This window comes from Xenopus laevis, chromosome 7L (assembly GCF_017654675.1).
Source record: "Xenopus laevis strain J_2021 chromosome 7L, Xenopus_laevis_v10.1, whole genome shotgun sequence".
In the NCBI taxonomy this organism is placed as follows: Eukaryota; Metazoa; Chordata; class Amphibia; order Anura; family Pipidae; genus Xenopus; species Xenopus laevis.
The window spans coordinates 75665890-75810068 of NC_054383.1; the positions used below are offsets into that span (position 1 = coordinate 75665890).

Genomic DNA, 144179 nt, shown 5'->3' on the forward strand with positions numbered 1-144179 from the left:
ATTGCAAAGCTGCTTAGAATCACATATTCTTTCATTAAGCAAAACATTTTGGGGTGTTGTTTCCTTTTAACTCTTTCTTTTTTTCTTACATTCAGCAAGATTGAATGAAATTGTCAGAAATACTATAGCTCCAACTTCTTAATTGGTGACAAGTTGTTTGTGAATTTGATTTCCTGGTGTTAAGCAACATTTTAGTCTACTTTTAACATTGATTTGTGGCTAACAAATGAATAACTAACCACAGAGCATGGCAGAGTTGTAACTAGAAGTTACTGGGCCCTGAGCATCATTTAATGGCCTAACTGGGGAATATAATAAAAGTCGCTAACGGAAAAACTATTCGCAATGTGAAAAGTTACGCCTTTGCGCTAATAAATTTTGCTTTGCGCAAATTTAAAATAACTTTTACAAATCTGGAAACTGTTTAGCAACCACTTCTGACAGTGGAAGACTGTTTGCGAATTTTATAGTTTGCGCCAATGCGCAGTAAATGTAATAAAACTTCTAAATGAAAAAGTCGTTATGTGTGCTCCAAAGGATTACGACACCTTCAAGCACTTCTTAAGAGTGCGCAATTAAAATTTGCAATGCTCAATTAAAATCGAAATGCAATAACAGTTTAAGGAACAATATTACATTGCGAGAGAGTGGATTTTTAGTCTTATTGGTGCTAATTGTTTGCTCTTTGCGACTTTAATTACATTCCTCTGTTAATGTTGTAACATACCCCCATATGTAATATAAGGCACTAAGTTTGCCCAGGAGCACTAATCCATAGCAACCGTGTAAGCATTTGAACAGGTGACCAGTAAATACTACCTGCTGGTTGCTATGTGTTACTGCCCCTGGGCAAACTTAGTGCCTTATATTACATAATGCCATGGAACTTTTTAATAAACCAACATTGAACCTGCAATCAGTCATTGTCCCACAGGGTCCCATATATCTCGTGGGCTCTCCAAGCATTTGATAGTCCGCTTCCCCTATAGTTATGCCCTTCTGTATAGTCAAAAAGAAAAGAAGCATTTATGTGAATAAGAAAAGTCATAATAACTTATCATATATTGTGATGTATTTGCATCAGGCTATTGTTAAAAATGAAAACACATGCAATATTTTAAACCAAAAGCAAACTTTCACTAGACATGCCAGGCTTGTATAGATATTCTGGCTTCAGTCACACATAATTACTGTATGCTGTAATTAAAAACAAATACATCTCAAATAAACAGTGACTATAAACTGAATATGCAGATTTTATTGAGTTTCATATAATAGGAGTATTCTTAATGAAATTCTGATAAAACCCTCCAGCAGCTGCATGTAACAATGGCTTTAGTTTTTTGAAACAAGGAAGAAACCAGTTAGACAATTGCTAGGTGTGCAAACTGAACAACCCTGTTTATTATATCATCCGCTGTGCTAACATGAGCAAAGGTTAGACGCACCTTGCACTACCAGTCAGTCAGTGTGCACCTGCATGGGAACAGTGTGCTCCTCCCTACTCAGAGGCAGAACTCCATTCAGCAGACGCCTGTACCTGCAGAACCCATTGCTCAGGCTGCCTGTAGCTCCCAGGTGAGAGATACCACACTAGGATTTAAACAAAGAATAACGGAGGATAGAAGAGAGTATATGATCTTGGTTCTTATTTTGATATATAATGTTTTATTTGTTTAATCTGGACATGCATACATTCCTATAACTATATACTTTGTACTGCATATGTATAAAATGCGCAACTTCTAGGATAAACATATATGAATATTGGCCTTTAATAGAATTACCATTTGAGAGGAAGTCCTACAAAATCTGGATAACTACCTTGCAATTTATCTTCCATACTAAGCACCCACAAGTCCAGTTATGCAAGTGTTCTCCTCTTTTAAATCTAACTGCTGTTATGGGCTCTGGTAAACCTTTAGTGAATGGCACTTGTATTTGTCATAACCATGATTATTGATTCCTTCTTTGTTGCAATGTTACCATTTAGTCTCACTTGATATATTTAAATATTAATTCTTAGGGAAAATGGGATTTTACAAATTGCTACTTATCTGTCTACTCGCTCCTTGATTTCTAAAACTGGATAAAAACCATAGACCTAAACAAAAATAGATTTAAAGCGATGATTTATTCTAAGAAACAAAATTGAACCCCATCTAGCACTTTTTTGTTTTTCTACTAAAAAGGCCTGTGATTGGGATTAGTATATCAGGAACAGGGCATTGTACACATTCTTACATACTCTATTTTTTGTTATTAATGACCACTCTGTTTTCTGTATAAAGGGCTGTCTCCATATAAACACAGGAAGGCATTTTTTCCTTTCAAAATCAAACAGGCAGCTGCTTGATGTTTATTGACTTTTTGGTAAATCAGCATAGTAAAATTCTGTGAAGGGGTTGTACTTGTTCTGTGTTCCAACCCCACCCAACACTGATTTTGCAAGTATTTGGTTGTTTAGGGTCATTGTAAGGAGTATAATGTACGCACTTCTTGCTTACCAGCCATCAAACAAAAAGCAGTGGGATACACCCATTTCTTGGTAATCTGCAGCTAATTCAGTACGCCAAAAAGTCATAATTAAAGCAAATACTTGCCAAGACCTTGTATCTAAAATTTTTAGTGGAAATCTTCAAAGTTGTACAGGTCTGGAGGAGTCATTTTCCCTTTTAGTTGTTGTTGATTTTACTCCAGATAATCCGAGTGTCTAAGTAATTAGTGTAATGCTCTTATTTGTTTTGTAGCTGCTCCTGGGGCTGCTTTCCTGATTATCATGCTGCCATGAGCAACTTGTTAAGGAAATGATTTAATGGATCTCATTTCACTAGAGTAAAAACTGTTCATCTGCATGTTTTTTTGACTTTAATGAAATGAACATCATAGTTTCATTGTATCATAGTTTCATTCTGCTCTCTTCATAATTAAGGGTTATTATCATTCATTTGAGACCTGTTTTTGTCCCATGAATACAGCACTGCCTGTGTTTAGCAGGACTGTATATTCTTAAAGGGCAGACAGGGAGACAAGGCACACAGTATGCAATGTTTGTGCTTTTGCGCCCCTGCGTGATCTTCCACTTGATTCTGGGGTGTCTGTATACCACAAGGCACATTCAGATTTAACAAGCAATAGTTTCAATCAACAGATGGAATTTCACTTTCTGCTAACCATGTAAAGATTTGTGGCTATCCTCTACCGCAGCCCAGTGAGCAAGTGCAGCTCAGTTGACACCAGGAAGATGGCATAATGAGATCAGGCAGGGCCAAACTTTCCATGCTTCTATTCCTTTTGAATTATGGAATGTTAAAATGTCATTGTCTCCACCCCTGTAAGCTGCCTTCTGGGTGTTCTGACTTCAAACTCATTGTTGGAATCAAATGCATCGATTCATGTTGTCTATATTAAGGAGTGGCTGCCCATGAACATGTAATAAGGTTGCACTTTCCAGGCAAGTGTCCTTCTAAGCTAACTCAAACTGGTGGCTGCTAATCACCAGCTTCAGCAGTTGTTTTAATTAAGATCAGATTCCACGGTCAGAAACTCAAGTAGGTTCCCCTAAGGCATTATTGTGTTTGAAACATTAAAAATGCATTTTATGGTTTTGTTCTCTTTCACCTGCAACTCCAATGCTCTAACAACTACTCTGGGAACCAGTAATTAAATAGTTTTCCCAGTCTTGTTAAATCTCATGAGATTAATTTGTGAATCTTACAATTCAGCTCTTTGCGTGTTGGGCCTTGGTGCACCTGAGAAAAACAATTTGTCTCTTGCTGTATAAAGCTGAGCATCTTATGCTGCAGAGTAAATATAATCTGACAGTGGTTTAAATTGCAAGATGTTTAATCCTATACACAACGCTGCTTTATACTCTTCACAGTAGCAAAGGTAGATCATTGATCTTAAAAAAATAAATAAATAAATAAAATGTTGCCATTCCCTGGCCCAGAACCACTCATCTAACACATCTTGGTATATTCAGTGCACTGGACCAGCATATAATGAGAGAGAGCAGAATAACAAATGCAGGGAAACGGGCGAGCCAAAGAAAGCAAACATTGGGCAACCAGAAAGTAAACCCTAAGGAACTTTGAATTAATATCCTTAGGGTCATAGGAATACCATACAACATCTTTGTAATTAGCCTGTGTTTTAATTGCATTTTTACTAGCGAATGTACCAAACAAGAACTATTTCCCATAAATGCAGGTTTTGCCATTCTTCCAACTGGTAAAATTTTCTAATTCCTTAAGGAATTCCAATTGTCCTGCTGGGGTAAGGGGCACAGTTAACCGCATTGCTAATCATTTACAAACACAACTTCAAATCCATGTTAATCCAATAGTCTACTATAGCAACTAGAAGTTTGTTTTTGTTACTCTAACATAACTAACCGCCTGAATGCAAGTAATTGTTTGGGTGATATTGGTTACTGCGTTAGTGAATATGTGCAAATATACTAATTGACATGAGGATGCATGTGTTGTCCTACTGAGTTGTTTATTTGTTTGCCAAAATATGTATTATAGCTACTTATTCAGTGTTCAACAGCACTAACCACTACAAAAGCAACAGTATATTTTTATTCCAGGTAAATAACCGATAAATTGGTTTCTTTATATAAACTCTTTACCTGCTGCTGAACCTGTAGTAGTATCTACAGTGCAAAGGGGAGGGCCTCTCTTCTATTCATTGAGGCTCCTTTTATAAACACCGGGCACATTTCTACCTGGGCAGTAACTCATAGCAACCAATCAGTGTTTGGCTTTTTCCTGCCAGTTGCAGGTTGAACACTGAAAGCAATTGTCTGGTTGTCATGGGTTACTGCCCAGGTGCAAATTTGCCCATTGTTTATAAATGACCCCATTGTATATTCATTTACATTCAATTTCTCGCTGTTCTACTATGAAAAAGGTTTGTGCGTATAAAAACAAATATAGAAATTGCTTTTTATAAAGCAAAGCTTTATAAAGTTGTTTTTTAAAACAAAAAGGAAAACCTGCTACAGTGAATCCTCAATTTTACATGCCCTGATTTTAAGTTTTCCCACATTTTATACCGTTTTTTGAGGTCCCACCAAATTTTAATGCATTTTAATGGGTCCTATTCCCTGATTTTACATAATGTTTTCCTGTACTTTACACCAAAATTGTGTCGTGATAAAAATGGCTTTGTCCTTTGTGAAAATACTTATAATACTAACCAGATGCCTATTTTGCCATGGTTCTATCTATAAATAGTCAGTTCTAAGTCTGAGTCAGCACAAATCACGTATTGCTTTAGGTTGTGCATTTGACTATCAGAGAGGCCTTGCATATACCCCCCCCCATAGTGTAACATTAATGCTGCAATGCTCAACCTTTGTCATTAGCACAGTAAATATTGTGTTTTAATGTAATGACTCCTGTGCTTATATACTTTGAGCACCTGAAGAATAAATTGCCTTGACACATTTCCCTGATGTTAAGTTTTCCCAGATTTTATACAAATTTTGTCTTGGTCCCCTTAAAAATGTAAAATGGGGATTTTACTGTACTGTATATATATATGTATGTATATATATATATATATATATATATATATATATATATATATATATATATATATATATATATATATATATATATATATGTATATTGGATCTCAATGGCTATACTGTAAATACACTTCTACATTGTGGGCTGTGCAACTTTATCTGCCCAGTTACCTACCTTTATGATGCCATTAAAAAGACAAAAAATCTGAAGATGTGGCTGAAGCAAAAATGTCAAATTGATTGTATTATGAAGATCCCAGAGGAAAAGCAGTGGAAGATTAGATGTCCCTGTTGGAGCCAGTTTCACAGCTGTGTAAAATTGTTTTACCTTGAAACATAAGCTCCAGACTGAGGGAGCTGCTCCACCTGTTGTGTGTGGATGTCAGGCTGAGCACCTGCAACTGCCAAGTGAAGCACTTTTCACTAATAATCACTAATAGCAATGTTGCTATGTTATCACCCGTCTGTGTAAATTCACTTAAATTCCCATGTGAAAACCTACTTTACATGAGGTTGAGGTAAAAAAAAATGGGCACATTTTTGGTGTCACTGATACGAACTGCAAGTATGATAAATCTACATAGAAAATTCTACAGCAGTTCTATGAGACAAGTATGAGGGAATCTGTCCAGTTTTGTTCACCTGTTTATAGCCTCTCTAGCATTAATGCTAATCACAACAAACAGAAATGCTATTTATGGGGTACCCCTTGCAAACTGCTTTAGAACCTTTTGTTATAGAGAATTTAGAATATAACAAGGTATAAGAAGTATGCTGTAACACAAGTTACAGAATGAAAGATTAGAAAAACAGGTCCCTGCTTACATGAGCATAAGTTTGTTGAAATTAATTAGTGACTATTCAGGATGTATCAAATTGGCTTCTTTATACAGGTGGGTCTACAGAAATTGTATAAAGTAAAGAGCAAAGTCTGATTGTTGTGTCATGTTGTGTCAAGGAATTTCGGTGACAAAATCTCAAATGTGTCAGTCAGAAATCGGATATGGAGAAGAGAGGTGAATGTTAGAAGCAGACTGTAGGGAGCATAAAGGATTGTATTTTTAGATTAGAGCTGAGACATTCAGTAGAGTTTCATTATCAAGGGTTTGGTTTAATTTTAAAGGAAATACAACATGTATTTTACTTCTTACATTGTTTTTAGGATGAAGCCAGCGGTCTTGTTTTTTTTGTTTTAATTTGTCTTCACCGAAATGAGATTTGATAATTCATAAATATCTTAGTCCAGTGAATTCATCCCTGAGAACAAACCAGTCTCAAACTACTATAACGCACAGAAGTCGGTTACTACAAGTTTTTTCTCTTTAGAATCTTGCAGCAGTCTGACTTAGTGGCTTGGGCAAGACATTTAGGTTCTTGTTGCCTCACACATATGATGCTTTGGGATCCACAAGATATTAGGTTGTGTGGATCACACAGCAGAAATTTGAAAACTGAGACATCATCCTTTTAACATATGACTGCTGTAAAATGCATAAATATGATATCCCTACTAGAGTGTGTCCTGTTTCAAATAGCCCTAGTAAATCATTGGAACAAGGTACCTACCAACCAATAAGAGTGTGTAATGGAATGCTTTAGGGAAGCCCCACTATGTATGTCCGATGTTGTTCCCCCTCGAAAGTATATTAAGCTGGGAATAGGTATAGATCAGGGGTGTCCAAAAGGTAGATTGGGATCTACCAGTAGACCATTAGCTGGTGATCAGTAGATCTCAACACTGTCAACAAACAGCTTGTCTACACCTTTTTCATTCTATATTTATCATGTTATGGTTACATAAGAAATAGTTTTGTTAAATATAGCAATATAAATTCTCATAAATCAATATAATATTTAAGTAATTTTTTCCATGAAACAGAATGCTAACAATGCTTTTATGGATGTAGATCATAATGGGATAATATCACTAAAAGTAGACCTCACTTTAGTAAAGTGTAGGCACTCCTGGTATAGATATTCTTTGGATCCCCCTCAAGAAGGAAAGAAATGTAAGTGTCCAAAACCTGAATTTAGAAGGTTCAGCAGAAGATGAGAATTGAGAAAGGTCCCTTTTCATGAAAAATATCCAACTTTAGGGCTAGATTCCTAAACCAAAATGTTTAGCAGCATAAGATAGGTAGGACTAAGCAAGTATTATGCCTTAAGCCCCATTAAGAGTCCTTCTGAAGAGGGGTAGAGGGTATTAGCCTGAAGAAATCTAAAGGTGTCAGAACCTTTAAAGAGAGACACTATTAACTGTGTGACTACCAAATATTGCATTGCTCCTAATCTGTACTAATACATGATGATGATATTGCTTTGGTTACTGTTTAACATAACACAAATCAATATATTGACACACTATATACCTACCTATGTATGAATTCTTGTGTAATTATTTACTGATAATGAAAAGAAATACTTTTTCCTCCAGGGTGAACAATGACTGAACAGAATCCTAGTTAGGAAATCCGTTTATCAAGCATGCTGGTTCTTCTTTTCATTCTTCTTTATCTTTGCCATTGATTATATTGACTGTATGTCAGTAACAATGGAGTTAACAGTCCTGTTGCCCTACCCTTTGAATCCACTGCAACTTTGTGCCCAGTGAAGTCCCCCTGAACTGGTTTGTTTGTTACAGAGGACGCACACTGGCCTGGGCCAAAAAAAGGTCTTAATAAATTGGATCCCCCACTGCTTATATTTCCTTGTACTTTAATTACAACTCATTTGCTATTGTTTAATAGGTAGAGGGAATTGTAGGTGCCACAGTTATAATGTTAAATAATAGCACATAATCAGAATTCTGTATCTGGATGAACCTCGTCCGGTCTGTGGCCTGTCAGAATCCTGATGACCAATCCATGAACATTTTAAAAAGGCTCACATTGTATAAGAGACGAGCGTCAGACATAAGTGTAGGTACAGGTGTTATTTAAAATATAAAATGAAGTTCAGTTTTGAACATATTAACAGATAATTGTCTTATGACAGGAGTATTACAATAGAGGGACCAGATCCTGTGGCTGCTAGAGGGTTAACAGTGTAGGGGTGCAGGTAAAGCACTTAAAGGTATATCATTTCAATATTTGTTTGCGATTGAGGATATGTTCCTTGGGTAACATGGTAAAAAGATATTTTGTTGGGCCCAGTATCTTCTAGTTACAAACTGAACTAGTTACTGTCTTTTAACATATAATTTGTCTCACACCATGGCCATTAACATCTATTTTGGCAAACAATAAGTGCTATGCTAAGTCTAACAGACCACATTTTCAGGTAACTGTTAAACCAGGAATGAGTATATAGTGATGTTTAAAGCTGACTTGATTAATGAACTGATAACCAGCATAGCAACAGAAAGCGCGCTTGATGTTTGCTTTTCATGACTGCAATGTTATGAGAAAAACTAGAACCAACTGGTATATAGCAGAAATGTTTACAAAAGGCATTGGAACTACATTCCATTTTTGACTTTTTTTCTTATAGGCATCCAGAAAAATGGCAAATTTCAAAGGTCATGCCCTTCCGGGTAGCTTTTTCATTGTCTTTGGCTTATGGTGGTCTGTGAAGTATCCACTTAGATACCTGAACAGCAAGGTAAAAGGAAACTGTAGGTCCAACAAGTGCTATGAACGTTTGGAGCTCATTGAAGGAATACTTAAAGCACTATTTGCATTAATAGGTAAGTCACTTAAATGTGATTTTCTTTTTCTTTGTTACATTTTTATGATCCCGGATAAAATACAACAATGCGTTTAAAAAACTGGATTATCAGCTATAACTGTGATTTATCTCTTACACGATAATTAACAATTTACCAAAATATTATGCAAAGAATGTGTTAAAAGTGATATTAAATGAAGCTAAATTATAATTTCCCTAACAGAAAAATTGAAGCTACTCCATGTTTGGTCCTTGCCAGATAATTACCAGAATACAACCCACTCCCTTCTTTGTGAATGTTTTGTTTAGGAGGATTCCATGTATGCCACAGGGGGTTATCAGTGCACTGGTCATCTACTTATTTATCTACTTTTTCATTAAATTCAGTAATTATCTTAATGATCAGATGTTATTTTAATATAGCATATATTCCATTGTTAAGCATCCACAATAAATGTGTAACTGTAGAACAATCCTAATTTAGTACAAAGAAACATCCCTATTCAATACCAATTGACTTAAATGGCAAACATGGGATGTAATGCATATCCAGTAATATTATAGCCTGGCTGCTCTTTTCTATATTAGCTCCAGAAATATTCTGTTTCAAAACACAGGCAGTCTTCCTGCTCGTATACCACACCTTAGGCTTCTGGCAGGGGCAGTGGCAGGGATAGCTATTTAGTTCTGGACACATTTTATTCTAAGAGAAATTTCTTGTCAACTACTTTATGAAATGTTTGCCTATGTTACCACTGTTATGTGTTGTATGTATGTGTTAAATGTTACCACTTCTACATTGGTTAGAAAATGACTATTGTTTTATGTGAAGTGATTAATGGAATTAAAGTTCAGTCAAGTGAACTATGAACTCAGAAAGCCAGCGTGGCCTATTGATCAGAGCCAAGTTATGACTGAAAGAAAGCTAATTATGACCAGGAATGATAAGGCCACAATGGGGAAGAAAATTTCCCTGCAGGTGAATACTCCTGGAACTGAAATTCTGTTTCATGAACAATCTTTTCTAGTGCAAGTACAGTATGTTTGTCCATGAGCAGGCCAGACTGACAATCTGTGGATTTTGGCAAATGCCAGATGGGTTGCCGTAAGATGCCAAAGACAGTCAATATTTAGTGGGCTGGTGGAAGACTGTTTGGGCCTTTGTGTAGTTGAAATACCAGGGCCTATTTTGAATATTATTCTGGGCCTGCCATGGAGAGTGAACTAAGTAAAACAAATGACGGTGGTAGAAATTGCTGAACCCCATGAGTGAATGAAGATGTTATAAGCCCGATTTAGAGAAGCTATCCTTCTTCTTTTATCTGTATATATTTCTGCAAAAGTATTTTGTTTTCCTATTGATCAAAGAGGCATTTGTCCTAATGGGTATCCAAGCAGTAATAAGCAAGCCTCTGTGAGGCAGCAAAACAGTAAAGTTGGAATAGCCTATGATTGAATATTTGTGGAACACGTAAGGCTACCTCCTTGAGTACCAAATAAACTTTTTGAAATATTTACCTGTCTGGTGGGAAGACTGCTATTTGAGTTCCTGCTGGTTGGAATACAGTTGGAACAGCTCTGCTGAATATATGACAGCTTTATTCAGAAGCCTTTATTTTTTTAGTGGGGGCTTTTCCCAAACCCAATACCAACAGGATTTTCTAAAAAAAAAAAAAAACAGTCAGGAATATTCAGAAGGACAGTAAATGCTGAGAACTGTATTTTACAGGAAACAGAGATACTGTAGCAATGGTAACAACACAAATATAATCATGATTTAAGTCTATGTTCTGCATGATAAAGGAAAGACGTTTACAGGTGGCAGTTATGACATACAGTTGAGAGCAATATTAAAGAGCAAAGGGGGGATATTAAATATATTATGTTTAAAATTGCAAGATTGTAATAGCTTTGGTATGCAGAAAATGACCAGACATGGAAATGGCTTATGTTGTTTTAGGGATGCTGGCAGAGCAATTTGTTCCCGATGGGCCTCATATGCACCTTGTAAATGGAGAGGATCACAGCTGGGTAAAGCTAATGAACTGGCAGCATACAACTATGTACCTCTTTTATGGAATCTCAGGTGTGGTGGATATCCTGACTTATTTTCCCCTAAACGTACCACAGGGATTGGATCGTCTCAGTTTGGGCATGGCTGTCATTGTTGAAGGTAAGAGTGTGTGTATAACTGCATTCAAATGTTGCAGTCTTACAGCTTTTTTTTCTGCACCTCAAGTTTTAATACACCAATACTATACTGATTGAGTTATCGTTTGCCCTTTATTACTCCGTGACCACTGTGACCATGGAACTATAAAATACAAGAAAATGTTCAAAGGTAAACTAATCTTCTTTGCAAATAATCAACTATTCCAAAAGTTTAAATGGGATCCACAAATGCATATTCCATCCTCTGTTATATTTCATCTGCTGATTCTTTGGTCCAGCAAGCTAATTTACTAACCTAGTCCATTCTTTTACTTTTGAATGACATTACATATACTAAGATTCAGACAGTGCTACCTACTGTGGAAGTTATGGGTAGGACAAAAATGTGTGATGAGATCCATTTTTATTAAAGAATATTCAGCAGGAATGCACGGTGCACATACCCTTCAGGGAAAGGTTCTCAAAACCATAGCCCTCAAGATGTTTTTCATTCATATACTTGAATAAAATAAAAAAGGGTAGAACGGTTGCAGATTTGTAGTTTGCACCAGCTTTAAACCCTTAATCTATGGGTTAATATGGAGGAACCAGCATTCCAGCACCATGCATACTATTGTGCCACAGCCAGCACCCAAGGGATTAACTAGCTGCACTTCAAAGAATTGCGTTTAGCCATTGGAAGCTGGAAACTAGTTAAACCAGTCTGATTTAGAAATGAGTCAGAGATTCCGAGTTTAGTTGACATGACTTCAGTTAATCATTACATTCTTGTAGCATGTTTGTGTTATGTTAACTCAACAACAAATTTGAAAGCACTTCCGGTGATATCACTGGCTGTCATTGAGCAATCCTTTCCAGCTTGTTCTATAGATTTTATAGCACTGATATGGCTATAGTAAGCCTTTAAAGTACTGTTACTTGAAATGTTTTTTAAAGTAACTGTTGGCTATAAAACAAAAAAAACGCTGTTATACTTTTCCAAAATAATAGTTTACCTTTAAGGAAGGCATGCAGCATCTCGTGCTGCTATAAGGACTTCCCGCCCCTCACCAATCGCTTAGTGCATTTGCCAATTGCCTAGGAAACTGTAGTATTCTTTTTTACTATATAGGGCCACACCCTAAAGCTACCACCGTAGACATGTGCCACGAAAATACCGACCTGCTGGCATGTTAATAGCATAGGTCTGCATCCAACACAGAGAAAAGTCAGCAGCAGGGGAGGTGGGGATTTATTTGAAGCAGTGATCCCCAACCAGTAGCTCGTGTGCAACATGTTGCTCTCCAGCCCCCTGGATGTTGCTCCCAGGGGTCTCAAAGCATGTGCTTACTTTTGAATTCCAGGCTTGGAGGCAAGTTTTGGTTGCATAAAAACCAAGTGCACTGCCAAACAGAGCCTCAGTGTAGGTTGACAATCCACATACGGGCTACCAAATGGCCAATCACACTTATATGGCACCCCAAGAACATTTTTCATGCTTGTGTTGTTCCCCAACTCCTATATACTTAAATTGATTACGCAAGGTGTCTCTCCAATTTGAAATGGCCTAATTGGAGGTGTCCACATATACTTTTCAAAATCTCAACAAAACCAGATGGGACTTATCCTCCAATAGTATGGGCCCAATTATTACAAAATACACACATAATCGTATTGAAGAGTAAAGATAAAAGGCAATATTTATTTAACTACCATGCCACAGATACTTAAAACCATTTAAAAAATAAAAAAACAGCGCTGCGCTGGGTTCAGGGATCCCTTTAACCCCAAATAACCACTTATAAAGAGGACTCCTCTATGTAGGATTTGGTGGAGATTTGATTATGTCTAGGTGGCTCAACAGCCAGTATTCCAATCAAGCGTTAGTAGGTACACATGTAAATCCAATTGTTCATGTGAGGGAACGAAAGTGCATCCTTATAATTCACATCCGCAAAATATTGCAGAAAAGAAAATCCTGGTTATATAACACTGAATAGCGTGCTGCAGCTTAGTGAAGATTACTATCTCCCGCGGATACAATAGTACCCGTGATGGTTTGCGGTGCAAAGCCAGTATATCAGGTTTAATGTCTTTGCGGGTAACTGGATTTGCCAATGTCTACTGTCCCATCCATATATTTACAGCCGCCTATTGCTCTCAGTGGCCAGCTGAGAAGTTGCGGCTTCGTGATACTGCGATCACTGACAATCACCGTATTGTGCCAGCCCAGGTGTAATAGTTGTCCCGGCTATCACCAGACCCGAAAATAAATGTATACAGACCACGTGTCTTTGAGAGTTTTCACCCGATAATTTCCGCGTTCCATCAACTGGCAGGAGATCTTCAGTCTGCGCACTTAAGTTCCCAAAATAGGGGAGCAGGGTATCCCAAACGACTCAGTGTCAGCGCTGTGCCTCGACAGCTGTTTCGCCACTCAACGTGGCTTTAAGCCACGTTGAGTGGCGAAACAGCTGTCGAGGCACAGCGCTGACACTGAGTCGTTTGGGATACCCTGCTCCCCTATTTTGGGAACTTAAGTGCGCAGACTGAAGATCTCCTGCCAGTTGATGGAACGCGGAAATTATCGGGTGAAAACTCTCAAAGACACGTGGTCTGTATACATTTATTTTCGGGTCTGGTGATAGCCGGGACAACTATTACACCTGGGCTGGCACAATACGGTGATTGTCAGTGATCGCAGTATCACGAAGCCGCAACTTCTCAGCTGGCCACTGAGAGCAATAGGCGGCTGTAAATATATGGATGGGACAGTAGACATTGGCAAATCCAGTTACCCGCAAAGACATTAAACCTGATATACTGGCTTTGCACCGCAAACCATCACGGGTACTATTGTATCCGCGGGAGATAGTAATCTTCACTAAGCTGCAGCACGCTATTCAGTGTTATATAACCAGGATTTTCTTTTCTGCAATATTTTGCGGATGTGAATTATAAGGATGCACTTTCGTTCCCTCACATGAACAATTGGATTTACATGTGTACCTACTAACGCTTGATTGGAATACTGGCTGTTGAGCCACCTAGACATAATCAAATCTCCACCAAATCCTACATAGAGGAGTCCTCTTTATAAGTGGTTATTTGGGGTTAAAGGGATCCCTGAACCCAGCGCAGCGCTGTTTTTTTATTTTTTAAATGGTTTTAAGTATCTGTGGCATGGTAGTTAAATAAATATTGCCTTTTATCTTTACTCTTCAATACGATTATGTGTGTATTTTGTAATAATTGGGCCCATACTATTGGAGGATAAGTCCCATCTGGTTTTGTTGAGAGTTCCCCAACTCCTTTTACTTCTGAATGTTGCTAACGGGTTCAAAAGGTTGGGGATCCCTGATTTAAAGCTATAGATGAAACAGTACCCACGGTCCAGGCCCCCTTCCCCCCCCTGCAATTTTGGGGTCTGCTTCCTCAATTTATGTCACCGTATGTATGTATATGGGTGTATATAAGTTGATCTTAAGTCTCCTTAAATTCTCACTAAAGTTCTATTCCTGCTTTTTTTTCTGCAGGTCTCCTCTTCTATTATCATGTCCATAATCGGCCAGCACTTGACCAGCACATTCATTCTTTGCTTCTCATTGCTATTTTTGGAGGTGCTATATGTATTATGATAGAAGTGTTTCTGAGAAATGATATTATTCTGGAGTTATTCCGTTCCAGTCTCACTATTCTTCAGGGAACATGGTTCTGGCAGGTAAGTTCTAGGTTCTCTCCCACTTCATGGATGACTATTCTGCCTCTAAATCTAAATGGACTAAAATATAATTTACTGAAGGCTGATTTAGCATACTGGCACTTTTCTTTCTCTTTGCTCAGGTATACTGTAAAATATACACATGGGTTCTATGTAAACTCTATAGTTAGGGATTAGATTTTTGCCTGATCTTGAATCTATAAATTGTTTAGTATTAAAGGGGTTGTTCACCTTCCAAACACTTTTTTGAGTTCAATTGTTTTCAAATTGCTTATCAGAAATAGACTTTTTTCAATTACTTTCTATTATTTAATTTTTACCGTTTTCCAAAATCTAAATTTAAAGTTTAGAACAGTTTACAGGGTCGGCGACCCTCCTCCCAGAGCAGCTTTAGAAGGTGAAAAAATGAAACTTCACACTTTCACAATATTTGAAAAAGTGTCACATATAGAAAATATGAAGTCATTGATTCTAGTACAAACAAAATCTAACAAAATAACTGCCTTTTGCACAAATCCTGCATGTAGAGAGACATGATGTCTGGTGATTTTAATAGTGAGTGAGCTCTAATACACCTTTTAGGCAAAAGGAGACCCCCTATAAGATATATTGGATCTACCTGTCAATGAATATTTGATGCTCAACTCCTGCATGAAGAGAGAATGTAAAGAAACAGATACTGATAGAGGAATATTGAAGATAAACGTGATTATTTTAGAAACGCTACCGAATTTTTAATTGAATGTATTTAGAAAGTTTCTTATTTCAGTATGATGAAGCTTATATTACATTTTCGTAATAGTTTCCCTTTAATTAAAGGCAAAGTAGCATATCAGAGTAGGTGGCTGTTGAAGTCAGGACCAGATTGGCTTCAACTGTACATGCTTCAGGCTACAAAGGTGGACATGATGGCAAGTGGCCTGACGCGGTGGGTGTAAACCCCACTTTGCTACTTTACCTTTTATTAATAGGAAAGGGGAAATGGGGCACAAATGGGGAGTGTTTGTGTGAGTGCCGGTAGAGGGAACCTATGATATATAAATTACTTTCTTTGCCCTATAAAGTTATGTGATAACTTTTTTAAATGCTGTTTTAACATATCACAGAATATATACACAGCAGAAAACATCTTACTGGTAAAAAAAAACTGCTTGGCATTCAGGTCAACAGATACAGGAGTGACGGGCATTTTTCTGCCAAAAAAAGTCCATAACCTACTTAGAAGTAGAGGCAATCTGCTCCAAACTATTGTTGCGTATCAAGGAGTCAGATCTTGAAAGCCTTTGCAGCAATACCATTTTCCAAAGATGCTAACAAGAGTTTTCTCTGCAGATTTCAGCTGCCTTTGACAAATATTAATAATAATGGTTGCAATAAAAGTATTTAAACAAACAAATGTAACTAATTAGCACTATGAAAAATAATCCGTGAACAGGAACATGTTATAGACTCCCTTATCCCTTACTCCACTAGCACTAGCATATACAGCTATGGGACTTATTATCCAGAATGCTCGGGACCCAGGATCATAATTTGGATCTCAATACATTATCTACTTAAAATTAATTTTAACATAAATCAAACTCAATAGGATTGTTTTGCCTTTAATAAGGATTAATTATATCTTAGTTTGGATCAAGGACAAGGTACTGTTTTATTATTAAAAAAAGAAATCCAGTTTCAGTAAAAATCTGAATTATTTGATTAAAATGGAGTCTATGGGAGAGAGACATAATTCTGAGCTTTCTGGATAGTGGGTTTCCAGATATTAGATCCCATACTTGTATATACTGTATATATTACACTTATAAATGCAGTAGGATGTAAATAGTAGTAGAAGCATTGATTTAATTTGATTAAAACCAAATGAAAATGCATCCTACAAAAGTGTTGCTACTACTAGGGACCAATATTAAAATTAGTGTGAAAGATCCAAAGCTTCTGACACCTAATGCTAAAATCCCAAAACATATCCGGCATGTAACTAAGGTGTACTGTGTAATTGGATGCACAATGATAAAGTGTGTAATTGTTATAGATTGGGTTTGTGCTATACCCACTTGGAGGGGCACCAGAGTGGGACCAGACTGACCACGGGAACGTCATGTTTATCACCATGTGCTTCTGCTGGCATTATGCTGTGGCCTTGCTTATCATGGCTATCAACTATTCTCTGGTCTATTGGTAAGTATTACTAATTATTTATAATATTTTGGTAGTATAGTAAAAATATATCACTGTAACCTATTCAATAGATAGCTAAATATTCAACTAAATTGTTCAACTAACTTGAAGAGGAACTGTGTAGTTTTCTTATTAACATTAGCCTATTCACCTTTCTATTATTAACTTTGACGCATATTTGATATATGGATGGAGACAGTGGATACAGATGGAATAAGGACAAAGTTAAGATCACAGCAAGAGCCAGCCATTTGAAAAAACAAACAACATTTTAACAACATATATTGAATTCCCTTTATCCATTATTCACAGTAACCAGTATTCAGTATCAATAATAATGCTATTTTCTTGCCAACATCAAGCAAACCCCACCCGTGTAAGCATCTGCACAATCCAGTTTTTGTGTCTCTTCAGTACTAGAAAATAAGGACAGGACAAAAGAGAGAGAGCTTAACTCATTTACTAATGCAAGTGCGAGCCTGCAATCATTCAAATGTTCCACAAAAGCACTTGTGTTTATACACACTCCTCTATAATTATGTAACCCTTCTTTGGCCTATATTATGTTTCTGGCTGCTCTCGGGCAGAAAACTGTTACATTTGCCACCCTCTCTATCAGCTGGGTCTGTGCAGTGGTAATTGGAGGAAGGGATGGTGTGGTTGAACCAGAACTTAAATGCTGCGATTGAAGAAATAAGGGTGCCAGTGGTTCTGAACCATGCAATTGATGTTTAACATAAACGAGGTACTTGCTTAGCAAATTAATCTACAAGCGGTAATTTAAAAATATAATGACATAGGCAGGTAAAAAGTAAAAAAGTAAAAAACTTCAGGCACACATAACAGAAAGGAAAATGCACTTTAAAAAAGTTTAAGTTCACTAGTAGTGAGATACCAGATTTGTGGGTCCCCTCCAGTGGAAGCATTTCAAACATTAAAGCTAACCTGAATTCCCTTCCAACTGGGTGTCCAGGAATAGCTGACCTTCATTCTATCAATCCTTTGGTGGAGTCAAGTGCTGCTCTTGCTAATCTGTTCTGACTTTCTTACATCTCTAAGGTATACTATGAAATGAGCTTTGCTGTCACTATTCTAATATAGGTATGGCACCTGTTATCCAGAATGCTCATGGCCTTGGGTTGGATAAGGGCTTTTCTTTCATTTGGATCTCTACGCCATAAATCCACTAAAAATCATTTAATTATTAAACCGAATAGGATTGTTTTGCTTTCAAATAATGTTTAATTATATCTCAGTTTGGATCAAGCACAAGGTACTGTTGCAGCACAGCTTGTTTTTAAGTTTGTTTTAATTTGAGTACTCCTGGCATGGTGGTTAATAAATATTGCCTTTTATTTTATCTTTTGAGTGATCATTTACAGTATATTTTTGGACAGATGGTGAGGGGGTTGAGTCCCAATTTTTGTGTGTATATAATTTAACTAGGGAGTTTGAGGACACCCCAATCTACTTGGTCCATTATCACTTATTGGCATATATACTCCTTTGAGTCTTTTTGCTTATACTTACTGTTTTATTATCACAGAGAAAAAGAAAACAATTTTTAAAAATTACATTTGATTAAAATGTCTGTTGGAGACTATAATTAAGAGCTTTCTGGATAATAGGTTTCCTGTTCCCATACCTGTGCCATGTGGTCCCTGCTCCCACTGTGCAGGTAGTTTCCCTTAGGGTACAGTGTCTTTACTGGGGCCTTGTGTAATTGAAGCATCCCAGAGATTAAAGCTAACCTCAATCCCCTTTCAACTGGGTGTCACAATAAAAAAATCATTATTAAGACAATCATTCATCTGAAACCCTCAGACAGAAACACATACACACTTACAAAAGCCCGTTTTATCCTTTAGCACAATGAATTCTACACTATAAACTCTCCATCCTGACAGTAATGAATATTCAAATCTATATATGCGGTAAGACACACAACACCCTTTTATTTATATTTTCTTTTTATTGCAGTTGTGTAAAGAGGCACAAGAAGTTGTCTGGCATTGTGGATAACGGCATTCGGAAAATAAATTCTAAGAAGGCTGAAGCGGAAGCCTCTCTTCTAGCTGGCTCAGATGAAGAATGAAACTTAACATCAACAAATTGACTAAAATTCTTAAGCAAACAATTCAGAGATGTGCTAAAAAATGTGGGTTCTAAAAGTTATTGAGCAGCTGAAAACCCTGTGGGAATCATTTATGGATCTTGTATATATTCAAGCCCGGATCTTCCTCTTCAGCTCCCCTAAGCCACCAGGTCCTAGTGCCTGCCTACCTTCACATGCACTGGAGTGCTGGGGAGCTGCGGCTCCCCAGTGCTCCTATAATGTGGAAGGGTGTCATGCCGCCCCTGAATTTTTGCCCCCCTTCAGCCCAGGCCTTTGTGGCCTCGCCTCAAATCCGAGCCTGTAAATATTTAATATTCCTAAATCAGTAAAGCTTCCATACACACATTTTTGGACTAAGAGCTCTTAAACATATGCTTTTGATATAATGCAGGATAATAGTACACCTTGTTTACTTATAGTGAGATGTGTAACTTACAGATACTTTGGTATTAAATGTACTTTATAAATGCTAATTTAACTACTGTACTAATGTTATGGATTGCAGAGGGAAGACAGAGAAAATTAAAACAGCCTAATGAAGTAGATTATATTTTGACCTGATTGCCCTTATAGGAGTATGCCAGTTGCTGGACATTTTGTTACTCTACCATCCAGTGTCGGACTGGCCCATCAGGATACCAGGAAAACTCCCGGTGGGCCCAGGTGTCAGTGGGCCCTCTTGCTTCTAACCATTTAGCATATTTTATGATCATTCCCTATTTATTTATGGGAAACAAATGCTTAAAAATTGAAGAATATATTAAGTAGATATAAAAGACTAGGATAATAAAGAGGTTGAGTGAGGAGAGTAGAAATAATAGTTTGGAAAGTGAGTCCATTGTCTAAGATGGGCCCACAGTCTAAGGTTTTCTGGTGGGCCCCTGGCATCCCAGTCCGACACTGCTAGCATCAGACCTGTTTTCCGTAAGGCAATGGCATGCATGGCAGTTTAACGTTTATATTGTCTTACAGTGATTAATATAGCTCTACGAGTTGGGACAAAATCCCCCAGGCACTCGTATGGCATACACCTACAAGTGTGGGTACACCCAGCTATTCTAAAAGTTCTTTAAACAATTAATTTCCCAGATGACAAAATGCTCCGAATCACCCCCTTTGATCCCCCTACCCTAGTGAGGAAGCATGAATAGTAAATATTGTAAAAACCAATTATATAAATACTGATTTGATAAAAGAACAGCAACTTCTCTTTACCGTAAATAAATGTGGTATTATAAGTTAACTTGCAGTGGGTCTTAATTTTATCATGAATTTCTTGTTTAAAATTCCAAATATGATGCCACTGATTCTAGAAACCATGAATGTAAAACAGAAATGTCTCGAACAGAAAGGTGGAATATACGGTAAGTAGAAGCAGAGCCAACCAGCACTCGAACTGATCCACGGGATGAGAGAGGATTGGTTAAAAAAATATTTTCATTTATACAAAGTTAAGTATAATCTCCATCTGTTTCGCACCCACTTAGGGTACTTAGTCATGGGTTCATGAGAGCAACAGTGAATATATCTATAATAATAAGTCAAATCAACTGGACTTGCTGAAATTTTTTTTTATTACTTAAAGACATTTTGCTAGTCATCCAACTAGTTTTCTCAATTCTTCACACGCACCATGTATTTAAGATTACATTGAAAATAATATGCACATAGATCAGAATGTTTGGGGGCTGCCTTGTATCTTACCTTTGTTGAGGTATTCTTCATAGACCATAATAATAGAGGTGACATCTATTTATTGCACCTGGAGATCCTGTGCAGTCATACCTGTGAATGACTCATGATTGTTTCATTTCTTGGATGAATGTTAAGACTTTCTTCCCATTTTATGCAGTTCAGTTGATATGTTGTTCATGATGATGGTCATCTCTTTATTTCCCTTGTAGTTTATTACTGCAATTTTAATACGTTTTATAATCCTGGCAAATTAATAGCACAAACACTTTCTCTCCTGCTTTGTCATTTAAAAAAATCTAAATTCTTTTAAAATTTTAGGACAATCGTAACAAAACTTGATTGTGTTGCATTATATACAGGTATGGAATATATATATATATATATATATATATATATATAATTTTTTTTTTTTTTTACATAAAATATGAAAAAGTTGAAGGTCAGTAAATTATTAGTCGTGCTTATCCATACTATACTTTTATTTACTGAAGGGTTGCAATGGTTTGCCATGCAATGTAAATCATGTTTTTATGTTCCACTGAGGTTTACGGGGATAAATCAAAAATTGCTAATTTGCACTAAAGCATTTATATGCTAGCAGAACAGAACAAGCTGTGGGTATACAAACATTCAGTATTTGTTATTCATTAAAATAAGAAAATTGATTAAGGGTCTGTATTTATTTACAATCCACCACATTTACTTAGACTGGATTTTTTGCCTCTGCCCATTATGAGTACTGAAGTATTAGCTTACCATGTCTCCAAAATTGGTAGAACTGCTAACCTTTTCCAGTATTGAAACCAAAGGCGTTGTTAGTTAAATGCATCCAGGGCACAAGTCCTGAGTCCCACAGCCAGTGTCTCTCATAAATTTCTGAAATCGTTATGAGTCAGTGAGTCAATGCTCTGCTTCGTATTATGTATTGTGGTTGGTAAATGGGCAATACCTTTTTTATTTTAGAGATACACCCAGTTAGTTACTTCAGCAACCATTTTCTCCTGCCCCCAATTCCTGTCAGAAGAACCCTGGGACCAGATCTGGAGCACACAGTAATCTTGCCGAGATGTATGTGAATCGGATCCAAACCACATACAGTGATTGGATTGGCACTTATCAAAAATTAGTCCATCAATACTGAAACACTAATTGGATTTCAATATAAAGTTCTCTTATTCAGCAAGGTGAATTAAAGCAATGGTGGCAACAGCAGGCACCCAAGGGTTTCTCTAAGGCAGGGGTCCACTACCTTTTTTTCCCCCATGAGCAACATTCATAGGTAAACAGAGTTGGGGAGCAGTAAAAGCATGAAACATGTTCCTGGGGGTGCCAAATAAGGCTGTGATTGGCCCTATGTGATCTAGTAGCCTATAGAAGGCTCTTAAAAGTAGTACACTTAATTTGTATGCAATTAAAACTATCCTCCAAGCCAGGAATTCAAAAATAAGCACCTGCTTTGAAGCTACTGGAACCCGAGCCACTGGTTGGGGATCACTGCTCTAAGGAATGCATTCAAGAATTAGGATGAAGTTACACATTGGACAAAAATGTGTACTCTACAAGCTGTATGTTAGGACAGGTTACTTGTCCTAGTAACATTTCTTAGGTGTCCAGGCCATACATGCTGTGTATAGCACACCATTGGGTACCCTTTCTAATATTGGCAGATATATTTATTTATACAGTTGACTGTCTCTATATGAATTGCACAAGAAGGTTAAAAATTAGTGCTTACTCTATATAGACATGGGGGATGTCTAAAGTAGGGGAAAGGAGTCAAGTAATTAAGAGGCAATCCTAGATAGAGCTTACTAAATAGTCCAATCTCTTTCTCTCAAATGTTTTCCTTTGAATGATCAGAGCTATACGGGTCATATCTTATCTGGATCTGCCAGGATAAAATGGTGCATCTTCTGTAGAATGTCGTGAAACATCCGTAATCTGTTGTCAAATTGTCATGAAAAGAACCAATTACCTGATTTTATTATTCCAGAGTTTTCACGGACATAATAGTTCCTATGTTTTGCTTGCCATAGAAATGCCGTAGGGGCAAATTTTAATTTCAGGATAACATAAGCTGTATGAGCTTGACATTTTACTTTCGTAATACAGCTATAAGATCCCTTATCCGAAAACCCATTATCCTGATAACTCCAAATCACGGAAAGGTTGTCTTCCAGACTCCATTTTAGCCAAATAATTCAAATTTTTAAGTGATTTCCTTTTTCTCTATAATAATAAAACTGTACCTTGTACTTGATGCAGACTAATAGATTTGACCATCATTGGAAGCAAAACCATCCTATTGGGTTTATTTAATGTTTACATGATTTTCTAGTTGACTTGGGACATGAAGATCCAAATTACATTAGATCTGTTATCCAGAAAACCCCAGGTCCCAAGCATTCGGGATAACAGGTCCCATACCTGTAATATATCCAGCTCTAATACACAAAAAAAGTAATAATGTTTCATAATGTAGAGCCTTTTTAGTTTATATGCATGAAAACACAACTGATTTTGAAAGGCCCAAGCCCCCAGAGCAAGCCAATATCAAATAGGTTTAGTTTTATTGAGAGCCCTACCAATTTACAAAAGAGGTAGTGTAAATGCTGCAGCCAAACCCTTGTTATACCACTGATACATTACATCAGTGATCCACAACCAGTGGTTTGTGAGCAACCTCGTGAACTCACCAACCCCTTGACTGTTGCTCCAAGTGGTCTCAAAATAGGTGCTTATTTTTTAACTAATTTTGAATTGGCCCAGCACTGGATGAAGTGCAATTATTTTGTGAGACATATTACTGCAGACCAGTAATTTTTTTGTAAAATAAGCTTGTGCATTGGCATCTGCAGGTGTGGCACTGCAAACATACCAAAATGATAATTCATTAGGGCAAAGGTGTAAAAGCGCAGCTGCCAACTATAAGGTTGATTTATCAAATACGGAGTTATGGAAATTAAGGATTTCTAACATTGTTAGCTAGAAATGGTTTTAATAAATTGACACACATCAAACCAGCGTCAATTTCTCAGAATGCGTTAAACTGCTTTGTACGCTATTCTCAATGGAGTGTTAGTGCTCGTTGCTGCTCAAAAGCATGAACACTATTGCTTACTCCCCCAATCTGTATCACATACATGGAGAAAAAATTTGGACAATTATTTTCTGAATTGGAATAGTTATTAATAAATAATGCCCTAAATGTAAGTACTTTATAATTTACAAGTCCTGAATACGCCAGTGTTAAAATGAACAACAGAAAACATCTGTTTTAAATATATTTAACAATTGGGAGAAGGAAGCATATACATTAAATATATTTTTTTCTCATCTTTTGCTTCGACAGCATAAAATAAAACAAAATTCATTTGACATACACAAAAACGTATTTTCTTTCATTTGACAGTGGAGTTTGTACTCCTGTTAGACTTTTCACAAGGCTATTAAACAAATTTTAGAAGACATTTAGGGTGCAGAATAATCTTACAAACACCAGAAGACTCCATTGAACTTGGCAGAGGAGGTTTGATTCCTATAAGCAGAACATTCTTTAGAAATGAACCAGTCCATAAGGCAATGGCATCTTCTGATCAGTTAAAACTGTGTGAACTGGTACATGGTTGGTGGAAGGAAATAACTATATGAAAGCAGGCAGCTTGCGGACATGGCAGATATATGATAATCCAGCTCACAACTGATCTTTCTGTGGCCACAAGACTGGTCTAATTGGGAACGTATCAGGGATTATGGATCTCACAAGCTCAGCAATGATATATGAGCTTTTTATTACTGTGGCTCCTGGGTTGGTTTGGTTGTGGGAGTGGTTGTAACGACGACAGTTGACACAGCTTTAGAAGAAGTGCCTTGCTGAAGGTGTGTCGCTGGAACAGTTTGAATACGTACCTGTCATATGGAAAAGAAAAAAAAATGAGAACCCTTTGGCAGAACCCTTTTATAACAAACTTTGGCAGGCTGTTTTCATGATCTCTTTATATACATGCAGTGTGAAGATTTTAACAGCATTTTAACTATGTTACTTAAAGGACAAGAAAAGTCTAAAATAGAATAAGGCAAGAAATTAAGTATTTTGTATACTAAACATAAGCATGAACTTACTGAATCACAAAGCCTAATCAAACAAATGATTTATGCTTTCAAAGTTGGCCACAGGGGCTGTCATCTTGTAACTTTGTTAAACATCTTTGCCTGACCCGGACCCTGCACATGCTCAGTGTGGTCTGGGCTGCTTGTCATAAACAAAGCTACTCCCCATGCTGTTCATAAGTATGATTGTTTCCCTGCCCAGCAGTTAGGGACCGTCTGACAATTCCTAGCCACAGCAGTAAATGAAGGGAGAATTTCACTGCATACAGTCAGGTTTCCTTATAAAAACGGTACACATTTTTTAATTAAAGTATATTGGAGATAGGTTTCTTTTTCATTTTCATTAAAGAAAGTAAACATGGGATTTTATTTTTTTGCCTTTCCTTGTCCTTTAAGTGACACAATCAACCCATGAACAGAGAGACACTCATTCGGAGAGGTCACCAGTAGTGATGTGCAGCTCCAGATTTTTTTGGACCTACACTGACCCTAACTCGTCCTCACCCAAAACGGCTCCTCTATTTAAAGACCGATGCCCACCCTGCACAGGTGATTCTATAAAACTGGAAGTGTTAGGTCGTGGGTGGGGAGAGAGGAAGGAACCATTGAACCAGAACCCGCCCATGACGTGAAGACTTGCAGCCGGCCCAAATTTGCCAACCCATGGTTAAACCCGCGGGTTTTGGTCCGGCCCGCACATCACTAGTCATGAACTAAGCAGATTTTTACATTTTGATTTTACATTTTTTTTTTTTTTTAACAATTCTTTTTTATTAATGCACAACTGATAAGCATTACAGTCAGATATGTAGCAGTTACATTTTTGTTGTACATATTTTAATAAAATTAACATAACTTAACAATCGTTAACCCGTTAACCTGAGTGATGTCGTCATTTACTTATACAATGCCATTGGGGAAAAAAGCATATTAAGTTTACCATTTGTTTATTAGGAAAAGATTCTGAAGGATAACCATTAGGAGTGCAAACCCAATTGTACCTTAACTGATCAGGTCCCTGGAGGGGAGCAGTGCCCCACCTAGAGCTCCAGATCTCAGGGAGCAGCTAAGTCTGGCAACATCTGTCCACAGTGCCCACACCTTGTTAAATTTCTCCAGGCAGCCCCTTCTCATAGAAGTTGTTTTATACATTGCTAGTGATTTTTCAATTACCTGCTCCCAATCTTGCATTGACGGCCCACTTCTTGATTTCCACTTCACTACAATCACCTTTCTTGCATACACAGAATAGTTATTAGATTTCTCTGTGCTCTTTTCGGTGATATTTCAGCCACCTGGTTTAATAATAATGCCTTGGTATCCATTGGTAAGGGGATCTCAGTTTTCATTCTGATCAGCTGTGTTACCTCCCTCCAGAAAGTTTGAATGATCGGACAGCCCCAAACCATATGCATAAACTCTGCTGGGGAATCTGAGCATCTGGGACATTCATCTTTTATATTTGGGTTCATTTTGTGAAGCCTATGTGGGGTAAAGTATACCCTGTGAAGGTAGTTCAGCTGTGTCATTTTATCTTTACTGCAGATGAAACCTTCAAAGGCAGCTTCCAGTATATCCTCCCAGTCCTCTGCAGTAATCTTGGGAATATCCCTTTGCCATTTATTTAACAGTTTGTTAAGAGAGACACTCCCTACCTGAGACAACTGGGCATAGAAGGATGAAAGAGGTTTACGGAGGGTCTCGTTTCTAATACTTAACTCAATACTTCTGGGAGTGGTATCTACTGATACATTTTGAAATTGGGTGTCTACCACATGTCTCGGTTGTAAGTATCTAAAAAATAAGCTGTTGGAAAGGGTATAGTTTTGTTTCAGGACCTGGAATGTCATTATCTTCCCCTCGGCCATAATGTCAGCCAAGTATTTTATATTATGTTGCGCCCATATCTGTGGGTCGGGGATAGTGCTGAGATGTTGTAATTTTGGGTTGCACCAAAGTGGAGGAAATTCCGAGCAGTGTTGTTGTGGTTTGGGGTAAAAATTGAGGACCACCTGCCATGCTTTCACCGTAGCTTTCATTAGAGGGGAGACATTTTTGGTATTTGAGTTTCCTCTATACAGTAGGTTTTTTAAACCCTCTAGCAAACCCACCAGCTGTGCCTCAATGAGTGTTGCCGCATTTGTTTGCGACGAGATAATCCAATATTTCGCCACTACCAACTGCGCTGCGAGGAAATACCAATAGAGGTTGGGAGCAGCTAGGCCCCCCTGGCAGTTGTAGGGTACTCAAGGCCACTCTTGGATGGGCCACGTTCCAAAACAATGTAGTCATAAGGTTTCTTAGCTTTGTAAAGATTGAGCTTGGAATCATTATTAGGGCTTGCCTGAACACGTATGTGAGTTTAGGTAAAATTATCATTTTAAATAAATTGATTCTGCCTAATAAAAAAAGAAAGAGGGATAAGCATCCAAGCTTCTTTTTTTCCCCTATGTACCTTAATATAGGTTGAACATTCAAATCCATGAACTGGGTAAGGTCAGCATGGATCCAGATCCCTAGGTATTTAAAGGACTCTACCCTTTGCAGGCTGTGAGTGCTTGTGGGCTTGTCAGGTGGGGGAGGGTCTATAGTGAAAATCACCAATTTAGACCAGTTAATTTTAAGTCCAGAATAGGTTGTATATGTGTTAATGATAGCTAGTGCCCCAGCCAATGCCCTGTGAGAATTGGGTAAATAAAGGAGAGTATCATCAGCATACATGGAGATAATTTCCCCCTTTTTGCCTACTCTTAGTCCCTCTACTTCCTGCAAGATCTTTATTATGCAGGCCATGGGTTCCATCGCAATTGCAAAGAGCAGGGAGGATAATGGGCAGCCTTGCCTAGTTCCCCTTCCTATTGGTATGGCTTGGTCCTGACCTTGGGCACTGGCAAGTGGTATAACACTTGCACCCATGCAATAAATTCTGGGGGTATTCCCACCCGCCTCATTGTGGCCCATACATAGTCCCACTCCACAGAATCAAAAGCCTTCTCGTTATTTAGAGAGGCTATTACACTTTCCCCCTTGTTATGTTCTACAGAGCTGTTCGTGAAGAGTCGTCTAATATTATTATCTGTCATCCGGCCAGGCATAAAACCTGTTTGGTCTGGCAAAATCACAGAGGCCATGTGGGGTGCTAATCGCATCGCTAAAACTTTGGCCAAAATTTTTGCTTCCACATTAATGAGTGATATCGGCCTGTATGAGGCGCACTCCAGAGGGTCCTAACCCGTTTTAGGAATCAGAATAATGAGTGTTTTGATTTTACAAGAAGAAATCTGGTGTTATTCCTGGGCATCATGGAGTGAACTAAACCCAAAACATTGGGTTGAGAGCACCATATCCCAACATTGCACTAGCTGGCAGAATCATGCAGTTCCTTCTCAGACCTATGCCAGTAGGTTGCAGTGACTTAAGAAACCAGTGTTGGCCAAGTTATGCTTAATACTCTTTGCTAAAAAGGCAATGAATGCTTGACAAATTTCCTGTATTATTTTCCCTAGTTTTTAGGAAGGATTTACTGTAGACTTTGGCTTGCATGAGTTTAGCTACACGCCCCTCCTTGTCTCCTCTCATAGTCTTTCTGTGGTGTTATAGTCTCCTTCCATTAAAACATCAAGATTTTTGGCCTAGCAGTAGTTTAAAATCACTGGAGGCTCACCCAGCAGAAATTAGCTAGTGATGAAAAGCTACAGGTAGAACTTAACCAAAAACCGCCCCCTATGTTTGCTCATAGCCTGTACACGGAAACACCATAAAATAAAAATGTTCTTAATGACAAACAATGAAGATATAGTAGTTATAGCTAAGCCTGTGTTGCTTACCTGTGTGGCCTGACCCTGCTGCTGCAGCTGTTGGAGTTGTTGTGCAGTCAAGAAGCTCACAGGCTTGTTACCCGCTATCAGTTTTGTACCAGCTGGCATAGTTGTTAATATTATGTTGCGGCCCAATCCACTTATACTAAAAAAAAAAAAAAAAAAAATATATATAATTAACAAAGCATTTAAATGCAACCGTCACATTTTCTCTACTTTGGATGACAGAACACATCCTAGCGGTTGTCTAAAAATATGTGGAACTGTTCCTTCCTGTTATCAATACCACTTACCAGAGGTCAGAGTGCAAAAGTTTGCAGTATTGGGATCAGACTGCTCATTAATTTTACTCCCTTGTCCCTTACCTTACTTTTTTCACTATAGGTTCCATAGTGGTTCTCCTTTGGTCAAATGGGAAGCTTGAAACTGAAGTGTAGTTCGCATAATCAAGATCTAACAATGGAATACTGTTCACTGTCATCAATGTTGCCCGAGTGAACTGATGTTTCTAGACCTCTTTGGTATACCACAGGCAGAATGACTGGTAGGCTAACTATGTTGGTATGGTGCTGCTTTGATGTCTGGCAAGAGTTGTTCATGCACATTTTATTGGAATCCTTCTCTCTTTTTTGCTCTAAGGATGTCCATACAAGAAGCCAAGATTGTAAAAGGTAATAAAGTCACTGAACATCTTGTTACTTACCTATAGGTCTACACCTGTGCTTAGTTTGGGAAGTGTTTACTAACTGCAGACAAGAAAAAATACTTTGCAATGATGGATCTGTTTTCCAAATCATGCTATGAATAATAGTCCAGAGTATGCTATGAATGATAGTCCTGAGCAAGCTATGAATGATATTTGAATACTATACAGAATTTATATACAGAAACGTGTTTTAATAACCAGTTTATAGACATGGCTAGTTCCCCATTTAATATTTGCTAAAATGCAACTTTATGATAATTTTACTAGTAACTTGGATAATGTCAATGCGTCTAAACACAAAAAGGGTTATAATAGTAACCGAACCTTAAAGGGATACTATCATGGAAAAAAAAGTTTTTTCAAAATGAATCCGTTAATAGTGCTCCAGCAGAATTCTGCACTGAAATCCTTTCAAAAGAGCAAAACAGATTTTTTTATATTCAATTTTGAAATCTGACATGGGGCTAGACATATTGTCAATATCCCAGCTGCCCCAATCATGTGACTTGTGCTCTGATAAACTTCAATCACTCTTTACTGCTGTACTGCAAGTTGGAGTGACATCACCCCCTCCCCCCCCAGCAGCCAAACAAAAGAACAATGGGAAGGTAACCAGATAACAGTTCCCTAACACAAGATAACAACTGCCTGGTAGATCTAAGAACAGCACTCAATAGTAAAAACCCATGTCCCACTGAGACACATTGAGAAGGAAAAACAGCAGCCTGCCAGAAAGCATTTCTCTCCTAAAGTGCAGGCACAAGTCACATGACATGGGGCAGCTGGGAAATTGACAAAATGTCTAGACCCATGTCAGATTTCAAAATTGAATATAAAAAAAAATCAGCTTGCTCTTTTGAGAAATGGATTTCAGTGCAGAAGTCTGCTGGAGTAAAAACATGTTTTCTGATGACAGAATCCCTTTAAGTATCTTAGCTGCATTAGATAATACTTACTTTGCTCCCAAGTTTCCTTTGATGATAGGTGTAGTTACAACACTCTTTCCTTTCATGGGCTGACTGAGCACAGACAAGGGTACAGTGATACGTGCTGGTAGTTTACCCTGCAGGCGGAAAATATACACATATAAACTGTATATTAGAACATAAAGTTATTTATGATTTTAAAAGACAGTTCACCTGTTCATATTCATATTCGCAAATCGGAAAGAGTCTCCTCAGGACCCCCTTCTCACAAATACAACTGGATTGAATAAGCGGATGACTCATATGAACTAATTTGTTCTATTTTTTTAGCTTAATGTGAATCAGTGATTTTAGAAGGTCCACTAAGAGTGAAATTGATGGACAGTTTTTTTTTTTCCAACCCAGATTAGCTAGTAACTAAATGGGCTACGTACTGATGCAGCGTAAGATAGTAAGGAACAACGTTAGAAAGGTCAACATCCATTAAATAAAGCACCATTTGAACAACCTTGCATGAAGTCTATAGGTTGTACAGGGCATAGTGCCAGCTTATGGTAAGACATGCAATTTCCACACTGGGCTGAACTTCAGATTTTTTCGTTTAGGCAGTTAACTATGGTATGTGTTGAATAGGTTTTATGCTTTAAGTTAAAATATATCTAGTTCAATATTTTACACTAAGCAAAGCAGACCAGTGAAAACGGAAACTACCTTTCAGATTTGATCTCACATCTTTGGTTACATTTGTTTCAATTCACTAGTTAAACTGCCTGTGTAATGAACTTCGCCTTATCTGTTAGCCTGAGAAAAAAGCAGCAATTCGAGTAAAAAAAAGGTGTTCTCTCCCTGGGTAAGAGCAGTTAAAGCAATGGCACATGGGCCATTTCATAATCTGCCACAGATCTGTGTTGTCGCAAGCAACACATGTCCCTAGTTTCCTTGCACTGGGAGTAATGTGTGGCAATACATACAAACCTCCTGATTTGTTGCATCTGATTTAAAGGTAGTCCATAGTTGCCTTACAAGGAAACTTTGAGCTACTTTGTGGTGCATATGTTTTCCCACCAGCAATTCACATTACTGCTGGTGGGAATGAAGTGGGGGGGAACTTCTGTCCTTGGTCGTTGGCGCAGATTTGCCATGGGACACAATAACATCCTAAGTGTTCCCTTTGAGCACTGTAAGATGAGAAATTATGAAACATAGCTAATTGTTCTGTATTATATACAATGTAATGTAAGAACACAGCTTTAAAAGTGAAATACAAACAGTACAGCAAAAATAAGAGTTTTCTCATTGTGGAGCCTGTAACCAAACTCAATTATTTACTATGTACACACCTGCTGAGTTGTAGTAACAGGAATCTGTCTCACTGTAGCAGCTCCAGTTCCCACAACAATGCCGGAAGGTGCAGCTTTTACCGCTGTGTTGCTCACTGTTGGAAGGCTGATATTTGAGACTGAATGAACAGGGTTCACAACAGTTGAAGAAGGAAGGGTAACTGGTTTTGCGGAGACTGTAATACTCTGTGTTGCAGATGCCTTAGGAGGCACAACCCCAAGTCCTTGCACTATCCGTATTGTTGTTGCTGGTTTACTTTCACCAGTCGTCACTACTTTGCCTTTTTGCTCAGCAACAGATATTCCAAGAGCTGGCATCAGTCTGAAACTAGAAGTGCTTGTTTCTGCAGGTTTAATCTCAGGTGTAATCTTGATAGGAGGTGGAGCAGGTGGAGAAGGTGACGACGGGTTGGATGTCACATGTAAGAGACCCTTTCCTGAGGTGCTTACAACAGGTGCAGCAGAAAAAAGTTCTTGTGACAATTTGACAGCAGTGACTTGAGATTTAGCAAGTGTTGCCATCATATCAGGTGTGATACGCAAAATTGTCTGGCCCTTGGCATCTGTGGTGATAGAAGAAGGTGGAAGACGTAGGACATCCTTACCCTGAATGCGAAAATTGGTAGAAGAGAGTGGGAGGCTTGAGGAAGGCTGTGCTTTCACTCCAAGCTGCCCAGATAGTGCCACCTAATGATGAAAAAGGACAATTAAAAAAAGAATCACAAAATGTTCCTAAAGAATTGGTGGACATCCTTTTGATGACATCAGAGCACTGAGTGCATTTGTACCCAGTTTGCTTTGAAGTACAATATATATCACTCAATGACAGCAGAGAGGAAAGGATAATAAAGAGAAAATGGAAAGTTAAATGGTTTTTGGCACATTTAAAGTTAGCTGGCTTTTGACACTGTCACACAAACTACAAGAACATTATACATATGTTTTATTCTTGAGCCTTCTGAACAGTTAGATACCAAATATGTTTAGCTTTGCAGGTATAGGATCTGTTATCTGGATTGTTTGGAACCTGGGGTTTTTAAAGGATATTTCCAAAATTTGGATCACCATACCATAAAGTTTGCTAAAGATCATGTATACATTAAACTCAACAGAATTGTTTGGCCACCAAAATGGATTCTTGCAGCTTAGTTCATGCAGTTTAAGATCATGTAAAAAATACTTGAAATAGCACAAGAGTACATATTACATATTTTGGGCAAACTTAATTTTTTAACAATTATTTTTAAAAAAAAAATTGCTAGCACTCTGTAGTGTTGACCAGCTTCTATAAGCACCCTTGTGCCAGTGCTCGATCTAACCTACGTTCTGGAGTTGATCAGATGATGGAAACAATAAAAAACATAATTTTTATGTTTTGTGTACAAATTGTAGGCAAATATTGCTTCTAGTTGTCGTTCAGCCTTTAGAACAAGAAACTACAGGTGTAGGTTCACTGGCTGGGCTTAAAAGCTCCCTGCTTTCTAACTAGAGTTCCTTAGTTAAGGGCAACTGCAACATGGTCTTACTACTTACAACATGGTCTTATTACTGTGTCACACTGTTTGTTGGAGGGCTAATGATTTCAAATACACTACAGATACCAGTGTAGAACTCGCGTAAAATGAGAGGCATTGACGTGGTACGCAAGCTTACAGTTAGGTCCATAAATATTTGGATAAAAACAACTTTTTTTCTAATTTTGGCTCTGTACATTACCACAATGAATGTTAAATAAAACAACTCAGGCGCAGTTGAACTGCAGTGGTACGCAAGCTTACAGTTAGGTCCATAAATATTTGGATAAAAACAACTTTTTTTCTAATTTTGGCTCTGTACATTACCACAATGAATGTTAAATAAAACAACTCAGGCGCAGTTGAACTGCAGACTTTCAGCTTTAATTCAGCGGGTTGAACAAAAAGATTGCTTAAAAACATGAGGAACTAAAGCCTTTTTTTAACACAATCACTTAATTTCAGGGACCATTGACTCAAAGGTTATTTCATGGGCAGGTGTGGGCAATTCCTTTGTTATGTCATTATCAATTAAGCAGATAAAAGCCCTGGAGTTGATTTGAGGGGGGGGGGTGCTTGTATGTGGAAGATTTTGCTGTGAACAGACAACATGCGGTCAAAGGAGCTCTCCATGCAGGTGAAACAAGCCATCCTTAAGCTGCAAAAACAGAAAAAACCCAATCCGAGAAATTGCTACAGAAATCTACAGTTTGGTACATCCGGAGAAAGGAAGAAAGCACTGGTGAACTCAGCAACGCAAAAAGACCTGGACGTCAACGGAAGACAACAGTGGTGGATGATCGCATAATCATTTCCATGGTGAAATGATTATGCGATCATCCCTTCACAACAGCCAAACAAGTGAACAACACTCTTCAGGAGGTAGGCGTATCGATATCCAAGTCTACCATAAAGAGAAGACTGCATGAAAGTAAATAGAGAGGGTGCACTGCAAGGTGCAAGCCACTAATAAGCATCAAGAACAGAAAGGCTAGATTGAACTTTGCTAAAAGAAAAAAACATCTAAAAAAGCCAGCACTGTTCTGGAAAAACATTTTTCGGACAGATGAAACCAAGATCAACCTCTACCAGAATGATGACAAGAAAAAAGTATGGAGATGGCGTGGAACAGCTCATGATCCAAAACAAACCACATCATCTATAAAACTTGGCAGAGGCAGTGTGATGGCTTGGGCGTGCATGGCTGCCAGTGGCACTGGGACACTAGTGTTTATCCATGATGTGACACAGGACAGAAGCAGCTGAATGAATTCTGAGGTGTTCAGAGACATACTGTCTGCTCAAATCCAGCTAAATGCAGTCAAATTGATTGGAAGGTGTTTCATAATACAGATGGACAATGACCCAAAACATACAGCCAAAGTAACCCAGGAGTTTATTAAAGCAAAGAAGTGGAATATTCTTAAATGGCCAAGTCAGTCACCTGATCTGAACCCAATTGAGCTGCATTTCACTTGTTGATACTAAACTTAAACAGAAAGGCCAACAAACAAACAGCAACTGAAAGCCGCTGCAGTAAAGGCCTGGCAGAGCATTAAAAAGGAGAAAACCCAGAATCTGGTGATGTCAATGAGTTCAAGACTTCAGGCTGTCATTGGCAGCAAAGGGTTTTCAACCAAGTATTAGAAATAAACATTTTATTTTCAGTTTTTTAATTTGTCCAGTTACTTTTGAGCCCCTGAAATGAAGTGATTGTGTTAAAAAAAGGCTTTAGTTCCTTACATTTTTATGCAATCTTTTTGTTCAACCCACTGAATTAAAGATGAAAGACTGCATCAACTGCATCTGAGTTGTTTCATTTAAAATTCATTGTGGTAATGTACAAAACCGAAAAGTTGTCTGTCAAAATATATATGGACCTACTGCACATATTTTGGTCAAACTTTGGTACAAAAACCTCGTTTTTTTAACAATTATTTTAAAAAAAAAGCCAACCGTGCACCGACAATCAAGCTCCTTTGTTTTGTGTACCAATAATGGCTTTTTAGCGATACTGGCAGCTGGTCAACTCAAAAATATGGGTTAGATAATCACCGGCAGAAGGTTACATCTAGTGTGAGTTCTAGCGATTTCATTTTGTGTTTCAAGTATAAGGTACTGTTTCATTATTACAGAGAAATTAGATTTAGAAAAAATTAGAAAAAATGGAACTGGCCTTGCCGTAATTTGGATTTTTATGGGGAACAGGTTTCCAGATAACAGATCCCAATCAAATAACAGTAATTATGCAACAGCCATGCTAATCACAATGGGGACACACTTCTTAGTGCAACAAACCTCAATTTGCAATTGACAAATTTACACAAACTGAATTTTTCCCTTTTCTTAAATTTAATTTAAGTTCTGTGTGTGTTTTTTTACTCCCTGGTGAGCGAAAAAGCGGATGAAAACTCAAGTAATATCCAGGGAGAGTCCTCTGCACCAATCCATAAAAACTATTTGTTGTTCTTTGAGTCAGGAAGAAAATGTAAAGTCACAACACAAGACAGTTTAGTAATTAATTCAGATTCTCATTACACAGTAGCTCAGAACTTGGCATTCATAATCAGCTCATGAGAATCAGCTTCTGATATGTGAACCTTTATCAACAGCTGCCTACATCACACTGAGCATGGGCAGTGTCAATGACACTCCTAACAAAATCCAAGACGGTGAGCCCTCTGATCATTACTGTTATACAGATTCTGATATTTAGTGCAGATTCTGTTATTTAGTGCAGTTTGGTTTAGCATTTTACCCATATTTGCAGATTTATGCACATTACAGTAAACCATATGTAGCAATTAAAAAGAGAAGTTTATTTTACATAACAAGAATGTTTGTCTTACTTGTAAAATCCTTTCCTCCCTTCATTAAAAGTGGGACACAGGCACTGAAGAGTTAACGCCACCTTCCGGAAGGAAAATACACTAAAGGTAGAAGAACTTGACAACACTCCCTGGGGGCAGGCTGCCTCTCCCAATGGCTGGAACAATCCAGAACATACTAAATAAATTTTAAGTATAACAAGAACTGGAGGAACTATGACCAAGGGGCCAAAAATGAAGAAAACTATGGCTTGGATGCCGTTGTACACCCAGCCTTAATAGGCGAAAACCCCCCCAAGGGGAGCAGCAAGGAGGATGGAGACTCCAACCGGGTAGGCCCAAGGAAGGTTAGTACAGGAGTCATGCCATGTTGGCTGTGTTGAAAAGACGAGGAGGGAGCACGTGGTCTGACCACCAGGAGATGCAAGACTGCCATATACGATAGTAGATCTGGCTTAGAAAATCTGGTTTCTCTGGCAGTGGCTGGGCCCCTGGACTGAGACAGAAAGTGTGGAAGCTTGGAGTTGGTTCTGGAGGCCATGAGGTTAACTTCCGTGGTCCCCCAGAGGGAGACCAGCATCTGGAAGACTTCGGGTGGAGAGCTCACTCCCCTTGATCCAGGGTGTGTCTGCTGAGAAAGTCCACCGTCTAATTGTCCATGCCAGGGATATGGATTTCCAAGATTGCGGGCACATTCTCCTTTGCCCAGGCCAGTATGCTGCGGGTGCCCTTTTGATGATTGATGTATGCCAGCACAGGGGCATTGTCTGTCTGGATCCTGATGGGCTTGCCCTTGAGAATGTCTGCCCGGTGAAGGAGAGCCATGGCTCATAGCTCTAACACGTTTATGGGAAGTGATGACTCCTGAAGTAGACACCTGCTTGAGCCGTCTGGTCCTGGCAGATCGCGCCCCAACCACGAAGAGGTAAGGGTGATCCAGCTGTGCGAGGTGAAGGGCTTGACCTGTGAGAGACGGGCTTGGTTGCATGAAGTTGATTATTCAGCAGTGAGATTGCAAGGTCTGGATCACCAGATTGAGGTCCAAATGATTCTGGGAGACAGAAGGAGCCCTGACAAGCAGGTCATCCAGATAGGGAGTGATATAGGGAGCTAGCACCTTGGAGCTCAGAGTGACTGGCGCAAAAACAGGTGCATGCAAGAAAACAGACCTATGGGTGGTAGCTGGATTCTTGGAAGATGCTTGTGCTGAGAGTAACCTGGGGCCCTCCCTGGAAGGGTCTGCCAAGGTGGAATCCCCTTTTTTTGGGGGGGGGAGCAAGGGCCAAAGGGCTTAGAAGGGCTGAACGTGGTGCCAAAAAGGTAGGTAGTGGGGTGGGGAAGGAGTTGTGCTACGCTAGTCAGGAGCCAGTTCGATGGAGAGTGCACACCTGTAGAGGGGGTAAGGCAATGTGCACATCCACTGTCCTGATCTGGACAGCAACTGCAGAATGCCTATCCCCCTATCAGCACCAAAGAAGTGGAGGCCCCGCGATCCGACACTGAATTTTGCTGGGGCAGGAAGACTGGCTAACTGCAAATAACAGCCCGCAGCAGCTTCAGGGGCCCAGACCGTGAGGACCCCTGGTACCCTGCTCCGTTGACCCCGAAGGGTCGGGGTCGAAAGGGACTGAGCCTAAACTCCTGCCCTTCTGTATTGCTCCCCGATTGTCTGGGGGATGAATCTAAATTCCTGCCCCAGAAAAAAACTGTAGAGGAAAAGAAATAAGCAAAATAAAAATAAAATGTAAAATTGAAATAAAAATCCCTTAAGGGGAGTTGTGTTCTCCTCCCATAACAACACTAAAAGAACTTGGTAGTTCCAGCCTCCCCAGTGGTGTGTAGGCCATCAAGAGAGGCAGCTGTCAAGTTCTTCTACTTTTAGAGTCCTTTCCTCCTGGAAGGTGGTGTTAACCCTTCACTCCTGTATCCCCCCAAAATGAAAGAAAAACTACATAATGCTTCTGCGATGATCTACTATTTGATCTACTGACTTTACAACAGCAACAGACATTCTATAGCCTGTTACATGAACAGTAGGAACAAAAATTATCTTCTCTGGAATGTATCCACATTAAACAAGATGTCAAGATTTCCTGGCACAGCCTAGCTAAATGTGCAGTGAAATATTTATCGCCACTATGTCATAAAATATATCAAAGAAAATACTTTAAAATAAATAATTATTCCTGCTTATCAGTATCAATAGAATTACTGTGCCAACTATAAATACCTGTTTGATGATACTTTGTCCAGTAATGCTCTGAAGTATTGCTGAACCTGAGCCACCTGAAGAACTAACCACTGGCTTTGATGCTAATCCAGCAGAAGAATTTAATGCTGTAACTGTGACACCTCCGTGAGTAGTTGCTGATAACCCAGGACGAGAAGCACCAATAGTGACCTGGTTTTTCACTGGCACTGTTACCACCTGAGTCTAAGCAAATGATAAAGAGAATTTTAAAAAAATCAACAACACAGTATAAATAAACATAGACATTGAATTGCTTGCCATTTTACCTGAGCCAGTGCCTTGGTGGCTGTTGTTGTGACTGGCAATTTGATGTGTGAAACCACTGGTGAAAGGGGCTGAGTTACTACTGCAGTTGGCTGTGTGGTAGGGACACCAGTAGAAGCTGTCACTATTCTCACTTGAGGAACGCCTGAAGATGAGGATATAGTGGCTGTCCTCCCTGATGTCTGAGTGACAGAAGTTGATTGGCTGGTCACAGCTGAAGACAGCAAGGTGCTAAGCTGTGGCATTGTTGGAGAGGATACCAGGAGAACACTAAAAAAACATGAAGACAGTTAAGAATTTTAGATATTTATTTGAATAGAAAACAAATCAGACCGCACTCACATTTCTGCCCAAATTTTTGATATTGGGTGCGCGTCCAGTAGCCCATTCACATTGGCTGCTCCAGAGTATACAAATTCCATCCAATGGACAGCACTCCTTTTTCCATAAAACCGTCTTTATTTTTCTTAGCACAGCAACATGCAACGTTTCGAGTGGCACTCCACTCTTTATCAAGCATAAATCACAATGTTAACACCTGGACTTAAATACCCTGGGGCACAGTGCCCCCTGGTGTCATCACACATTATAGCAAACATATGTCGACATCATAATTGTTACAAAAAATATATATCTCTTCAATCATAGTTACAAAGTATCAATAAACATGTATATATAATTTCCTGTTCTATTGCAGATTCATTTATCTTAGTTGAAAATAGACCAACTTATCTGTAGCATGTCCAATACAGATTGCAACCCAACCAGGGTAAGGAAATTTAAAATGTCCACATAACGACCTATAAAAATAAAATCAACTTCAGGTTAAAATCATTTCAATAAAAATGGATGTAGGTCATATTCATGGTTCAGACCGTTAGGGGCTAGTGTACCCAACCTTCTGATCCACTGAGCCTCCCTTTGTAATAATTCTTTATCACGGTCTCCCCACGTCTCTTTCTTGAGACTGTATCTAATATTTGAAATCGCAGTTGACTTATAGTGTGACCACTTTCATTAAAGTGCTTAGCTAATGGCTGGTTCAATCCATTTCTAATTGCAGATTTGTGTTCAGTTAGCCTATCACGTATACAACGAATGGTTTTACCCACGTAAATTTTCCCACAGGGGCACTTAATACCGTACACCACATACGTGGATGCACAGGTAAAGAAACCCCTAATGGGAATACGTGTACCTCTCAGTGGATGGTAAATCCATTCTCCCTTTAGGACATTATTACAATGGCTGCAACCACAACATGGGAACGTCCCATTTTTTCTTGGTGCCAGTAAAGTCTGTGTATGTTTTATAGAAGGGCCCAAATCTGCTTTAACCAATTGTGTCCCTATTGTTTCAGCCCTTGTATAAGACATCACTGGTGGGGATTTAAAGGTATCTTTATTAGGGAAATTCCTAGTTAGTAAACTCCAATCCTTACGTATGATCTTCGAAATTTCTCCACTCAACATATTGTACTGATTAACAAATGGAATCCTTTTAAAGTTCTGCCTACTCTTAATGCTTTTTTCTCTTTTTCCTCTTACACTTATTGGAAGTCGCTCACCAGGATTATTTAGTAATTCTTGACCTTCCTGATCACCACATCCTTTTTCTATAACTTTGGAGGGATATCCTCTAGCTTTAAACCTTTCCTTCATCTCCACTACCCTCTCTAATTGCTGTTCTTCATTTTTAACTATTCTTTTTACACGTAGTATCTGAGATTTAGGAAGGGATTTTTTCACATGCGGGGGATGAAAGGAATCATATCTTAATAGCGTGTTCTTGTCTGTTTGTTTTACATATAAGTCTGTGTCCAGACCTCCCTGTGGAGTAGTTTTAACCAATACATCTAAAAAGGGGATACTGACTAAATCACTGTGTGTAGTAAATTTAATTGTAGGAGTGCATCCATTAAGTTCCTCAACAAAATCTATAAGGTCCGAATGTCGTCCCGTCCATATAGTGAAAATATCGTCTATGTAGCGATACCAGCATTTACAATGCTGCTGAAATTTTTGGTTGGTATAAACAAAATAGTTTTCAAAAACATCCATAAATAAATTCGCATAGGACGGGGCGACATTCGAACCCATAGCCGTACCCCTAATCTGCAGGAAGAAATCATCCTGGAACATAAAATAATTCCTACCAAGTACTATCTGTAACAATGTAAGCAGGAACTTTTTTTGGGCCCCATCAAGTGTATCATCTCTATCCAGATGATGTCTGATCGCCTCCACACCCCCATCATGTGGGATGGAGGTGTAGAGGCTCTCGACATCCAAAGCGACCAAGATGGCGTCAACAGGAAGATCAATGATCAGGTCAATTTTATTTAGAAAGTCCCCGGTGTCTCTAATATATGACCTTGTGTTGAATACATACTCCCTAAGTACTCTATCCAAAAATTTAGCAAGAGGACAAAACACAGAATTAACCCCAGCCACAATTGGCCTACCTGGGGGTTTGTCCAAGCTTTTATGAATTTTAGGGAGTATGTACAACACAGGTGTGATTGGATTTGTTTGTATCAAATATATTGCCAATTTATTATCAATGATCTCCAGTTGTCTGGCCTGTTCCACACATTCTTTAATCGCCTTCTGGATACTAAAGAGGGGGTTGGTGGTTAACCTTTGGTATGTGCTAGTATCATTCAGCATCTCTAGTATTGTATTGACATAAAATTTTTTATCCATGACAACCACCGCTCCCCCCTTGTCTGCTGGTTTAATTACAATATCTTTACGATTTCGTAAAGATGAGAGTGCCAATCTTTCATCTTTAGAAATATTTTCTTTCGGTAAACCAATTTCACTTTTTTTAAATTTTTCTTCAAGTACAATCATTTCATCTTTTACCCCCTGTATATAAGTTTCTACTACATGATTAGTTTTAGCAGGCATATATGTACTTGTATTATATAATCGCCAGTCCTGTAAATAAAAGGTATTACTATAATCATTTATTTTTATATCCCTAGTATCGTCAATATCATTCAATTCAGCAGATAATCGTATCCTTCTAAAGAAAGCTTCCAAATTTATGTCAATCTGAAAAAAATCTGGATAAGTGGTTATAGCAAAGCCCAGTCCCTTAGATAGTACCTTAATCTCAGTGTCCATAAGCTGTACTGAGGAAATATTCACCACCGCATTTTCCTCCTGCGGTATGGATGTCGTTTTTTGTCGGTGCTTTTTGCCTCCCCTCCTTCGTTTGCTCGGTCTGAGCCAATGCTTTCTTGCGAGCCATATAAAAAAGAAGAAGACGCCGAGGAGGAATTGGATAGTTCCAGGTCAGCGCGCTGTTCGTGGCGTGTCCCCGCTGTCTGGGGTCCCGGTCTCCAGTTAGGATCGTGTTGGTTCCTCCTCCGCTCACCAGTTTGTGGGATCCACCTGTACACGCGATTCTCCGTGTAGTCTGCCTCATCGCGGAGGAATTTCCCCCGTTTCCGTGACTCCAGCTTGAGTCGGAAGAGGCGCAGACTTTCGTCGAGTTTGGACTGTGCAGTCTGAAACTGCTCCGCCGCAATCGTAGCTTTCACTTTGCGTTCCGCTTCCTCTGCTCTCAATGCTCGAACAGCGCGCTGACCTGGAACTATCCAATTCCTCCTCGGCGTCTTCTTCTTTTTTATATGGCTCGCAAGAAAGCATTGGCTCAGACTGAGCAAACGAAGGAGGGGAGGCAAAAAGCACCGACAAAAAACGACATCCATACCGCAGGAGGAAAATGCGGTGGTGAATATTTCCTCAGTACAGCTTATGGACACTGAGATTAAGGTACTATCTAAGGGACTGGGCTTTGCTATAACCACTTATCCAGATTTTTTTCAGATTGACATAAATTTGGAAGCTTTCTTTAGAAGGATACGATTATCTGCTGAATTGAATGATACTGACGATACTAGGGATATAAAAATAAATGATTATAGTAATACCTTTTATTTACAGGACTGGCGATTATATAATACAAGTACATATATGCCTGCTAAAACTAATCATGTAGTAGAAACTTATATACAGGGGGTAAAAGATGAAATGATTGTACTTGAAGAAAAATTTAAAAAAAGTGAAATTGGTTTACCGAAAGAAAATATTTCTAAAGATGAAAGATTGGCACTCTCATCTTTACGAAATCGTAAAGATATTGTAATTAAACCAGCAGACAAGGGGGGAGCGGTGGTTGTCATGGATAAAAAATTTTATGTCAATACAATACTAGAGATGCTGAATGATACTAGCACATACCAAAGGTTAACCACCAACCCCCTCTTTAGTATCCAGAAGGCGATTAAAGAATGTGTGGAACAGGCCAGACAACTGGAGATCATTGATAATAAATTGGCAATATATTTGATACAAACAAATCCAATCACACCTGTGTTGTACATACTCCCTAAAATTCATAAAAGCTTGGACAAACCCCCAGGTAGGCCAATTGTGGCTGGGGTTAATTCTGTGTTTTGTCCTCTTGCTAAATTTTTGGATAGAGTACTTAGGGAGTATGTATTCAACACAAGGTCATATATTAGAGACACCGGGGACTTTCTAAATAAAATTGACCTGATCATTGATCTTCCTGTTGACGCCATCTTGGTCGCTTTGGATGTCGAGAGCCTCTACACCTCCATCCCACATGATGGGGGTGTGGAGGCGATCAGACATCATCTGGATAGAGATGATACACTTGATGGGGCCCAAAAAAAGTTCCTGCTTACATTGTTACAGATAGTACTTGGTAGGAATTATTTTATGTTCCAGGATGATTTCTTCCTGCAGATTAGGGGTACGGCTATGGGTTCGAATGTCGCCCCGTCCTATGCGAATTTATTTATGGATGTTTTTGAAAACTATTTTGTTTATACCAACCAAAAATTTCAGCAGCATTGTAAATGCTGGTATCGCTACATAGACGATATTTTCACTATATGGACGGGACGACATTCGGACCTTATAGATTTTGTTGAGGAACTTAATGGATGCACTCCTACAATTAAATTTACTACACACAGTGATTTAGTCAGTATCCCCTTTTTAGATGTATTGGTTAAAACTACTCCACAGGGAGGTCTGGACACAGACTTATATGTAAAACAAACAGACAAGAACACGCTATTAAGATATGATTCCTTTCATCCCCCGCATGTGAAAAAATCCCTTCCTAAATCTCAGATACTACGTGTAAAAAGAATAGTTAAAAATGAAGAACAGCAATTAGAGAGGGTAGTGGAGATGAAGGAAAGGTTTAAAGCTAGAGGATATCCCTCCAAAGTTATAGAAAAAGGATGTGGTGATCAGGAAGGTCAAGAATTACTAAATAATCCTGGTGAGCGACTTCCAATAAGTGTAAGAGGAAAAAGAGAAAAAAGCATTAAGAGTAGGCAGAACTTTAAAAGGATTCCATTTGTTAATCAGTACAATATGTTGAGTGGAGAAATTTCGAAGATCATACGTAAGGATTGGAGTTTACTAACTAGGAATTTCCCTAATAAAGATACCTTTAAATCCCCACCAGTGATGTCTTATACAAGGGCTGAAACAATAGGGACACAATTGGTTAAAGCAGATTTGGGCCCTTCTATAAAACATACACAGACTTTACTGGCACCAAGAAAAAATGGGACGTTCCCATGTTGTGGTTGCAGCCATTGTAATAATGTCCTAAAGGGAGAATGGATTTACCATCCACTGAGAGGTACACGTATTCCCATTAGGGGTTTCTTTACCTGTGCATCCACGTATGTGGTGTACGGTATTAAGTGCCCCTGTGGGAAAATTTACGTGGGTAAAACCATTCGTTGTATACGTGATAGGCTAACTGAACACAAATCTGCAATTAGAAATGGATTGAACCAGCCATTAGCTAAGCACTTTAATGAAAGTGGTCACACTATAAGTCAACTGCGATTTCAAATATTAGATACAGTCTCAAGAAAGAGACGTGGGGAGACCGTGATAAAGAATTATTACAAAGGGAGGCTCAGTGGATCAGAAGGTTGGGTACACTAGCCCCTAACGGTCTGAACCATGAATATGACCTACATCCATTTTTATTGAAATGATTTTAACCTGAAGTTGATTTTATTTTTATAGGTCGTTATGTGGACATTTTAAATTTCCTTACCCTGGTTGGGTTGCAATCTGTATTGGACATGCTACAGATAAGTTGGTCTATTTTCAACTAAGATAAATGAATCTGCAATAGAACAGGAAATTATATATACATGTTTATTGATACTTTGTAACTATGATTGAAGAGATATATATTTTTTGTAACAATTATGATGTCGACATATGTTTGCTATAATGTGTGATGACACCAGGGGGCACTGTGCCCCAGGGTATTTAAGTCCAGGTGTTAACATTGTGATTTATGCTTGATAAAGAGTGGAGTGCCACTCGAAACGTTGCATGTTGCTGTGCTAAGAAAAATAAAGACGGTTTTATGGAAAAAGGAGTGCTGTCCATTGGATGGCATTAGATATTTATTTGAAACAGGCATTGCATACTTTTCACAAAGAACCAAGCAAGCTTTCTGTTTGGCATAAAACAGGCTATGGACAAGTTGTGTATGTGCCATTGATTGCTTTAATAAGTTATTTGTGTAATATAGGGATGCACCAAATCCACTATTTGGGATTCCGCCAAATCCCCAAATCCTTCATGAAAGATTTGGCCAAATACTGAACCAAATCCTTATTTGCATATGCAAATTAGGGTCGGGAAAGGAAAAAGTGCAAAGCATTGTTTACTTCCTTGTTTTGTGACAAAAAGTTATGTGATCTCCCTTCCCGCCCCTAAATTTGCATATGCAATTTTGGATTTGGTTTGGTCAGGCATGAGGATTCGGCCGAATCCTGGCCAAATCCTGGATTCAGTGCATCCCTGGTATTTAACGTCTGCAGCCTAGAATCAGGATACTATTTCACATCATCACAACTAACAAGTGCAAAAAAAGCTGCTACTTGGATTTGCTCTTCATATACATCTCTTCATAAATCAAAACAGAACACATTCTTAAGGAAACTTGCTCATTAAACTGGACATTATTAAAATATTTACTGAATTTACCTTTGACTAGATTTTGGCGTCTCTGTAATCGTACTTGCCACTATCTTGTTAACAGCGGTGGATATAGATGGAGACATGGGGGTTGAGGGGAATGCTGGTGTTGTTGGGGTACCAGGAGTACCTGGTGTAGGAGGCATGCTAGACTCAGTGAGGTTTAGCTGCACTGGTTCTGGTGTCCCACATAACTTTAACGAGCATTCTTTACTACCAGATTTCTGAAAAACAAAAAAAACATATATTTAGAGCTTTTCTGTAGTCTGGATTTCAAACTCGTTTAGGTCATGCCTAAAAAAAAACTGTGTGTGAGACTGTGTTATTACAATTAAATCGATTTCTCCTAAATTGACTGGAGGACACGGGTTATATTTTTCGACCTGTAGGACTGTATTCTTAGATTGGCAGAATCATTAATCTATTTAAAAAATTGGATGCTCCCAAACACAAATCTCAAAAACCCACACACTACCCTAATTCGATGAGGAGAAATATTGTTTCTTTGCCTCCTTCGTTATGCAAAACTGATGCTGTGCCTAACTGTGCTGGTGATGGACGAGTGTTCTTTTTTCCCTAGTGTACTGCCTCTTACAGAACGACACTACTGTATACACCAATGTTCCTGTGGCCTCCAAGCTAATTGCTAAGTAATTACCAAATTCACGTATCAAGCCACAACATATTAATGAAAAGAAAATTACCATCTTGGTCGGGGGCTTTGGCTTCTGCTGGAGAGCTTTTTTGGCCTTTGCTGCAGCTGCTTGAGCTTGGTGAATACGTTCTAAAAAAAAAGTTACAAAAAAAAAAATAAACAAAGAAAAATGCAAAAAACTCATTTATAATACAAGACACAGTCTGCAAAAAATAATAAAAATCCAAAAAACATTGCCTATTTTTGCACTGTTACCTGTGGCTCCCCTCACTTAAGGTGGCCATACACGGGCCGATAAAAGCTGCCGACAGACCGTGTCGGCAGCTTATTGGCCTGTGTATGGGGCCCCCAGACGGGCTTCACCGATCGAGATCTGGCCGAATGTCGGCCAGATCTCGATCGGATGGGACAAAAAAATCGCCGCATCTATTCGTTGATGCGGTCCCGCGATCCAACCACCCATTGGTATTCATTAGGATCCGATTGTTGGGCCCTAGGGCCCACGATCGGATCAGCCCGATCGGGGAGAGATCCGCCCGTTTGACAACATCGCCAAAAGAGCGGATCTCTCAGTGTCTGGGCACCTTAATACAACACAGACTGTGTTAGCTGAATCAGTGACTAGTGAGAGGCACATAGGCGCCCCACCTTTCTCTCCCTACCTTGTGTGTCATTCACAGAGGAAATCAGAAACTGATCAAGAGCTCAGTGCACACACCACAACCCTAGGGCACATGGAGCTCCTGTGCTCCCAAATGTAAATTATGTCACTGGAGACAGTTCATGTTTTTCTCACCAAACTCTTCTTCACTGCGATCTCGATGAAGATATATCCACAGCTTGCGTCCTATGTCATATTTCACACAGGGATCTTTCTCATAGTGCAGCCTGTCCAGAGCACCACTCACAACTGTGTTAACCTATCACACATAATTGAAGATGAAGTGTCAAAATGATCGCTTATTAGAAATTACAAAAAAATAAAAATTAGAATTACATCTCCAAGTTTACCTAAAATCTGGAGATGCCCCACAAGTCAGTGGTAAATGTACTTTAAGCTCTCAAGCAAAAAAGGGAATTTTAAACCAGTCCCGATTTCTTAGCTTGCTTAATTATTTTCAGTGACTCAATGTAATTCTGATTAACCTATTTGAGATTTTTCATAAACATACTCACAATCTCAGAGAAAAAATGTGTCTAAAGCTGGCCATAGATGCAAAGATCCGATCGTACGAATCATCGTACGATCGGACTTTCCCATCTCCCGACCCGCCACTAACCATTCAGATCAAAGTCTTACCAGTCAGATTAGTTAAAGAACAGATCAGCAATGTTCTGCCCCTGACAGCAATCGTACGATATCTATGTCCAACCAAAGCTAGTGACAGTCTCCCACTGAAAATCGTACAATCGGCAATACACGCAGAGATATTATCGTCAGCCGAATTTTCTAACCTGTCCGATCGACCAAACGACCGATCTCCGCCGGACGAAAAATGTCGGGACTCTCCACACACGGTTCGAAAATCGTACGAATCCTCGATTCGTACGACCAGATCTTTGAGTCTATGGCCAGCTTTACTTTAGCTGCGATTGCACGTCTTGCTCCCCCCACAAGCATAAAAATGTTGTTAAAGAGATCCTGTCATCGGAAAACATGTTTTTTTCAAAACACATCAGTTAATAGTGCTACTCCAGCAGAATTCTGCACTGAAATCCATTTCTCAAAAGAGCAAACAGATTTTTTTATATTCAATTTTGAAATCTGACATGGGGCTAGACATTTTGTCAATTTCCCAGCTGCTCCTGGTCATGTGACTTGTGCCTGCACTTTAGGAGAGAAATGCTTTCTGGCAGGCTGCTGTTTTTCCTTCTCAATGTAACTGAATGTGTCTCAGTGGGACATGGGTTTTTACTATTGAGTGTTGTTCTTAGATCTACCAGGCAGCTGTTATCTTGTGTTAGGGAGCTGTTATCTGGTTACCTTCCCATTGTTCTTTTGTTTGGCTGCTGTGGGGAAAAAGGGAGGGGGTGATATCACTCTAACCTGCAGTAAAGAGTGATTGACGTTTATCAGAGCACAAGTCACATGACTTGGGGCAGCTGGGAAATTGACAATATGTCTAGCCCCATGTCAGATTTCAAAATTGAATATAAAAAAATCTGTTTGCTCTTTTGAGAAATGGATTTCAGTGCAGAATTCTGCTGGAGCACTATTAACTGATTCATTTTGAAATTTTTTTTTTTCCCATGACAGTATCCCTTTAAACATACCCCTTAGCCTGTAAATTTAGCAACAGGTCTACAAACTGTGGTATATTTATGTATAATTAGCTTTTTGTCATTACTGTGTAAATTTGCAACTTGCAGTAACCCACTGCAACCACTAAAATGCTGAGGAAAACCGTATGTATGTATACATTCATTAGTCTGAGTGTGGTTTTGTATTGCCAACAGATAAAACATAGCAGAACACAACAGAGCAGAAAACATAAAAGGCAGGACGACTTCTTAAAAAAAAAAAAAAAAAAAGATTTGCACATATAAGGGATTTACTTCCAAAAGTCTACTTCAGTTCAAGTGTAACTGTCGTATACAAGTTGCATTTTATTAAGCTTGCACAGAAAGAGAAAAAATCAGTTTAGTCTCTGCTACCCACTCATCGGCTTCAAGTGATTCATACAATGACCAGCGTTGTTATTTAACCAATGGGAGCACAGAGGTATATAATCAAACTGTTCCTTTGTGGATCTCAGAAGATGGAGGGAGCTGCTGCTGGCAATAATTGGGCATTAAAAGAACATAAAAATAGCAGAACTAATGACCTTTATATCTAGGAAATGTTTTACATGGATGAACATGCTGAAGAAAAACTATTGTGCTACATTCTTCTGAGAGTTAAATGTGTGTCCATTCTTACCTGAGCACTGGTAACATCAGGTGCAAGGAACTGGGAATCTTTCAGCAGCTCACAGATTTCTGCACGTGTCCCTTCACCATTTGGCAGACGAGCTGCAGCATCCCGAACTGTTGCATTAAAGTTTAACAAATGACATAACAGTTTTAGATTTACTTTTAGTTTGGGGAACAACATCTAAAGATTAGACATGTGTTACTCATTTCAACTAACTTGCTATTTCATATGAAGGGAGAGCACCACAGGTTCATTTGCACAAATCACCATCAGAAGCAATGAACATAATTTGGAAGAACTTATTCTATGCTCAATCACGTAGCACCTGGATGTAGATATTTTTCACAACATCAATATTAATTTCAAAATACATTCTTAAATGTTATAAATTGACCTAATCAAGGCAACTTTCCAATACTAGACGGTATTGGAATCACTGATCCTGGCAACTTTCTTTTTGTTTATTATATTTCTGTTCAGGCCCGCTTAATCCCATGCTGATTAACTATGGGTAGCATGATAACATGGTGTTCCAGGGCATTATCTGAAAGGAGTTTACATATTCTTCTCATGTCTGTAGGTTTCCTACAGGTTCTTTGGTTTCCTTCTATATTCTGAAAATACAGGTTAATTGGCTCCTGACAAAAAAAAAACAGACCACTTTTAAAATTCCAAACCCAAAAGCTCCAAACAAAAATGCAAATGATTCAAAAACAAATAACAAAAAAAAAAAGTATCCTAGAATACCACTGTCATACTAAAAGTAAGTTTAAGGTAAGCTAAAACCTTTGACATTCTCTCCAGCATCTGTTTCATTTTGTGAGCAATTATTAAAGGAGAACTAACGCCTAACTAAAGAAGTCGGCTAGAAATGTTGTACATTATGTTTTTGACTTCTGTACCAGCCCAAAACAACCAGAACCATTTAGCAGTGAACATCTGTGCCTCGCCCCATTTTCTTTTCTACTAAGTCGCTGAACATGCTCTGTGCTGCTGTCACTTACTGAGCTTAGGGACACACTCAATATACAGAGTAGAAAAGTCACAATAAAAGGCTAAGTACTACTGATAATTTGTACATGTCAGAAACGATTGCAATTAGCATCAGAATTAAATAATCAGTCTTGTAGCATCAGCTTATATTACAGACAAACCTGATTTTCTGCTTGTAAATTTGCAACGACCCCTAAGCTTAGCTTCTTAACTGCTCAGAACCCACTGAGCATTTGAGTGTCACAGACACTTCCCTGTGACAAGTTTAAAGTCCTGGATCATTTATGCTATTGAGAATCTGAAACTTTAGGCTGGTACAATAAGTTTAGTATGTAAAATATGGCATTTTTAACCATATTAATTTTTAGGGTTTAGTTCTCATTTAATCATAGATGCATACGTGACAGGTGTTTGTGGTTGTGCTTACAATACAGGGATGTGCAGAACTGTGTATGTACTTGGAGGTACCTAAAGAGTTCCAAAGCAAGGCAGGCATTATATGTTGGCTCTGACTGCTGCCCTCACAAAGCTGCAATCAGTTATATATAACGGATTGTCAGGACTAGCATGTATTTGATCTCTGGACTATTTAATAACATGGTGCCACATTACCTTTTTGAGCCACTGAAAGCTTTAATATCTTGTGCTGGCCAGTTTTCCTAAAAGGCAACCTGTATATCTTTTTGCCCCCCCCCTTATCGGATGCTACCTCATTTATAGCAGCATGTGGCTTCAATTTGACAATTAAAGAACATTATAAGTCTCCCTTCTTCAACAGATAGTACTTGATCATTAAAGCCTGATCCAGCCTGTTACTCCGCTAAACTTATGTTGATTTTCCAGTTTGGTTTGAGCGCTGTTTCTGTTGCAGAGTCATTCCTTTGTCCCTGTTCCTTGCCTGAATCTTATGTGATCTCCTGGTATCAAACTTGGCCTGTTTACTGGACTTTGTCTCTGTCTGCAGCCTGCCCTGATCTTAGCCTGCCTATCAGCACTCCTCACTTGCTGCCCGCTCAGACGTTTGCCAGCACCTCAGACTTGTTCAGCCTGCTGCCACCACTGTCTGTTATTCATACTTATCTCACGTTAGCATTTGCTCTTTGTCACTTTCATAAAATCATTTGTTTAATTGATTTTTCCATCTATCAATTTCTTCAATCTTCATCCAAAAACCACAGCTACAATGCAATCATTAAAAATAAATGGATCCTTACCAAGGGAGAGAATAGTAACATAAGCTGGACGATCTGATCGCAGTAGCGAGTGTTCTCGAGCTTTATTTAGAGATGTCTCTTTGTCAAACACCCCTTTAACGGGTCCCACAACAGATTCAAATCCATGCATACGAAATGTGAACGCCTTATGAGGCTGAATGTAGCGGTGTCGCTCCTGAGGAAATGCAGAGCAACCATTATAAACAAATGAAACAAACGGTAAAGAAACAAACGTAACCCTCAATGTTCAGGTACATGTAGAGTTTTGATTACTTCTAATCATCAGTTACTAGTAACTATTTTTTTTATTAATACAGGTATAGGACCTGTTATCCAGAATGCTCGGGACCTGGGGTTTTCCAGATAATGGATCTTTCTGTAATTTGGATCATCATACCTTAAGTCTACTAGAAAATCATGTAAATCATGTAAATAAACCCAATAGGCTGGTTTTGCTTCCAATAAGGATCAATTACATCTTAGTTTGGATCAAGTACAAGGTACTGTTTTATTATTACAGAGAAAAAGGAAATCATTTTTAAAGATGAGGAGACGGCCTTTCCGTATTTAGGAACTTTCTGGATAATGGGTTTTCAGATACCGGATCCCATACCTGTAGTAAGTGTGCATGCTTCGGGACAACAAAGCCTGTAAAGAGGTACTTGAGACCTTTCTACCTCTTAGTAAAGCTTGGCATTGTGATACCCACTACTCTGAATAATTGCTAGGGCTATAGCAGCTCATAATTAGATTACTTTTTTACGCCAGTTCAAGTGGGCTGAAAACACTAACTGTAATTTATTTTGCACTATGTTTAAGTATGTTATGGAAATCGCAACTTGCTCTAAAAGTTTTTATACATACATTTGTAAAGGTTCCTCATTAAATGTAATTTTACCCTGTCGGACTCTGATCTGCTCACCTGCTCCTGAAATACATGTTTCTCCTCCCCAGAGCTTGGTCGTACAATGTAATCAGTCCTCCTGAAAGGGTCAATAATAATATATAGCTAAAGGTTTACAAAAGTCAGAGACCGTACAGGAAAAGAAAAAGAAACTCACTGGTAAATTAATTCCATTATGCTTCTGAAGTTATTGTCTGTAATTGCAGGTGTGGTATATACTTTTTACTAGGGATGCACCAAATCCACTATTTTGGATTCGGCCGAACCCCCGAATCCTTCCCGAAAGATTCGGCCGAATACCTTTCCGAATCCTAATTTGCATATGCAAACTAGGGGTGGGAAGGGAAAACATTTTTTACTTCCTTGTTTTGTGACAAAAAGTCAAGTGATTTCCCACCCCGTCCCTAATTTGCATATGTAAATTAGGATTCGGAATCAGTTCGGCCGGGCAGAAGGATTCTGCTGAATCCGAATCCTGCTGAATCCGAATCCTGCTGAATCCGAATCCTGCTGAATCCGAATCCTGCTGAAAAAGGCCGAATCCCGAAACGAATCCTGGATTCGGTGCTTCACTACTTTTTACCAAATTACCACAATAAATATAACAAAAATGTATTCTGTCTACAAAGGCAAATGATCCATGTTCTTCAGATGGGCTGTCATTCATTAGTATTAGGAGAAAAGAGAATTGAACATGGGCATATTGTCCACTGTCATTTTATACCTTATCGTAGCAGAGGGCAAAATACCCTGTCTTCCATTGTGTATGCTACTTTGAGGACCCCACTGTCACAATCAGGGTAGTTTTTTTTAAATACAGGTAATCAGAAAACCCAATGTTTTTCCAACCGCCACTCTTGGGAGATTTGTAACCCGTAGTTAAATCTTTGCTACCAAGGGCAACAAATCTCCCAAAAATTACATTACATAGGATAACATTAAGATCTCTGCAAGTAAAACCTATTATGTGTGGTGATCTGGCTTAATCACAGGAAATTGTGAAATGAGGCATTTTTTCACAATTAAGTATACTCAGAATACTGAATTGAACTATGGTCATGTGTATTTGGTTGATCATTAATAAAAGATAAATAACTGGTGTGCAACTAACTTTCAAATTAAATGACCTAGCTATTGAACTCTTTACAACTATGGATTATATTTGTTTTCAAAAAATGCAGGTATAGAGATTTCTACTTACACCCTTGGAATAGGAGTGCTTGCATCAATACTATCTTCATTTTCCTAAAATGGAAAAAAAATTTACACAAAAATTTAGAAATAATTATGACTAGGGCAAATTTACGGTTGAAATTCCTCAAATTTTTAGCCAATGGAAAAAACATGATTCACTGCATTCTTCAGTGCATTCTTTCCCCTTAAAATAGCTATCATGATAGGTAAGGCTTACTTCCCCTTGGCTTTTTTTCACATGTTCAGCTTGAATTTGACATGCAAAGAGCCCCATAGGAGATAGGCGAAAAGGCGATGGAAGCTTGAATTCCTCTGAGCACTGAACCGGAAGTCAGCCTCCCTCCAATAACCTAAAGCACTTTTTCAGTGCTGCAGCTTAAATTTATGTTTCTATTCCTTCGGACAGCTTTGAGGTTAATTATTTGAGCAAATATTTAAGTTGCAGACAGTGAAAAAAAGCTTAGGTGCTTTAGGTCATCTGTGGGAAGCGGACTTCCATTTCAGCACACAGAGACAGAAATATTATGCAAGTTGCACTGCACTACAGAAATACAGAACAAATAACTCAAACCTTGCTATATATCTGATCCTTTGTTTCCAGCCAGAGGTGAAAATGAGCCACTAGTTCTTTCTCAGAGTCACTGGAAGAAACTGCAAAAAAAACATAACCCCATTTAGCAAAAGTATGATCACTATGGGGAACCAAATAATACTGTGTTGCAGCATTCTTTTTGATTTCCTCATCATTCAGATTCATTCTTCTTCTTTGACTCTTGACTTTTCTCAGGGGTCTTTCATATATGTATACTGGTCGTGTCTGTGCCGTTCCTCCCTGTTTGTACATACCCATGCTCTGCTCTCTGCTGATATTCTCACAGACCCCAATTTCATTAATTAACCACCATTAATGTTCTTTACCTTCTTCTCATCCCTATGTACTTTGCCATGACCCTACACCCACTTAGTGTCTCTTTCCCCATCTTAAATCGTAGTTTCTTGGTCATCCCCTAACCCATTCTTTCAATGCTCCAAAGTGCAATATTTTTCTATGTTTTCCTAAATAGAATATGTTTAGATGTTTCAAGCCAACTCACTTAGCACATATAAAAATAAGAGTATTTTTATCATTGGACAGGCAAAATGTAAGTTCAATGGAAATAAACTGTAGCACTTACCAACACACTTCCATTGCTGAGTTTTCTCTCTAAACTCTACAAATGGAGTAAAACTGCAAGATGCCCCTAAAAGCAAAACACAATTTTTATACATGAAAAGCAGACTTAATTGGCTGAGAAACTTATAGCTAAATTTAACTAAATATTTTGGTCACAGGGTTTCAGAATTTCAAGATGCAGTTCAGATCCCCTTTCGCTATTAATAAATCTATAAATATATAAAATTATTGAGGTAACAATCACATTTGCATTTCTGCAGCAATTACCCTCAAACTTTGTTCTTATCACCCTTCTTTCTGGGCCCTATGGCCCAAAGATCGTCTCACAACAACAAGAAAACGGGTGGTCGGATCGAATGCCGCATCAATGAACTGATGCGGCCATTGATCAGACTGGAATTCTAAACCCGTCTAATCGACATCTGCCAAACTTTCGGCCAGAGGTCCCCATACACTGTCCAATAAACTGCCTACTCAATCTGTTATCAATCTTGTTTACAGGGAGCTTAAATCTCGGGGGATGTCAACTGTTACTCGCTTATCTCTTACTCAGGTAGGCACTACCCTTCTTTTAAAAATGCACTTAGTTACACAAAACTCTGAAAATACACAGGGGATTCCTGGGTATCTGGGAGAAACTGGTGGTTGCCCACCCTACAGAAAATAACCCACGGCCCAGTGCATTTTTTCTTCTTACAAATGAAGAGAACTGGGACAGGGTAAAAATGAAGCAATTAGTCAGAAGTTAACATCTTGTTAATTCATGGACTCCAGCATCCCATGTTCTTTAAGCTGTGTATGCTTTTTTGAGCAGTAAAACAAGCAAGCTTTAGATTATATTTGTAAAAGCACTCTTTCAAACTACTGTTAATTCTTCCAGCAAACTTACCTTTGCACTCTCCACTCAGATAAACAAGAGCAGGGTGCACCAAATCACACCAGTTTGGGGCTGTAGAGAACCAGCTGTTTAATGTACTAGCTGGTGAGGACTGCCAATCAGATACTTTGTCTTCAAGCTACAAAACGAAAAACATAATACAATTTACAACATTTTTTTTTTTTTATTGCCAGTGGGGAAGATTTTGGAAGAGATTAGTCACTAACCAATCTTCTTGTGTGCCACTGCCCTAACGTATCAGGTTTTGAATAAACTAGTAAAACAACATCTAAAACACACTGAACACACTTTTATATGTAACAAACTGCTCTTACCAGCGGGAGGCTACAGGGCCCTTCCATTGTGAGAATATCCAAGAGAAGACAGAAAAAACATGCTGAGATTTCATTAAAGGGAAGGGGAGGTTTCACATCTTCCAATGGTCTGCAGAAAGATTAAAATGATTTTAAAAATGATTTTGTTATTTAAACAAAACAAACACTATGTTAAATAAAACTAGTAAACCAATGGACAAAATAGATATGGTTTCTAGAACCCGGCATAAGAAGGAAAATATGATTGTCTATGGATCTGTGCTGAGAAGCATTAGGCAAACTCATCATAATGCCATTTTTGCCAGTGTTATAAGCAAAGATTGAAAAAACGTAAAATACATTTCGAGTCACTTATTTAATAATTGCCATCCACAGAATAGTAATATGTCTGATCTGTCTCTTTGACTAACAACCTGCTTTCCAATATACAGTTAGGCCAATGAATCTTTGGAGAGAGACAACTTTTTTCTCATTTTGGCTCTGTACATTAGCACAATGCATTTTAAATGAAACAACTCAGATATAGTTGAACTGCAGACTTTCATCTTTATTTCAGTGAGTTGAACAAAAAGATTGCACAAGCATGTGAGGAACACAATCTCCTGCATGGAGAGCTCCTTTGACTGCATGTTGTCTGTTCACAGCAAAATCTTACACATACAAGCACCCCCCTCAAATCAACTCCAGGGCTTTTATCTGTTTCATTGAAAATTACATAACGAAGGAATTGCCCACACCTGCCCATTAAATAGCCTTTGAGTCAATGGTCCAATTACTTTTTCACAAAGACCCACAAACAAAAAGCTACGGAATGCCGCTGCAGTAAAGGCCTAACATAGCATTACAAAGGCGGAAACCCAGAATCTGGTGATGTCCAAGAGTTCAAGACTTCAGACTGTCATTTGCAAAACAATTTATATCAAATGATATATGTCCCAAAGCTTTTCATTAGTAAAAATATATTATTTATTCAAACGCATGTTAAAAATTGGATACATACTGACCCCACATGGTCCACTTTACACGTTTCGTACCCTCCGGCACTTAGTCATAGGTGTCTCTATTAGCAGCATGTTCAACCCAGAATTTAAACCCTGGTAATCCCTCCCATTTTTATTGAAACCAATTAAGAGTCAAAAGGGATTAACCCTATTTTCTTTTTACAGTCCCAAAGTTACCCTTGTGGGGCATTTGTATCCTATCTTTTTGTAACATATATTTTTGTAACATATATTATAGATTCAAATTCCATTTTGGTTTAAACAGTACTAGTTAAGTAATTGTACAGCATAGTTGTCAAAAACATAGTTATCAAAAGCATTGAACCAATTTGCGACCATTCCTTTTGCAAGTATTGTTAACTACAAGATGCAGTCACTATTTTACTCTATTAAAAAGATTTGTTTCTCCAGTAAAAGATCTTTCTAAAAACTTAGAGCTGATCTTTTTCTGTCATGTTCAAAATAATATATAATGTTACATCAAACTCGTAATTAAGCCCTAAACGTGTCCCCAAATGGAAGATCCTGTACACCTCTCTCTTTTCTAGAAGGCTTAAATGGTCTCCCCCTCTCATTCCTAATTTTACTCTTTCTATCCCTTGAATAGAGAAGAAGTCTATATCTCCCCCATTACATGTTGTAAAGTGTTTAGTGATATTACTTTTTTCTGCTGTTCTGTGTTTTTTTTTTATCTGACTCATAGGCAATAGCATGTCTCTCAGGGTATGAGCCCGTTTAGGGATAATATTAATCCCCGGGCTCAATAACCTGAAAAAGTGCTCATAGGCAAAAGTTTTTTTTATTATTTTAGAAATTTCAGAAAATTGCTTACTATCTGGTGGTGAGTGCCACCTTTTCTGACCAACCCTCTTTTTTATTTTTATTGTCACTGACTTTAAACAGATCTTCCCCGTCACTACGTTTTTTGATTGTAGGCCCTCTCCAAAAATCTCTTCTGCATATCCCGTGCCTGGCATCCGAAATCTCTATTGGTAGAGCAATTTCTACGAAGCCTCAGGAACCGTCCCACAGGTATTTCCTCAATCAACTTCTTAATTAGTTTCAATAAAAATGGGAGGGATTACCAGGGTTTAAATTCTGGGTTGAACATGCTGCTAATAGAGACACCTATGACTAAGTGCCGGAGGGTAAGAAACGCGTAAGGTGGGCCATGTGGGGTCAGTATTTTTAACATGAATTTGAATAAATAATATATTTTTACTAATGAAAAGCTTTGGGACATATATCTTTTGATATAAATTGTTTTGCATGTGGACTGCCTGTGAACTGGGGCAAGTCCCTTTGGCTTGATAAATTGTCATTGCCAGCAAAGGGTTTTCAACCAAGTATTAGAAATTAACATTTTATTTTCAGTTTTTTAATTTGTGCAATTACTTTTGAGCCCCTGAAAAGTGTTAAAAAAGGCTTTAGTTCCTCGCATTTTTATGCAATCTTTTTGTTCAACCCACTGAATTAAAGCTGAAAAAGTCTGCAGTTCAACTGCATCTGAGTTGTTTCATTTAAAATTCATTGTCGTAATGTACAGAACCAAGATTAGAAAAAAGTTGTCTCTGTCCAAAGATTTATGGGTCTAACTGTATGAAAGCAAACTGGAAGCAGCAATGAATGTTTATCACTGGGCAGCTGAAAACTCAAATTCTGCAATTCTGAGAGAATTAAAGGACATGGTTTGAAAAAGTGGAGGGCATGGTTAAACTGTGTAGTTGGCCTGTAAGTTGACTACCTCCTAAAATTAAGATCTCTTTTAGTATTAACTTAATATGATATGGTATCTACTATCCAAAATCCCATTAAACATACAACGAAAACATATAGGGATTTTAGGTCTTGATTGAATGCTTTTCTTTTTCTCTGTAAAATTAAGCCAGCACCTTGCACTCAACCAGGCTATCATATATCCATAGTGATGTGAAAGCAATTATATTGGATATTTGTAAAGTTAAAAATAATTTTAAGCAATCCAAGGTCCCATTCAGGCCTAAAGTAGAGAGTGTCTAAAAGAGATTATTAAAAGCACTTATCTATTTGTTGATAATGACATCACGGCTAGTAATGCTTGAATATCATCTATATGCATCTGGAGCAGTAGCACTCAAATTATGCCAACTTACTCTTCCTTCACAGCAGTCAAAGTTACTTGAGGTGTCTCAGGAGGCAGAAGTGCAGGCATATTGTCAGGCACATCTGGCATGTCAGGGTAATCTTCCACTTCTGTTTTAATAGTTTTAAGCTTCTTTTTCTTCTTGTCATCTTTCTCTTTCCCTCGCTTTTTCATTGTGGCCAGGTCAAAAAGTGCTGGAAGAGAATTATCTGCATGAGGATACACTAAGAACAATGGCACACTTTCATTGCTCAAAGAGAAATCAATGACAAAACACCTTCTCTCTCTCTCTCTCTCTCTCTCTCTCTCTCTCTCTCTCTCTCTCTCTCTATATATACTCAATGTGGATGATATGTTTATATATCTCTCTGGGTACTAAAGGAATACTTAACAAAAGGAAGTTCTTACCTGCAAGTGACCCTTTTCGGCCAGCGTTTACTCTTGTCATTATATCATTCATTGTTAAATCATCTGTCATGAGATCAGGATGATCCTGTACAGCATATATTCTCAGAATTAACAAAAAGCACAGTAAACTATGATTGCACAAAATTTACATCAAACATAAGTCTACAAATCATGTTCCAAGTATATGTAGAGAGTGGCCCTACCCATACAATGATATTTACAGTAAAATGGCCAGAAACAGGACAATAATGTCATTCTTACATTAACTGATAATAGAACTACTGTGTGACCACCAGCTATAACAATAGATCTCTGGGACTAAATAAGGAAACTACAAATTGTTGTTTAAAATACTGTAAGGTACATATGGTACAATCTCAATTCTTGGAAAAGATCTCTTGGAATTCACTACTGGTGGCAAATTCAGGCATTAACCTTGAGAGTTCACCACCAACAAAATGGTAGAATGAGATTCTGTTTATCGGGGTACAAAGTCTTCTGCTAGAGTACTGGTTTTTTGCCACTACAGGCAAGAGAAACAAACTTGTAATAAGTAAATGTACAAAATAATTTAAAATATCAATAAAGTAAAAAGTTGTACTTTTGCATTTTAATGCCTAATTCCTAAGCCCAATCTGCTTGTTATTTGCTATGTGATCCCTACCTCTTGATGTTTCCTCTTCTCCCGATGCCTTCTTAAAAGCAGCTTCAAGTCATGGTTAGTAAATTCCTGTTTATCTATGACAAATTAAAGGATTTTTATAAACAACCATCCACGCTTAGGAGGGGAAAAAAAGAAAGAAACACAAGGAAAAAATGGTTAGAGCAATATAAAAAAAAAAAATAACTCACCAGCAGTTTTCATGTCTTGTGTAGAAAGGGTTGGTATAACTCTGAGAGGGACAGCTCCGCTTGGACAGTGTGTGGGAGACTCTGGTAGCCAGGAACTCAAATCTTAATAATAGTAAGGGAAAAAATTACTAAAAATTACTATTTCAGTTTGAAGGCTATGAGGCTACTGAATGTCTGTCAATTAAACCAATAGAAATTAAAATTTAGGAGGCTAGGAGAGCACTTCTAGTTGGCAGCCATTAGCCAGTAAGTTGTACTGAATATTAAAAAAAAAAGTAGCCAACAAATCATTGTTAAAACTTGAATTTGTAAATCAGTAAATTTGTATCTACTACAATAAATAGCACTGAAGCTTTATTCTTCTGAATTCATTGCTCAAAGGGTTTGTACTAGCAGTTTGGTGAGCTAGCAGTTTGGTGTGATAGCCAACAATTACTATTATTGATCTGTAATTTGTAAATGTAAACCCCAATGTAAACCCCATTCTCACCTTCTTCTTCAGAAGACAAAGTACCATCTCCACACTCATCTTTCACCTCTCTCAGAATTTTAAGGTAACGTCGCTGTGCTCTTCTTTCTCTCTCCTCGGGGCTGTTCCTTAGAGAGGATGGCTTTCTTTTCATTAATAGGTCTGGGCCATTTTTACTAGCAAGGTCCAGTAGCTCCTGCAAGCAATATAAAACAGAGTTGCATAAATTAGATCTAGTGAGAAACTTAAAAACTTTTATTGTAATGACCTACATTGCGGCATTATTTTATTCAGCCCTAGTTAAAAGAAAGGAAATTCTAGTCTAGTGCCATTGGTAATAAAAACAAACTGAATTTATGTACCATTAATGTCTAAGAATTATGAATCCAAAAAACTGTCCAGTGCAAAATTATTTTGGCTAGACCAACGACAGTGGGATGATAAGTTTATTTGTACAAAGTCAACCATCTTCATTAAAATATTTAAAAAAAAACATTAAAGGGCACCTTACTTTGCTAAAGCATTTGATAAAGTGCCACACAAAAGGTTACTGGTTAAATTAAGGAATGTTGGGCTGGAACATAGTATTTGTACCTGTATAGAGAACTGGCTAAAATATAGACTACAAAGAGTGGTGGTAAATGGCACTAATTGGACCAGTGTTGTTAATGGAGTACCGCAGGGCTCTGTACTAGGCCCCTTGCTTTTCAACTTGTTTATTAATGACCTGGAGGTGGGCATTGAAAGTACTGTTTCTATTTTTGCAGATGATACTAAATTGTGCAGAACTATAGGTTCCATGCAGGATGCTGCCACTTTGCAGTGTGATTGGTCCAAGTTGGGAAACTGGGCAGCAAACTGGAAAATGAAGTTCAATGTTGATAAATGCAAGGTTATAATATAAATGCAAGTTATACACTAAATGGCAGTGTGTTGTGAGTTTCCTTAAATGAGAAGGATCTAGGGGTTTTTGTAGATAACAAGTTGTCTAATTCTGGGCAGTGTCATTCTGTGGCTACTAAAGCAAATAAAGTTCTGTCTTGCATAAAAAAACTGCATTAACTCAAGGGATGAAAACATAATTATGCCTCTTTATAGGTCCCTGTGAGGCCTCATTTGGAGTATGCAGTGCAGTTTTGGACTCCAGTCCTTAAGAGGGATATAAATAAGCTGGAGAGAGTGCAGAGACGTGCAACTAAATTGGTTAGAGGGATGGAAGACTTAAATTATGAGGGTAGACTGTCACGGTTGTGGTTGTTTTCTCTGGAAAAAATGCGCTTTTGAGGGGACATGATTACACTTTACAAGAGGACATTATAAACAAATAGCAGGGGACCTTTTTACCCATAAAGAGGATCACCGTACCAGAGGCCACCCCTTTAAAATAGAAGAAAAGAAATTTCATTTGAAGCAACGTAGGGGGTTCTTCAATCAGGACAGTGAGGTTGTGGAATGCACTGCTGGGTGATGTTGTGATGGCTGATTCAGTTAATGCCTTTAAGAATGGCTTGGATGATTTTTTGGACAGAGGCTATTGTGATACTAAACTCTATAGTTAGTATAGATATGGGTATTTAACATTTATGTGAAAGTAAGGAGGGGTGTGGAGGATGTAAGCAATTGTGAAATCCCAGGGAGCACTAGTGCGTCTACTGGGTGAGCCTGTTGGTCAAGGCTTCTTGCCACGAATCTCGGAAACCTGGTGGTTGTATCGTGATGCCATCAACTCCACCTCTGGGAGTCCCCACCTTTCTGCTATCAGCTTAAAGACCTCCTGGTGTAGGCTACATTTGCCCTGATCCAGAGTTTCGCTGCTTAGGTAGTCTGCCATCCAAATGTCTACTCCTGAAATGTATACAGCCGAGATTGCTGTTGTGTTGTTCTTTGCCCACCTTTATATTCGTCTTGTTTTGCTTAGCGCCGCCTAGCTGGTTTAAGTAGGTGAACGCTGCCACATTGTCTGACTGTATTCTCACTGGGTTCCCATGGTGGAGTGGTGTCCAGTGTTCTAGTGAGTATAGGATCGCTCTTAGTTCTAAGAGGTTTATTGGAAGTAGCCTCTCGTCCTGTTTTCTGTCCCAATACTCTGCCCCATCCCTTCAGGCTGGCATCTGTTGTAACCACTGTCCATTGGTGATTGGGGAAGGGCTTCCCTGCCATCATCCGATGTGGGTGAAGCCACCATGTTCTAGTATTGCTACCTGGCGATCTAGGTCTTTTCAATCCTTTTTCTGATGCCTTAGTATAAGGTGCTGTAGGGGTCTGGTGTGTAGTTGGGCATAGGGGATAGCCGGGAATGAGACCACCATTGTCCCGATTTAAAGTGGAACTGTGTTGGCTCCCTTAAGAGTCAAGATCCGCTTCTTGACTCTTTGTCTTGTGGGAGGAATGTCATTCCTCTCCTCGAGTCTAGTGTCAGGCCTAGGTAGTCTATTGTCTGTGTAGGTCTGAGATTGGGCTTGTTGTGGTTGATCAGCCATCCCAACTTTGATGTACTTGCGAAGTGTGATCATTAATTTTTAAGCTTATTGTTTCCAGATACAGATTTCCTGTACATGTGTTTGGAGCACACTAACTGCATAGGCCATACTTGCTTCTTCAAAAACCAATCAATCCAAATTGCAAATATTAATTTCAATATTAGTAGAGAAGAGCTGCTCTGCTGGATCATGTTATAAATGGTGTAATTTACTCACGTAGCTGCTAAATTAAACGTATGCAATAAACCAATGAGCAATTAGCTTTTACCAGTTAGAAAATGTAGAGAGGAGGCAACTAAGCTGGTAAAAGATATGGAAAATCTTAGCTATGAGGAAAGACTGGCCAAATTGGGGATGTTCATGCTGGAGAAGAGGTGTTTAAGAGGTGATATGATAACTAAGTACAGATATATAAAAGGGGATCATATAATAATATCTCTAACGCTTTATTTACCAGTAGGTTTTTCCAGCTGACACCAGATCAACCATTCTGATTAGGCAAATTGGAGAGGCTTTGGATGTTTTTTTTTACTTGCTCTTGATAAACTAGCATTTAGGCAGGTTAAAAAAGTTAGAAGGTTGAACTTGATGGACGTATGTCTTTTTCAATCTAACTTACATTGCTACTATGTTTATAGAATGGATAATTCTAAGCAACTTTTCAGTTGGCCTTAATTTTTTCTTTTTTGAATTATTTAGCTTTTTCGTTACTCTTCCCAGCTTTCAAAAGGGGGTCACTGACCCCATCTAAAAAACAAATGCTCTGTAAGACTACAAATGTATTGTTATTGCTCTGTAAGACTACAAATGTATTGTGATTACTAATCTTTCTATTCCGTCCCTCTCCTATTAAGATTACCGTCTTATTCAAATCAATGCATGGTTGCTAGGATAATTTGGACCCTAGCAACCAGATAACTGAAATTGGAGAGCTGCTGAATATAAAGCAAAAAATATCAAAAACCACACATTATAAAAAATGAAAACCAACTGCAAATTTTCTCAGAATGACGCTCTGCAACATAGTAAAACTTTTTCAAATGGTGAACCACCCCTTTAATACAAAAAACAAGAAAAAAAAATGACTAAAAATGCAATTGATTATCCACTACAAATGAACATGTAGTCTTACCTTTCGAGATGCTAATATCTGCTTAAGTAACTTGTGGAAATACTGTTGCTGAGATGTCAGATAGCGCTTGTACTGGGACTTGAGGCAAAGCTGACGATACTTTACAACTTCTGGGTTAAAGTGCCCATCTGGAAACAGATAAAATGTATATGCAATCTCTGAGATACAGCAAAGCTCACTTATGTGAAGTTCACGAGTGTGAAAACTTAGAAGATTGGCTGGTGGTTACACAGGTAAGTAAGCTGAAGAATCTACCCAGTTTGTCCTCCCATTCCTTACTCCCCAATTCATGTTCTACTTTCTATCCATAAACAATGACATCCACAAATTCAGTGCATACAGATTTTTTCTCTTGCTGCATATACACTGCACTAAATCAAACCTTATAATATAACCAAAAATTACTTACCACGAAAAAGTTTCTGAGCAATGTACAATGGATTACCAAAGCGGAAATTATCCCCTCTGAATAAAGACTGGATAATTTTTTCTTGCTGATTAGCATTATCATCAGGAAAGACAGGCAAAAACTGCTTGAGGTGTTCACGTTGGGAATCGGAGAGAACATTTTTCCAGGTATCCCTACTGACCACTTCAAAAAATAGTTCTGGCTGTAAGAAAGGGATATGATAAAATATTAAAATGGTGGGGGGGGGTAGAATCATACCAAAATAATAATTATAAATTAGTATCAATATAAAGTATGATTTCAAATGAAGAAAGTTCAGTATAACAAAAATATTTCCACGAAAAAAAAAAAAGACTGTTCAGGAGACAGTATGATGGAAGTGATAGAATAATGCCTTACGTCCTCTAAGAGGTCTTCCGGAAGACTGACTCTTGTCCCTCCCAGCATGCATTCTTCCATGATACCCGTTCCATTGCTTTCCACACAAGGCCCCAGATCCAGAGGGTCGGTGAGCATAGAGTCAAGAGAATCCATGTCAGCTTATCTAAAATAATAAGTTAAATAAGAATGTTCCTCATTCAAACAAGGTTTTAAGCAATCATTTTCTCTCCACTAGGCACTGAAGCATAAACCTGATTCAGCTTCTTTAACCATTGTTTTCATCACTGGTGCTAAAAGTAATAGAGCTATGAAACAAAGTATCATTTTTACCACTACCAATGCAAAAGGGGAATTCTGCAGTTAAGACTCCTAATGATGGCAAGGGGAAGCACAAAAAAAGCATACCTATTAGACAATTTTAATCAAGGACTGCTAAAGCTACAGCAATACAGCCTGAAAAGTTTCCTGTATGACTTACATATTGATATTAATGATAGTATTAAAGACATTACTGAGGTCCAGCTAGTTTTGAAAGCATGGATCTCCAGGTGCATAACTTTGAGCGCCAACAGATGAAGGAGACTAATGTTTTACCAGTGCATGCTGCAGATTTTTCAAACCTGTTGTTACAAATTTTATTTTGTCTATACATGTTGACACAAACCTGGACAGGCTATACATCACTAGCCTGATGCTAAACGTTGGTCAGGTTTTATACATTTGCCTGTTCCCTTGCGCATTCCTTAATCATATTGGACTGACTGGGGTCTTACTAATGGACTTCTTCAAAGGAAGGCTAAATGAAAGACGTATTTGTATTGGGAAAACAAAAATATCACTATTGAAAAGTTGGCCTTATATTGAGCAATATTTACATACTAATGCAATGTTTAACATGGTCACTGTAACTTTAATTTTTTTAACCACAATGAGCTTAGATGGAATCTTAAAGGCAAAATGTATCTTTAAATGTTAGTCAAATATTGCTTCTTGTACACTTGAAAACGGAGCTTTGACCCAAAACCTGCAGTGTACCACATCCCTGTATAAACATTACCTTGCAGCTATTTCCCGATGCAATGTTATGCCTTCATCCATTTATGTTTTTGGCAATGATATTAATGGTGCAGCACAGAGCACTTCAGAGGAGGAAAGTGTATGCATATTTAGCACAGACTACCTACTTTTGTCTTTTATGATAATGTTAAAAAAAATTTCACAGTAGGCGGAATTTTCAAGACAAAGAAATGGTATCCTGCAATAGTGCCACAGGCTTGCCATTGAAACACTACATTTTTTGTATCACATTAAAACATGCAAGTTTATCTCCATATGTGCTGGTAGATATTCTTCTACAGGATATTGGAGGGTACTCTTCAAGTACTCTGTACCAGCCTTCATTGCTTGAGGTGCTAGGGAATGCACCTGAGATTGATTTCTGTGTAACTTTGGTTTAGATACAAAGCTCAAGCTAATTTAAAATGGACCTGTCACCGAGACACAAAAATCTATGTAATAAAAATCCTTTTCAAATTAAACATGAAATCCAATTTCTATTTTTTATTAAAGCATTCATAGCTGTTGTAAGCTCATTTAAAAATCTCAGCTGTCAATCAAATATTGTCTGACACTCCTCTATGCCATGGGCATAGAGGCGGGGCAGACAATTACTTTCACTTTCCATTCTGCACTTCTTAGATGTCACTGCTCTCCACACATTCTCCTGTTCTCTTTATCATTTAATTTTGTAGCCAGGGCATGGGGATGGACATCAGGTCCCCCATTCTGATGCACAAGATTCTGAGATGATGCAAGGCTTGTCTTAATAAGTGTCCACAAAATGGCATCTGCCTGCTTGAATTATGCATTCCCAGACTGATGGAAACAAGATAAAAATAATTTATATAGTGTAATTAAAGTTCATTTTGCTTGACAAATGTAATAAAATAGGATTTTGAATATTTTTTTTGGGTGACGTGTAGGGATGCACCGAATCCACTATTTGGGAATTGCCCGAAAACTTGGTGAAAGATTCGGCCGAATACCGAACCGAATCAGAATCCTAATTTGCATATGCAAATTAGGGTCAGGAAAGGAAAAAGTGGAAAAAAAAATCTTTTGTGACGAAAAGTCACGTGATTTCTCTACCTTCCCCTAATTTACATATGCAAATTAGGATTTGGTTCTGCCAGGCAGAAGGATTCGGCCGATTCCGAATCCTGCTGAAAAAGGCCTAATCCCAAATCGAATCCTGGATTCGGTGCATCCCTAGTGACGGGTCCCCTTTAAGAATCAGCATGGCTAGCAATGCCCTTTGTGGTGGAGAAAATAAGTTCACATCAGCCTTTTATTCCAGCCTATCGTTTCCCAAGACAGAGCTACTAGTGCATTTACAATGTAATTGCATTAACAAATTACTTTAAAAACACTTTGTTTATGTATATTGGAAAGTTGCTTAGAACAAAATGTTCTTTTATTTAGAAAAACTGTTTTTAGGTTGAAGGGCTCCTTTAAAGGTATGGACAGGGGTACTTGGCGGCACTTATAAGCTGTCGTGTATAGAGACTGTATTTACACTGAGCACACAGAGTGGGATTTATTAAATGTATACTCCTAATAAGACGCCAGAATGTTGCCTAAAGGGGAACACGTGTGTTAGAAACACTTGAATCTATTTTAAAGACTAAGTTGCAACAAAAGTAATACAACAGTAACGAGGGACAACAATAAAAGTGTACATTCAAACAAAAGCAGGTAAAAAAAAGCAGATAAAGTGATGTTGGGGTCAAGCAAGTCACCTATCAGCCAACGTGTTATTGAGTAAACTAGAACAATCAGCTATGCATTACATTATGGTCTTTAAGACTGAAATCGGTTCGTAGATAGCACGGAGCATCCATTCAGGGTATTTTTGTGCGTTTAATGATTTCGCCTCATGTGTAGACATATAACATACCGCCCAACAATCCCGTATCTAGCGGGAAAACTCCCGATTTTCTTAACGCAGTCCGCAGTCCTTGTTTGCTGTTTAAAAGCCCACAGAGCCCATTCTCCCCTACCGGAAAGCTAATCCGAACGGCGCGATGCTATGACGTCACACCGAACGTCTATCTGCGTAATAACGCTGTACGTGTCCTCGTTGAGCGTGACGCGCATGGACTGAGCCTCTGATACTGTGCGCTAGTCATTGTTGTACAGGTCAAGACGCGGTTTACTGTCTCAGCTTTGCAGCTTTTATTTTTTTTTAAATCAAGACTAAGGGCCATATTTATCATAAACATGCCCATTAGTAATCCTGCCAATAGTTCGTTAGCAATAACAATTTATTTTCATGGTGGCTTATCAGATATTCCCTCCCCGCAAGAGCCTGTGTTCGCAATGTACCTCCCAACTTTTTTTCGGAGGGACAGTCCCTCTTTTGACAGCTCAACCCGCAGTCCCTCATTTGTACTGGAAAGTCCCTCTTTTCTATGCACTGAACAGCCAGAAAAAGAAACAAAGTTTCTCACTTAATTGGCTTTTAGCAGAGAGCCCAGAACAGCTAACAGGTGCAAATAAGATACTTTATAACAATTTTGAGACACAAAAACACAGTTTAGATAAGGAGAAATATTTTCAAACTTTCATAACCTGCCAAATTTTGTAAAACAAACATGGTAATTAGGGGGTGTGGCCACAGAAAGTGGTGTGGTCAAAAAATTGCTGCACTACGTGCGGGAAAAAATTTTTTGTCCCTCTTTTTACTTCCAAAATGTTGGGAGGTATGTGTAACCAATGAGTACATTTTTCAACTTGTGTCAGGAAAAGAAAAGAAAATGTTTTTTTCCTGATTGCAACCATCAATCAGGAAAAAAAAACGTATGCAACTATCAGAGTATCTTCACTCAATTTGACCAAAAAGGAATGGTTTCATGCAGGGCCGCCATTAGAAATCACGGGGCCCGTACAGCAACATTTTCGGGCCCTCTAGGCTTCATGGTGGCGGCGCCCAAGCCTCGCCCACTCCACATCACAGTTAAAAGACCACACAGACATAAGCGCTAAAAAAGTAACCCCCCCACACACAAGTTATAAAAAGCTATTGATGTTCAGGTCCCCCTAAAAAAAAACATTGGTGCCAGGGCCCCCCTTACAAGTTTAAAAATCGGGGCCACAAAAATTTATTTTTTAAAAAAACATTGGTGCCATGGCCCCCCTTACAAGTTAAAAAAAAATTAGGGCCCCAAAAAATATTTTTTTAAAAAGAAAAACATTGGCGCCAGGGCCCCCCTTACAAGTTAAAAAAACATTGGGGTCCCAGAAAATATTTTTTAAAAAAACATTGGTGGCAGGGGCCTATAAAATATTAACATAATACATTGGTGGCCAGGGGATTAAAAAAAAAACCACAAACTGGTGTTCAGTAGAATTGAACTTGTGGCTTCAGGACTTCAACTTCGCCTCCTTTCGTGAATTTCGGCTGTTTTTGTGACTTCGGGTCTTTTTGCCGCTTCGGGACTTTGGCTTCGGCTATTTTCGTGACTTCGGGTCTTTTCGGCACTTCGGGAGTTCAGTTGTTCGGCACTTCCGCATTTTCAGCTGTTCGGCTGGCCGCAGATCTTCTGCGCTGGCAAGGGGCCCCTGTCATGCCTGGGCCCGGGAAACTTGTCCCCCCCTGATGGCAGCCCTGGTTTCATGCAAACTAGGGTTAGGTAATATTTTTTGTACTCTGAAGGGCAGATTTATCAAAGGTCGAGGTGAGGTGAAAAACTTCGAATTTCGAGCTATTTTTTGTGTACTTCGACTAGGGAATAGTCAAACTTCGATTCGAATTTGAAAAGACTTCGAACTTCGAATTTTTTTTGAAGTACTGTCTCTTTAAAACTTCTACCATTCGCCACCTAAGGGCTAGTCCACACGGGGAGATAGCGACGCGTTTGCGGTCGCGGCGACAAAGCGCCGCGACAGTCGCCGCAGGCGACAGTTTTGTATGAGCGCCTATGTAAAAACGCCTGTGCTAACCACACGAGGCGATGCGCTTTTCAACAGTCGCCTGAAAATGCCTCGCCAGGCTTTTTCAGGCGACTGTTGAAAAGCGCATCGCCTCGTGTGGTTAGCACAGGCGTTTTTACATAGGCGCCCATACAAAACTGTCGCCTGCGCCGGTCGCGGCGACTGTCGCGGCGCTTTGTCGCCGCGACCGCAAACGCGTTGCTATCTCCCCGTGTGGACTAGCCCTAAAAGCTGCCAAAATGCTTTTTTAGCCTATGGGGGACCTCTTACAACCTGTATGGAGACTAACTATCGGAGTAACAGAAAGTGAAACAAAGTAACAATGCACCCGCAAGTTAAATTGAAACAATTGTAACTATCATATATATCTATTGAGGAAAAGCATGGTGGAACAGACAATGACTGCCGTGTCCCTCCTGTATTCCTCCAGTTAACTAGTTCAGGTGCTGAAGTAATTAATTAATTAAAACTCAACTTTTATTAATCTCATTTAAAAGAACACGCTACACAAACACATCATTGGGGATCACCCACAATGAAGCTGGACAATGTCCATAAAAATACACATAACTTAAAACCACATAGGATGGACAAGTGGGATATTAGTGCACTGATATCCAATCAGCCACTGTCTCTACAAATATATTCAGTGATGAGGCATATATAAGTTTATCTTTGCTATTATCTATGTATACCAAATATTCTGGTTGTTAAAAATTAATCCCAAAAAGACCACCAGAAAACGGCTTATCCTTTTAGCTAGATGGCTATTTCCTTTTAGCCAGAGTGAAAATATGCCTTTTAGTGACCAAGCGTTAGTAACTGGTCATTGCCAAAGCCAGTCCTCCCAAACCACCCTTCCATCAATTCACAGAGTGATTCTGCCTACCTACGTAGGGAGCAGAAGGGAGCTGGTCTCCCACTGTCCACCTATGCCACCCAACGCGTTTCACCGGACACCCGGCTTCTTCAGGGGCATAAGTGAGTTGCGCGTGTCTTCTAAGCGTTTAAATAGGGTATGCGCTATGAAAGCGCCATCACTTCCGCATACGTCACTTACGTCACGTGACGTGCGGCTCCTTCTCTAACACGTCGGTCAGTGCCGTTATCATTTGCTATGCGCATAGCTTACCAAGCGCTTCCGCATCTGTGAAGCGCATCATGTGACTTTCAGCACCATTTTTCGCCTTCAATCACATACTATGGGCGTATAATTATGCGCATGCGTATTCTATTAGATGCTGTGACTCATAGGTAAGAACTGCAGCGCATCACGATTCTGCCTAAGTAAATGAATAAGAATATAGGGGCATAGAAACCATGACCAATTACGATCAATAGGCATCATATTTTATACGCCCTCATTGCAAATGTTTATAATGAATCAATCAAACAAAATAGGTCATTTGTTAGAGAGAGATAGAAAAATAAAACAAGATATGGTATAAATGAAGAGTTATAGAAAAGGGCTAAATGTAAAACCTTCATTGAGGCCACTGGGTGCCTTACTATTTAACCAATAAATCCATTCAGCCTCACGTTTAAGCAGCTTGTTGTCTATGTCTCCAAGTGCTCGTTAGAACTAATTAACCTAATTAAAACAACGGAAGAAGCTCAATTAGAGCTGACTAATAAGGAGGTGGAACTCGATCTGAAATCTGTCCAGTCCTTTAAAGATGAAATCCTTTTCAAAAAATTAGAAACTGATTTGCAAAGTAACATAGATAAACTGGCATCTGAACTTAAAACCAGAAAATGGAGAAAATTCAATAGGGACTTGACAGATTTCCAAAAAGGGGAGATTTACCGTAAAGAAAGAGGGTTAGATACAAGTAGGAGTCATGATTACTCCACGAGCAATTCTTATACGTCTGACAGCGACCTAAGTGATGGCTCCTCATTAAACAGAGAGCACAATCGCTACAGTAACAAGAAAAAATATGTACGAAAAAGTAAGGGTAACAACATGCCTCCCTTAAGTGCATCAACTTCCGCATCTCCTTTTTTGGTTAGAGAAGGAGCCACACGTCACGTGACGTAAGTGACGTATGCGGAAGTGATGGCGCTTTCATAGCGCATACCCTATTTAAACGCTTAGAAGACACGCGCAACTCACTTATGCCCCTGAAGAAGCCGGGTGTCCGGTGAAACGCGTTGGGTGGCATAGGTGGACAGTGGGAGACCAGCTCCCTTCTGCTCCCTACGTAGGTAGGCAGAATCACTCTGTGAATTGATGGAAGGGTGGTTTGGGAGGACTGGCTTTGGCAATGACCAGTTACTGGTTACTTCGTCCCCAAAAAATCTTCGACCTCCATTCGATTGGTCTTTTTGAATTCGAAGTTCCAAGTTTTTTTTACTTCGACCTTCGATATATATGTCTCTGAGGGTCCCAGTGTTATTCGTGCAAACATTTACATTCATTGTGACCCAATGATTGGCCAAGGGCCGAAATGTTCGGATCAGCCCAATATAGGGTTGCCACCTGGTCAGTGTTTTCCCAACCTGGCCAGTAAAATTTATGGTTGATCCCAATGTTATGAATAGGGAAAAACGATAAATATATATTTTTCCAGAAAAGGTGGCAACCCTAGCCCAATATTACCCAGCTCAAGTTGGCCATACAGAGGAAAGATCTGCTAGTTTAATAGCGGGTCTTTGGGTGTATGGCTAGGGTTGCCTTCTTTTCTGGATAAAAATTCCAGCCTTCCTATATATTTATCTTTTTTCCCTATTAATAACATTGGGCTCAAGCGTTATTTTTACCGGCCAGGCCGGTAAAATACCAGCCAGGTAGCAACTCTAATCATGGGGCCACATATGAGCACCACACCACAGTAAAAAGGCCACGCAAACATAATCCCTCAACAGTAACTATTGGCCAAAGGATTATTAAACCTGCCACCACGTCAAGGTAGGCTCTTTAAGCAGGTACCTACTGTAACCTGAACTGTACTAAGTTTTAGAATACGAGCCATGTGGTTTAATCTCCAATAACCATTGGTGGCTAGTGTCCTCTACACAAGTAAAATCTTTGGCGGCCAGGTTCCCCCCACATGTTTAAAAAAAAACATTGTTGGCCAGCCCCCCTACATACAGTGAAAAAACCATTGTTGGCTTGGCCTATAAATACAAATATACATGCATACAGTGTACATAGCATATTGTGAGCGTATAATAAGGGGCAGATTTATCAAGGGTCGAATTTCAAAGTGGAAAATACTTTGAAATTCGACCATCGAATAGAATCCTCCGACATTCAAAGTCGGAGGATTTTATTCATCGTATTTTCCTTCCATACACAAAACCTTATATGCTCTGGCAGGTCCCCATAGGCTAACATAGCACTTCGGCAGGTTGAAGTTGGTGAAGTATTGAAGTCGAAGTTTTTTTTAAAGAGACAGTACTATCAAATGGTCGAATATTCGAACGATTTTTACTTCAAATCAAAGTCGAAGTAAATTTCGAAGTCGTAGTATCCTATTCGATGGTTGAAGTATCCAAAAAATTTCTTCGAAATTCGAACTTTTTGTACTTTGGAAATTCACTGGAACCTTAGTAAATCTGCCCCCTAAATGTATAAATTGTGCCTAATCGGTGCTTAGTAATGCTATATGTGTTACATGACAATGAAACGTGTATTATCACAAATATTGTACACCTGTTTTGCAATATGAGGCTATTAGAAGACACCTTGGAGTTCCATGACCTGTATAATAACACTCGGCCATCCACCTCAGTTACTTATAATATGCTTATATTTTACAATAAAAATTTACTATATATGCTTGTAGAATTGTTCTCTAAATATCTGTATTCCTCTTTGTTTGACTCCAGAGAACAAGTCACACTTGCCAAACACAAACTTAAAAATGATGCACTTGGAATTAATTGATGGTCACTAGAAAGATAGTACACAGAAAACAATATTCACAGGTATCTAATATTTTAGATTGAAAATATAAGAAACAGACCAGGAACAGGCAGTACTTTAGTCTGCAAACACCCTTTATTGGTGTATTTTCACTCACAAGTGAGTGAAAATACACCAATAAAGGGTGTTTGCAGACTAAAGTACTGCCTGTTCCTGGTCTGTTTCTTATATTTTCAAATTGAATGCTTATCACATGATGGATGGTATGTGTTGAAACAGCAGGTCTACACGTATCTGATTTTGTTCGCTCATCTTGTTCTGAATATCTAATATTTTAGAGTCATTTTAATTCTCTCTCTTCGCTTTCGCTGTATTATTTTCTTCTCCAATGAAGCATTCAGTGTAGTTATCCAAAATGTAGTAGTGCATTGAAGCTGACATATTAAAATTAACATTAACTTCTATGTTTCCTTTTAGAAGCCTGTTCTCAAACTGATTTGTTTGACACACGCATACTCTGGTTTTGCAGAACTTTTATTTTTTTTGTACAAAAGGTCAAGTTAACATTGTAAACCATGCTATGTCTGTACCTGAGCAGTGGATATGAGAATCTAAACCCTCCTACAATACGAGTGCTCACTTTGCTTGTGATAATAGCTAAAATACTGGCACTTCTTACTTCCTTTTTTTGTGACAAAAAGTTACTTGATTTCCCTTCCGGTACCCTAATTTGCATATGCAAATTAGGATTCGGATTCAGTGCGGCCTGGCATAAGGATTCAGCCAAATCTTAATCCTGCTTAAAAAGTCTGAATCCTGACCAAATACCGAACCGAATCCTGGTTTCAGTGTATCCCTAATTGCAATGGAAAGCAGTCTTTGTTTACATTCTCTACACTCTTGTCTCTCGCTCCTAAAACAATGTTGCAAGCCAGCTAATAAAATCTGATACACATAAAGGGATAAGCAAACGCTGCATCCTATTGCAATTACATTTGCAAATTAATCTGATCTGAGTGGTTGATATGAGCAACATCACAGGTAATCCACAGAAAATTTTACAGGGGGGGGGCAGAGATATTAGAAGCCCTAAGTGATGTTTATCCAGTGCCAAATACCCAGAGCGCACCCTGTGCTAAGCCCCCGGGGCCTCTCCGGGCATTACCTGGTGCATCATCAGGGTCACTATGATGCTGAGGGCGGTTGGTAACTGGAAGGGCTCTTTCAGGGACATGGTGCTGCTGTGGGAATTGGGGGGGAACAATGGCTTGGATTGGAGATGAGCAATGATGAGTCGCTTATATAACAGACACAGCAGCAAGGTGCCCAGGGAGGGGGGCATGGGCAGCGGGACTCCACCAAACACAAGGCTCCGGCTGATTTCCAAAGGAATCCTGTTTGCACTCAGCCCACGGGAGGAGTCCTTCAATGCCGCCACTGATGGGTATCAACAGAGTCGGGCTGGAGACCAACCGGAGCTTCAGTCTTAGAGACCCCCACCGCTGTGCCTGCAATCGTGTGCATACGTGCTCGCACATGCGCACTGCATTCTTTGGACCTTGGGAACTTCTTCGGGCTGGTAGGCAGGAGGCAGATCCATAGGGTGCGGATCACCCCAATCCGGTCTCCTACTCTGACTACTCTTTCTTCCTTGGGACAAGTCCATGCTGGGCCTCATAGCAAATCATTTTTCAGGCCCACAAAATGTCTAGAGGTTGATTGTTTTACCAATATTTATTGAAATTGTATATGGATTAGGGCCTCATGGCGCCCCCTATAGCTCTTGGGCCCTCCTGCAGACGCAGGGTCTGCTTCCTCTATAGTTACGTCCATGTTTCACTTCACTTTTTACACAGCATGATAAATAGACCCCTAAATAGTTTTCTAAAATGCTTTATGAACAAAATAATTAGGCTAGAAATTGTGCATCTTCCCAAGATCACCACAGCCCTTTAATAGTGAAAATCTCTGCCTCTGAGTAGTGTTTAGGGATTGATTCAGCTCATATTCACATTGCATGAAAATACTAATGTTTTGATGGTTTCTGACAGCCAGGGCTGTATTTAGGCCTGTTAAGGCCACCATACACGAGCCAATAAAAGCTGCCGACAGATCAAGTTGATAACTTATCGGCCCGGGTGTAGAACCCCCCCGACGCACATTCCCGATCGATATCTGGCTGAAAGTCGGCCAGATGCCATTCAGGCAGGTTAGGAAATCCAGTCGGATCGCAGCCCGCATCTTTTCTTGATGCAGTCCCCATATCCAACCGCCCGTTTAGCCTCTGATCCGATCAGCCTGACATCACCACTTCCCATATAGTTACCAATGGGCGGACACCCTAAGCATGGGCCACAGGTGCCTGTATGGTAGATATGGCACTGCCAATAACGATTTTTAACAGAGCACCCCGAACATGTGCAGTGTTACCGACATTCAGAAAATGGCCTAACAAGAACAGGGAGCTACAGAATAAAAAATTACTGTTATAGGGCTGCTAATGATGTGAACATGTACAGTAAGTTAAGGAAGCTGAGCGAGTTCATATTCTTCATAGTTTATTTTGCTTTGGTTCTCCTTTTTAATAAAGAACAACAAAATCAGATTTTTTTTGTATTTCTAGAAGATTTCATTACCTAGAGATTGTTTTGATGCCAAAACTGCAGATATATGGTGAGATCAATGGTACTGGCTGTTGCATCTACTTAGAATGTTATCAGTATTTCCTATCCCAAGGAGTGTGTGTCAGATAAATATACAGCAATATGGATATGAATCCGTAATAATGTGAGGACCCCAAGTACTGCTCTTTTAGTAGCAAATTATCTCAAATTGGCAGTGACTTCAATCTTTAAAAAACATACAACCACCATTATGTTCTTGAATTTCCTTAAGAAATAAACACAGAAAAGGCAATAACTAAAATATGTTCAACATAAATTAAAACCATTGACAAAAAGTAATGCTTTCAAATGTCTATTTAAAAAAAAAAAGGGAACAATAAAACATCTAGAAAATGTGCCAAATACCTGCAGCCTGGTTTAAAGGAATGATATTTTTGGTGAATTTAATCACATGACATTAATCATGCAGTTTGACTGTCATTTTACCCAATGGAATAATTTAAACATGTAAATGTTGTTGCAACTATCACAGCTACATTTTATTCTGCTGCACTTGTTTTCTGCAGTGCAGCTGCACACTGGTGACCTTGAACCAATTGTAGTTGGGAAAATGGGAGTAAAGTAGGATCAGAAAGCTAGATTGTGTAAGATTGTGTACATCCACATATATTGCATTCAAATGCACTTCTTGCTTTCATTGTTATTCCAACATTGTGCATTCCAAATTTGTGTTAGAAACCATATTGCATCAGATATGTCATGCAATGCAAGTCAATGGATAAGAGTCCTTACTAAGCAGTGCAATTATTCTGCAGACTTCTGCACTTCTGACTGGAACTAAATCCAATATCAGTGTATATGAGAAGTGATGAAACTAAGAAAGAAAGCTAACTGCTTTAAATATTTGTTCTCTTTCAAATATCTATGAGAACCACGAACATCATGCAAAAATATTTTTTTAGTTGACCTTTTCTGCAGCGTTGGTCACATAAATGCCTGTCTAAATTAAAATATGGTTTGCAGCCCTCATAAATTACCGGACTCCTGAAATAAACTATGCCCTAAAATCTGAATCTTTAGGTAAATCCCAGCAAATTTGTCGACTACTATTAGCATGAAATTGTTGCCACAATTGCGGCTTGTGTAAACAGGTTTTCCACTTGTTATAATGTTCCAGCAGATCTACTGACTATCATCACACAAAATACATTGTACTTCCACACAGGAGTAGAACTTAAATCTTAAATGATATGTCTATCAAATAAAAAAAAAAATAAAAAAACAGAAATTACCATAGAAGGTAGCTGAACATTTACATCCTTTCTGGGTCCCTCTGAGCCAGCCAGTAATTATAAATACTGTTCAGGTAAAGGAATGATTAAATCATGGGATTCATTGTTATGTCCCAACCGATGGAAGTTGGGGGCTGCTTTGCAGGATCACGGCACTAAACAAATACATATAATAAATACAAAAGTTTTCAAGACCTAGATACAATTAGGAATAAAATAGTTCTTTCCACAAAATAAAAACCTCTGTTCATGGCAATAACTATGTACATAATTACACTATAAAACTTGAGAAAGATGATAAATAAAATAGCTTCAGAATGCGAAATTCTGGACTTCATGACACTTGCACTAAACCCCTACCAGCCATTCTAAGCATTTGTTCTTAAAGCAAAAAGTGGCAGCAAATAGTGTTAACGGTTACATCTTATTATAAAAATTCACATTTCAAGTGGTTATTGCATCACCCTTAAATTTCGCATAAGGTGGTGTGCTGTTGGGTCACAGTGCATTTACTAAAACTTACATCTTGGTGCATTTTTCTTACATTAAGGCAGTTTTCTATTCTTCTGGTAGAATCACAAACAGTTTTGCTTCTCGAAAGTTTTTTCGTTTTGCTATTGAAGGTTTTTCTGGAAACAAGTATGTTAAAGGAACAGTGACACCAAAACATTGTTTTAAAGTAATGAAAATATCATATACTGTTGCCCTGCACTTGTAAAACTGATCGGTTTGCTTCAGAAACACTACTATAGTTCATATAAACAAGTTGCTGTGTAGCAAAGGTGGAGATTGAAAAAAGCTATATGGCACAGTTTAAATAGTGGACAGATAACACCATTACGTTCTACAGAGCTTATCTGCTATCTGCTGTGTAACGTGAGCCCTTTCTCCTTTGAATGGCTGTCCCCATTGCTACACGGAAGCTTATTTATATAAATAATAGTTTTACCAATGCAGGGCAACACTGCATTATATTTTTATAACTTTAAAACACTTTCATTTTTTGATGTTACTGTTCCGTTAAGAAAAATTGAATACTGGGCTGTAGGTAAACAAAAGACAATAATGGAAAACAAACAAATATACATGCAGCGCATTAAGATGTTAGGCCTTTGATTTTCTTAAAGATGTAGATATATGACCTGAAACTAATTTAGTAGATCAGAAAGCAATAGCATAGAAATTGGTATCTTTGCTCACAATTAACAAAATGGTCATAATCCACTTTCACATGAAGAAACAACATTTTGTTATATTTGAAAGTGACAGAACCAAAAGATCTGTTATATACACGGGACGAAGAACATGCTTCATTACTACCATGCAATAAGTGCTATAATTTAGGCAACAGTGAAAATGTTGGCATACACATATAAAATAATGCTGACATTTTTGTCTCTGTCAGTAAGGTCTATTTGCCTGGGCTTGCCGTCTGTCTTCTTACAGAGCTAATGCTTAAGCTGTAAGTCCCTACTTCATGCTAGGGTGAACAGAGCATTACTCCAAGCTCTCAGAACTTTGTCCTACTGCTCAGCCTAGCATTAAGTTAAAACTGATAGCTCTGGCATTGGGATTGTAAAAGGGCCAGAGGTCATTTTGTAATAGTAATAATGTAAAAGAATAGGCATTATGTAAAGTAGGGGGTGCAAAAACACAGTGGGAAACTGAATGTTAAGCCAAATTGACATAGATCTCATCTTAGGCAATGTCAATATAATGTTAAGAATTTCTCTCTGAACAATTTATTACATTTCAATGAACACTGCTGCAACTGTTCCAAACTTTGGCTAAACCATAGGTACTGCATTTATCTATAATGGGGATGTGATGGTCAGTTTTACTTCCTGGCAAGCACTATGGATATAGAAAATCTTCCACTTTCTCTCAAATCTTAAGACTGCTGGAAATGAAGCTAATTTTGCCTCTGTACTTTAAAAAGCCATACCAATATTTCTTAACATTTCTCTTTCTAATACAACATTAACTTTTGAATACGGTATTAAGTAAAACAAAAAAAAAAACCTTCCCTTTTTGTTTTACAGATCTAGTTTCAAATAAAAAACAAATATAGTTAAATAACTTGGAATTTTTTTTTAAGAGAATAGAATTATTGGTCACTTTAGATATATTATTTTCTCTGTAAGAGATATGGATCTACCTTACTCATAATAAGGTTTTGTCCCTTCTTCCAGAAAGTAATTGGTGCCTTTTGAAAATGTGTTGGGTGACCAACATACAGAACAGTTGAACCATTTGAAAGAATAAATTCAAGGTGCTTTTATGCTTCACATCCTGTTTACAATATTATTTCCTACAACAGTAGAAATTGCTGCTGGGTAAGTCCAGAAACTCTACATCATTCCCAGTTAAAGCAGTATTAAGATCTTAATTCAAAGCTTATAGTGCTGCATGGAACTAATCTGGAGACTTTCAAAGCAGTAACAAATAAGTAAAACTATAAAACATATGTACATGTTTAGATGTGCCATTGTCCTATCATTTTGTTCTCTGCACATATATTGCATTGTCCCAAGGTTGAACCTTTAAATACTTTTCCAAGGACAGATGCAAACAGGCACCCTGTGTGCTCACGTTTCAAGAGTTCTGTAGTAAGAAAAAATGAAGGTTTTTTTGTGGCTCCTAGCCTTGTATATTTAGACCTTCTTTACAGTTCCTCATATTTTTCAGGGTTTGCTAATGTGTAGCTCACTACCACCATTCATGTTAGTAGTTGTGGTGATTATGTATTGTGTTGTTTGAGATGAATTACTGGCTGTCTGCTCCAGATGGTCATGGTTTGGAGTTGTCTCCTCTGCAAGAGAAGCATTCTTCTTCATATCCAAGACTCCTTGTCCTTCAGATATAACATAATGTGTCTAAAGTGAAATAACAGCAGCATTTAGAAACAACAAAATGATACAACAATATTGAACTGGTGAGGTACAATAATAATAATGTATTAAAAATCTCTTAGTGAAGTCACATTACCTGAGTAACTGCTTTTACTTGTCCACTACTGACAGGGGTAACAGGCGTGCCTACTGCAGCTTCTGCAATCACATACTGCCCTTGAGGTAATGTCATCATCTGAATTTCAGAGGCTAGAGAAGAAATAAAGGATTTTTAAGATGTGCAAGTTATACTTATAACATTCCTTAACATAAGAAAGCCAATATCCTTAGGGCTATGTCACAAGTGGCGCAAAAACTTAGAAAAAGTGCTGATATCCAGCAAAAAGTTGGTAAAATGTATGTTTTGAAATGTAGATAATGCCACAGGAATGATTCTGTGATGTCTGTGTATAATCTCAGGTAGAGAATCAGCTGATCTAATGCCTTTGCTCATGTGTGTGCATGAGCTCTAATTTATATGCAGGCTGAGAACCAGTCCCATCTGGCAGTAGCTGGTAGGAGCTGATACACCTGGACAAAATCAAAATCTATCAAAACAAATTCATAAATCTGGATTACTGGTACACGTGACATGTAAATGTAAACGGGATGACTCCACCACTATCTCTTTCTTTCAATTCTAATCTTAATTCATTACAAGTGTGAATGTGATACAATTCTTGAGTCAGTTGTTACATTGTATATCCTGCCAATCAACTGATAAGGTTGATACAATTTATCCTTCACAGGAAGTCCTGTGAAAGGAGCTTGTGTTTTTAAATAATTTTTACTTTAGCTATTGTGGAACTTATGCACTGAATTAATTGGTACAATTTATTTATTCTAATTTTTTAGTTATTTAAATCCCCTAGGGATTATCATTGTGGTCAATTAATTAGCACAAAGCACTTTAGAGGTTTGTCTCTATCTTAATCACCTTGTATTATAACAGGCCACAGGAGAACCAATTTAATTAGATATGGAATAACTTTAAAATTGATCTTATTAATTTGGAGTTTCTTATAACAAGTATCACTATTAATAGTAATTAAAATTGATGTATTTGAATGTTTAATGAATTGTAGTTTAATTAATTTGACCGTATAATATAACCATTGCACATAGCAATGGTGATCTAAAGTGCATGTGCTTGTCTATATGAAGAAGTTTTTAATTAATTATTGGAAGCAGTGTAAACTCTTTTAAGTGATTCTAGAACACAAAGACATACGGGGTTTTACTTTTCTTTTCTCTTTTTAAATTAATAAAATATAAATGTAGCCTATCTGAAGATGGTTTATGAAATTACGTGCAAATTTCATTCTAAGTCATTATTTGGCAGTATGTAATGTTATTACAGGTAGTTATTGTGAAATTTCTGCAATACCATGATTAAATATTTTGTTCAGGTCAACACATTTATTGTAAGTGTTTTTTAAGTCATTACGAGAGTGATTAGCTCAGTTATACATTGCTATAAATGTTTTATCATTATTGCAGATCACATTATTACAACATAGTAATTATCATGTACTTTGTACAGCGACAATTGCTGCCATTTTGTCTTGGCCAGTTTTACCTCACAAAGAAAATGCCTTAGTTGACTTTAATGTTAATCATAAAATATTGATGAGACATATTATGCAAATACTCTTAGGGATAGACTCACAATTTACAATATAAAAGTCACTATACAAGGTTAATTAATAATTCACTCACATTTTTATATTTTTTTAAATTCAGCAAGCATCATTTATTTAGTTTTTTCCATTTTACCCAAATAGGTGAACAGGGTGCAAAGAGGAGGGGTGGGAAAAGCTGAAGAAATTCAGATTTTTATTACATGGCAGTGTAAACACCAGTTCAATGTGCATCAGAATTAAGTCCCACAGCATCATTTTCTTTTTACTTTCTGCTGCTTTACAATTTTTGACTAGGGCCACAATCAGAAATCATGGGCGCCATGCAACTTAGTTGACAGGGGACCTGGGTTCTTAGCCCTCTGTGCAACAAACTAAGAACAGAGAGAATAGCTAGAGTTAAGCACAAATGTTACAACCCTCAGGCAAGGAAGTTGGAAAGGTTTTATATGGAGAGAAACCTAACAAAGTATGGCTGTACCGGAAACAACACTGGCATATAGTAAACAGTTCAAGAAAAGCTTGACTCAGTGGGGTCCTCTACACTGTTTTCCATCCCAGAGGTTAAAGGAGAACTAAACCCTAAAAATGCATATGGCTAAAAATGCCATAATTTATATAAGTTATTGGACCATCATAAAGTTTCAGCTTGTCAATAGCAGCAATGATCCAGAACTTCAACCTTGTCACAGGGAGTCACCATCTTGGAAAGTGTCTGTGACACTCACATGCTCAGTGGGCTCTGAGCAGCTGTTGAGAAGCGAAGCTTAGGGTTGTCTCAAATTATCAAGTATAAAATGTCCTGTAATATAAGCTGATGCTACAAGGCTGATTATTAAATTCTCATGCTAGTTGCACTGGTTTCTGTGCTGCCATGTAGTAATTACCTGTACTAATTACTATTCAGCATAATATTGTGAAATTTATATTCTGTGTGCACTGTATATTGTGAGTGGGTCCCTAAGTTCAGTACGTAGCACAGTGTATGTGCAGTGACTGGTCAGAAAAGAAGATGGAGAGCTACCTGGACATATTTGGAGGCACAGAGCTTCCCTGCTAAAGGGCTGTGGGTCCTTTGGGCTGGTACAGAAGCCCAAAACATAATGTACAACATTTCTAGCCTACTTCTTTGGTTATGCTCTTCTTCTCCTTTAAGCAAAGGCAGTCTGAACCTAAAAGGTTTGTGGTTCAAATACCAGATTATCCTTAGGTACATGGGTATTTATAAAAAAAAAAAAAGCTTCAAACAAAACCTGCTTTAAAAACTTACGGTAGCCACGGAAAGAATTCCAACCACTGGGTAGGTATGCATGCTGTACAGCTGAATTTGCCTGGGACTGAGAAGCTGGAGTCTGGAGCTGGGATGGGTTTACTTCCTCTGCTTCCTGTGATGAGGGGCTCAGAGCCTGACCTCCTACCTGCCACCAGATAAAAGACAAAACTAATATAAATAAATCATGCATTGAGCAGGTGTCAGTTGTCGAAAAACATGTGTTTTGAGTAATAAGTACATACCAAAATCTGTAGCTAAAACGGAGAATTAAATAAATATACTGCGTCATGCAGATGTTGTTTCATAAGCAAATATATACTTTTAGTCAAAAACAAACCAATCAGACTCAGACTTTTAATTTATTATGTGGCCTTGTGTCACCAGTGTAAGAAGGTGGGTAATGATATTTTCAGCACTGGTTGTTTTTGGAAAAGCTAACAATATTACAACAAAATTATTACGTAAATTGGCATTCCAAACAAACAGTATCCACGGAAGAAGCAGATTATGAATAAAACTGTATAAAATAAAGAGTTACTCTTTACAAAAGTGTACTAGCACACACAGAGGACTAGGAAATCAATCACAAAATACTTAGATGCCTTTCCATATATTAACATTCCAGGGCAGTGTTACCTGAGATGTTGACTGGGTGCCTGATGTTGGCTCTGCCACCTGAATGTGTTGCACTTGGATGGCATGCTGCGTATATCCTTGGGACTCGTGTAACTGTCCCATGTCTACAGTGGAATGCTGTGATTGATTAGGCGATTGTGCCTGTACAGAACAGAGAAACTAATGCTATGGTCTTTGGACACATATAAGTTGATAAGAGAACAAACAGATCTCTAAAAGAGACCACATCATGACAAGAAAAGCCAGCAAATACAACTTTTTCCAAGAAATCTTTTGTTAGAAGGGCTCCTTATAAAGCTTATAAAGCATATAACATTCACCTGGGCTACTTGCACAACTTGCAGCTGTATGTGCTGCGGTTGCTGCATGCCAGCAGTAGTTTGTGATACAGGAATATACTGAATGCGCTGGAAATCTCCCTGCGGGGTGCGGTATTCTGTAGTCAGTGTTTGTGACAATTCAGTCATAGCCTGCGTCAGAAGATCTGTTGTCTACAACAGAGGAAGAGACCATTTAGAAAGATTTAAGAAGCGCAACATAGAACTTTTTCATATAGTAGATTATTATAGTGGCTTTTTTACAGGCCTAGTGCAGTTGTAATCAAAGAAAACATTGGTAAGTTACTATGGGTTATCATGCAAGGCAATATTTGCCAATGTTACTGTATATTATAAAAGCAGAATGGACATTCATGGAACAAATGATAGTTCTAGCACACAACAAAAGCTTAGTCTTAAAACAGTGTGTAAAATAATGGGGAAATGCCAATAATCTAATAGACCAGCATGGTCAGTGCTTACAAAAGTACACAGAATTTTCTCAGAGTTAAAACTCATTTCCCCAGAACTTACCACCACAGTCTCCCCACTTGCTCCATCAGCAGTAAGCATTGCAGGCCCAGTACCGAGCACAGGGGCCTGCACAGTGATTGGCAGGAGAGAAAACTCTGGATGTTTTTTCCGTATATGCTGGACCATCTTTGTCTGTAAAGAAAAATAAAGTTTTCCTTCAAATCATTAAAGGTAAACTATACCCCTGAACATTGCAGGTCTCTATAAAAACATATCACATAAAACACCCCCATATGTAAAACACTGTTTCATCTTAAAGGAGAAATATTGTCTAAAAAATAAAAACGTACCAGTGCATTATACTCATGTTGATATAGAAGAATTGTGCTTAAAAAAGTAGTGTTTCAGGCTGATTTATTGAATATTTCTGCAAAAACCCTAATAATCCCTCCCTTCTCTTCCACTTCCTGCTCCCTGGAAACCAGGAAGCAATCAGCAGACATCAGGACCTGATAAGGAACTGAAGCCTGCCTGTGCAGGGCTATGATTGGCTGTCCCCCTCCTACTGCGCTTCTGGCACGGACCGCTATGACACGCACACCCCTCATTTGAAACACAGACAGGGACCAGAGAACATCTATGGGGAGCTCTAATAAAGGAGCTATTTTTAAAGATAATATAGTGAATAAAGTACTCCTTATTGTAAAATATAAGGATATTACACTTCAGAAACTTTGTATCTTTTTCTGGTGTCAGTGCAGGAGATCAAAGAGAATATGTCTCTTTTGTGATAATCTCTTTCCCCATTGCACTTATATATCACTCTGTCTATTCACCTTCTATGCATTTTTTTCCATATAATCTTTATACTTTGACATCAGGGCCTGCATTGTAACCTGGAAATAAAATGTTCACCCTACCTTGCTGCTATATTGCTTGCAGCAGTGTGGACAGCAGACTGGAGGAGTTGCTATAGTTCCTGTAAGTTGGGTATGTGTGCTTAACATTGGGTCTGGTTCCCCAGGACCAGCTGGACGAAGCTTCCTTATGCTGGGAGGGAGCTCAGCTCCTGGGTGGTTTTTTAAGATATGGGCTTTGCGTTTGCTGGCACTCTTGTAAACCTGAACAGTAAAAAAAAATAGAATGAGCAATTTTGATAGTGTCATATCATATTATGAACGACTGTTTGGGGCCTTTTTAAAAATCACACGCAGTCCCCACTCAATGGATTTTTAAACCTTTCCAATATATACCTGGCCTTTAATCAGTCCAGTAATGGCTGGCAAGCCTGCAGATAGTTAGACAACAAAAGTGGTCCAATAAGCCACTGAATCGGTTGCCTGAATCAACAGGAAAAGATGGACCTTGTATATCCAGTTTTACTTAATACTTGTACTGGACAACTGTACTTTCTAAGAAGTTGGTGTGTTTTGGCTATGAATGAAAATAATGTATTATTATCTTATAAAGTGCCAAAATATCATTACTGCTTATTTTGAAATGAATGCTATAACAGATGTTTTCATTACCATACTAACAAGGTACAATGTGTGTTAACCTGTTGGCAGCTGAAAATCCTATTACAAATTTTAAAAATGTCTTAACTACTCTGAGGGATTTACATGAAGAAGACAAAGTTAAAGTCAATGGAATGCATGACATAAAGCAATACAAAATACTGTAGACCGTAGCTAAGGGGTTGCTGTCAAAATCTGTCTAAAATCTAATTTGCACTTTAAAGGTGTCCTCCATCCAAAAACTATTGTAATGAAAGAAAATATTTTTCTAAGCACATTTCTCAAACTCATGCTTTACAAATTGCCATTGATTTTACATTTATTAAAAATGCTAGGAAAAGCAGTGCCTGTCTGTGTGTTTAGATTCTCTGCACTCCTGTCCAGAAAAAATGTTGCAAGGCAGCTGTTAAGCTGATTGGAAGACTTGGAGTAGACCTGACACCTGTTACATTTTTGTGGTTAACCTCCACCATACCTTTTCACAGTATTGGCAGTAATAATCTCGGTTTGGCTTTATAATTGGTAAAGTGAGCTCAGGCACTTCTTCAATCTTCATTTCAGGATGTCGCTTGGACAAATGATTAACCTGCAGCAAAACAGTAACTGTTATAAATCCGAGTTCTAGGCTTAGTCCAATGCAATTAAATGATATTTAAAAAAAAAACAAAAAACAATATTAACATCTTCTCCTACTGACCAGCATGCCTCGCCTACGGAATCCCATCATACACACGCGGCATTTAAACATGAAGCTTTCATAGTCTGTTGATGCAAGACGCGGCTTAAAGGCTTTGACTCTGCCTGTGCGATCAGCTTTTTTTGCTTCTCTCTCAGGGTTGTGCATGCGCTGCATGTGTTCTCTCAGCTTGTCCTTTCTCTGGAAAAAGAAAATTAGTCTTAAAATCTTGAGCGATGATATATGTAAAAGTATTTATATTGCAGAACAATACAAACATTACAATTATGTCATGTTCTTTCATAAGATTCTCTACTAAGTTACACAGCTTGAGCTTTTCTACTTACCCCAACAATTCCAAATACAATTGAAAAGGCCGCCAGGAAGAGGGGCTTAAAAGCCACGGGAGTAAATATAGGCTAAAAATACATTCTCTCTTTGTGTTTTTGTGCCTTAAAAGTCTGTTCATCTTTGAGCTAATAGCGATGGTAGTATGATGTAGAGAGTGATATTGTGAGACAATTTGCATTTGGCTTTCATTTTTTTCTATTTGTGGCTTTTTAGTTATTTAGTTTTTTTTAGCAGCTCTACAGTTTGCAATTTACAGCAATGTGGTTGCTAGGGTCCAAATTACCCTAGCAACCATGCAATGATTTGAATAAGAGACTGGAATATGAATAGGGGAGTGCCTGGATAGAAAGGGGAGTAATAAAAAGTAGCAATAACAATGCATTTGTAGCCTTACAGAGCATTTGTTTTTAAATGGGGTCAGTGAACCATATTTGAAAGCTGTAGAGTCAGAAGAAGAAGTCAAATAATTCATTAACTATAAAAAATAAAAAAAATAAAAAATTAAATGTAGACCAAACTGGCCACTCGGTAACATAACAAAAGTTAACTTAAAAGTTAACCACCCCTTTAAGTGGACCAAGTTTTTTGGAATTTCTAACTAGATTACTTGAATTAACCCATTCTGAAACATGTTATGATATTGTCAATTCGTGCAATCATGCACATGTATAATCGTCGTAACATAGCAGAAAACGAGATTTAGTGAGAAAGAAAAAACAGGAATAATATTGCAAATACAATATCATGTACAATTTATAAAATAAGCACACACGATTTATAAATAGTGTACTATTTATTAAAAGAAAATCTAAATTTCTATTCTGCAGTAGCCTTCAATACAGGGTTTATTTACAATAACAATACATTATATAATATCTTATATAAAAGTAGCATTCATGAGAAAGGGCTTGGATAAGATTAAAACATTGCTTGTGGTGCTCTGCCCAAAATGCTTCACAAATAAATCTCCTTGTTCATTGAAGCTTGTCCTATGTTCCAGAGGTTTGGTATTCAAGTTGCCCTTGTGGTGTGGCTTCTACCATTTGAACAACAGCCCTTGCAAAAGGGTAAAAAGGAGTTGCGTGTATATGCTTTTGCATGTTTTGTGAACTGTCATTTAGGAGGACATAAAACTGGATTAAAATGAAATGTAAGTATAAATGATTATTATTGAGACCATCTACTATTTTATTGCCAGGTACCTTTTCAGATATGATGTGCATACCAAGGCTTCTTAAATCTGACAGTTAGACAATGAAACCATGCTTAATTTATCAAAATAAAGTCAGTCTTGACATAATAATAATATTCATCAAACGTGCTTAATTAGTATTTATGCTAAAACTTGTTTCATATAAACACAGTGTTTGTAAATGTTTAGAAATGACTTTAAACCTTGCCATGTAAAGCAAACTTTCTAAGTCTAAGATCTCACCTTAAACTGTTTGCCACAGCTGGAGCAGAGGAAGTCTCTGCGGTCTGAATGTCTGAGCATGTGCAGACGCAGCTTATCTGGCCGACAGAAAGCCTTGTCACACTCTGTACACTGGTAAATTTTTTCCGAATGGAAGCTGCGCACATGTTTCTTTACCTATTTCCAAAAAAAAATACACATTTATGACAGGAAATATAAATCACATAAAGTCTTTTGTAAACCACTAGAATAATTTAAAGAAAAAAAAAAAAAAGATCCAACAGCAAACTCAGTTCCAGTTCATATGCCTAATGGTTTCAGCACAAAATAGGTAGTACAACAATTGCTCAAGCAGACGTATGCTGAAAGTATATTTTGCTTGAGTGCAGTGGCTACCAGGAAAAAACATAATGAATGACTGAATAAATAAATGATAAATACATCTCACAGCCTTACTTTGATTTTGGTTGTCATGTAGTATTCCCTGTGGCAATAGGCAAACTATACAGTGAAATAATTCAAAGAATAGTAAACTAAAATATAAGATGCAACTCAATTCTGTTTCCTTTACTCTGATTCAGTTGTATCATGTGACACATTTAAATAAAATGATGTCATGTACATGGGTGTGGCCTGTGCTTAAACACCATCACATCCCATATAGAGACTTATCAGAGCTAAGCTTATGCCTCGAATTACACACAAACAAACACACTTATAATACTTATAATTGCACAATTATATAATGTCACTATGCTGAATTTGCTTTTATAAGACTATTTTGCTATTGGGTTGCTAACTTTTTTTTTTTTTTTAAAATGGACTAGAAAACTAAATAGGAAAGCTAAGATCGGTGCAAGTATATTTTGGGTAAGAGAACTAGTCAACCAGTTGCAGGCTAAAAGTAAACAGAATAGTAAATATAATAATCCAAGAAGCCATACAAAATGGTTAATTTTATAATGGGACAAAACTTCATTGCCTTCAGTGTATTTGTTATGCGGTTGCTGAACCTATAGTTTCCATTGCCTCTTTTTGAAAATAATAACAATGGGGTTTTGAAACCTCACAAGTTCTCTGACCTAGAGGTAGAGATATGGGATCCCATTATCCAGAAACTGCGGCATTACTGGATGGCCATTTCCCATATAAGTCCATTATAAGCAAATAATGACATTTTTTTAAAATGTAATAATAAAACAGTACCTAGTAGTGATGGGCGAATTTGCGCCATTTCGCTTCGCCGAAAAATTAGCGAATTTCGCGTGAAATGGCGCCGGCGAATTTTTGCCACGAATTCTCGCGGGCCTTTTGCGAATTTATTCGCCGGCGGCGAAACGCGCAAATTTGCCACGAATTCGCACCTGGCGAATAAATTCGCCCATCACTAGTACCTAGTACTTGATGGTAACTAAGCTGCATTAATCCATATTCATGGCAAAACAAATAAATACAAAAAGCAGAAGGAGATGGAAAATGTTTCAGCTTCCAAAAGGGAAGAAGAGAAAATCAGCATTAAAGGAATTGTTCAGTTTAAAAATAAAAACTAGGTAAATAGATAGGCTGTTTAAAATAAAACATGTTTCTAATATAGTTAGTTAGGCAAAAATGTAATCTGTAAAGGCTGGAGTGACTGGATGTGTAACATAATAGCCAGAACACTTCTTCCGGCTTTTGCAGCTCTCTTGGTTTCCATTGTTTGGTTACTAGGAAGAAACCAATCAGTGATGGGGGGGGCACATGGGTTATAACTGTTTGCTTTTGAATCTGACCTGCATGCTAAGGATCAACTGCAAACTCACTGCACAGTTGTGTCTCATGTGGCCCCTCTTCAAGTCGCGGACTAACTCAAGAGTTAGAGAGCTGAAAATCAGGAAGTAGTGTTCTGGCTATTTTGTTAGATATCCAGTCACTCCAGCCTTTATACATTACATTTTTGGCTAACTAACTATATTAGAAACATTTTTTATTTTGCACAGCCCATCTATTTATTCAATTTTTATTTTTACACTGAACTGTTCCTTTAATGACTTTGCATTTGCTGACAGACTGTATAATATAGACCAGGGGTGTCCAACCTTTTGGCTTCCCTGGGCCACATTGGAAGAAGAAAAATTTTCTGGGGCCACACTAGAAATACACAGAAACACTAACGCTAGCTTTTGATGTATTTTATTGTAAAAGTAAAAGAAAAGAGGGTATCATAAACCTAGTGGGATTTTTGACATTGTGTTTGAGAAACTAATGTATCAATATCTGGTTCAATGGAAGTAGTTGCAATTTTCAGTGAATCCTCAAGGTGCTCATTAGATAATTTGGTTCTAATTTTACTCTTAGGGGGTTATTTATAAAAGTCCGAATTTATCTCAGTATTTTCTGCTACAAACTTCAATCAAATCTGGTCAGGTTTTTTGCGCTTATTTATTACTATATTTTCTCGAGATTTTGCTTTGTAGGAAAAAATCTGATTTTCAAGTTTTTTTCTGATTTTTCATCCGATTTTCAAGATTTTTTGGGATTTTTCACCTGACAACTCTGCTTTTTGCCTGAAAACTCTGAAAGCTTTGGGGTATTGCACGAAACTCATCAAAAAATCATTGAGACTTCTCCCATTGACTTATATTCAACCGGACTTTTCCAACCTGTGTGTTTAATAAATTCCAAAGAATCCGTGATTTTTTAAAAGTCTGATTTCATACAAAAAATCGAAGTTTAGTAATAACCCCAAAGTGTGTTCATTCTTGAAATACAAATGTCGGTATGCATATATCCCTAGCATAGCGGGCAATGCCGCTGAAGAATACTTACTTGCCTTTGTAAGTAACCAAACCCTCACTTGTGAACCGCTTTTCCTGCTCTAAAAAGCCACACACCGCACAACCCATGTAAAATTTAAACCACACATGCACACAATTAGCGACTGTGTACATACGCACTCTGTGCATGACTTTGCAACATGACGTTTCCTGGATTGGCGGAAATTCAAGCTGGGCCGCATTCATATGCATCCTGGGCCGCATGCGGCCCTCGGGCCGAAGGTTGGACACCCCTGATATAGACAATAAATCCACTTGCTTGCCTGGGTCAGCTCAACCTGCATCAGACATGTTGCATAGTCCTTGATTGTTCATAATTCACATTAATACCTGTCCTACTAAAACTTGAAATTTTTAGTAATCAATTAACCTGAATGAATGCTTTTGGGAAGCAAATGGAAACCAGAGCACCAGGAGAAAATCTTATGGACAGGGAGAGAATTCAAACAGACATATAGATGTTATGGGAACTCAGATTGCAGCTGCAATTATATTTGACTAAGCAAAGGAGAAGTTCGAAAATTACACATACAGCAATGACGCCTGCACACTTAAGGGGAAATGTAATTAAAAATCACAAGCATTGTTTAAAATGGCATTTTTGCGAATGTTTAGTGCTGCTTGCAATGTAAAATCATTTGTTGGCTAATATTACATCGCCAAGCAAGGTTAGCATTAACACCTGCTCTGTACATTAAATATATTGTTGCAAAATTTTATTACATACACTGCGAATGTTAGCAAAAGCAGTTTGGTCACAAACTATGTAAGAAAGTCGTTCAAAAAAAAGATGCAAACATGTTCGCTAAGATTCGTAATGGTATTTGTGAAAGTTTTTTGCACTAACAAAACAGATTACATTCCCCCATTATAAAGGAAATGTTCTGATTGTGTCTGTTAAATCTAAAAAAAAAGTCATATTTTTAAATATTTTTCACACTATGCATATTGTCCCACCCTTTGTGCCTGTGTATGAAGATCTTAGCTTGGAAAATGGAACTCAAAGACCTGCACCTCTCTGATAAATACAGAAATGCCTGTGTTTGACAGTTCTGTGTTTAAGAAGAGCAGAAGGTAGGTGTACCCTATCATGATCTCCAAAAAATCAGATCCATAAGTAAGCAAATAGTGCTATGAAGCCTTGTACTTACTTGCCTGCCTTTGCTCTCCTTAGTACTCTTGCACTTGCAGCAGGAGATTTCATATATGGCCCTCCAACAAATAAATAATTCTTAAATTAAGTGACTGCCCTTTTCTCTGTAACAAGGCAGTACCTTTCACTTGATTGTTTTGTTTTAATGTTTTTTAGTAGGCTTATGGCCTAGTGCGCCACATTACAAAAAGATCCCTTATCCTAAACCCCAGGAATTTTAAATCATAGTTCCCATAGCTGTAAATTACTGTTATAAACTGAACATTCACAATTAATAATATTGAAGATTAATGTAAGCGAATTTATTATACTGAAGAACATTTTTACCTGGATAAAATCAGTAAACCTTTTTTTGCAGGTGGGGCAGCTGAAGCAGCCATCAATAATATGAATAGCAACATGGTCCTTTAGGAAGTCCAATCTATCAAAAGATTCTGGGCAGAAGATACAAGAATAAGTCTTCTGGTCCAAGTGAAACTTCATGTGATTGTCCAGGGAGCTAGTGCTTATGAAACCTTTATTACAGATGTCACATGTCAAAGGATAGTTGCCATCTCTTCCATGAAAGCGCAAATGCTGATCCAGTTTTTCCTTCTCTCTGAAAGCCTTTCCACACTGTAGACATTTGAAAGGTCGAAATGACTTACGAATGAAGAGGTGCTGCAAGGCAGCATTCTGTAAGACACAAGCATTTGTCTCCTTAAACAAAATGTACAACTTTAAAATGACAATATGTTCTACCCACTACATCAGAATTGTGTCACTGATGCTGTTGAGTCCCACCATGAAGCATAGTTAGTATATTGCGATATGAGGACAATATTTATGCTTAGAGAAAAACTTAAACTACAGCGTTACAGTTGTTTTTTAAATCTGGCTGAATGCACTGTATAGACAATTATAATATAGGGTTTACAAATGGCTTATAAATGATGTGTACATTTGCAAGAATATTACTATAACAACATAATAATATACATTCAGGATAACATCTTTCCAACTAAGTTACAATGCAACAAATATATACTAAACTATGCGTATAAAATGTGTTTCCCAATGTAAAATGAAATTCATGGTATATAATTTCCTTAAATATTGGTCACTGAGGATCTAGACAAGAGGAGTCATTTATTATAGCCCTAAACAGAATTGCAACAAAACAGCCTTTAGTGCTCAGTCATACAACACTTGAGTTAAGGCCATTGCTACACTCTGCACCTTGTGTTGGGTTAAAAATGTAGTGTAAGGTGCTAACAGCACCACTGTCGGTTCAAAGCAGCACGAAATTAGCTCCTGCAAATAGGCAGGCAATATGCAGGGGGCTCTGCAGCACCTTGCTCCTGTCATCACCCTAGGAATGCATGTTTGTGTATTTTCATCTTTCCACACCACTAGCCTTACAATGGAGCCTGCCTTATTATAAAATACCCATCATGGAAACACAAATGCGTAATAAAACATGCATAAAACAAACACACAGGCGCTATACTGAAAATTAATTTTTATTATTCATTTAAATATTTTTATATAAAATACATTTAAAATTATGACATTCCAATCATGTAGAGAGCATGTCAAACGAAGACACACGTAAGAAAAAGTGGGCCTGATATTACATTTATGTGTTAGATTAATACCAGGCTGGGTTTTTTTTTTTAAATGGTGCTACCATATAAAAAAACCTGCATCAGTCACTTAGGGGTAGATTTATCAAGGGTTGAATAGATTTATCAAGGGATGAATTGAAAATTAAAATTTTTTTTTATGGTCAAAACTCTCAAATTCTACTAGGGAGTTATTCAAATTCGATTAGAGTTTTTTTAAAAGATTAAAATTAGATTTTCGAGAATTATCATACTCTGGCCCTTTAAGAATTTGAATTCGACTATTCGTCACCTAAAACCTGCCAAATTGCTGTTTAAGTCAATGGGAGAGGTCCAGGGATCAATTTGGAGATGTTTGCAGCCTTTCTGACAGGACAAACAGTACTCTCGCATATTCAGTGCCGATCCAGGATACCATATGAGGACAACAGCTTTCGTGTAAAATTTCAACATCCACACAGGTGAGGGTTGCAGCGGTGGGTGTACAGGACTGACTTACGCGTTTCTTGCCGGATATCCCGGCACTTAAGTGCCGCTGTTGTCCTCATATGGTATCCTGGATCGGCGCCGAATATGCGCGAGTATGGTTTGTCCTGCACTAAATGCCGGCGTGGAGTAGCCGGCTTCTCGCACAGGCTGCGGCTAGGAAGACACAGCATTTCCGGTGAGCTCCGATGCGAACCGCATCATTTTTTATTTAGTTAGCCTTCCTGACATTTAAGTTTTTTTGGAGAAAAAACTCGAATTGAGTTTGATTGAATTTGATTCGAGTTTTTTTTCGGAGAAAAAACTCGAATTGAGTTTGATCTAATTTGATTCTAATTCGATTCAAGTTTTCGTGTTGTTTTAAGCAGTCCGAGTTGGAAAAGTTACATTTTTGACCTTTGATAAATGTACCTCTAGATGTATACAGCATATCTATATATATATATATATATAATCAGCATATCCCCATAAAAAACAACAATCACAGCCACTAGGGTTGCCATCTTTGCTGGTGGCAGAAAAAGACATTTGGGATGGGGGGCGTTGACTAATGGGGTGGATTTTTGACCATGTTTCAGACCACTGAAACCCACACTGGCACAGTCTGAAGAAAACTCAGCTGTTTGGTTCAAAACCCTAAGGCCCACATGGACCCCAAACAAGCAAAACAAATTTAATAATGTACTCAAACTAACAGAACTTTGCAATGGAATCAAAATCTAAAACAAATTCTTCACCGACTGAATTATAACTTTTTCCAGATTTTTCTTTATTCATGTCACATATAGTTTGAGAGAGTGGGATCCAGATGGTGATAAGCAATGGAAGTGATACATTTGTAAAGGGACCTAGGTTTGCAAGAACCAACAAGCCTCATTAAAAGAAGCTTTAACCAGATAGATGCATGATTCTCACATACCTAGACCCTGAGAGGGAAACCAGTTGGAATATGCTATAACACACATACCTGCAACTCCAACTGAGTGATTAGCATGAGGGAAAAGAAACATATCACAACTTGCAACATCACTTAAAATAAGTAATTGTACAACGCTGCATTTACTAATACTATATAAATAAATCTATATACATACATACAAAACAAAATTCTGAATATGCTATGGTAGAGAGAAAAAAAATAGGATGTGGGATTTCCAAAATAAATATTTGAAAGTTAATATGTTATTTTTTACCCCGAGCTCCATAATTACAATTTTCCCAGGGATCTCTTGCTGCTGTTCAGGCCCATTTGCAAGCACAATATAGTAACTTTGAATGTCCACACATGCACATTATACTGAAATCAGAAATTTTACTCACTGTGCATGCAAACTGTACATGCACTAGGTGTAATTCAAGAGAAGGAAGGCAAGGAGGCAGGTCTCTGCACCATAGGGCACATTTACTAAAGAGTGAATTGTGTTTTTTGACGAATTTTCGCAAGAAAGACAATTCGCAGCAACATCATCTATTTACTAAAAGTGAGTAACACACTTTGCTAGTGAAATATCATCACTGGAGAAAACTTTTACTGCATTTCTCCAGGTGAATTTTTACTCAGACGAATGATTGTAAATTGGATTATTTATCACTGTGTGAAAATTTCACACAGGTTTTGACTGTCAAAATAATACGATGACGATACGTCCTCAACATTAGGTCAGTGACAATATACAAACCAAATAATTGAGCTAGACGTAGTTTGTGTGTTCCACTTTACCGCAAGCTTGAGTTAGTGCAAAACATTAATAAAGACAAAAAACAGTGGCGACTGACTGGACACTAATAGTTACAAGTATCCAATCTTCACCACAAAGCAAGCCAGTTTGGAAAGTGGTAACACAGAAAATGCCTTATAAGTTACAACGTAACTTTTACTATCAAAACACACTCATTGAAACACACACCCACTAACCAACCAGACTGTTGGTAGTGCTGGATATCCTTAAAAATAACATATAATTAAAAATGTTTTTGCAAAAGGTGGATCGGTAGGGTCTCTGAGAGACATTACTTGTTAATTGCCAATTTAACCCTCCAAATACAAGGAGACATAATCCGCCCGCTCCCTCCCTTCCAAGCAGTTTCTCCTGTGCATCACCTGCCTATCTACGTCGGGACTGAGTGGGAGCTAAGCACTCCAGCGTCCACCTATGCCGCCCAATTAAAAATGTTTTTGTAAAAGGTGGATCGGTAGGGTCTCCGAGAGACATTACTTGCGTGGGGACTGCGTGGGAGCTAAGCACTCCACCGTCCACCTATGCCCGCCCTATGCATTTCACCGATAAACTCGGCTTCGTCAGGGGCACAAGTGACTTGTATTCTGTGCACCAATTCAAGTTAGGCACATTCACATTACAGTAATCTGTACAAAATATATGCCTGCACAGAGATAAATGATGTTGAAAAGTCTTTGCCAATATACTGGCAAAGGATAATCATAGTTTGTTTAGAATCAGATATTTATTTTTCCATTCAAGACACTATTAATTTATTATTTATGGCAACTTTGATCAGCCTGCCTGCTTAGAAACATATGAAACATGCACATAAATACTTGCATAAATTTTATTTAGGGTTTTTTATATGAAAATATATTTTTTGCACAATTGCACGTCTCCCAACATTTTGGAAACAAAAAGAGGGACAAAAAAGTTGGCATGTGTAGCGTGGCAACATTTTTTGACCATGCCCATTTTGTGGCCACACCCCCTAATTACCATGTTCGTTTTACAAAATTCGGCAGGTCATGAAAGTTTGAACACATTTCTGTGATTTTTTTCAGTTGTGACAGTTTTGCTAAAAAAGGTGAATTGCCCTTTAAGCTGTGAGTCTAACATTTCCCAAGGGACCAGTTATCTTATATTGTTACAATTACTTATTTGCTTATCTAAAATTGTTACAAAAGTTTCCATGTGCACCTGGTGGCTGTTCTGGGCTCTCTGCCAAAAGACAATTAGGTTAGAAACGGTTTCTTTTTCTGGCTGTAAAGTGCAGAGAAAAATGGGATTTCCAGTACAAATGAGGGACTGCAGGTTGAGCTGTCAAAAGAGGGACTGTCCCTCTAAAAGCGGGACAGTTGGGAGGTATGTAATGGTGCAGTTTTGTGCTTCTGAAGTGGACAGAAATTATAAAATATCTAACACATTTTGCTAAAGCCAAGCATATAACACAACAATTTCTAAGCCTTTATAGTGCCTCATCTTTTTTTTTACATCCTAAAATGTTGCAAAAATTCATTAACCTCATTGATGACAGCTAATTTACGGCGTTTCTCATATTTGTTTGATCAGTCTACCGGTTAGAAAATGAAAGTAAAGATCTTATTCATCCCTTCTCTGAATGTATTTGATATGGACGCATTTTACGGGAAAATTACTTACACGGATTTTCTTGGCACGTCGCATATCTTCTGCTGTTAAAATGCTTGTTGTTGGCACTGGTGCGCTTATCTGATTTGAAGGCAAAATGTGGGTGTCAGGCTGCTGATTTTGTGTCCCTTGTGTGGATGTACCAAGTGTGAGTTCTGATTGCTCTAATCCATTTAAAGTTGAAAGGCCAGAGTCCTCAAAATGTGGACCTTTACTGTAGAACTGCAGCAGTTCCTGTCAGAAAGCAATAACATTGAAATTAAGGAATATTTGTATAAACTGGTATATGAACATGAATTAAATAAAATCAGGTGAATGTAAAAAAGAATTGCAGATGCAAGATAAAAAAAGGCTAGTACAAAACAGTTAAAAACTAGGGATGCACCGAATTCAGGATTCGGTTCAGGATTCGGCCAGGATTCTGCCTTTTCAGCAGGATTCGGATTCCGCCGAATCCTTCTGCCCAGCCGAACCGAATCCTAATTTGCATATGCAAATTAGGGGCGGGAGGGAAATCTCGTGACTTTTTGTCACAAAACAAGGAAATAAAAAATGTTTTCCCCTTCCCACCCCTAATTAGCATATGCAAATAAGGGTTTGGGTTCGGTATTCGGCCGAATCTTTGCAAAGGATTCGGGGCTTCGGCCGAATCCAAAATAGTGGATTTGGTGTATCCCTATTAAAAACATTAGGCTCAAATATTTGTCTCATTACAGAAGCACAAAAAAAATGCAGATGAAAGCACAAAAAAATATCGAGTGCTGTGCTCCTTTCCTTTAGCTAAATGTACAAACAAAAGCACAACTGGTACGAGACAGTGAATGCCCTTTGCACAGTACTTGCACCTAACCCTGGTACCCTGGTCAGTATGCCAATACAGTATGTCACCATAAGGGACACCATGAGCCCATATATCTTTATTCCATATGATATAAACTTGTACAACTACCTGAGTCCCTAGGCCAATCTTCTCCCGATTCTCGCTAGATATCTCTAATTTTATAAATTTTGGAGGCCTCCCCGGTCTCCTACCAGGGCCGAATTTCCTTTTTGTCCTTGTACGGCCACGTGCTTTTGCTCTGTAATGTAATAAAGCAGACAGTTTTGGATCCTTACTGGCACAAAGGGAAAATGTATAAACATGGCATTTGGGTAAATCTTATATATAATATAAAACGATTATATAAAATAGAATGATTTAATTTTTTAATTTTTAAATTGGGATAAGGATTTTAATCCTTTTGTATAGCTTAAGAAAAGCTACCTCCTTGCACTCTATGATTTGTATCCCAGCACTTTGTATAACTTGTGTTTACTGTTTTTAATAAACATAGAAATAAAGACATGTTTTAAAAAAAGATGTGCCTGGTCTTGTTGTTATCATATGATATATTAGAACCCATTTCAGTTATGTTGTTGTGTATGAAGATTCTCATTTCAGTTATGTTGTTGTGTATGAAGATTCTCATTAATCCAGGTCATGACATACAGTATCTAGTACAACGAAGTCAAAGGCAACTGGACTTTTATGGTGGATCGATTGTATTTAACGAACGATCGATCTCGGATCGTTCGTCGCTGCACGACTATATCCGCACGTCTATGGCCAGCTTAAAGGCACGCGCTAAGATTTGCGGAGATTTAGTTGCCTCACGAGGAAACTTCGGGCGACTTCGGAAAATGAAGTGCTCAGAGTGCCATCCTGCCGACGATTTCAATTCTAGACAGGCAGGAAGGCTTTTCGGGGAGATTAGTCTCAGAAGAAGAGGTGATTTGTCGCCATGTGACTAAATCTCCCGAATCTTACCATGTGCCCTTACCCTTAGAGTTTCTTGAAAAAACCCACCACTCATCCAAGCGGCTTCTTCAGTTCAATGGAGTGGTAGGGAATTCCCCTGCATTTGAAACCTTGAGGGTAGTAAAGTCAAAGACATCCAATCACAATGGTTCCATTGAACTTCAGTAAGGTGTTGGCTGAAAGTCACAGATGTGTGAAAGTGTGGTTCAGTCACAATGGTACCATGATTCTCATTGAGGCAGGTGTTAATCTTTCAATGTACATGACTGGAAGTGTGTTGCCTTTGACTTAGTTCTACTAGATACTGTTATGCATTATTGTTATCGTCACTGTTTCCAATTTCCCCATGTTTAATTGGGCTTCACCTATGGCTATAAATTAGACAGGCCACCGCCATGTGTCTTCCAAGTATGTAACGTAGGCATTTCACTTGCGAGCCATTTTGGGACTATACTAAATTCACACAATAGTATGTTGGAGGAAATAGCTGTTGCTTTCATATATGTCACTGGCACTTTTTAAACCTTTTACATTGTAGTGATCAGGTCATTAGGGTACATAAATGTGATGAGGACAACAGTAGTACATCGATCTTTCCTGAACCATTGCATAACATGTTGCAGTTGTGTTGCTAAATAATATGCCCACCATTCTGGAAGGAGCTCCTAAATTAACTAACTAATCATACAAGTAGTTGCCTTTGTCTTAGCTTTACTACCTGCTAATGAAGTCCAGTTTCTCATCATGAGAGTTAAGGTGCTGCTGGAGCTGCTCAGAACTCATGAAACGACGATTGCACTCATAACATGGCCAATTCTTCTCTTGTTCACGAAGAACTAATAGAAAAAGGAGAGACTTTAATGTGACCTCTTTCTATCAAGATTTTAATACAACATGAACGATGAACGATTGTATAACTGAAAATGTAAAAGTTCAAAACGCAGAAAATTTATAAAACTTTATGGGTCATTTACATTTACTAAAGCACTATGGGAGCAAGAGTGTGCCAATTGTGGCCTGCCTCTTTAGCACTTTCCACACTGTGTTCTGCTTTGTAAATAACTCCTCGTTTACCAATTATATTAGAATATAATTTATATATATATATATATATATATATATATATATATATATAAAATCAGCAAACAAATGTAATAGATTTAATGCTGATAAAACAGTGGGAGAAGTGAGGAAACTGTAATAAAAATGAAGTGGGTATTGGGTGAAACAGAGCGTAGGATAAATATGTACTTTATTTTAATATAAATTGTTGAATTATATGGGAAAACCTCAGGTGCAGTATTTGTATAAAATGTATATTTCACTCCTATCACAGAGCTGTAAAAACATACTAATAACGAATACCCCTTTGCATTAATTTGGTTTTCTTACCCTTTCTTTCTTCCTGTGTTATATCATGAATCTTTTGATTTACATATTCTGCATAAGAGGCAGCATACCACACCTGAAAATACAAAAAACAATATTCAGTACAAATCTGACACTTCCATGCATTTAGGATGGTATTATAATCTAAAACTGTCTAGTTTAAGAAGCTAAATACATTTATAGACTGTTGGTTGTTAAATGATAAAGCACTTCCCTTTTTTTCCCCCAAGTTTACAGAAAGGAACATACTAATAGTAAAAGAAAATTAGTGCCAGAAATACAGCACTACAAAATTAAACACAAGTGTATGTTTTTTTCCATCTGTGGTAGGTAGTTAGAGTAAAGCTGGCCATATATCTGGCAGCTTTGATTTTACTGCTGGATCCATGGCCACATCTGTACGTTGATGAGATCCTCATCCAGACAGTCTGTCTAGCCCAAGAGCCAGATGACTGGATCAGCCCAATATTGCCCCACCTTGAGGTGGGCATAACAGTTAAAGATCCACTTGTTTGCAACCACTAGGCAGGCAGCCGGGGCGAGGACCACATCACCTCTCAGATCAAGCCTGTCTGATTGATATTTATATATTTTAAGCCAGATATTGGTCAGGCAAGCGCTTCAGGTGGCACCATACATAGGCCAAACAGCTGTAGACTCAGTCCAGAAGAGTGCTAAAGCAGGCAGGCAAGTGACAAAACACCCAAAAATAAATCTTTTACGCCTATGAGACAACCCCCTCCTACCCTCATGAATACATATATTCATGGCGATGGCTGAAGGTCTCTGTTCTCTGAAATGGAGCACAGAGATTTGCATCAATTCAGGGAGAAAAGAAGGCAGTGAACATGGATGACTGCACCCAAAAAATAAATGTGGAAAAGGTAATAAAAGAGTGCAGTAAATATATTAAATAGACAGTACATTTCCATGAACTTCATGCATATACTGCACTTAATTAAGGGAAACCTATTGGTAGTACTTCCTATAGACATTTCTGAAGCAAAAAAATGTCTCAAAATAAGAAAGGAAAGTTATTCAAAATGCTGTGTCATAAAAACATGAAATAAGTATATGCATATAATAAAAATAACAAACTTTGCATAACAAAAGGTTAACTGGTCTTTTACCTTTAGCTCCTGCTTGGGTTCAATGTTCTTAATTGTGGTATAATATATGTGCTGACCATACTGATATGCTACTAGGTTCTGTTCTAAGTGATTTTGTGCTGGCCGTACAAACATCATCCAGTTACAAAGGCTCTCTTCAGATAGCTCAAACCAACGATCCTCCTGAAATGCCCCTTCAGAGTCAACAGGGCTGTTCAATGCTACCTGGAAATAGGAACAAACAGGGCCATAAGCAATTTGAAACATTTTGCGTGCTGCATATTTAGTAGCTTACATATGTTGCACCAAAATGTCTGAGACTGGCCTAATTCCATTCTTTGTGCATATTTTCAAAACATTTCTGCAAACATTTGCCAGGCGATTGTTCCCAAGAAATGCAAACTGCCGTTTCATATAGGGCAATGCAAGGTGATCCTAATGTTTGGGCCCACATTCTGAACTACTGAAAAATTATGGCCAAAACACCTGAAATTGTCTTGGCCATTGCCCTTAAAGTTTATAACATACTGTAACAATAATGTATCTTCTACAATTAGCAAACAGTAAACTAAAGCAATTTTAATTGTGTTGTAGCTCAGTAAATTCAGCAGCAACAGCATTCTATAATAGGGGAATGTCAATGAAAGAATGGGGGAGAAAAAATGACACTACTGTGATACAACAGAAAACTGGACAAAATGCCCCAAGAAACAAGAAAACAGATAAGAAACAGCAATAGGCGAAAAGAGCAGTTGATATTGTGGCACAAAAGAGGAGAAAACTATTTAAATTGCAGAAAAGTATGAGAAAGACTAAAACAGTTTGAAAAGAGAAGTTGTTGGTATAACAGAAGAATTCTGAAAAATAAATATTTTAAATTAGTTTAAGAATTAGACATATGCCTTTCTACACAAGTTCAAATGGCATACATGTTGTGTCTGTACTTTCTCCCTCTGTAAAAGCAGCGGTTGGACTTTAAAATTAGATGTGGTCTGAAAAATGCTGATCCCTGAAACATGCAGGCTGACCAGGTTGAACCAAAACCCCTCAGGTCCCATTGGTTGGGTAGGCTTGAGTCCCTTCTTTTTGGTGATGTAACTGTGCAAACCCCTCCCCTTTGGTGGCTGATCCCATCCATTTCCATCATCAGCAGCAGCAGAGGGGAGTCAGGCCAGGTGCAGCCTGATCTGGAAAATGTACAAACTTCTCATCAATACTGGGAATATTATGACCCTCAATAACTTAAACATATATTAGGATGGCACTCTGGTAGATAAAGAATGGTACTTTGTATTTAGTAGGCTGCTAAGGACACACAAGGCCTAATGCATTTTGGGCGTATGGCCCAAGTCATAGGGCATACAGCTGTTCATCTGATAAACACAATAAATGGTCTGCCCAAGCCTCCCAGTAATGTAGTCTTTGGGTAAATGCCATTAACAGATCTAGTCATAGGTGATAAGGTCAAAAAGCTAAATTTCCCACATAGGACCAGCATTAAGATATTTGAATTAGTCTGTGCAACAAATATTTCTTTGCACTAATGATTTCATCTCAAAAGTTGTGACGGTACTACTGGGAGGCTGCAAGCTATATATATATTGCTTGAGCTTGGTTAATGAATAAATAATCTTATTATTGCAGTGTATGAAGGGTGAAATTATAGCCTGAAAAAATAGACATTTTATGATCATATTTACAATGCCTTGCAATAATATTCAGACCATTAAACATTTTCTGATTTTACTGAATAATAATCTTCACTGAAATGTTATTATGTGTGACATATTTATTGTAAAGCAGTGAAACTGAAGTATTCAATGTCCATATTTCATATTTTGTAGAGCTACCAATGTCCGTGATAACTGTTTTTTAACTGTTTTTTATCAATCACATCTCACATCTGGTACTATCATGATTTTAATCATCGGGAACTTCTGTGAAAAGGTTTGTAAATATAACCAAATACTGCCTTTTTAACACGTGGCACATGTATTTTAACATGTATTTATGTCAATTATTCTGCAAGTACAAATGTAAGTGCATTGCAGAGTGTAAAATTATGGTGTTCCCTCAAATTTGCATCCTTCCCAGAAGCAGAAACCTGGGCTAGGTTAGGAGTGAAATGCATTGACCATTTATACACAAATGGAGAATTACACACACTACCCTCCCTACAGCAGGGGTTTTTTCCACCCGACCTGTCACAATTTCGATATGCGCAGATTACACATTTATGTGCAGCACAGTTCCCACAACCACCACAAATAAGTAATCAGATATAGAACTCCTCATAACCCACCCGATGCAAATCTATATTGCTCTGAAACACTTTATCACCAAGAGGTATGGCCTAGGGTGAAAGTCAAATGGGAATCCAGCAGGGTACAACTAGATCCCGATCATTGGGAAGAAATTATAGATAGTTTATTTCAACCCTTAGTAAGCACAAGGGACAAACTCATACAATTTAAAATTATGCATCAGACCTATCTTACTCCACAAAAATTGTATATTATGAGGGAAAGCAAATCTTCTAAATGTCCGAGATGTAAATCCCAGACAGCTAACTTTATACATCTAATGTGGGACTGCCCTTGCATTCAGAAATTCCGGCAAAATGTCATGGAATTTATGGGAGCAGTACTGGACTTACCACAAATACTCAATACACCCGGACTCCCCGGTGCCCAGAACAAATAAAGACAATTACTGAGACTGCTTCTCTTCTATGCCAAAAAAAAACATCGCTTTACATTGGATGGGACCATTACCGCAACTGGATTACCCTAATTAACTCACAATTGGAACTATACAAACTTACCTATTTGGCCAGAGGATGCCCAAAGACTTTGAAAATATTTGGTCTCCTTGGCTAGACTCACCAGCCACAACTGTGCTTTGACTCTCCAGCTCTTCTCTCCTTTCCTATACACTTCTCTATTTCTAAGTCATTAAAACAATAAAAATAACCTTTAAAAAAAAAAATGATGGTGTTAAAACTGCATTTTAGCCTTTTACACCATTTTTAATTCCAGATATTTTTGTAGCCTGAGTTTGTCCAAGCGATATCAATGAGTAGTGTAAAATAATAATAATGTAATTATTATTGACACATATTATATATTAATACAACCAACCTTTAGATGAATGTAACTATCTTTCAGCTCTGTCTTTTTCACCAGAGGCCCTTCCAAAGGACCAAACTGTGTTCGTTTTGGAATGCGACGTTTTGAGTAGACTCCTCCTAAAAAACGATCAATGTAAAGTACTAAAGGCAGACTGGCTCGTGCCCTGGTGAGGACTGGGCGGTTGGGGATTGGATGAAGAGCACCATGCTTGGGGCACACTGATGGATGTGCATTATTGCATTCCTCACACCCTGCAAAAGAAACCAATTTTGAAAAATAGGAAACTATTGATACATATGTAACCTCTTTTTTTGGGTCTGCCTGCTGATATAATCTGCCTGGTAAAATGTGAAAGAGATTTTGGTGTTAGGGTTCTTGTTTATCAGTTAAATCCAACAGATCTCGTTTGTGACAGAACAAAGAATTATACATCAACACAAAATTGTTGAATGTGCAACGCTGATTAAAATTACATTTTGGTAAAAAATTATAAAAGGATTTTACATTCATAACATAATGGCTTACAGAGATCATTTGGATCAAAAGGATGTGGAGGTTCTCCTTCCCAATCGTCTTCATCAGAATCATCCCCATCTTCATCCTCCTCTTCCTCATCCTCCTCATCATCCTCATCGTCATCCTCATCATCATCTTCTTTTGCATCTGAATGAGCATTAGAATTCATATTTGTTGAGTTGTCTGCACCCTCCATAGGAGGCAATCTATGATCATGCACCGTCAGTGATGCCTGAAAAGAAAAACAAAGATATAATATTGAAACCAGATTATAAAACGAAAGAACATTCTATGTGTGTCGGGATTTGTGTAGATCACTGTAGTAAGAATAATAAAACAAGTAATCAGACAAATGTTAATATGGACAAATAGAGATGTACGATTGAAATACAAACTTGTTTTTTATGTGTTCCAAAACAGAGTGGAGAGACATGCAGCAAATAATTTAGGCTGAAAGGAAGGGTACAAAGTGCAAAAATGTTGCACCTGTTTTTCACACTTTGCACCCTGACCTCCCAGAAAAAAACACTGTATGTAAATATATGTATATGTAAATAATTTGATGTGTTGTTATTGGTTAATCATGGGATGGGGGTGGCACATGTACACGCCCCATTTCCTCACTTGGAAAGGATTGTTGATGGTGTAACACGGGGCTTGATAAAGGGCCTGGTAGGCTCGAAACTTTGCCTTTTTGTATGCTATGGGCTAAATAAACTCTGCATTTGAGCACTTTTGCAAATTCAACAGTGTGCTGCTGGATTTTTTCAATTTCAGTTGATAACTATCCCCAATTCTAAAATTATATAAAGTGTGAATGCACTTCCAGTTAAAATAATACTTTGCTACTTACTCTATTTACCTGGGACACTGGATCTAATGACATTGTCTGTGCAGATTCTGAGACTCCACTTAGAACAGCAAGATTGGCAGCATTCACGCTTTGATTAGCAGGCAAAAGAACAGTCACCTATAAAAAATGTGTCCCAACTATATTAAATAGGCAGTGACATCAGCAATTTAAAATAATGTCACTTAAAGATTGTATACATTTGTACAGCATCTGAACGAAATGACATGCAATAAAGTATAATTTACAGAGTAGAGTGTGGGAATCACAGACCACAGCAGATTAACTGCAGTTACATTTTTATTTTTGCATCCCTTGATGCCCAAAACAGGTCATGTGGATAGAAATTATAGAAACTATCATATAATAAACATTTCAAATAAAACTCCAGTGGGAGAAAAAAAATGTTGCCGGTTAAAAAAAATTTCACATGTCAAAAAAAAAAAAAAAAAGTTTTTTTCAGAGGAATTATTAAAACGTTCATGTTTTTTTTTCATAAATAACATACCATTCAAATTATGAATAAAATTGAATTTATTAAGAGTTTAAAAAAATTTCACATTACAATAAAATTCGATCTTTGATAAAATAACCCCCTTAGGGTGACAACACACAGAGTTACTAGTAGTAGCTACTAGTCACTGCTACAAAATAGACAATATTTGCTAAGACAATAAAGTATGTTTTAGTAACTATTCTCAGTATTGTCTATGGCAGGGTATTTTGTAGCCACAAGCTACAAGTGTGAAGTGGATTAGTAAATTACTACCAATCTATCTCAACAAAATTGCAAATATTGCCCGAAGTAAGACTGACAACTGAAGTAGACCATACAGGCCAGAAGGTTCCTTTAATCCTCTAAAACAGGGTTCCCCAACCTTTTTTACTCATTAGCCACATTCATATATAAAAAGGATTAGGAAGAAACACAAGCATAAAAAAAGTTCCTTGAGTAGGCATATAAGGGATGTGGCCCCTATGTGGACTGGTAGCCTACAGGAGGCTTTGCTTGGTAGTAAGCATGGTTTTTATGCAACCAAAACTTGCCTCCAAGCCAAATTCAAAAATATGCACCTGGTTTGAGGCCACTAGCAACATCCAAGGGATCAGAGAGCCACATGTTGCTCACAAGCCACTGGTTGGGGATCCCTGCTCTAAAACATGTTGCTTGCCAAAGACACTAAATTGTTTTTTGCAGTCAGTGATATATAGAAACAAACTGACAAAACTGACTAAATATGTTATGTTACATATTTAGCCCAATTCATTGGCATCATTCCAACCCCCTGTTCAATATATATTAAGTGTTTTTATTATGAAATATTAGCTGCCTAGACTCTCTGTCCCTGTTTTTCTGTCAATCTTCCAATTACTTTCTGCCCAGCAGTATTGTCAGGTGCCATGCTATTTGCATTAAAGGAGAACTAAAGCTTAACTAAAGAAGTAGGCTAGAAATGTTGTATATTATGTTTTGGTTTTCTGTAACAGCCCAAGGCAACCACAGTCCTTTAGCAGTGAAGATCTGTGCCCACAAAGATGCCCCAGTAGCTCCCCATCTTCATTTCTGCTGATTCGCTGCACATGCTTTGTGCTGCTGTCACTTACTGAGCTTAGGGACCCACTCACTATATACCGTACACATAGATTATAAATGTCACAATATAAGGCTGATTAGTAATTAATACAGATAATTACTAGATGGCAGCACAGAAAACAGTGCAACTAGAATAAGAATTTAATAATCAGCCCTGTAGCATCATCTTATATTACAGGCCAACCTCATTTTCTGCTTGATGATTTGCAACGACCCCTTAGCTTCTCAACAGCTGCTCAGAACCCACTGAGCATGTGAGTGCTGCAGACACTTTCCAAGATGGTGACTTCCTGTGACAGGTTTAAAGTCCTGGATCATTGCTGCTATTGAGAAGCTGAAACTTTAGGCTGGTGCAATAAGTTCAATATATAAAATATGGCATTTGTAGCCATATTCATTTTCAGGGTTTAGTTGTCCTTTAAAGCAACAGAAATCAATACCAATAATTTTTACATTACAGAAATAATGAAGGCAAAAAGCATACAGCATGCTGATGGGGTTTAAAAATGTCAAAAATGCAATCTAATAGGATGGTAGGTATATAAATAATAAAGTGTCACCTGCTGTGTGGTAGCATCTTGCTGTACATAGGCAACCTGAGGCTGGTCTGTAAAGAGAGTCTGTAGAAAAACAAAAATAACCAGTGAAACGTGGAATGTAGTTACGAAGTGTTATTATGATAGTGGTGAAGACCATTCAGTACTCAGACACATGAAAAAGTTGACAATCACCATCAGCCTAATGTAAAAATTGATACACATATTTATAACATGATGCCTATGTAGCTGAACACCTCATGATAACAGACATTAAGGGATTTGCTTACAATAAATAAACCAGGTATCTATGCTACATATCTGTACAATAACTTGCAAACACTCGTAAACCTGGGTTCAATTCCAGCCAGGGAACTATCTGCAAGGAGGTTTTGTATGTTATCTCTATGCTTGTGTGGGTTCTACTGCATACCCCAGTTCCTCCCACACTCCAAAAACATACATGTAGGTTAATTGGCTACTACTGAAATTGGCCCTAGTATGTGTGAATGTGACAGGGACTTAGACTGTACGCTCCACTGGGGCAGGGACTAATGTGAAAAATGTATACTTTCTGTAAAGAGCTGCAGAATATGTTGGGCTATAGAAATATGTAATTATAATAACAATATGTAATGTTTAGTTTATTCGATTATTGTTGAAAAAAATGCTATATTTTTAAAGATTTTCTAGTAACATGAAGGAATATATTTAAAAAGTAACTAAAGTATCCAAAACATTTAGGAAACTTAGCATCACTGGTGGGAAATGGTGGGCAGCCCACACTGGCTCAAATGTGTAACTTCTTACACTGGACCAGCACTCTACCTCTATGGAAAACACACAAGCCTGGAGTACTTTTCAGCAGGGTCGGCGACAGCCAAGATTCTTTACCTACCCAGGCATCCCCTGCACCAAAATGAACCTTTCAGCCTTACTGCATGCGCAGTATAAAACTTTTCTGTCCACTTCTGTAATGTCTGATGTGGCATCAAGGTTATTAATCTGTATTGAAGATTAAGGAACATAAGGCTTTGCTCAGCAGCAAACACATCAAATTCCCTACGACTATCCCTATGGTTAAACACTTTCTTTATAATGGCATAATTGATTGTAGATGCCTTGATGTTTCATCACCATTCTGTAATGCAGGAGAAAGGAAGTCTCTGCAGTAGGAGCTTTCTTCAAGTTGATTAGGTCCCATTTGCTCTCAAACAGGTCTCCTTCAAAGGGAAGGACCAACAAAGTATATTTCCATGATTTGTCTGCTTGCTAGTGTTTGAGCTAGATAGTTCTCTTAGAAGCCTCACTTTGGTACTAGCTCTAGATAACCATTAAAAGAAGAAATGTGAAAGCACATCTGACTGGTGTAGTTTTCCTAAGGGACTGGCGTGGCTTTCTTTCCTCATCTTGCTAGGCATCCTCTGCAGCAGAAATATGCCCTGTACCAGTACGATATTTAAACTAGAAATGCACTGACCCAGGGTATCAGGTAAAAGGCTAAGTTAGTGGGGGTGCCTCACAAAGTGACACCACCATATATCTTTAGATTTCCTTGTCCTTTAACAGCATATGTAGATAACTCTATAAAGTATTCGAAAGTTAATTTTAAACTATTTAATGATTCATATAATTGATTTTGCTCATATTAGCTAGTAGATGCATTTTGTTTTAAACTTTAATACAGATTGCAAGACAAGTAACACAAATACCTGGTGTTAAAGCTTTTTAAGGTACCACCCATTATGGAATCCTATACACTGAATCTTTTAGTAGTAGTCTGTTTTGTACAGTCAGGGTTTCTGACAGTTTTAATAAAATAAATGTCATTGCTAGCGTCTTTAGCAAATGGGAACATTTTGTCTGGACCATATAACAACAAGATAAGGAGAAGAAAAGACTTGAAACGTTGCAACCAAAAACACCACATTTGCACATGCTAAACATTTTTGCCATATTGATATAAACTAAATAGCATGACTCTAAACAGGGTTCAATGGCACAGAATTATTCTGTCATCAGCATTCATCTGTCTCCCTGTTGGTTAAAAAATGCCACCTTAAAGGAGAAGGAAAGTCGTTAACCACTTGGGGGTGCGAAATGTTAGGCACCCCCAAATGAATGTATTTACTTACCTGAAACCCAGGGCCAGTGCTCCTATCAGCAGAAAACTGCACCAGCCCGGGGTTATTCCAGCAAGCACCACAGAAACATTCTTTTCCGGCTTCTTCTGTCTTCTCACAGCTCCGCATGCACATTGGAGTGAAAAGCTGAACTCTAACCAAAAATTTGGCTTTTTCATTTTACTGCGCATGCGTCTGCTCCAGGAAATTTGAAGAAAGCTTAAACCCGGCCAGTGCAGTTTTCTGCTGATAGGAGCACCGGCCCGGGGTTTCAGGTAAGTAAATACATTCACTTGGGATGCCTAACATTTTGGCACCCCTAGTGGTTAACAACTTTCCTTCTCCTTTAAGTTAATTTAAAGATCATCCTACAAAAGTGTGCCATGCAGCATTTACCCATGGATATGTAGCCTCACATTATATATTATTACCTTTTAATCAAGCATAATAGCGTAATGGAATGTACAATCTACACAATGTTAGCAATGATGAAATACAATTATAAACAACAATATGCAGAAGCAGATGCATATACATAAATATATATTCTTTGCCCCCATGTTTTATAAATGATTACATTCTCTGAAAAGATATATGTTTTAAATATAGAAAGGTGAAGCCCACCAACCAGAATCACTATATTTCTTGTTTGGTGGTCCCAATACTTTTTGGCTAGATCAGCAGCAGGAACAGTAACACGAAAAATTCCAAGTGTTTTAAAGTAATTAAAATATAATATACTTTCTCTGCACTGGTACAACTAGTATGTTTGTCTTAGAAACATTACTATAGTTTATATAAACAAGCTGCTGTGTAGCCATGGGGGCAGCAAATCAAAGCATAGTTTACATAGCAGATACACAATGCACCATGTAGAATACCATTGTATTTTATTACATAGCTTACCGGTATCTGTTATCTGCTGAGTAGACTGTGCCTTTTCTCCTTTTTTAGCTTGAAAGTCTGCCCCCATAGCTATGCAATAGCCTATTTTCAAAAACTATAGTTGTCTTTCTAAAATAACATATAACTTTTACCATAGCAACAGTATATTATATCCTAAATACTTTAAAATGCTTGTATTTTTTGATGTGACTGCCCCCAGTTATGTTGCTGCAGTTCTATTTTTTGAATAGAACTATTTTATATTGCTGTACAGTGCTTTGCCCTCAAGGAGCGCTATATAAATAAAAATATACATACATACATAGGAATTTAAACAAAAATATATGTAGTGCCCACACCAACCAAAAAAATAAATAAAAAAAAGTTGTAAGTTATAATTATCTATATGACCCAACTAGCTTTATAATGCCATGTCTCTGGGGATAGCCAGTCTGTAAACGCAAGAGTGGAGAGGGAGGCACAAATAAACATTTTAAAAGGAAGGTACAAATCTGTTATATATATCCATAGGACCACATACCAGGGAGATAATTAAAGGGTTGTTAAGATTTATTTTATTAAAATATGCAAAATGTAGGGACATTTAAGGAATATGATTATTTGGAATGCGCATGCTATGAAAAGTGAGCTCATGATTTTCTTACGTGTACTATATTTTTAGTATAATAATTAAGCTCAGATGTGCTCCCATGACTCTCAATTATCTCATTTACTAGTTCAGTGTGAAAAGTGCAATTTTTTACCAACAATGCAATGTTTTTCTCCAAAATTCCTGCATAACTGGCCACAAGACGGCAGTGCACCTGACACAGTTGTGGCTGACACTTTAAAACAGTCGCAGTTGCACATGGGTATTAACATGATTCAAAGGTAATTGCTCTGAAAATGTTTGCTCTCCGATGTCACAATGACGTCTGCATGCCATTTTTTAGGCAAATGTCCTCACTTTGGACTGATTGGGTAGTAAGACTCTAGGAATGGAAGACAGGTCTTTGTCTGCTTTAAAGCGGTTTCTTCCCTGATGGCATATAACAGAGTGTATTCAGCTCCTTAAAGTTTCAACCCTTGAGCTACCACTACCTTCAAGGACAATAATCACACTGCATTTGATTAGAAAGAGTAGGTAAGACAGCAGAAGTGGTGCTAACTGCAACTATAGAGAAGTGGATAGAGTAGTTTGTTGCAGGTGACTTTAAATAATAGCATTTTATTTGACTGCAGCTGAGCTTGTGGGATGTAAATTACCGCTAACGGCTAATTATACCTGTGACCCATCTACTGGGTGAATATACACCAGCGTATGTTCGGATGTATCCACAGATGTAAACGATGAGGCATCTGCTGTGTATACGACCTGCTGCTGGGCACGATCTTGATCATCACTGTACACGATCTGAGCCACAGATCCACCATCAGGAACAAAATGTACCTGCAACAAAAGCAAATAAGTACCATATTAGCCCAAAAATCCTTGACATATTTTCTATTTCCACTGCAGTATTGTAGTTACTAAATACAATAACAAGGTTTTAGACTTGTAAATATATTTTATATATATATATATATATATATATATATATATATATATATATATATATATATATATATATATATATATATATATATTTATATTTTCTTAAATAATTATATTTAATGACTGTTAATTAAAAAAATAAAATAAAAAAAACGTATTTCTTGGTACAAAACGATAATTAAAAGATACCAAGACCATTAAAAGACCAGCAAACATAGCTCTTAATCATTCCATGTCGGATCACATATTATCAGTACACTCACATCCAGAGCTATAGCATAGAGAGTCAGGTGCTATGATTCTCACGATAATGCCTTGCAAATTTCAAACTTACATCAAAAAAATATTGTGTAAGCAAAAAACAAAATTGTATATAATGTCTTAACCCAAGGTGTCTAAAAGCTTTCAAAATAATGAATTACCTGAGCTGTATTTGAATGGTGCTCCGCAGAAGTAGGCCACACATGTGGACTTCCTTCCTTGGTGTCCATCATTGCTTAGCTTAATGCTCCCATATAGTGACAAAGTCGCTTTTTAATCTGTTCAAAATGATTCTCTTTGTACAGGCTGTGGATAAAATCACAAACATAGCTAAAAAGGAAAGAGAAATTATTACACAAACTAAATTGTTGTTATAGTTAAGGTATAACCAAATTAGACCTATAATATGACAGGGATAACATAAAATAAATTATTCCATTTACATTTAATTTTTTATTATATGTGGTTTTTGAGTTATTAAGTGTTTTATTTAGCAGCTCTCCAGTTTGCAGTTTCAGCAAACTGGTTGCTAGGGTCCAAATTATCCTAGCAACCATGCATAGCTTTAAATATGAGACTGGAATATGAATAGGAGAGGGCCTGAATATAAAGATAAGTAATAAAAAGCAGCAATAACAGTAAATGTGTAGTCTTACAGAGCATTTGTTTTTAGATAGGGTCAGTGACCCCCATTTGAAAGTTGAAAATAGTCAGAAAAAGAGGGCAAATAATCAAAAAACTATAAAAAAATACCAATTAAAAAGTTACTTAGAACTGGGAATTCTATAACATACTAAAAATCAACTTAAAGGTGAACTACCCCTTTAAAGGAGGGAAATCACATGGGGGGTCACATACCTGTACACTTTGTATAACTGTGGGATGTTTTTTTTTTATAACTGAATATCTTACTTTTAAGCATGTTTTTAAGCATGTTTCAGAAAAAAAAATTGATTTTTCAGGGTTAAATACATACATTAATACTGTACTATTCATAATATATAGACTATATAAGATAAATGCTCTATTGAGTTTCCACAAAAATTCAAGTTAAAAAAAAAAAAAAAAAAAATCGCAAATTTTTCCAGATTTATTAGACCCTACCCTGGAAATAGCTAGAATTCCGTAAATACACCATCAAAAACCTGTTGAGGTCATGTAGGAACAATTTACCCGAACAATTTAAGAGATTCGAGTTTTTTCATGCCGAATACTCGATTAATTCAAGTTTTTTCTTTGAAGGGACAGCAACATCAAAAAATGAAAGTGTTTTAAAGTAATAAAAATATAATGTATTGCCCTGAACTGGTAAAACTGCTGTGTTTGCTTCAGAATAACATTACTATTGTTTATATAAATAAGCCGCTGTGTAGCAATGGGGGCAGCAATTCAAAGGAGAAAAGGCTCAGGTTACACAGCAGATAGCAGAAAAGCTCTGTAGAACATAATGGTGTTATCTGTTATCCACTATTTCACCTGTTCCATATAGTCTGTCTTCAATTTCCGCCATTGCTACACAGCAGCTTGTTTATATGAACTATAGTAATGTTTCTGAAGCAAACAAGTTCTCTAAACTTCTCTAAAATTCGACCTTTGATAAATAACCCCCTAAAAGAATATACTGCATTTTCTGCAGTGCATCACTGTATGTAATAGAATAAACAGATAGCATTGGAGATAAAACATGTTTATGTCAAATGTAGGGATGCACCAAATCTAGGATTCGGTTCGATATTTGGCCAGGATTCAGCCATTTTCAGCAGGATTTGGTTGAATCCTTATTCCTGGCCGAACCTGAATCCTTAAAATCATGTGCCTTTTCGTCACAAAACAAAGAAGTTAAAAAAATAGTTTGCTGCGCACTTTGTGCGTTCGCTTTCTCCCTCCCCCTCACTGATTTGCATATGCAAATTCAGATTCGGTTCTTTTGGACCTTTATTATACAGATTTTTGTGTCTGGGTGACAGGTTCACTTTAAAGTTAAAGGGGTTGTTCACCTTCCGAACACTTTTTTCATTTCAGTTGTTTTTAGATTGTTCTCCAGAAAAATACTTTTTTCAATTACTTTCCATTATTTATTTTTTACGGTTTTTCCAAAATCTACGTTTAAAGTTGAATGTTCCTGTCTCTGGTGTCTCATTCTGGCAGCTCAGTAATTCAGGTGCAGACTCTAAACTGTTACAATTTTGCAACATTAAGTTGATACATTTCTCAGTATTAGCAACTATTGTATCAGCTGCCTGTAATGAAACCCAGAGATTCTGCTCAGTAGGGACAGATAAGAAATGTATTAACTAAATGTATCCAGTTAGAACAGTTTACAGGGTCGGCTTCCCAGAGCTGCTTCAGAAGGTGAAAAATGACACTTTACACTTCAATATTAGAATAACGGTGACACACAGAAAATAGAAAGTCATTGGAAAAAGTCGTTATTTCTGGTGATCTATCTGAAAACAACTAGTTGTTTGAAGGTGAACCACCCCTTTAACTGTTATAGAATGGCAAATTCTAAGCAACTTTAAAAATGGTCTTCATTATTTATTATTATTGAATAATTTGCCTTCTTCTTCTGACCCTTTCCAGCTTTCAAATAGGGGTCACTGCCCCATCTAAAAACAAATGCTCTGTAAGGCTAGAACTGTATTGTTATTGCTACTTTTTATTACTCGTCTTTTTATTCATGCCCTCTGCTATTCATATGCCTGTCTCTTAATCAAATCATTGCATGGTTGTTATGTTAATTTAGACCCTAGCAACCAGATTGCAGAAATTGCTGGAGATTTGCTGATGAATAAACAGCTAAATAACTCAAAAACCACAAATAAAAAATTAAAACCAATTGCAAATTATCTTTAAATCAAACTAAATTGCAACTCAAAGGTGTACAATCCCTTTAAGTTTTCCCTAATTTTTATGCAGTTATTTTGGTGGTTTCACCAATATATAATGCAGTTCCCTGATTTTACATCATTTTTTCCAGTTCCTTAGAAAAAAAAGTAAAATGGGGGTTCTACTGTATAGTGTAAGCTGCTGTTATTAGGTTTGAGGATATGTGCTTGTGGGTTTTAGGCAAATTGGTTAGCGTAACCAGATCAGAATCTCAGGAATCCCAGATTTTTTTTATGTATACCGCTCTAAATTAGAACACTGAAGCTATAATAGAATACTGTATGATTTGACTCTCTGTAGATCTCTTAGTATTAACTGGAATGCAACCTTCCAGAGTATATTTCTGGTCCCCATTCTGCACAAATGCTCCACTGATTTCTGTATTAAATCAGTTTTATATCATCTATGTTTTCAGCCCACTACATGGAATAAACTGGACAGAACTGATAGATATCACTGCTGTAAATATAAAGGAAGGAGAAAAACAGCAAGGAAAGAAGTAATAGAAAAATGTAGCACAGCCAATTCCTGCTGAAGCCTCCCACGCAAAAAGGGACACTTGCACCTGCTTCTGTGACTCATTATCTCAAGATACAGGGAATAAAACTACTGTGTTATTCTGCCGCATGATGAATTTTCTACAATGAGGTTGCAAGAAAAGATCCCACTGTTTCTTACACTTTAATAAAATGACTTCTCAACCATTTCCTTGATGTTAAAAGCTTTTATAAGAGCTTTAAGAGGTATTGATTTCTATGTAAGAGAGATAAAATTTAAAAAAAAATATATATATATATATATATATATATATATATATATATATATATATATATATATATATATATATATATATATTACACTGTATAAAATACAGGTCTGCCTTAATGTATATAAATTGTAGCTTTCATCGTCATTTTCAGACCACTTGCACTACACAGAAAAGAAAAGCGTGTTATGACACACATGGCACTTTGTTTTCCGAAGTCGCCTGAAGTTGCCTCACTTACCCTTAAGGGCAGAGACACACTCAGGGCAGAGACACACTCAGATTGGGGGAGATTTAGTCGACTGGCGACAAATTGCCTCTTCTTTGGGGTGACTAACCTCCCCGAACTGCCTCACACCGGCTACAATGTAAATTGCCGGCATGATGGCACTCAATTTGTTTTACGAAGTCGCCCAAAGCTTCCTCGTGAGGCAACATTGGAAAACGAAGCACACCCATTGCCATCCTGCCGCTGATTTACATTCTAGATGGTGGGAGGCAGTTCGGGGAGATTAGCCACCATGAAGGAGGGAATTTGTCGCTGGTCAACTAATCTCCCTGAATCTGAGCGTCTCTGCCCTAAGAACCACTTGTTTACTTTACCGAATATTCCTCGTGTGGCAACTTTGGAAAACGAATCACTCCAAGTGCCATCCCGCTGGCGATTTACATTCTAGCTGGCGGGAAGGCTTTTCGTGAAGATTAGTCACCTGAAAATGAGATTTGTCGCTGGGCGATTGATCTCCCCGGACTCATAGTGTGTCATGACCCCAAAACTGGGCAGGTTAGAAACCCCAGTCCAGCTGGCTGTCAAGAAGCCTGTACACAGGTCAATAAGCTGCAGACCCAGTCTGGAGTAGAAATTCCATTAATACCATCCAAATGGCAACCGTCATCTGGAGGGACCTAGTCAGTAGCTTTTAAGTAATTTCCCCCAAAATTGTGTTTGCAGGTATAAATTGCCTATTATCGTGGAATTTGAGTTATATGTTAATTAGATGTCTTATAACTCAGCCTGTTTTTTCCCCACTGGTTAAAATTACTAAATTGTTCCAAATGGATAAAATTATATTACATATCGGCCCCTATAAGTTTCGAACTCTAATGTATTAAATCTAGGTGGGCGACTTGGTTTAGGAATAGATGGAACCGAAAGAGATAATTTAAGATTGAAATAAGATGAATTTTCAGATGAGGCTTTAATGACTGAAACCAACTTCGATCCCACGTGTATCACAGGCCAAAGCTAAACTAGAGTTCAACCACACTACAGCACATACAACACCTGACAAAACAAAACTGGCGGGAGCCACAGAGAAATATAGCCAGCGGTCAGCCCCAAACCAAGGAAGGGGGGGGAGTGGAAAGCATGAGGTATATATCGCCCGAATGAGGCAGTATTATACTTTCTGAATTAATATAAATACTGATGCGTCATTACCCTGATATTCTACAAGATTTTCCGTCCTCTATAAACCATTACACATTCAGACCCAAGAGGGCAAGAAATTTCCCCCCCAGTTTATCGGGGTAAGATGCGGTGTCCCTACGGCTCCAAAGGGGCGGGGGTGGACTGTACCAACGCGGGTTATCTGCCGGGGCTATTAAAAACCACAGCGCCCGGAAAAGGGACCGCGCCAACCCTTTTCGAGCGGGCTAAGGGTCACTCCTACTTAAACAATTAAGTTATTGGTAATAACATAGTAAAGCATTAAAATGACATTTGCTACAAGGAAACAGAATCGCCATTTTGGGTGGGACTAAAACGACAACAACCCCCGTTCCAACCCAAAGCATTGAGCGAGATAGGGACGGCTATGTTACTAGAATCATTTCAAATGGGCATGGAAAGCCCTTACCTCGTTATTATCCCGCACGTTCTTACCTCGGAGAGTCTGTGATCTGCCCGTGAATCCATTTCTTCCTTCCTCGCTTCACATTTTTGAATTTAGATGATAATATCCAACCTGTTCTCACCTCAGAATGGTAGCTGCAGAGATGGTGGCTTTGCCTGTATTAACATATTCTGCCTGGCAACAGTTGAATTGCCGTTGTTGATTGGCCAGTTTATGCGAAGACTTGTTAAAAATAATTTCGACTTTTCAATCAAAACTGTTAATATGTTTTCAAAGCTAAATATACTACACATCATATTTAACGATCCGTTCATTTTAAACCGATCCTTTGTTATAATTTTAAGCGTATATGTCAATTTTCTTACGGCTTCGTCCATGAATAAGATTACTGACCAATCAGAAAACGCCTTAAATCCTCTACGTAAAATGAAGCGACGCTTACACTGCCCCCACTGGTTTGTTGGAGAAGTGCTGGGAAAAGGTGGGTGCATGGAAATCCTCTTCTAAATATTTCTAATAATTGCTGCTTAGCAAAATGTATCTTTTAGAAGTTCTACTGATTTTCTAAATGATCTGGCCACCTTATTTGATTATTAATATACTTAAAAAGTAAATTTTCACCGATGCACTTCAGATTGTGATATCACGCAAATACTGTGTCATTTTGCAGGCTTGGACTGGCTGTTTGGAAACTGTTTTAATTGCAGGTAAAAGCAACCCTTTTGAAATAAAAAATAACAAAAGTGGTATAAAGGTGATACCTTTATTGGCTAACTAATATGATCATAGCAAGCTTTCAGAACATTTTAGTTCCTTTTTCAAGCTGATTACAACATGGCCAGAACTAGGGGTAGGCAGAAGAGGCACGTGCCTAGGGCGCATAGGCACAGGGGTGCCAGGCACGTACCTCTTCTAAAACCTTCCCCTAGTTTGGACCGCCATGTTCAGAAGCGGAGCTAGTTTACGGTCTTCTGCGCATGTGCACGTCCTAGGCGCATGTGCACTCTCCATCTTCTGCCCGTCTCCCGACCTGCCAACAGGGCCGGAACTAGGGGTAGGCAGAAGAGGCAGCTGCCTAGGGCGCAACGATTAGGGGGCGCTGGGCAGCTACCTCTTCTGCCTACCCCTAGACTGGACTCACCTGGAACTTCGCGTATGCAATGCGCCCCGCGCGTTACTGCGCATGCGCACCCACGCGTTACTGCGCATGCGCACCAGCGCCGTTACTGCGCATGCGCACCAGCGCGTGTGACGGAGGAAGGGAGGGGGCAAGCTGGCAGCTCTGCTGCCTTGGGCGCCCGGCTTGCCTCGCCCGCCTCTGCCTGCCAATAACCATAAAGATCAAAGTCTTACCATTCAGATCAAATATAAAGTTGTAAGAACAGATCAGCCGATGTTCTGCCCCTGACAGCAATCGTACAATAGTTAAAGCCAGTGACAGTCTCCTTCTGAAAATCGTACGTTTGGCAATACACGCAGAGATATTACCCACAGCCAAAAAAAATGTTCTAACCTGGCCGATCGACCAAACGTCCGATCTCCACCGGACGAAAAATTTCGGGACTCTCCACACACGGTCCGAATATCGTACGAATCCTCGATTCGTACGATCGGATCTCTGCGTCTATGGCCAGCTTAAGGTGTCAAAGTCATTTTCCCGGGATCTGCAAGAGACAAGCAGATATGCTACAAGATAGGGTGGGTCAAAGAGGCTGAATATAAAATAGGGTTGATTTACTGGAGTGTGGAATAAAAGGAATTCCATATTATCTCTTAAGGTAGCCATAGATGTAGAGATCGCCAAACGAATGGACCTCTCCCCAATATGCCCACATTGAAGTTGGTGATATCGGGCTGATCCAATCGCGGACCCTAGGGCCCAATGATCGGATCATAATGCATCCAAAACGGGCAGTCAGTTCGCGGGATCACATAAACGCACAGATGCGGCCGCAATCTGACTGGATTTTTTAACCTGCCTGATTGAGATCTGCCCAATTTTCGGCCAGATATCGATTGGGGAAGCTGTTGGATGGCCCCACACATGGCCAATAAGCTGCCGACTCGGTCTCTTGCCAGCTTTTATCGGCCCATGTATGGGGGTCTTTAGTCCAGATCCACATATGTTGGTATTTCTGAAACTATTTTGGTAAGTGCCAGAAGGGCTGCTGTGCTTTGCATTGGGCTTGTGTGGGGCTGGGAATTTGTGTACTTGGAATGGCTGCTCCTGTTTTGAATCTCACTCCACACATCACAGAATTAAATTTTTTAGAACCTGAATGTTTACTAAATTTCAAATGAAATATCTTTCAAAGTGTTTTTTGGTTTTTAAAGGTGGCAAAATGCAAAGTTTTGTCTTTGGTTTTAAACCTTGGGGTTTTGTAACAAGTTGCATTTAATTACAACAAACTGAACCATATTTTCAGTTGTGAGTTTAAGGAGAACAGTTTCGTGGATATAAACCTGCAGAAAAAGAAAGAAAGACTCAACATTTAAACATTTTTATAACTCTTTAGGCACATATGATCCTAATAAAGCCAGTTGTCAGTGCTTAAGAGTATTATATAAAATTGTTTGCATTTTCACTGGTTGAGTTTATACTACCTCCACTCCAACCCTGTTCCTATTGAACAGATGTGGGGTTCATTACTGTTCATTTACCCCTTACATAGTTGCCATTTTGGAACGATCATGAGTTGGCTCCCACCCTAATTTCTAGCCACTGGGGATAAGGAATAATAATAACTTGGGTCGAGGAGTCATGGTCTGTAAATATGCATCACATTTGAATGGAACTATTTTTTAAATTATTTTTTAAATAACATAAAATTAATTAAATGCCCCTAATGGGCAAATCAACAATTGCCTGGATGGTCTGGATGCAGGTTTACAGAGCAAATTTCAGGGCCATAGGTGCAAGTACGCATTTAAGTGCTGAATTCCGCTTTGTGTGCCTGTACCCAAGGCTGACGCACCTAGTGTGACTTAGTGGGTGACTTATCTCCTCAAAGTGCTTTCCCCTCCAGCCATAAAATGAATCACTAGTGGTGAAACGTTGCTCCATTTTTCCATGGTTTCCTCTTGGGGGTGACGTCTTTGGAGAAGTCAAAGTACAGTATACAATATAGTACACTTTGTACAAATAGTGAAAGCAGACAGTATTAAAATAAGAGAATAGATTAAAGGGGAGGTTCACCTTTAAAGTAACTTTTATTATGCTATAGAATGACCAATTCTAAGAAACTTTTCAATTGCTTTTCATTATTTATAGTGATTTGTCTTTTTCTTCTGATTCTTTGCAGCTTTCAAATGGGCGTCGCTGTCCCCTTCTAAAAGAAGACACATGCTCTGTAAGGCTACAAATGTATTGTTACTTTTTATTACTCATCTTTCTATTCAGGCCTCTCCTATTCATATTCCAAATGAATGAATGCATGGTTGATAGGGTAATTTGGACCCTAGTTACCAGATTGCTTAAAATGCAAATTGAAGAGCTGCTGAATAAAAAGATAAATAACTCCAAAACCTTCAATAATAAAAAATGAAAACTAATTGCAAATTATTTCAGAATATCACTCTGTACATCATACTAAAAGTTATCTCAAAGGTGAACAACCCCTTTAATGATAAAACAAGCCTCTGTTTGCTAAAGAAGTGTTGTTTTGTCTACAGACAAAAGCCCCTGTTCACTTGCAAAGAACTAAAGGCCAAGTCAACCCCAAAATAAAAATGAATAATAATAGTTAAAGAAAACTTCATTCTAAGCAATGTTTCCAATACATTTATTACAAAATTTGGCAAAATTTTATTATTTTAAGGGTCAGCTGCCAATTGTTTCTTGCCCAACGTAGGTCTATTTCCTGGATGTGATTCAAGTCTGATTACTGTGTTTTGACCCCTGCCTGTCCCTAACTACTGCTTGTTCACTGCCTGTACCGACCTTTGCCGGTTCCTGACCATTGTATCAGATCCTGACTTTGTACTTCATTACTGTTTGGTTTGACCCGGGCCTGTGTCCTGACTACGCTCCTGGTTCCCGATTCTGTACTGCATTGTGATTGGTATCGACATTGGCCTGAGCTTCAACTATGCTCCCTGTTCCCCGTTCTTCCTGTATATGTTATGGTTCCCTTGTCTGCCCAGAACTCCCCCATTGGTCCTCTGACTTTTAGATCTTGCAACATTCGAGTGGCTAAGAGCTCCTCTCAAAGCGAAAGGTGGTTGTTATAGGCAGAAGCGTGAGCATAGACCAGGACCTTGGTGTTTGTTCTGAGATTTGGGATACCATATGGTAGTTTTTTATTTTGGGGTTGACTTGCCCTTTAATCACTAATAAAACATGGGGCTAGGAAGTGTACATTGATGTCTTTTATTTTGTGTGTATGTACCAGTATTGTCCAGATCAGCAGTGCCATTATCATTCAGTAATTATTGTTACATATTACTTGTGCATATGTTTTATGTATATAAATACATATCTCTGACTACCTCTCAACTCACTGCTCAGGCACTGCAGGGTACTACTGCTTAACATAGGTAGGGGAAGGTGGAGGCAGGGGTGCAGCACCAATGAAGCGAGTTGCAAAAAAGCTGGGAAAAAGCTGCTCCTGGTACCTGTAAGAGCCAAGTTTACATTTTTTTAAACTGTAAATTTGTCTATTCTAGTGCGAGAGAGTGCAATTGCGCTCCTCACAGTAGTGATGCAGGTCCCTCTGGCTCCCTCCGGCTCAGGAAAGATAAAGCTGGGGAATGGCATTGAAGGAGCTGGCCCCTTGTTGGAGGTCTCGGTAATGTGTTCAGCCAGAGGGACTTCTGTAAGATGTCAGTGACTACTACAGTGACTTTTTGGGCTGGTGGGAGATTTTTAGCCTTCTGTGTAGTTAAAATATCAGGGCCATTTTGAATCCCAGTCCAGACCTGGTCTTGGTGCATTCCCCAAGGGATGAAAGGTTAGTTAAAGGTAAACTAAAGAATTCAGTAATTTTTTTGATATTCCGGTGCAATCTCTCCAGTCTGTGTTGGTGTGTGTGGGGGGGGGGGTGTTAGGAATTACCCACTGTGCCATTCTCTTCAAACTAAGGTCCTCAAATATTTGTGAATGTACTTGGACAGCCCCAGGTCATTTGCACTGATTTTTTTTGGATACTTTTTATTTTTTTCCCCAAAAGCTAGCATTGGGGTTTGGCTGCCTAATTCAAGCAGAGTGGAAAGTTGAAGTTGGGGCTTGAGAGTCAGAGGGCATGTATGATCCAAGAGGAATACATGCAGTGATATATTAGTTTGTATAAAACACAAAATCTCCCAAAACATGTAGGAGTGCCAGGCATCTTCAATCAGTTAGCCTGCCACTTACTATGGAGTCTTCCCAGTGTGTTATCCGGGGACTAGTCCGGAATTTTTTAGGATATTTTTATGTGTTGGTCTTGGAGATCCCTTCCTTGTAATATCATTGGTCATTCATTGGTCAGAATACACTTTTCTAAGATAATGCAAGCAGGCAGAGTTGCCAGCCCATGAAAAATATGGTCAAATGTAAATTGTTTATTTGCATATTTTAGGTTTTACCTTTGTGTGGTTATAGTATCAATTTTATGATCAAAAACTTTTTTTAAAATTGTATGCACTTCCACAGGTAAAATTTAGGACCAGGGAATGTGAATTGATCAGTCTCCTGTTTAAATATGACATTCAGTGCTTGCATGGGTTTTCTCCAGGTACTTCAGTTTCCAGGCAATTAACTGTCTCCTGATTAAATACAATCCATTGGGACAGGGACTGATGATTATGATGTATAATCTCTGTAAAAGAACAATTCAGCATTCTATAATTAAATCAAATAATAACCTGTCTCTACATTGGGCTCCTGTGCAAGTTCCCGTGCCTTATAGAGAGATTAATAACACAACCCCCTTTTTCTATTTACAAGTTCTTAATATCTGTCCACCCCCTTTTGGCTTCATCACACATACTGGTGTACTTGTGTACACCACACACCTCTGTCATTAGCCACTGCTCTGCATACTAATCCTACTCATTCATCCATTGCAAATATCTTTGGTTAATGCATGCATTGCATACATTTTTAACAGTTAAATCATGATCATGAGCATTTTAATGATCAACAGTCATATAACATTAATTCTACAAAAAAATATTATAAGAAAACTACATTGAAATTGTTTTAAACCTGTAAAGTATAAATGTAGTGGTGACAAATGTACAGTATGTTTCATATTATAACCTTACACAGCGCCCCTGTCACAGCATCAAGGACAAGCATGCAGAAAATATTGCTGCAAGATGTGATTTATTACTGAAACTATTGGGCCTATTTATAATGCTGTGTCAAATTATATATAAAATAAATGGCACATTTATAAAGCTGTGTATTTTATTTAATGCCAACAAATCACTATTATTTTAAACAATATATTTATGGCAGACTAATTAAAAAAACAATGTTGGAGAATTACTAGTGACCAAGGTTGCTTTATCCAAACTAAATAGATTAGGGGGGTACACTTATTTGTATCCAAAGTATAAAACAAGAAACCCCCTTTAATCTATTTATACTTCATTAAAAGTAAAGTTTTAAAAAACCTTCCAAATTTTACTTTTTATGATGGGTCTGGCTAGGTGCCAATTAATTTAAATACTGAGATATATACTTGAAATCTCACAAGACAATCGTTATTGACAAAAGTTGTTGCACAAGTCACTAAAGTTAGTGTTTGTATATATTATGTGAATACCTCTTTGTGAGAATCACTGCTAACTAAGTAACTTCAAGTAGAAGTAATTGTAATTGAAGTGGAAAATGCCAGTAATGTGTAATGCTGTGGTTTTTTTTTTTAAACATTAATTTATTGCACAGGCCACTTTAAGTGGAAGAGATCCTCTGCACTCAACCCGTTATGAATATATTTAAGACATTGAGACATTTTGTGCCTTCATCTACTAAAAATGCCTAACCCTTTTAACAAAACATGGAATGTTTGTTCATATATTGCAATTTATTTAAGCTGGCCAACTACGTCAAAGCATCCCATATCTGGCCAGTCCTACACTCAATTTTCATCTGATTCATTAAGAATTCAATTGCTTCATTATACATTTTACACAGGGACTAAGTTTTACCTGCAACTTACTTGCTGCTTTCAAGGTTAAAATTCCCAAACATGGTTGCCCTTTTATTGACCACCACTGGGATCACCTGACTATAGCTGGAAAGGCTGGGAGCTACAACATGGAGCTGGCCACTGCTCCTGTATAAACTATAACAAACAAGGCCAGCTACATTTGGACATGTTTTGCTTGGTGCCCTTTCTCAAGTGTACAATATACAGAACACAGTGAACATTTAAGCCCACCCATTTGTCCACCCCCGTGATAATACATAGAAAATCATCAGTTCAGTTGAGTGAATATATAATATGAGTCCTTTGCAAATAATTGACACTTTTTGTATCCATAGGAAGAACTAAAGATGCTGGAAAGTCTATTGCTAAATCAAACATTGGCAGAATTACATTTTCACATCAAAATATGAAAAAACACAATCAATCCAGAGATAAAGAGAATTAACGAACAGTCACTATCATTCAGTAGTTAGATAATGGCAGGCAGGTTATTATTTTTTGCCTTTCTGCAAGCAATTATGAGTATTGCAGAAAAGGCCCACCTGACAGATAGAATCTCTCCAGTTGTATGCTTTCTATGTATCATATGATTTTTAGAAAAATCCATGTCATCTCCTCAGAGCTTAAACATGCTGTTCATTCTCTATGAATTCATACCAAGTACTCTATAGATTATTTTTACACTGTAATTTTCAGCAAGCTACTTATTTTTTTAAATCAACATGAACTTTTATAGTAGTAATGTGAAATTAATTACATGTCCCTGGTAATTTGTTTTAGTTATTATGCTTGCAAGAGCTTCAATCCCTCCCTCTAATCTCCTCGGACGAGAAGCGTTTTGCTTTATCCGTGAGAAGGATTTGCCGTTATCATTAAACCAAGACTATGGAAATCAATTTCATCCCCTGTGTACGAAGCCTGCATAAATCTTTCTCATGCAGCTAAAAAAAATGAAGGTCTACGCTACACAAATATTTGCACCATACTTTGACTATTACAGTATATTTCTCTTAAAGGTCAAGAAAAGGGTTAATCACTGAGGCACCCCCCTGTCATTATAATCGCTTGCCTCAAATACCAGGCCATTATTCTAGTGAGCATTGCTAGTGAGACAGGGCCCCTCTCCAGGGATCTGTGGCATGAGAATACTCAAGGTGTTATGGACGTGGTACATATCTGATACGATTTGGCTCGGGGTGAAATATCCGGATATACGGTCTGTACATTTACCTTTTGATTTTTGGCTTGAGCAGGACATTGCTGTCATTGGAATCCGTGTTGACAGTTTACTTATATTATCGTTGCAGATTTTTTCTGGACTAAACATCCTATGCACGGATCCCTAATTACACACAGATCCCTCGTACACACAGATCGTATTGAACTTTTAACAATCTAATTACCATACAGGGTATCAGTCAATTTACAACTTGGCCCCTTTTGAACCTCATCATATTCAAGGATACCACCAATCTCATCAAGGAAACAATTTTGATATGTATAAATATTGAGATAACAGATATTTTGCAAATCTCTGGATCACTACGCCACTTTTATTGACTTAATACACAAAGCATTTTCATTTTGGGGGCTAGTCCCTTTGCCAACAAACAAACGGAACTAACACGATATAAGTTGTTGTGCATCCTATTGCACATGTTCAATGTGGATACTAAAATCCAAAAATATATTCCCAGTCAATACTCTCAAAGTTAAAATGTCACTCTTTATTTAACAAATATTAAAAAGTAGGCATACAGACCAATTGATGCTCCGCCTCTAGGCTAGGCGGAGCATCAATTGGTCTGTATGCCTACTTTTTAATATTTATGTTAAATAAAGAGTGACTTTTTAACTTTGAGAGTATTGACTGGGAATATATTTTAAGATTTTTGAATTGGGTGCCCTTTGAAGTTGGGGGCTATATTCCAGCATTTTTGGCCCTTTTTTTGACAGGCCTGTGTAGACTGCAGCAGCTGAGTATACAATGTGGATACTATACATATTATTTAGGCAGATCTGCCCTCTAGTGCACTGGGTGTAACATATATAAAACAATAGTTGGCTTATGCAATTTCTATGTAACATGCATTTTCCTCCCATCTTATTTGTTTAAATCCGGTGGTGTGGTCAAGCATTCCAAGTAGAGGGATCCCTTCTCCCATATGCAGCACCTTTCTGTTTTTAATCGGTTTTAATAATTATCATTTAGGCATGGTTGTGAATAAATATTGCCTTTTTTGTAATCTTGTCTGTATTATCGATAGCATTTCAGCATTCAAGGGCACATGATTGGAGGTGAAGTCCCAACTTTGGTATATGTATATACAGGTTGTTCACCTTTGAGTTAACTTTCAATATGATGTAACGAGTGATATCCTAAGACAATTGGCAATCGTTTTTTATTATTTGTGGGCTTATTTAGCTTTTTATTCAGCAGCTCTCCTGTTTGCAATTTCAGCAATCTGATTGTTAGGGTCCAAATTACCCTAGCAACCATGCATTGATTTGAATCAAGCAATGCATGGTAAAAAAGAGACTGGAATATGAATAGGAGAGGTCTGAATAGAAAGATGAGTAATAAAAAGTAGCAATATCAACAAATTTGAAGCCTTACAGAGCATTTGTTTTGTAGATGAAATGAGTCAGAAGAAGAAGGCAAACTATTCACAAACTATAGAAAATAGATAATGAAGACCAATTGAACAGTTGCATATAAGTGGCCATTCTATAACATACTAAAAGTTAACTTAAAGGTGAACCACTCCTCTAAATGTGAAAAGCCACTTTTGCTCTACTGTGCATAGGCACAGCAAACATCCCAGCGACAGGAGAAATGATGACTTCATGGCTTTAAAATTGTACCCCAGTCCAGCAAGTGTGCCAACAAATTGGCACCACCTAGTGATTAATCATTACCAATATGAATGAATAAATGAAATATAGTTATTAGGTTCTCTTTAAAACTATATATGTAGTGGAGAAACCTAATTAGAGTCAGTGGCGTAACTACTGGGGGTGCGATCATACCTGGGCCTGCACCCCCTTGGGGCCCACAAGAGCCATATCCTGCACCCAAGCCCGGGCTTCTTTATTTTTGCCACTGATCAGATTAAAGCCAATTCTTTAAGTCAATTGAAACAAAAATATAGTCCTTTTTTCCAATTATTAAAAATCATGTAGCAATAGTATTTTCACTCATGTATACTAATATAGGATTAGTTGGTTAATTATTTAGTAAGACCAGTTATGCTGGTATAAAGGATTTAATTAAACCACCTGCACATTTTACCAACTATACCAAACATTACTTGACTGTTAATTAAAAAAACAAATCTATTTTTGCAGCTTCCGCCTCCCAAGATCCCAAGATGTGTCCCTAAAGCCCTGGATCTTTGAATGGCCTATTTCAGAGGCCTTCCAGAGCCTGGGATGCAGCAATTAAATCTATGTGTGTAGTCAGTTGTGAACAGATCCTGAGGGAGACTGAGACTGAGAAGTAAGGCTTTGTTCTTTTTCTGTGCCTTGATACTCTGTATACAAATTGTTTATATATCCAAATAGGCCTGTAAGTAAAGAAAAGACCATTCAAAAAACAAAAATGAAAAAGGGCTGATTCACAAACAGAGATGCTAAATTGCACAAGGACAGTAGCAATGAACAATTAGTTATGAACAATCTACTATAAGGTGGGACATGAAAGTGAAAAACTGATTGGTTCCTTTTGCAGTTTAGCACATATGTTTGATAATTTCTAAGGTCTCTAAGTGAGACCTGTTCATTTTTGACAATACCAGTTTCACCCAGCAGATGTCTCACCCATGTTGCCATATATATCCACAGTTACATGGCAGGTTAGATTATTATCTGAGTGGACAGAGAAAATGGTTGTATAAAAGCATGAGGCTGTTACAGAATTAATTGGCAACTTATAATAGCCTTATAAATTATAGTACATTATTCTCTATATACACAAATCACAGCCTGTCTTGTCCCTGATATTACAGTTAGTTTGTGTATATATTTGATCTGTTATATTAAACTATATTAGAGTGCCCTCCATTGATTTAGATTTCTTGTGCCTATATATAGTCATTTCCTTAACTTTCATATATCTATATATTTAACAGCGGAGGCATACTGCTTATTCCTCTTAAGGTGGAAAATTACTTCTGCCAAATTATTAAGCCCCCATTAAATTGCAACTGCACGTTCTGACAAACAGGATTAATGTGTCAATTCAATAAACACTTTCCTTTGATCGACAGGAAATACTGAGCTGATTTGAATCCTTCTCCATTTCACAGTTCAATATTTAGAAAATCTGTTCCTTGCAGCCAAACTAAAAAAATGAATTCTACTGTATTGGTTTCAGTTAAATAATTTTACACTTATCATATTAATAATAGTTGGTGGGATTAGTTGTCAAGCCAGAACATTGCAGTGTGCACAGACCAGAGTTTTATTGTGTTTGGAAAGACTCCATAGCAAAGGCCAGTCTAATCATATTGTATGTTGCACAACTCAGTGAAATGTTACAGTGATGTGAACATTTTGTGCAGTGTAAATAAGCTGGAAATGTAAATACAATGCGCAATGTGTTCTACCTCAGTGAACAACACAGCCAATATCCCCTGTTGTTTCTGCAGAATGCCTCTGTGCAGCTAATGAATAACAATACAAGAGATAACATCAGCCATGGCCTTTTTAACACATTGTGCAGCATTGTCTCACTCTGAGCCACTCAGTAACTCTCTAGCACGTCCCTCTGTTACTCTGGCAGTGGTAAAAGGCTTATCTCACCCACATAACGTCATTTCAGAGGTAACCCACCTGTGCCACCAGGAACATCAGCTTGGCTATCTGCCCCAGATTACTTTTTAATTGAGGAATAATTATCTACTATTTACTTCCACTGTATGTGCGAATGTCTGATGGAAATAACTTGGATTTATTTACATAGTCCCGGGACAAAAGTGCAAGACCACTAAGTGACTTAAACACACAGAGAAGACAACTCAGAGAGTACTTCTATAAAGGGTCTAGCTTCACAGTGCACCTTGCCTAAGGCCCATGCAGCCCTGTCCTAACCACATACCATCTTCTGGAACTCCATAATACACAAGTTAAGGGACAGGTAGGGGGCTGATCAAGCAAAGCTTACATGCCTCCATCTACTCCTTATGAATACAGCTCGGCCAACCACAAGCAAAGCTATAGTCATTGACATGCAGATCTCATTTACGGGAGCACAGAAACTAGCAGCAATTCTTATATGTGCAGGTTATAGACAAAGTGCAAAAAATACAGAGGACTGCAGCCATTTTTCAAATTTTGCTCCATTCCCTGAACATAATAAATGACCTTGTTATGTTTTCTTGGGGACTGAGTAGACATGGTGATCCAAACCATAGTGTTTGTCTGCGGTCTTCCATCGATTGACCATAACTTTGTTTGATTCCTACTTATAGGAGATCTTTGCATTTTGGTTGTCAAGCTCCCCCCCCCATACAAAAGCTGCTAAGAAAAACAAGAACAGTTGCCCTTGTGTATGCAGGAAGACCTTTGGTCATAGACTCCTGTGATTGCTAGGCCACCCACACTGGGAGGAAAACCCAGGATCAAGTGGCTGTGTTATGTGGTCAAACGCATATGTGGTTGTAGCACCCTCACAGCTGTGTATTTTTAAAATTTTGGTCTTATGTCTTTAAAAATGGTTGTTGGCATGGGTGATCTCTCTCCTTTTAAAGCCACAAGCAGGTGAGGATTACACTTGTGAGACTAATGTTTTGGTTTTGGCAATCCCTCTCCTTATAAAAGCTAATGGTGGTGAAGATTGAATCTGTGACTGAGACCAATTCCCAGGAGATAAATTTCCCAACCATGCAAGAAGGTGCCAGACTATGAAAACTATGACAAGTGGGGTTTACCATTACGTGGTTTGGTGGCTTGCCAATTTTATGATGTTACATGAATTTTATGATAATCATTGTGTAACTTAAAACCACTGTTTTTGAAAATATATACACTTGCATAGACAGGGGACCTGGGAATGTGCATTGATTAATCCCCTCTCTATTATATGCTTGTAGTAATTTTGCCCAATCAGTTGCACTTCCATTATACTTGTAAATATTTTACTTAGTCTTGAAGTGCTCCCACAACCCACCTTGGGAATTTGAATTTGAGTGGCCTATTAAAATTCAGCATTAGTATAGTGGTCAGGTTTTTTGTGTTGGAATTTCCAGCAATAATACAAATGAACACTACTTCTCACTGACATGAATGACAAACTCTGCTGATCTTTCTACACAGGTTATGATTGTCCCAGCACACAAACTAGTGCTTTTTTGGTCTATAATTGAAGCTCTGTATTGTGCCAATTTTCTGAGCCTTATCTGCTTATGAAATCAACTGATTTAGAGTGTTCACAATAAAAAATAACTCTGGAATTCTACAGCTCAGCGGGATGTCAGCTTTAACAGATATCTACTATATTCTGCCAATTATTAGCATCTCTGTAAACTTAGACTCATGATTTATGCCCCAATTATACTTGGTACAAAAATACCAATTTGTTAGTATTTGCTAGTGGCAAGTGATATAGTATCACTTAACACAGTATGTAGTCTTACATAGTGAGCTTCAGAGTCACAGGTATGCAAAAAAATTTATAACTTTACAAAAGCAATTTTTATATCTGTAAGACACTATTACATTACCGACAATCTAATCCTGGCTACTGTTGTGAAAAACTGGGATTTTTTAAGGCGCGGTATATACTGTCAAGTACTGGCAGCAAAGGGCGTAGTCCTACTACCAGATCCAGATAAAGAATATTGCAATATTTGCAGACTTATTCACAGCTACAAAAATGAAATTAAAATTATTCAAACCAGCGACATTTTCAGATAATCAGAAATTTCATACAAATGGGCTTTTACAGTTAAACGTATAATGACTACAAATGAAGCACAGCAGATAGGAAAACACCAGAGGAAGCACTGTCTCTACTGCATTCCTGAAAATAAATGCATCCTACAGAATCACTATGTGCCTTGCCGGATAAAAAACATGGTGGCATTTGGACAATGACTGGATGGATGTAACATGCAGGGTCCACAGAGTCAACCCCAAAATAAAAATTTGCCTTATAAAAGAAAACATAATTCTAAGCAACTTTCCAATATGCATTTATTTTAAAATAAAAGAAAGGCGGCTTGACATAGTTTTAACAGTCTGAGCCACCAGGATAGACAATGGAAAGGGACAAACATTGCTTTCAGCAGCATTACATATACAAATAACAAAAAATCTGTAGAAAAATTGTTTTGCTTAATTAGGAAAATCACATTCCAGTAGTTAAGGGCGTTTTGATAATGGGTTTCCAGATAATAGATCCCACATGTGTACATTAAAGGGATACTGTCATGGGAAAAAAATTTTTTTTCAAAATGAATCAGTTAATAGTGCTGCTCCAGCAGAATTCTGCACTGAAATCCATTTCTCAAAAGAGCAAACAGATTTTTTTATATTCAATTTTGAAATCTGACACGGGGCTAGACATTTTGTCAATTTCCCAGCTGCCCCATGTCATGTGACTTGTGCCTGCACTTCAGGAGAGTAATGCTTTCTGGCAGGCTGCTGTTTCTCCTTCTCAATGTAACTGAAGGAGTCTCAGTGGGACATGGGTTTTTACGATTGAGTGTTGTTCTTAGATCTACCAGGCAGCTGTTATCTTGTGTTAGGGAGCTGTTATCTGGTTACCTTCCCATTGTTCTTTTGTTTGGCTGCTGGGGGGAAAAGGGAGGGGGTGATATCACTCCAACTTGCAGTACAGCAGTAAAGAGTGATTGAAGTTTATCAGAGCACAAGTCACATGACATGGGGCAGCTGGGAAATTGACAAAATGTCTAGCCCCATGTCAGATTTCAAAATTGAATATAAAAAAATCTGTTTGCTCTTTTGAGAAATGGATTTCAGTGCAGAATTCTGCTGGAGCAGCACTATTAACAGATTCATTTTGAAAAAAAATTTTTTTCCCATGACAGTATCCCTTTAAGAACTATGTGACCTGACCACTTGTAGGCAGATGTATTCAGCATGTCTTCATATTCTGCAGTATTATTAGGTGAGTAACATTTGTCTGCTGGTCTTGAGAAATTCATATTTGATTTTGCTCATAAAATCCATTCCTATCTTCACTTTTAAATCGTTTGCCTTCTGGCACTGCAGTTTGTACTCTTTCTCCTTTTAAAGCATATACAGGTGTCGCAAACTCTAAACAGGATGTGTAGATTAACTTGTCATAAAAATGGCTCTCCTGTTTTGCCTCTAGGTATTAAAAAGATTAATGAGGTTGCAAAATGTTATATCCTTCCAAGCAGTGTAATCTGTTGTAACAGCTGCCGATATTATGTCTTGGTAAATGTTACAGGAATACCTTGTTTAGAATGGCCTTTCTTGTGCAGACTTTCTTCCTCAGTATTTGCCCATGTTAGACAAAAAGACATCTCCAACCCACTCTAAATTACTGTTAGCTTGGGCAAATACATAGCTTTGTACTTCCTTAAGACAATTTTCTCCACACATAGAATAATATATCACTTTTCTATTTCTTTCAGACAGTGTATTTAGGGTTGCCAACTTTTCTGGAAAAAAATACCGGCCTTCCTATATTTTTGCTTGTTTTTTCCTATTAATAACATTGGCGTCAAGCATCATTTTTACCGGTCAGGCCGGTAAAATACCGGCCAGGTGGCAACCCTAAGTGTATTAAGCAGGCCTGGACTGGCAATCTGTAGATTCTTTCAATTGCCAGAGGAGCTGCTGTAAGATGCCATAGGCAGTCACTATGTATTGGGCTAGTGGTTTGGGCCTCTGTGTACTTGAAATACCAGTCCAAGCCTGTTATTTAGGGTAACAATGAAGACACATAAACATCTGAATTTGCGTGTAGGGACCCTGAGATTTGGGTTAATTTACTCAGGCAGTTCCCTTTTAGTATTTGGATACCTAAGGGTCCTTTAGTTAACTTAGGCAGCTATGTCCCTTATTGGGTCCACATTAGTTCACAGAGTTTGCCCACTAGGTGGCACTATGTGATAATATAAAGGGGTTTAACACCATGTGGTCGGGGTCTGTCCTGGGACTTTGCCTCACTGAGAGGGACTACAGGTCCAGGTCTGCCGGTAAAGTTAAGTGCGAGTTAGTGATAGTGAATTTGGTAATAGTCACTCTAGGAGTGAGAGTCAGCACAGGGTAGCTAATGAGCAGATGTGGCTCCAACGAGGAGAAATAGTGGGGTTAAGACCTCGTGGTATGTGAACCACTAGAGCAGTGACTACAGTGGGTGAGTTGAGGACCAGATTTGGTGCCAAGACCCCAGGCTGAATACAGTGTGTGAGGTGAGGACCAAGTCTGGTGCAAAGATACAAGACCCCAGGCTGAGAAACTCAAGCCTTAGTGTTCATCTGGAGGGATAGTGCCTAGTGAGAGTGGTAACTATCTCCTAAGTCTATTATTGCTGTTACTTTGATATATTGGATATTAGCTCACTTGGAGCACCTTGTACCCCCTGGAGGGAATATTGCTGTTTGAAGCTATCCTGTTATGTCTGTGAACATCTAAGTACCTGTGAACTACTCTATTGCAACAGTTCTCCGTTAACAAACAAGTTTATGTTACTGCAAAGAAACTTGTCTGGCTGATTATCCTGCTGCATTGATCTACACCAGGTACCGGGAGTTGCACTTGTACACTGTGGGTCCGGGGCACACTACAAGTCACAAATCCACAGCAAAAGTACACTCAAGGGTGTGCTACACGTGCAAAATATACACTGAAACACAGTGGTTCTTTTCCGCATATTTCAGTTCCTGCGTGCAAGAGGACCCTCCATTTGGGAAGCACTTGTTTTCCCCCCGCACCCATGCTGCACTCTCAAGCACTCAATTGAGAGAACAGTGTCAGGAGGCGCAGCTAACCCTGCCATTAACGTCTGCCTCTCCCTGCCTGCCTTTCACTAATACGGCACAGACCAAAGGAGCACAGAGGTCTGTGGCTATTTGCACAATGCCCTCCGCAGTGGGTAAAATGCAAAAAAATGGTCCGAGAACTTACTCAAGATCCTTTTTCCCTCCTTATTCTTAATTTATTATTCTTCTTATTTATTGTGAGGTGCCTTCTTCGAGACGACTGCTCCTTCCTCACTGGATCCCACAAGTAATACTGACAGATTATACTATCCAGTCATCAAATCTTTGTTTTAAAAGGGGTGAGGTCTGAATGTTGGTTTTATGTAATAACTGGGTCCGTGCTGAAAAAAGGCTCTGCTCCTCTTCCTTTATTTTTCCAAAGAGCTACTTTGCCACAGTGTTAAAGGAGTGAAATAGATATTACTGACATCAAAAATGAATTAAATACATCAATAAACATACAGACATATAACACTAAAGTAATAAAATGAAATATTTTGGAGCACAGTCCTTTGTCAAGAGGATTCTCCTTCCTGATGTGTTTGGCACTGTGCAATTGCTTTGTCATATCAATATCTCATAGCATTTTGCTTGATACTGTTAATATGAACTATAACAAAGAATCGGGCATGACTTTGACGTAGTTGGCCAGCTTAAATATATTGCAATATATGGACAAACAATCCCTGTTTTGTTTAAAGGGGAAGGCAATTTTAGTAGCTTAAGGCACAAACTGTTTCAATGTCCTTTATATATTCATAATGGGTTGAGTGCAGAGGATCTCTTGTATTTGTATATGTGAATTTTGTGGTCACAATCACAACCTCATTGCACCCCTGCTTAATGTTTTTAGAAAATTTGTGGTGAGCACAACTTTCCTTGTTTGTTATATAAACAGTAGTGTTTCTGAAGCAAACACTGCAGTTTTACCATTGCAGGGCAACACTGCATTATTTTTTATTACTTTAAAACACTTTTATTTTTTGCTGTTTCTGTTCTTTTGTGTTGTACCAAGTTTGAGTTTCAGCTTTTAAGTACAGTGCTCCTTGCACCCTAGCAAACTGTGCTATGCTCCTGATGTGCCAGTATGCAGCTTGCATACTGTGTTATGTTATCATGCCTTGCCTAGTACTGTGTTCCTTCTTTAAATAGCTGACACCTACTTTTCCCTTTATTTTTCATGCAGAAGAACTTTGTTCAAGGTAAATGTAGGTGTGTTATTATGACTAGAGGGAAAACTGTGATTCAGTTTTGTGTTGACTTGCCCTGGACAGAAGGTAAAATAATCAGGGGAAATCACTGCTTTCTTAGTAATTTGTCATATTCTGATTCATTATTTACGGTTCTGTTATAGAGCTCTGCACAGTGTCACATGACTGTAGCGTAACAGGAAATGTCATAACATTGATTGACTAATTGGATGCATACTGCATGAAAAATATTGATCAGTCAGTGTGAGTAATATATTGAACTTACTCATTGCTCATTCATACATATTGTTACCCAATTGTCTCCTCTACTGTTTTTAACCCAATTGCTATTATGCTGGACAAGATCCTGAGTCCGTTGATCCGGGAGGTCCCCTCGTATATTAAAGATACAGGTCATTTTTTGGAGAAACTTAAGTCACTGGGAGCAGAAATAAAAGAGGAGATTTTGCTGGACACTTTTGATGTAGCTAGTTTGTACACCTCAATACAACATGGTGAATGAATTGAGGCCTGTGCTTGGCTATTGGGAGAAAAGGCTAATTACTCAGAGCAACAAGTGTCTTTTTTCTTACATGCATGAATTCCCATAGGGAGGAAGCACACCAGACACTTGGGGGCATATTTACTTAGTTCAAGTGAAGGAAGAGAAGAAAAAAAACTTTGAATTTCAAATGTTTTTTTTGGCTACTTCGACCATCGAATTGGCTACTTTGACTTTCGACTACGACTTTGAATCGAACGATTCGAACTAAAAATCGTTCGACTATTCGACCATTCGATGGTCAAAGTACTGTCTTTTTAAAAAAACTTCAACCCCCTACTTCGCCAACTAAAACCTACCGAGGTACAATGTTAGAATGGGCATTTTACCTGTAACAGTACAGGAATCATTTACATGATAAAATGCCCATGTGGATTAACCTATGTGGGACAGACAAGTAGATCTATAAAAACTAGATTAAATGAGCATAAAAGTAGTATTCGAAATTATACACCATATATAGAGGAACAGGAAAATAAAAAAGAAAATTTATCTGAAATGTCGGTGGAAAAACATTTTTTTCATAATAAACACACGGTAGCCCAATTAAGATGGAATGTGTTGGAACAAGTAACTGTTGAGAGGGGTGGTAATATAAGAAAACGTCTGTTACAGCGAGAAGCAGTATGGATAAAAAGATTGGATTCCCCAAAACCTATGGGACTAAATGAAAGTTTTAACTTGAGATGTTTTTTATAGTATGTAACAATTCTTTAACTATGCTACAATTGTAGCGTTATTGGTTGAAGGATAGTCTCTAAATTGTTTTGTACGTTTTAAAATATTGATACAAATAATGTTTGATACAAGAATATCTTAATTTAGTTATTTATAGTATTTATTGTTATATTGCAGGCAATGAATTTTCCTAAAGGAATTCTTCCTTTCTTTCACTATATAAAGATGAATGGGATCAAGCACTAAAGAGTTAAATTGTATCACATGATAGTTCACATGGTGTTAAAGGTATTTAATGCAACTGTGTTCACTTGATTTTTATTGCACCTGAGGAAGGGGGTTGACCCCGAAAGCTTGTGCCAACTCTGCTGGAATAAATGTTCTAAAAGGCAAAGCCAAGTGTCTGGTGTGCTTCCTCCCTATGGGAATTCATGTATGAGAAATTGGCTTGGAAGTTGAATGTACCCTATGGAAAGAAAGTAAGTGGTGTGCCGAAGAAAAATGTGTTTTTGGTATATGTTTTTTCTTACATGCACTGCATATAATATTGCAATATAACTATTTAACCTTCAGAGATCAGTTCTATTTGAAGCTACGTGGAACCGAGATGGGGTCCAACGCCGCCCCATAATATGCTAATGCCTATATGGCTAAGCTTTCAAATCAGCACATTTATCACAATGTGGACTTTGCCAGACATTGTTTGGCATGGTGGTGCTACATTGATGATATCTTTGTGCTATGGCGGGGTGACATTGAGTCCCTACTGCGGTTCCACAGAGACTTGCAGATAATACATCCCTCTATTTCTTTTACACTGGCATATGATGTTGAGAAGATCCCATTTTTGGATGTATATACAAAAATTCCCAAGGTGGTGTTGATACATCGGTATATACAAAACCGACTGACCGTAATCAGTCACCCCGCCATAGCACTAAGATATCATCAGTGTAGCGCCTCCATGCCACCAGATTTTGCATTTCTGCAGTAATCATCCACCACTGTCAGGGAGCCGGGAGCTCCCACCAGGGAGGTAGTCAGGATCGAGGAGGAAGCCCTCTGGAGGAATCAAAGTCGCGGTGTCCAAGGGGTTAATCAAACGGATAATCAAGTTCAGGCGAGAGTTCAAAGGCAGGCAGATAGAAGCAAGATCCAAAGTCCAGGCAAAGGTCAGGAAACAATCAGGAACAAGATTCAACTATAACAGCTCACAGGGAACCCAGGATACACACAGGAAATGTTTCCTATACTTGGGCGCCATTCTGGCGTCTGGGTTGCGCTTTTAAGTTTGAATTTGGCGCCATAGTGATGTCATTGGCATCCTGACGCCGGCGTCGATGCGCTGGCGTGTTTGCGCCGGCGCCGCTACTCACATGGCGGCCATGGGCGCCGCCATTTTGGGAGCGACGCCGGAAGGAACGGATGCGCCGCCCGGAGCTCCTGGAACGGCGGCGTTCGTGACAACCACACACTAAGAATTTGATACCTATCAGTCAGTTAGTGAGAGTTGACAGAATAGTGAGTGATGTACAAGAAAGCGAGAAACAGCAAGAATTGATATGTAAAAAAATCAGGAGAGGGGATATCTGGCGGTTGTGTTACAACAAGCTAAAAGGAAAGTTAGTGTAAAGAAAGAGAAAACGTGACAGTAAACGTATTCCGTTTGTGTCTGAATACAATAGCTCTAGTAAGAACATTGGGGCAGTTTTGTGCTGCCATTGGCACATCTTACAAAGAGATTATCCCCAAATTGGAGAATTTACAGTGCCACCTGTGATGTCATACCGTACAGGAAAAACAATTGGTAGTATGGTTACATCCTCAAGAATAAAGAAAAAACAAACACAGACGGACACATTCTTGGGTCTGAGAACCCCTGGTATGTATCCGTGTATTGGCTGTACACAATGTTATTAGCGGTAGAGAATTTATAGTACCTGGTACAGAATATAAAGTCCAATTGCAGAGACACTATACATGTACATCCAAGTATGTGATATATGCAATAACTTGCCCATGTGGCTATATACATTGGCAAGACAACCCAGATGGCTAAGTCACGCATATCCCAGCGTCAATTAATTTGGGTAATGAGAGATTGCCGGTATCAAAACATTTTATAGCTATGGGTCATAATGCAGACCAATCCAAATTTATTGTATTAGAAGGGATCCACCACTCAAATATGGAGGGAAAAGAGAACTGAAGTTGAAGCAAAGAGAGGTGTGGTGGATATATAAATTAAATACACTATTATGCCTTGTATCTATTTCTGTAAATAATACTTACCTCTGATATGTTTGCGCTAAGGATTTGACTCAAATAAAGGGAGAAACAGTGAGGGTTAACAGTGTTGCTATTTCCGTTACAAAGAAACCCCAATGTCACTTCATGTTTGAGTCTTTAAAATGTTTGGTACACACCTGTGATGTGTGATTATGTGCTAAGCTTGAGAAAGGGCACCATGCATGCCTGAAACGTTGTTGATGGATACACTGCAACATGCAGGTTGTTATATTTTGCACCATATGTGTACTTTAATACACTTTAAGGCTACACACCAATGACACATATGTGAGTGCTGCTTTATATTTGTTTATTAAATATATATTAATCAGACATGTTATACATATCATCCATGAATAAAATATATTTTCTCCTAGGTGAGAGCAAACAAGAAACTGTACAATAACAATTTGCAGTTGCCACACCTTACCTTTAATATAGGTTGACTGTTCAAGCCAGCTCCAGACCAGGGCCTTGTGGTCCATAGCCGAGTCCTGTTAGCATCCAGAAAAGGATACACTGCAAGCATTGACTCGCCCACACATAAAAAGTAGAATGCCACTAACTTTTTTCTTTCTCGTACTTCGACTTTAAAGGTACAAAAATAAAACATCATAAATATGAATGCTAATGGTTTTTTGAAACAGCTTGCATTTTCTGTGTCACAGTTGGCCCTAATATTAAGTTGACCCCCAGAAAACCACATATTTATATGGAAAGCACATACTTGGTCCAGGGTAGGAGAAGATCTCTTGAATGGCACTACTGTAATGTATTTTTCTTTGGATTCATAATCTGTATGCTTTAGACCCAAGAGTCTTAAATCATATTTATATAGGAACCATGGGTTTAAATGTGCAAAAATAATGCACTTTTCAGTTATTTGTACCTACCAGCAACACATTTTTCTGGCTTTTATAACTTTGTTTTTACTCTGTAAAAGCTTTCTGCAGGCTAAAAAAATAACCTGATTGACTGGTTTTAAAGTTTGTTTAGAAACAATGACTTCCATTATACATTGTAACCATTTAGCAGAAAACCCCAGGGGGCAAGAGAAAAAAAAGTCTTTTTTTTTTTTTTTAAAAAAAAAAAAGAAAAGGTAATTGTGTCTATGAGTTTGTGTATTTTCACATTGAGTATACAAAATCCCATCTATAGTACTTATTTGTTTCTTTACTATGTGCTGTTAGGTGTAAAATGGTGCTAATGTTTGCTTGCCTCTGGTAGGGTGAGATGCTGGCACCTCTGTAATGAGAATTGGATTCTTGACATATATTTACTAACAGGTTTTTTAAATAGCTTTCTGTTTCAATTTTTTTATTTGACCAGAGCCAAGACCCTTCCTTGCTTGCAGTTCTTCTCCGTGAAGTCAGAGGCAAGCAGAAGGTGTGAAGTTCAAGTAGTACTACCGCAGTCTTATTTAAAAATGCAAGGTATAAAGTAAAAGGCACACTAATAATGTTTCACTTCCACGGCTCCCTTTGCATGATGGGCCCACTTACACAACTCGTTGCACATAAGGAATAGTACCCACAATTATGCTATAATTCCGAGGGAAAATGAATTGTGATTATAAATCATAATTACATGGATAATATAGAGTAATCATGCAAATGCATATAAATGAGCTATTTACTAACACATTTTTCAACTGACCCTCAGGGTTAGGGTGGTGACACTCACCTGGTGATTTGGGGGAGATTAGTCGCCCAGCGACAAATCTCCTCTTCTTTGGGCAACTTATCTCCCCAAATGGCTTCCCACCGGCTAGAATTTGAATCGCCGTTGGGACGGCACTCAGGTCAATTTCGTTTTCTGAAGTCACCTGAAGTTGCCTCCAAGTTACCCTTGCAACCATGCATGAGTTATGTAGAAACCTTGAGAGTTAGGTCCAGTTGGAATAGGCAAGACACTGGAATATTAATAGGGGAGGCCTGAATAGAAAGACAAATAATAAAAAGTACCAATAACAATTCATTTGTACCTTTACAGAACATTTGTTTTTTAGATTGGGGTCAGTGACCCCAAAGCTTTAAAGAGTCAGAAGAAACAGGCAAATAATTAACAAACTATAAAAAAAAAAGTTGCTTATAATTGGCCAGTCTATGTCTAAAAGATAACTGAAAGGCTTACCGCCGCTTTAAAGAATCCAGAAATAAAAATGTGTATTATCTATAAATTTCAAATCTAATAAATATTTTAGTGAAGCTGCTGCAGTGTAACATACTTCAATAGGATACTCAAAAACTCACAAATGTTCTCTGGTTTAGAGCGGCTA

The 144179-nt window shown here is 38.2% G+C and overlaps 3 protein-coding genes across 14 annotated transcripts; 1 reads left to right on the forward strand and 2 right to left on the reverse strand.

Annotated features, from left to right (window-relative positions):
• Positions 1-1479: 1479 nt before the first annotated feature.
• On the forward strand, positions 1480-20620 carry tmem45b.L (transmembrane protein 45B L homeolog). The gene is given in 6 exon segments (NM_001097673.1): positions 1480-1578; positions 9029-9224; positions 11166-11378; positions 14893-15077; positions 17116-17261; positions 19242-20620. Coding segments are annotated over 5 exon segments (843 nt in total). The 5' UTR covers positions 1480-1578; positions 9029-9040; the 3' UTR covers positions 19357-20620.
• A 3701-nt stretch (positions 20621-24321) lies between these two features.
• nfrkb.L (nuclear factor related to kappaB binding protein L homeolog) lies at positions 24322-68578 on the reverse strand. 4 transcript variants are annotated; one of them, XM_041569182.1, is made up of 26 exons: positions 68470-68578; positions 65429-65573; positions 65030-65231; positions 64621-64748; positions 61030-61204; positions 60540-60641; positions 60352-60425; positions 59688-59772; positions 59290-59473; positions 56157-56265; positions 55834-55960; positions 54946-55011; positions 54342-54421; positions 53778-53821; positions 52571-52655; positions 51673-51847; positions 49472-49578; positions 47348-47471; positions 46601-46680; positions 45906-46120; positions 38832-39099; positions 38545-38748; positions 31973-32659; positions 30663-30769; positions 29010-29145; positions 24322-24981 (listed from the first exon to the last, which is right to left on the reverse strand). In XM_041569182.1, the coding sequence occupies exons 2-26, from the start codon at positions 65561-65563 to the stop codon at positions 24865-24867; spliced, it is 3816 nt and encodes a 1271-aa protein (XP_041425116.1). In that variant the 5' UTR covers positions 65564-65573; positions 68470-68578; the 3' UTR covers positions 24322-24864. The 4 variants fall into 4 exon arrangements, with proteins under 4 accessions (XP_041425116.1, XP_041425114.1, XP_041425115.1 ...); XM_041569180.1 differs by having other exon boundaries at positions 68367-68523; XM_041569181.1 differs by having other exon boundaries at positions 68260-68523.
• A 10727-nt stretch (positions 68579-79305) lies between these two features.
• Positions 79306-120326, reverse strand: prdm10.L (PR domain containing 10 L homeolog). 9 transcript variants are annotated; one of them, XM_041569188.1, is made up of 23 exons: positions 120096-120321; positions 114717-114861; positions 114025-114189; positions 109756-109815; positions 107614-107721; positions 106761-106983; positions 106245-106486; positions 103126-103329; positions 101999-102071; positions 101325-101442; positions 99755-99887; positions 98821-99042; positions 93675-94022; positions 89400-89555; positions 87635-87814; positions 87413-87523; positions 86341-86541; positions 85481-85612; positions 84950-85120; positions 84630-84770; positions 83991-84138; positions 81178-81290; positions 79306-81065 (listed from the first exon to the last, which is right to left on the reverse strand). In XM_041569188.1, the coding sequence occupies exons 2-23, from the start codon at positions 114786-114788 to the stop codon at positions 80874-80876; spliced, it is 3513 nt and encodes a 1170-aa protein (XP_041425122.1). In that variant the 5' UTR covers positions 114789-114861; positions 120096-120321; the 3' UTR covers positions 79306-80873. The 9 variants fall into 9 exon arrangements, with proteins under 9 accessions (XP_041425122.1, XP_041425117.1, XP_041425118.1 ...); XM_041569183.1 differs by having other exon boundaries at positions 107605-107721; XM_041569184.1 differs by having other exon boundaries at positions 107605-107721; positions 114717-114885.
• Between the last annotated feature and the right edge of the window lie 23853 nt (positions 120327-144179).

Excerpts from the sequence above, each read along its gene's own strand:
- nfrkb.L (XM_041569182.1), bottom strand. The coding sequence starts at position 65,563 with ATGGATTCTCTTGACTCTATGCTCACCGACCCTCTGGATCTGGGGCCT. Across the intron at positions 59,474-59,687 it reads CCGAAAAGGGTCACTTGCAG|CACTTTTTGACCTGGCCACA; the intron begins GTAAGAACTTCC and ends ATTCTCTTCCAG. Across the intron at positions 29,146-30,662 it reads AAAGGAAACTTGGGAGCAAA|TATAAGTGGATTGGGCCGCA; the intron begins GTAAGTATTATC and ends TTTTTTTTTTAG.
- prdm10.L (XM_041569183.1), bottom strand. The coding sequence starts at position 114,788 with ATGATGGACACCAAGGAAGGAAGTCCACATGTGTGGCCTACTTCTGCG. Across the intron at positions 86,542-87,412 it reads ACTGCCAATACTGTGAAAAG|GTTTACAAGAGTGCCAGCAA; the intron begins GTATGGTGGAGG and ends TTTACTGTTCAG. Across the intron at positions 81,291-83,990 it reads GAATTCTTTCCGTGGCTACC|CCTCTGAAATTCAGATGATG; the intron begins GTAAGTTTTTAA and ends TTTCTTCTCTAG.